Source organism: Nesoenas mayeri (assembly GCF_963082525.1).
Source record: "Nesoenas mayeri genome assembly, chromosome: 4".
In the NCBI taxonomy this organism is placed as follows: domain Eukaryota; kingdom Metazoa; phylum Chordata; class Aves; order Columbiformes; family Columbidae; genus Nesoenas; species Nesoenas mayeri.
In genome coordinates, this window is record NC_137540.1 from 6,756,096 (window position 1) to 6,900,274 (window position 144,179).

The following is a 144,179-nucleotide window of genomic DNA, read 5'->3' on the forward strand; positions in this document are numbered from 1 at the left end:
GGCTAAAGGAAAGAAATGGTACTGTAGAAAGTCTCTTTCTTTTACTAATATATTGTTATATGAAATAGCTTTTCCTAAAATACAGTCCACTTTTTGCATCTGAAGATCTGTTTCACCTGAAGGGTCTTAGTGCCTGTAATTCAATTTAGTGACTTTTAAGTTCTGCAGAGCGAAGTTTATTTCAGAACTCCTGTTTTCAGTAGTAATTAAAAATGGGAACATGTATATTACTCTTATGTCTTAAAAAATGCTATTCGTTTTTTTACAAAAACATTTCGGCAGAATTAACTTGAGGCTTCTCCCTTTACTTGGAAGATCATCTTGAATTTGGAAATGCGTATGTTTATAGCAAGGCATAGGCTATTTAATAATAAATGCAAAATATTTTTCGCTATTTAATGTGATACTTTAGAACAACAAACTTTCTCTACAACAGTGTTTTTCTTTGAGGAGCTCTAACAGGTATGGTATGTATATATGTAATATATACAAGAAACCTGAAAGAGGCATTTGTAAATTTGGCTTGCTGTTTCAGAAGAGGCTTCTTTTTCTAAGTAGCGAATTGGCCATGTGAAGGTACTTTACTGGTGGGTGGGATGATTTACTTTATCGGCATGTGGAGCACTGTGCCAGGATGTGCAAAGATGAGGTAAAGGGCCAGAGCTTCAAATACTCTGCCTTAAGTCTAGATCAGAATGCAGAGTGGCAATCCAATGACTGGGACCACTGGATCAAGGTAAGTCTTTTCGTTAGCCCCTCAGTGAGGAGGCATGGACGATGTAGAAGTCCCTTTTGAGGTTCAAGATCATGATAAAATTGATCAGAAGTGGGATATTAAATAGTTGCTCCTGAGTTGTACGACAATTTCTGCAGCTTTGACAGTTTAAAGATGTCTAGGAGGCTTAACAGATGAGTAACAAAGGAATTGTCTGTCTCCATCTTCCCTTAATAAAGATTATTTCCCAGCCCTTGCTGTGCCTGTGGCTTGGCGTGGGGGTACATGAGCCGCCTTCCACTTTATGTTGTGTTGATGAGGGAAGGGGAATCTCCTGCTGCTCAGTACCTCACACTAGGACCTGCTCTCACCAGTCTGTTCCTCCTGATTTTTTATTAATAAGGAAAAAGAGATTGTGGGAAAAAATGGGGGCTAGAAGAGAAAGGGGGGAAGGGTGTTTGGTTTCCCTCACTGCCTACCTGTAGAGCCTTAAGTCTTTGTTATCATTTCTGTCAGCAGGCCTCACAGATTTAGAGCATTTGCCCCGCTTTGGTCACAGCTTAGAGATGTCCGCTTGGCACAGCTTGGGGACAGCTTGACAGCCAACAGCTGAGAGGAGTCGGACGGCAGCCCAGCTCCTGCAGCTGGTCAGATGGCTCCAGGTTCAGCATCTGGGTCATTTTGGCTGCCAAACCTGCTCCATCTATGGTCATCCTGGCTGCCGACACGCCTGGGGAGAAGACGGGAGCACAGCAAACTTGACAGAGGGAGTTGAAAGCAGAATCTTAATGGGACTGAAGGAGGATGCTCTGCATGAGTGGCTTATGGAGTGTAAAGTGCAAGGCATGGCAATGAAGGTTGATCCAAAGAGGAATTAACAGTCTAGAAGTTAAAACTTGGCTTTACTCTTGCAAATGAAATATTTTCCATTAATGGAACTGAGCACAGTGATGCCTGTATGTGGGTCAGTAGTAACAGCTGCCTGTTTGTTGAGTGCAGATGTCCTGAAGTTCTAAATCTACATCTGTGTTTGTAGAAGTCATTGAGCTTTTCCATTATATTACTGCAGGAGACTAATTGTCTTAGGAGATATTAATGTCAATTTGTGGTATGGATTTGAATCTGGAGTGGGAAGTAGAGTTTGTTACTTTCTCCTTTCCTCCTTCTTTCATTGTGAGGACTTGCAAGAACATCACCTTGGTAGGAATTTAATTGGGAAAACAGCATTGCCAAAGAATTAAATGTATGTTAATTGTCTGTTGATGAAGTTTAGCCCTGGAAATGAGTAGCTGCCTTGAAGTGAATAGCCCAGCTCTGTCCAGATGGGAGTTTTGTGAACCGATGCCTTATTTTCTGCAGTAGGAAGAAGAGTTGACTGAACAACTGCATAAAACAACTTGAAAAAATACCTTTTCTCTTAGACAAGTTGTGTTTTTTCCCGAAACCATCTGACCAAGGGTTTTGAAGTGACAACACAAACGTCCTCCAAATCCCAGTTGTTGTGAACAGCAGCCTGTTGACAAGACAGGAGTTAACTCCAGCATTTGTCATGGGTTCTTCAGAGCCACGGGATCCAGTGCTGCCAGCCCGGTGCTCCAGCAGTGAATCAGGCCTCCAAAAAGTGTGACAGTGGCTTCAAAATGAGATTCAGAGTTCTGTTTTGGTTTTGTTTTCTTAATGCCATATATTTGGTGTTTCTCCTCCCTATGTTTGTTCTGTGGATAAGGCGCTTATCACGCTTTCAGATACCTGTGAAACTTTTGAGGTTTGCCAGTCAATCTCTTTTGTAGATCCACTCATTATAAACCAGTGAATGTTTATCAGGCTAGAGAAGAAAATAAACCTGCCGCGTGAAGCGAAGTGCAAGACGTGATTGCCTGGTTGAATCTGTACTTGTTACTAGAATGGCATCTGAAAAAGAGGTATTTCCAGTTTGCCTGCCCAAACAGTTGTCTTGGTGCGAAAAGGTCTTGTGTGTTCCTGCCTTTGTGCCAGGCTTTGGCCGGTAAAGTCTGCAAATGAGCAAGAAGTAACATATCCCTGTGGTCAGAAAGGAAGGGTGCCAGAGGATGTAGGGACCAGCAAACCATCCGCAGCGTAGTAGCATTAAGGTGATAGAATTACACTGTTCTGTGGTGGAAAAAGAGTATGATCAGCCTTCAGAAAGTAGGTGCTGGTTTTGCTGTTACTTAGGGAGAGCACTTCTGACTTCTTTTATTTCATGGAAAATTCTTCTTGTAGAGAGAGTGGAGAAGTTTTGTGGAACTACAGGTGGTGAAGTCTGTGTGAGCATCCACTGTGTAGCATCAGGAGGTACAAAATGTTTTCCGTGTCTTGGAGTATTGCTCTTCAAGCCTGTGTCTTTTGATAGATATATAGCTGATGGTTATTGCAACTGTTTCATATAATAATTTTTATTAAACCATCAACACATAATTGCCAAAGTTTAATGCATGCTTGTCATTCTTACTTCAAGAGAAAGCCACTTTACAGAACCCAGTGGCTTTAAAGATGTAGGCAAACCAGAAGCAGTTTTTGTAGTGACCAACTTTCCATAAAAATTCACTGCTAACAGTTTGGGAGCTATTTCTTTCCAAGAGGGGCAGTAGTCGTCTTGCACCTGTGGCTACGGTGCTGTGTTCTTACTTTTCTCATTAGTATCACAGCAGTGAACCCCATTTCAGTATTTTTATTCACTAGTTTCCAACCACACGAGCAATTATGAAACTGACCTGAATGATGCCTCTTTCCCTGTGCTTTTTGGAAGACCTGAGACCAGAAGCAAAAGCAGATGCTGTCGTTCTTTTGAGAACTAGATCTTTTCGTGTTCCATGTTCCTTCAGTAGCTTTTCCCGTTGTTTGCAGCCAGAGGAAAGTGCTTCTGCTGGATTCTGTTGGAAAAGGGTTAAGTAGAGCCACAGTCTGGTAACTGTAAAGATGATTTGTAGAATGATCTGTCTTGCATTTTATGATCTTCTCAAAAGCTCGTGTTAAAACTGAAATCCCTTTTTATGTACCATTTGCTATCTTGTATGTGTTACAATTTATAAATGCAGTGCAATGCAGAGTCTTAAATATATATGGTCACAGAACAGTATGTAATGAGTGCTGGGGTTGTTACTGGTATTAGTCAGACTTAGGTTTTGATGCCCATAAAGCAGCTTTGCACTTGTTAGTTCACTTTTTTATTCCCTTCGAGGTTTTCTGTTCGATTTTCTATAAAGGGTAAGGAACTCGCAGCAATGCATTCTTTGCAGAGAAACTAGCACCATAAAGCTCTCATGCTGGCTGGGTTTTGGTTGCTTCTAGGGTAGGAATAATACAAAGCACCAAACCTAGTTATTCGAGGAGCCGTTTCTTCTGTCATATGCTGGCGTGAGGCATCACAATGAGGCAAAAGGCCAAGTTACGTTTCCAGCCTTGGTCAGATGCTGTAAGTTGGTCAGGGCACAAGAGGGTATTTTAGTATGAGACGTTTGCTTGGAGGCCACAGGGGAACTTGTCTCTTGCTTTGGCTGTTCCGTGCTGCCAGATAACAGGATTTTTTCCTAGCTTGTTGTTCACTGCTGCTTTGCTTGGCGCATCCTTGTCCTGCCTGGTAACAGCTTCTTCTATTCTGGTCCCATTTTTCTGCCAGCAACCACTTCTGGGGTGGTTTTCTGTAAATGGGCAAACTATTACAGTATTTGCTAGTTAAAGAATGTGAATTTTTTGTCGTTAGTAATCTAAACCCCCTATTTGGAGTCTTGGCTTCAGCAACAAAAATCTTGTGGATTAACCACGTTGACCAGCGAGAGGGCGGTAGGAAGAAGCGTATGCTTGGCGGTAGGTCTACAGTAAACAGCTGGAATTTGCATGTGGTGAATTAGCACCAAATAAAATCCCCCACCCCTTTTGTTTTTTTGCTTCATTATCCATCCATAATCAAATGGATCTATTAAACATTTGTGCAATAAACATTGGTGAAACCACAGGTTTGCAATGAGCGGGTTTTGATTGTGCACAGACTGAGGTTCGTGTGCTGTGCTGGTGGCAGGGCCTGTGCGGGTAATGTGATGGTCCCTTCGCATCAACTTTGAGACCTGTTGTTTGAATCCTGCAAAGCTATACACCGCATTTATATTTCACAGGCTTATTGGTGGTGGTTTTCTCTAAAGAGGTTATATAGGGTAAAATGTTTCTGATAACTACTTGACGTCCTTATGTCTGTGAAGATGACAAGAGGGCTGATGGGCTCCTGACAACTGATATTGCAGTTCTTTCTCTTTTTGCAATTTAGGGTGAGATTTTTAAAAGCCTTTTGTTTCAATTGGAAGCCTAGTGATGTTCTCCAGACTGTCTAAGCAGGTGAGGTATCTAGCTTCCAATGATTTCTTTTCAGCAGTAAAATGCCTCTCAGAACTTAAAGAAGATGATTTTATGGAAGAACCTGAGTTTGGGAGTCCTAGTTTTATTTAAATCTTGAACTTAATTTTCTAAAGAACAGGCAATCTTAGAAGTGGCATCTTTTTAAATGACAAGTTCCTCCATCCCTCTCCAGTTCCTGAGAAAATGTGGAAGAAAACAGCAATTTTCAGCCTTTGCCTCGTCTGTTTGCTGTTTATCGACTTTCTTGAACAGAATCAGTTGCAGGAACAAACTCAGCTCCTGCTGCTACATAGTAATTTCAGACAGTAGCAATCAGCCTGTGCTTCCAACAGGCAGACAAAGCGCTGCCTCCTGATTTCTTCACCCTCCCACCTCACTTTCTTTCGAGCCAGAGGGTGATCGCAACTGCTTACAGGTTCATTTCTGGGTGCTATGGTGACATTAGTGTCAGAGAGCGAGCAGCGAAAGTTAAGCACCCAAATAACGTTTTAAATGCCTAAAAAACCTTGTACGAGTCCTTTGAGGAATGAGTGTGGGTGAAATAAGTGATGGGGAAATACTTCATTGAGAGAGCTGGTTTGAATGAGGCTGTGCATTCTAGAACCCAGTCGGGGCAGCAGCTGCGAAGAGTGAGATCTATGATAAGCATTTGGTTACTTGCTTTAGGAGACAGAAGATACTCAGAGAATTTAGTTTATTCAGTATTAGAGAGATGAGGTTTTTTAAGTGGTAAATTTTTATTTTAAAAAGGAGAAAGAATATGGGGTGGGGGGAAGATGCTGTTAATTTCTTCACGTAAGTGGTTTTCCTGATACCATCTTTTTGATTTCTTTAAACAAAAGCATTAATTGGAACTGAGGAAGAAGTATTTCTCTTTCTTAGAGACTTAGCATTTTATTTTTGGCTAAGACTGAAAGCTATTGTTGCCTAAGTTGACACTAAACTGCAAATCTATGAACTGAAGCCAGTATTGTTACTTGGATCTAAATTTGCAAGGACATTTGATTGTCTTAGAATAAAAGTTGAGCATATAGTTTTCCTCAAGGGCAGAGTTATACTCTGAAGATTATTTGCACAGGTTTACAGCTGAATATGTTGTTTAGCTTATTGACACATGGCATTTAAAGTAGCATGTTGGTGGAAGGGATAAATAGCAATAAATGATGATGAATATGTCAAATGGTTACACAATAGACTCGATCTTCACCCGCAGGCTCACTGCTTTTTGGCAAAGGGCAGAGCTTTTCCACAGTGGCCACTAACAGTACAAAGAGAAAAGTTTCCAGTGAAAACTGTGATTTTTAAAAGTCACTTTTATTGTGGTTTTAGGTAATGAACTGTGTCAGTGACAGGTAAGACTGGTCTTACCTATGGCTTGTATCAGTTTGATTTAGAATTTCATTTTAGGTCCCGTTATGAGAGTCGTGTAAACCCGCAGGCACCCAGCTCGACTTACAACTGATTTATATTGAAGTGGGGAAGTAAAATCTAAAAATCAATATAAATATTTAAATCAGTCTCAACAACGGCAGTGCCCTTACAGCAGGCTATCCTGGTACAGCACTTTGCTAAGGCTTGCTTGTCCACAAACCTTGCTTGCTTTTAATTAATATCCATGTAAATTTTTGGCTGCTGGCAGGGAAGGAGAGCCACTTTCTCTGCTTTCTCTATGGATCTGCTGAGGAACGGACAGAAGTATCAAAATGTCATATTTGACACGGCAGCTGGAAATCCAGCACGTGTTAAATGATTTTAGATACCTTTGAATAGAATTGATTTCAAGGTGTGAATCAGCAAGGGCATCCTTCAACTCCAACTAGTGTGTGCTCTGAAGAACTGCGCCTTCCTGTCCTGTTTAGGAGTTGTCATGTCTCTAAATTACCCAATTTCACTAACACTTTTCCATTTTGTCTTTTTGTCTGCTTCCCTGGGATCACAGAAGGGTGATGCTGCAACAGTGCGCCATAGGAAATAGTTCAGGTGAAACACTTAAATCTGCACCCATCAACTTACTCTGTTCTCTTACTATTCCCTGAGTTGATCCCGTTGTCTCTGGAATGGAGGTAACTCCCCAGCAAAAGTGACAAGGGGTTGAGCTAGTGAGTAAGGTGATATGAAGAATTCTTTGAATGTTGGTTGATAAATACAATATATTCCATATTTATATAATTGTGTGGTAGAGGTTATGGTAACTATTCCCATAGTATAGCTGTATGCATTTCATTTAACATATCTCTCCATTCTTCTGTCTTTGGTTTATACTAGTTATATATAATCGTATCTGATCCTCACAATGTATCTGTGAGCTAAGGAAGTACCATCCTTGGAATGTGTTTGGGGAGCAGATATACAGGGAAATTCCTCCTTAAATTGACTTGAAAATGGTATTCTTCCCTGTTCTTTCTTCAAATTGTATTTATTTCCAAACTGGACTGAATGAAGATGTAGCGCAGGTGTTACACCAGTCCCACACAAAGAGAAACTTTTAGACCACGTCACATCCTTCCTTCTAATACCTGGATTTTCAAACATTGACTAAAACATTCGTTGTTAAATTTGTTGGAGGGGCTTAGATGAAGGTGTTTTGATTGTGAATTCTTTCAGGACATTGTAGTAAAAAGTTGGGTGGAGTTCGAGCTAGCAGGAAAAAAGCAATAGGTGTTCTGTGATTCCTCACGCATGGTTTTTTTGTGGATATGATCACTGCCCATCTAACTTAGCATTGAGTGGAGAGGAAGATGTTGTTTCTTATGATGTTGTGACAAAAGAAAAGATTTGATAGAACAGTAAGAAGGAAGGTGTGAGACAACCCAACCCTTAAATAGCATTTTGCTTTGTCAAGAGCCGAGTCTTTTCTTCTATGGCTTGTTCTCTTTGAAGAGAAGCCACAGAGATGGTCCTACCTCAGCATAATCAATAATCCACAGGGTTTTTTAGCCAGTTTTCTTGGCTGTAGGAAATTAGTCCAAATTCATAGAGTTGCCTCTTAAAGTTGTGCAGTACGTTATTTTTCTTACTCTACTGCAGATTTTATTTTGTCATAGTTACCTTTTCTCAGCACAGTGAACAGGACAGACCAGTTCTTGGGCGAGTTGCACTTTTGATATAAGGCAGATAGAAATTTCTCCTAGCTCTGCTGGTTTTCCATAGCTGAGAGGGATGAACAAACCCGTCACTTATTTGTATGTGTTGGGTTTCTGGTAGTTGGGATGGGTGAGTTTATTGAAATGCATTTTGTGGAACATCATTGACAGGAAGAAAACCGTAGTATCCCAGGCCAGGTAAGCAGTGACTATTATCTCAGCCAAGCAGATGCTGCTTCTTGTGGCTCGGTGAAGTTATAGCTGTTGTAGGAATGTGCCAGCGAGAGAGAAGAGACATGGCCTGAGGGTACGAGCATTCACCTGGGAGGATGGGAGCAGCATTTGAGGCCTTGCTCTGACCCGCTTTGAAAGCTTTCCAAAGCTGATCTTTGCACCTGTGAGGAGACTTGCACGGTGAGTTCATACATTAATCCAGAGGTTCTCTTCCTGGCCTGTCGTGGAAAAATGGATGTGTTCGGGCACACTTTCTAGATTTTTGGCTTCATCTGGGAAGGTCTGTGTTTGCAGCAGCCCCTTTTCCTGCAATGGCTGCTCTCCTTTTGGATAACTCCCATCTTAGCCCAGTAGTTCTGTCATTGACTCAACTTGGGAGAAATGTGTTTGTAGCCGAAAGGCTTCTACCTATTTGTGGAGTCGCTTCTTTTCCCCTGTGATGTTAGATCCTGTGCTGGAGGAGAGGCTGCCTGACACATTAGCCCCCTCGTGAGCGCAAGGGAACAAACTCCCGTTATGTTATTGGAGAGGTTACTGGGTATTGCTTTGTCTCTGTGCTGTCCTTCGTTTTCTGCCGGTGTTGCTTTAGCACGAGGCTGTCAGGAAATGGGGAACACTCGCTTCAAAGCCTTGTACAGTGTGGTGGTTTCAAAGGAGTGCCCATGACTGACACTCCGAATTCTGCTGTCCTACAGCCTGGAGCAGGGATTGGGTCCTCAGGGTCCCAGCTTTGCTGCAGATCAACCTAACCATTGAGCTACCACTGGTATAACTAACTTATTGCCTTGTCTGTTCGCTAATCCAAAGCGGAAACTACGACAGAAGATAATTCTCTAGAGCTGGTGAGTGCCTATAAGCACAACTAGTGAATCTGTCATCGCTCGCCGTGTAAGAAGCCAAAGTTAGCCCGGGGCATTGTTCTTTTATGTAAAGGAGGGGAAGTGGCTTTGGGCCAGGTGACCCAGAAGCCTGAGGAGCCAGACCATCCTGTGATGTTGGCCTGGTTTAGCTGTAAATAATCCTGGCTCAACTGCCCTGTTCTGCGCCTTTGCCCTTTGCCGTTTTCTCGGGGAAGGACGTGTGTTTCCAGGGTATCTCCTGTGTTGGTGAATGGGGCTACCTGTGCCGCCATCTGTGCAGAACTGGTTTTGGTACATCCATGGAATGAAAGTACAGAGGGAGAGACTGGGCTCAGGAATGCTTGTACAGAAGCATCTGGATAATTAGGTAGAGCCATTTATATCCTTAAAGACATTTTCTTTGGGAAATACAGGGTAATCACCTCCTCAGGCACCCAAGAGAGACACGGTTAGATGCTGACTTCTGCCTACGTTGCACATCAGGAATTTAGGTGTCGTTTTCGAGTCTCACCTGGAATAGTTTATTTGGCATCACGAGGATTTAAACCTAGTCTTACTGCCAGGGAAACACCATCATCGCTGGGCCATTTTACCAGCTCATCAGTCTCCACGGACAAGCTGGTGTGGTACAGCGAGGGCCCAGGTGAATTTGCTGTTTCAGCCCCACAAGAACAAATGCCGATGAGCAGCGGGGGCAGGAGTGGACACCGACCCAAGTCACAGAGGAAATGCCAGGTTTGTGTTTCAGGTACTCTCATGGGAGCATCCTAAGCCTCGTGTACTCGTCAGCCTTTCCCATAGCTGCTGTATGTGAAAGGTCTTTGATCTATGAATGAGCCCAACACATGGTGCTTGCTCACTGTATGTTAACAGGAGAGATGTTATTTTTAGCTCCTGAATTCTTCTTCACTATTAGAGCTGAAAGACCTTTCGCCCTTAAGAAAGGCAACTGTTTGCTACATCGTGCGTTTGGGACAATGTGCTACGTAAGGCTAACACCTCTGTTGGGAGCAATAGTTTGGAAAATGGGTAAGTGGCTTTTTAAATAGCCATTAAAAAATCTAAATAAAGTAGTCATGTTTTAAACAGTTTTAAAAAGAACTGTTATCTTTGGAACATGTAATTTAGAGAACTCGCTGCAGTAATCCTTGATTTAGAACAATAACTGCACTAGAGTATTTTTCCCTTTAAAAAAACCAAACCCAAACCCCAACCCAAAACCCAGACAGGTTTCCAGCAAAGGCTGGGATCATTAACTGGAATGGAACTGTAGCCAAGTCTTGCAAAACTCTGTATACAGTTGCTGTTCTCTCAAAGGTCTTTTCTCCCACCGTCTGAGAGCGTTCCCTTGCCCGGTCCATTGTTTTGCTTTTTTTAAGGTAATCATTAGTTGCTAGAAGTAAATATTGCAAGAACTAATACGCTGGTTACGTTCTTACAAGTGCGGTGCACGCTGGTTTAAGAGGAAGCTGTTTTATAACTCTTTTTTTAATTACAAAATTTCTTATGCAACCGAGTTTAAGGGCCAGTTATAAACAATCTAATCTCAAAGCTTCCTTAGGCAGTAACTCACCAATGTCATTTCTTGTGGCCCAAGCTTGACTCAGTCCAGTCGCTCATCAAAACAAGATTCAGGAGCTAGAATACAAGGCATGCTAATTCAATGTACAGTTCATCGTCCATCTTTTGCAGTGGTGCCCACAAACAACTGGAATAGTTTATCTATGGGTACGGTGTTGTTTTCCTTTGAAGCCCCTTAGAAGAAGTGAGGCTGCTGTGTGTTTTTTCAAAGCTGTGGAATACCAGTCCTTGAACAAATGGGGACCAGTGGCAGAGAAATTGCTGGTAGCGTTTGGGGCTTGAAAGACAAATTCTGCAGCCAGCTCACTGTAGGATACATTTAGACAGCTATAAGAAATATACCTGTAGGCTCCTACCCCTTGTGTGGGCATGGACCGCATCCAGAAAGATGGGAATCCATATTCCGAATCATCAGCTTAAAACCACTGCTGCATTCTCTGAGATTTTAGTAGGACACCGAAGATGGGGGAAGAGAATCATGGACCCTGCTACTTCCACTTGGCACCTTATTCCTGCTATGAAAACACAAGACTTCTGCGTTCTTCAGGAAGAAAAAGGGAGTCATCTTCCAAAATGACTTGACTTTAGGTGAGCAAACAGACATTGTATTTCCTACGAGGGAAGACTGAGCCAAGTCTTCAGCCTTAGAAGTGACTGTGCCTTCCTAGGCTTGCTTCTACCTGTGAGGGATTCTCCTCCATCAAATACAAGCCATTCTCATTTTTTTTTAAAGCCAGGCAATTGAGTTCAGTTTTATTACAAAGCTTTTATTAAAAAACAAATGCTCAGCACATTAACTCAAACTGGAATGACCAAAAAAAAAAAAAAAAATAAAATTGGTTGACAGTATTTTTGGCAAAGGCTGTGCCTTACTATTTTAAAAAATGGGTACATCAATGCTCATTTCAACAACTGGCATAAAATCCCACTAACAGGCTAACAAAAACAGATACAAATACAGAACAATTGAAGTAATAATTCAAGTGCTGGGCTTTTTACAAGGAGAAGGGGAATGGGTGAGAAGGAGAACTCACTGCAGTCAGATCTGCTGGATGTATTGCTTATGTTTACAGAGTAGATGATGCAAGGCTGATGTGTCTACTGACCAGCTGACTGTTGTTACATTGATTTAGTTCTACAGGACACTGTATTATATAGACTGAGAGGCCACTATTTGTTACAAATAGCTTAACAAAAAAGCCACCTTTTGTCCATACAGGTTTTTCCTCTGGCAGAAAAAAAAAATAAGAGAAAATAACCACAAACACCTTTTATTTAAAAAGTATTCAGATTTCTGAAAACACTTGTTTAAAAGCTCATACCTAGTAAAATATACACCAAAGAAATTACAAACTAAAAGTTAAAATATAAAAGCATTCAAGTTTCTTAAAAAAAAAAAAAAAAAAGCTAAAACCAAAATTGATCCTGTCGCACCATTAAATAAAAAGAAAGTCGAGTGTGTCGTCGTGGTCCAGGCGAATTCCATTCCTCGGTGTGCTGTATGGGGCAGCTGTGCTCTACGTTACTCTGGTGGCTGAAGCAGGCACAGACAGCCACGCTACTTGGTTTGCTGACTCGTTATGGACACAGATGAGACGGGGGCTTAAGAGTGCAAGGCAGAGGTGAAGACAAAAGCTGCTCTGCTGACCCAGGAGCTCATTTCTTCTATTTATATTGGGGCTGGACCTTGTGAGAGTGAAGGGTTTTGGCAGTGATTGTCTTTATGGTTCAGTGTCTCTAGCAGTGACATCAGGGTGAATGACATCCTAGACAGACTCCTTGGGGGTGGTCTGTGTGGATGAAGGACACACCTAGGGTTTAACAAGCTTCCATCTCCAGAAGGGGTCCTGGTGTCGCCGCCTTTGCTTTGCAAGTTGAGAAAGCATTTCTTTTCCCACCTACAGGAAAGGGAGAGAGAGAAAAGAGTGATAAAGACTATGAAACCTTTTTGCTTTTCCCCTAAAAAAAATAATCCTTCAGAGAAGCTGGTGATGGGTTACTGTAACTCTCTGACATAACTGTATTAGTGGAACGTATGTTTGCAATGTCAAAGTTAAGTGCAGAGTATTATTTGCTCTTGCTTGAGGTTTGCAAGAGTATTTATGGAGAGGACTTTGTACAGACATCCACACCAACTAGAAAGGTGGGGTTTAAGCTATTTAGACATTGAGCGTATTACAGAAGTAACTCTCTTTGGTACCGGACTTCATTTAGCTACAACATTTGACCCAGATACCTGTTACAAAACTTGACATCCTCAGGCATTGGTACTACTGTGGTTGAGGTCGATTAAGCCTCTACTTCAGAGCCTCGAGCTCTCCAAAGAAATGCTGTCTTCTGTTAGCAGCTGGGTAGATGAACGTGGTGGGTGAGGCTTGTGTGAACACTAACCGTGAACACTAACCCTGCCACGCATCCACACAACGGGGCAGGATTTGTTCTGTAGGGTACGGTATGTCTTCCAGTTGTGTAAGAGCTGTGAACCTCTTACCTGGCAGTAAAGCTCACTAGGATCTTGGAAGGATATATATTCTTACAGCATGCGAAAAGGCCAACAGTACAAGCCTTATAGGTATTGCTTATCTGGAGAAGAACAGTTCTGCATCATTAGGGCTTACATCAGCTAACATGCAATTGCTAACTCAACCATCACCCCTGCCCTGCTGACCCAGACAACTGCGTTATAGCACGGACTCCACCCAAAGTCTGTCTGATGAGTCAGGCTGTTTTCCAGAGATGGACTGGTAATGGTCTCAGGATTACTGGCATCTCAGAAAATCTGCTTTAAACCTCTAGGCCTCCAGGTACTACTCAGCTGCCAAACGAGTAGAGGGTTCGATGAGCAGAGCTTCTAAGAATGACCAGAATTAGCACAGGAATGCAGTTTGGTGGAGAAGTAGAGTGAATTTTCACCAGGAGAAACACAAAATGCTTAGTCACGCAAAGAAGAAACGCTGCCAGCGCCTTGAATCACACAAGGCAAGACAGAACACGTCTGTGAAGAAATGGAGTTGTCGAAACCACAAGCAAAACTTCTGTCAGACTGATGATAATAGATAGACTGCTTGAGCCTGTAAGAGCCACGAGGAGAACTAATCAGCAGATATTTAAACAAGGGTCATTTGGAACTGGGCACCCACCTCCCATCTGTGCAGCTTCCCTGTAAGCCACTACAATGCGAAGCATATTGCCCACACTGGTTGAGTGCAGCTCCTGAATCAGGAGGTACACAGGCTAATATACTCTGGGGCAAAAAGCCTCCAAAATTGATTTTGGACCCTTTGATTTTAGCGAGCGCAAGCTGATGCCCTGGAATCTTACCAAACAAGTCGTCTTCTTGTCAGAGGCCACCGCCGTGACCACTGTTCTAGGGGAAAACATGGTGGAAGACGCCAAAGCAATTTAAGTACAGACTCAGTAAGGTAGAAAGAGCAAGCACAAATTTATATCAAATTGTCCTGTCCAGGTTTAGTTTGAAGGACACTCTCCCTCACCCTCACCACCTTCCCCTGATACATAATAATATTCACCTGCTGCTGGTAGCCACAAAAGGACATTGAAAGCCACCGTGGCCTATTAAACAGCGTGGCTGAAAGTCCACTGGCAAAGCAGCGGTTTCAACAGAGGTGGTCTGTATTGACTAATTCAGTTCCTATTTCCTCATAAAACCAGCCCAAGTCCCAACTAAAAAAAGCCTTCTGAGCTTCCTGCCTTTTTTTTTTTTAATAGAGTAGCACAGTGCTCCGTAACACATGCGGATCAAAGAGCTACGAAGGGCTCTACCTTCCCAAGGAGCACGAAAGACAAGCCAAGCAAACAGCGGAGGAACACTGGGGAGAGCACCCTGCAGCTTTATATTTATTTTGTGCCTTTTCATCCCAGATTTTCAAAGGTTTGGTCCAGGTTGCTCTTCCTGGGAAGGTTTTCCTCTCAGTCTTACATGAAAACATTCAGCTTCCTGTTGAGGAATGGCCTTGAGGCGCCAGGCCAGTAGTTCACAGCAGCCTGACACAAGCGCCGTGATTCAGAGCTACTCCCCATTAGCAGCCAGGAATGTCTCCTTCACCGAAGGAAATGAAATGCTCTTCTGTTGAGATGGTTCCCTGCCTCCTCCCCCCTTCCCTTACCAGCAAGCTGGCTTTGAAGTCAGGAGGTTAAAATAACCACTGTGGCCTTGCTCTGGCCCTCAGCTTTTTCAAGCGGTGACCATGGCTTCTTTCTCCATCCCAAGGCAGCTTTCGCAGCGCCTGCCTCCTTACATAGCCCCTCTTCGCACCAAATTATCCCCCGCTCCAATACAGAGGCTGCAGACACTACTGGAACTCTAAGTCAGGCACAGTGAAGCCCCAAACATTTCTATTTCCAAGTGAATACTGCAGTACAACAAATTACACAGTAGCTATCCTGAAAACAGCATCTAGAACCCAGCCTTTCCCCAGCTGCGCATTAAGGCCGCGCGCTGGAAATTGCTCCTACTGCTGATAAACCAAATAATACCTAAAAACTATGACTGATGGTGGTGTTGCCTTACAGATATAAAACAGGTCAAATCAGGATTCTTTGCAAGAAACCACAGGCATGTGCTAAGGAGACTGAAGACTTCCCACATCTAAGGCTTCACTGGGGGGCTGTAGCTGAAGTCTCGCCAAGCGAGGCATGCCCTAGCAAAGCCCAATCCACGAGTGAAGTCGGCGCAATCAAAGGCTGCAATTACAGCTCCCTGGCTGTGGTTAGGCTTCAAAGAAAGTGCTGCAAGTCACATTTTACATATGTGAAGTCTTGAGCCTGAGCCACAATAATAGGAGGCACTGTCTGTGCCATTTGCAGCGTACATCTGACTGCAGGAGGAAAGGGGGGTGGGGGGAGAACACTTTGAGAAAGAAACAGAAATAAAATTCAACGATAATTCAGTGTAAAGAGAAAAGCCTTTCCACTGGAGTGATAAAACTGTATTTCAGGAATCACTGTGGTAAAACTGAAGCCTCCTAGCAAGCCTGGGCTCAATGGCTGAGGGCAAGAGCAAAGGGGGATCAGAAGTCCTTCCCGTGCTCGGGAATGGGATGGATTGAGGGGTGGGCTCACAAGGGCCTTGTGTTCTTCTGCTAGTCTTTAACTCATGTCCATTGCTCTAGAATGAGAGGGTTACGCAGCTTCATCCAGGTCATGCTAATCAGAAGAGGTTATAGAAGAAAGTCAAGAGCGTCTGGGTTGGTGCGGGAGTAATTACGGAGTAAAAAACATAGCTAACCCTTCACAAAAAAAGCAGGAGAAAGTAAATTTGAAACCAGATGCTTTTTTTCTACACCTTTCTCCACCATAGGTAGTTTTCATGCAGTTGCAAGAAGAGATAAGACTGCATGTAACAGCAGTTATATGTATTTTAAAAAAGCCAGTCTCCAAACCTGGCTTTTAATCCAGTACTTCAAACAACGTGGCAAACTCAGGGACCCGGCAGCTGAAACTGTCATTTTCTTTTGAAGTCCAAACCGAACACGTTTGACTCACTGCCAGGGTTTATCCAATACTCCAGAAACTTGGGTATGCAAAACCAGGTCATTATTTATCAGAAAGGTTCCCGCTGTTTGTGAAGCCCCTTTGTATTTTCTTTAGCAGCAGAGCTGGAGAGAGTTCCAGGCGCAGGCAGATCGATGCCGGCGCTGCCGTCTGCTCCTCTTCCTGCCCAGCTGTGCCATGGTTTGTGGGGTGAGCCTAAACCAGATCCTTGAAATGTTCTGGGCAAACAAAAACAAACACTCCACAACCTTTGTTGTTTCTAAACAACAACAACAAAAAAGCACCTCCCAACAAAACCCCAGTCATTTTAGTAATCCAATTTGCTGCAGGGTCCCCACAAGCTATTAGAGCACACGGATGGAGAGACCTACAGGAGATGGGAATAAGCCTCCCTGCAAGAGCTGGATACCAGCAGAGGAAACCTTTCAAGTTGCCAAAGAAATTACACAAACTTGTACCCTAAAACTGCAACAGATACTGCCATGTAGAAGCTATGTCAGTATTAATGGTTTTGTTTGCTTTGTGTGTGTCTTGCTCCCTTGTCCTTCTTCTGTCTTGCTCCCTTCTTTTCCCCCCATTGCTGGTAACTGTGAATGGAGGCTCCAGTAACAAATTATCCACTAGTGTTTTAGATGCCCCGAAGTAACTACCCCTGAAAATACCTCTCCACTGACTACAGGTGGAATCTGGTGTCCTAACTTCTGTCCTCTTCGTTCGACCTAAGCAAGATGCATTAGGTGAACAGTGTGATTCAGAGACCTCTTCCCGCCCAGGTACCACAGGGCTCTCGCTTTGTAGGGCTGAAGTCGGTGATGCCAAAGCAGGTGTGGATCTTATCAAAGCCCCCAGTGTAGGCAGCATGAAACTAGAAGCTCTATCACTGTGCTACGATCTTTAAAGTGATTCTACTAAAAGACCCAGGACATGTTTTTCCTGTTGGGGGTGGACGGGGAGAGGGGTTCCATGTTTATAACAAAGAACTGATTACCTCTAGACAGCCATCTCTAGCAGGTTCTTAAAGAAGAACCATGTACTAAAAGTGATCTCCAAGGGAGGAAGAAATCGGCTTGTCCCCTTTTTGTATCTTTATGGCATATAATAAATATTCAGAAGACTATTTTTTAAATTATTATAGACTGAGAGCTGTGAAGAAAGATGCATCGGTTCTAGGGGCACTGAAATTGCTACTTCAGTTTTCATCTGCTGTAACAGAAAAGAGAGGACGTACTGGTAAAGTAGTACGTGAAAGATCTTTCAAAAGAAAAAAATACCATAGGTGAAGTGTCCCTTGTAGATCATCTTTTCTGCCACAACTAAAACACAGGCTAGAATTTACACTGTGCTTTGCAAGACAATCTCAACATTTAAATCTTCTAACACATGGAATAATCTAAATAGTTGCTTTCATCCAACCCAAGGTAAGTGAGATGTAACCTGAATATCTTTCTTCTTGAGATTCATCAACTCTTCTGCCGTCAGGCATTCGCACAGCAACACTACCAGTGCGAGACAGCAGTGCAGAAACCACAACAGAATTCAAACGCATTAACTCCACTTCCATGCTATTAAGTCATCTCATCAGAAAATCTCTACCAGTCCGAAACGCACAAGCCTCTTTGCATAGCTCAAAAAACACACATATGGGAAGAAACCCAACTATTCATCAAAATGTAGTCTCAGCTAGTGCCAAGGGAAATGCACACACCATAAAACAAAGTATCAGTACATGTAGATATTTTGGCAATAACATTTTACCTCATGGCATCTCAGGTATCCCTGAGATGAACCGTAGAGTGGTCTCTCAGAATCACAGAATGTCTCAAAACTCCCAAGCTTAATTCCGATGCAACTTTAATGTTAAGGAAGAAACACATATCTTACTTTTGCAAGGACGAAGCAACTTCAGAAAATATGTCTCTCTGCTCAGTTAAACCTCCTTAGTTCTCTCACCCCCCAACACCGCTCTGCTGGTGTCTGTGGCAAGAATGCTACTTGACATGGTCACTGGTACCATTTCCCGCAGCCGCATCTGACCCTGCTCACCCGCTACACCCCAAAAGATGAGACTAAAACCCATCCTACCTGACTGGCTGCCAGGCTCAGGTTTAACTGGGCAGACGGTGCTTTGGCCGGCCCTGCCGGCAGTTTCCCTCCTTGCACGGCTTTCCGGGCTGCACACTTGCAAAATGGTTTGTATGGTGCAGTCTTAACAAGTGGGTAAAGGATCAGAGATTTCAAAGGTGACTTGTGTAAAAAGTCTTGAATTACAGGATTAAGGAACTGACTGGTATGAGAAGGTGGGCTCTGTTAGCAGTGACTTTTGCAACATCAAATTTAGGCTTTTTGGTTTTGTTTTGGTCTTCCGAATAGCTTTTTTTGCATTCATGTACATCAGAAAGCCTCTTCAATCCAATCAGTCTCTAACAGTCAGAGGCAGACAGAAACAAAACTTAGTCCCAGAGTTTGCTAAGCTTTGGCAGAATTTCATTTGAATACCATTCTGTTGAAATTAGAGGACAGGTTTTACCCAAGCTCAGTCTCCAGAAACGAATGGGAAAGACTTCAGCAATGTCCTAACAGCTTGCTTTCTAAGTGGCCAGTTTAAATTTCACATTTTGAAATCTTTCATGTAAATACACACACCACAAAAAGAAAGAAAACGCAGTGCAGATCTGAACAACACTAAAATGCTGATGCTTTCTTCCAATTGGGAACAAAACCACATTTCAAAATCTTACATTTTCTTTATGAAACAGTTTCTTTCTCTAGAGTTTTTCTCATGACCTTAGAATTCTCATTCTGGTGGCAAGTTTACCCAATCCATTAAAATACATGGTTTTCATCCAGAAAAGAATGGTGCAGCAACAGTCAACTCCCCGTCCCCACCCTGTCCCACAGGAAGACACAGAACAATACTCGTCCCACTGTCCCTTCATTCTAGGCCGAGCTGCCTACTGCTGACACCTCAGAAGTGAAATGACATTGTTTTTTATCTTGTAAATTGGGTCAAGTTCAAACTTCATTTTTGTGTCCCTAACTTCAAAGCATAGAATCATAGAATCATTTCGGTTGGACGAGCAGCAGCTGCAACTTGAGCATCTCTGCCAAAGTAACCAGGTTCTAGACTTTAACCTACTGAGTCATCCACTTTTGCCCTTTATCAGTTTAGAACATAAAACGCTGACTTCATAGCTGACCTTGCTACACCCTTTGGTTGCAAAAACTAACATTTTTTTAAACACTTTAAAAAAATGTCTCCTGTTTCTCCAATCCCATGTCTACACTGATTTGTCTAGCTGAAAGTGTTTTGCTCGGTTTCTTTTATTTAGACAATCTATGCTTGGCCCTACCCTGACTTACCCTTATCCCTCTCGTAGTCTCTGATTGCACCCAAAATAGCTTTGTTACACTCCCTCTCCCTCACAAAGGCTCCTCCACCAGGCTGGTCAAGGAAAATGGGGAGCTCTGCTCCCTCACATCTCTCCCAGCAGTGTCAGTGCCCATTGGTACCTGACGCCTCAATGGGAGCTGGCGTTTCTTCTTCATTTGCTCTTTGATGCTTTTCTTGACGTCAGAGAGCCCAAAAGAGAGGCAGTTTTCCCTCTTTCATCCCCCAAGATCAACATCACGTCAGAATTAAGTTACAGGAGGGGATGTGTCTGAGGGCTGTACCTCTTGTTTTTGGAAATGTCTACGCCTACCTGAAAAAGCCTGAAGTTAACCAAAGAGTTCAATAATATAAATGTTTCGATCCAGGAAATTCTCTTCTGTTTGTTCTGTCCCACTTGCCTATACTGAAGGCCACCAAAACATGGGTCACACAAGACACATAATTTTAAAGCAAACGAGGACACGTCTCTGCACCATCATCGCCACAAATTCTCACATGCGTTACCTTCCGCGCAAATCCTTCAGGCTCCGTTAAAGCTTCTGAGCAGTCAAGGGCTATGGGAAGGGCTGGAGTGCTTGTTTCATTTTCAACTACTCCAGCAGCAATTTCAAGGGCGCCAGACAAGCCAGGTTAGAAAACACGTGCCTCAGAAATCAAGGTACCACATCCTCTTTGCATGTCCTACCTAGGATGCTGGCCGGAAACCCATGGTCAACCATGACCACAGTCATCAGACAGTTCTTTTCCACAGTATTCTGGCTGTAGATCAGTCCACTTTACAGTCTGCTTTCATAACCTCACTCCATTTTATTTCTAAGTAATACGGAAGAGATAATCCAGTCATAAATTAGTTGTTACAACACTATCAGAAAATCTGCACCGAAGTTTGGCTCTGATTTTCATTGAGGAAGTCTGAAACATTATAGATAATTCATTGTTTAAAGTTAATCTGATACTTTTAAGTCCTGATTGTAAATCAGTATTAGTCAAGTTCTCATTTTTGAAAGCTTTGCTAATCTAAATGCTAATTGTCGTGGAATTTTGCAAGCCACAAATACACTTCTCTCACGGGTTTTCAAATGTCCATTAAGCTTCTCTATCACTCTTTCTAGCCCACCAAGATATGCCAAAACACAACGTTAAATTACGTAGCGTCTGAGGACTTCCCAACTGCATCTTGCCGTGTGTCAGTGATGTGCATTTTGCAATTACCATACGCAAGCCATAAGAAGTTAACTATTTCCACACTGCAGCACAATCAGGAGGAATTTTTGTTACTACTCTTCCATTTCCTTGGTGATTTAGAAGTACACCTGAGATGCTAAAAATCAGCATTTTTCCTTCCAGAAACCATATAGGAAATTAGGAATCTCGACTTCTGACACACAATTGCTCCCATTTACAAGTCTTCTAGAAAGTTGTGCTTAAAGCAACAAGAAAACACTCGCCTTTCTGAAAGGTGCTCAACAGATGATCCTTAAAGCTGAGCTTTCCTCACTACCCCTTTCCTCCTGGCCTCTCCTAAACTCATTTTAGCATTATCAGGTTTTATGCCACTCTCAGTTGATTTAAAAAGGAGCGAATAAATACATGTTACTGCCTCTAGAAATAAAAATTATTTCAAGCTTTGTGTCAACTGGAAACAAAATCCTGCTTGGGGACAGTTCTGCAGCTCTTCAGGAACGGCCACGTGCCTTGGAGTATTGCAGGGTAATTTAGCAGAGACTGGAGCAGGTCACCTTATTCCTAAAAGCACTCTAATACTAAAGTGTTTTACAATCAGGACATTCAGCAGCCTGGATGGGATGGTGGAACTCAGCTAAATCCTGCGCAGTGAAGCCGTAAGAAGCCTGGCTGCTGTGTACAACCCCAGAAGAACAACTCAACAGTGCTACCTTGACTTCAGCACTCCAGTCATGTTCAAGCCAAAAAGCAGGTTAGAGGTCTACTTTAAAAATCAATTGTGTGCTCAAGTGTTCACGGACACACAAAAAAATAAAAACCCCAACCAACCCAAACCCACGACCCAAAACTTTCACAGTATCTTAAATAATTTCTGTTTGCATGTCTCTTCCGTTACTTTGCTCTGAACATCCCACCACACAACCCGCCCACCGTTTCATCCTTCTCACTTACATCACCGTAATTACAGCCCTGGCTGATCTCCTTTGTGCTGATCTCCAGATTCTTTCTTTGGTCTTGCCACCTACTCATTTCTGATTCTTCTCAGATAACAGAACGCTTGTCTCCTTCCCAGACCTCCCACCCTCCTTCCCCCTCTTCCTTGCACCATCCGCACGAGTCAGAAAGCTGGTGTTTTCCTGTCTTCAAGAGCTCTTTGCGGCACTCACCAAAAGGCATTCCCAAGCTTATTATCTCCATCCAGTAAAGACTACAACAGCTCTGCTGTGGGCCTGGTAAGATATTACGCTTGTGGGCAAAACATTCTTTGGATTAGGCTTGCAAAGGGCAAGAGTCTTAACCTTCAAAAGTTTACTTTGAAGTCGAGCTGATTTGGGTTCCCTAAATCATTCTGTGCATTTACTTCCAGCTAGAGCACATCTGTACGTCTGCAAAGAGCATTCCCTTGGCACGCAACATCCAGCGAGGCTGCCTGCATGCTCATAGATGGAGTCAACAGCACTTTCCCCCTTCAGTGGAACAAGATACCTCCTGTTCTCACACTCCGTGTTCTAAATTGCACAAAATAGGTATTACCGGCAGGTTCCACACTGTTACAGAGCTTAAGGGGAGAGGAGGAAAGGAGAGGAATAGAGGTAAAAGGGAAAGGGAGAAACCCCACATACTCAGAACATTCTTCCTCTTTGATTTCAACTCATCCTCTACTATGGAAAAAGCAAACACAGAAACTCCAACAGAAGTAGCTCAGTGTAGGCAAGGCAGTCACCTTTAGATGGTAAGGCATCCAAGAAACCCAATATCACCCATTTTTTAACTGTCACTTGAACCTTAGTTGTATTCCAATCCTAATTGAGTTCTCTGCATCAATTCAGATAACATTATGTGTGTTTTGCTTACTCGTACTGTGTCAACATCAAAGGGAAAAATTCAACAAACGTGGACCTGGGCAAGTAAGCTGAAATATCAATTATAAAACTAAAGGTTGAAGCACTTGACTTTTTTTTTTTTTTTTAATATATATAATACTTATGGCAGTCACTGTAATTAATGAGATTCTATAGCTTCATTTGCTGTGGAGGCTACAGAACCCAAACGCTACAATCCACATCTAAAATCAGCACGAGTCAGGCATATTGCAAAGGGCAAGACTGGCTGCTTGCCTCAAAACCTTTTTCTTAGCAGAAAGAAACAAAGAACACACATTTTGCCTTTTCACTTCAATCTAAAAAAAACCCCAAAATATAACATAACACGAATACAACAAATAACCAGCATAATGGCATAGCTACAGAAGATGCCCAGATCACGCTGACTGACAGCTGACACACCACGCAGAACCAGCTTAACTTGGCTTTTCCTTGCTGAAGGTCCCAGCAGAGTGAAGAGCCAACAGGAGGCCACTTTGCTGACCACTCCAAGGGCTTTCTGTGGCCAAACAAGTCAGGGGGAGAGGGGACAAACAGCCCATTTCTGTTATAATGCATAAGTGAGTTTAGCAAGCGTTATTTTTTGCATGGTTCCTGGGACTCTTGGGGATCTCCCCGGAGCAGTCTGGGTTAATTAGACAGTGTAGAAGCAACTATTATGTCAAATGAGTGCCATTCCTACTAGAAAATGTATCACGGCGAGAGGAAGAGAAGGAGCAGCCTTCCAACACAAGCGCTCTGGAAGGAGGAGCTCACTGTGGCACTGTGTGCGTGTACAAGCAGCCTAAATGGTGTTACTGGGTATGTGGAACCACTCATCACTCCACCTTCCGTGCATATGATATGATATGAAGAGAAAAAACACGCTGGACAACAACAAAAATGAAATACACATGAAATACCACCATACAGTTGAGGGAGAAATTTGTGATATAACTCAAATACAGTCCCACCTTCTCGGCGGATGTTTTGTTAGCATACAGGTGAATAAACCTTTCAAAAGTGATACCCAGCCAGCACCTTGCAGATGTCAGCGTATAAAATGTCCTCTGCAGCCAGTGTCTAACCTGCTCCTGTGACAGTCTGTGGGCTGGGAGGGTTTGCACTACGGGTTTAACCCATCCCTGTGCTTCACAGGCAGACTTGCAGCAACTCAGTGAGGTACATGGTCAATTTGAAAAGGTTAAGAAGTGAAATGGTGAACACCTAATAGATAGCCGGTATAAAAACCATCAGTGGTCAAAGTAACATTAGCTTTAGGATAGGATGCTTCTGCCATTTTTGCTAAATTAATATTATTGCATAAAATTGATAAGAAAGCTTATTTTACAATTCAGTTTTATCACCAGGAAAGCTTTAGAGATGTTCTTACCATGCTTCAGATGTAGGCAGCTGTCATTCTGGGGCCTGTACCTGTAGAAAATTGTTTTCCTTTAACAAATTTCTGTTACAGAGGTTTTTGCACATTCCAAATAAGTTTGCTTGCTACAGTGTTACACGGATTTTTTGGTGCATTTTTGGTTTTGTTATTTGTTTGTGGTTTCTTTGTTTTTTTTATGGTTCTTATACCAGCCATTTTTGTTGGGGAAAACAGTGTGTTTCTTTGTGTATCATTTACAGGCAAAGAGGAGACCTCACTGATGCTTTTAGCCAACCTACTAGGCAGCTGTTAGTGTGCACAGAAACGTAAAACACAGCGATAAAAAGCACACCGGCTACAAAAACGTCGGTGTAAAGTTTCCAGTGTCCAATAATCCCACACAGTATTTGAGACATAGCTGAAAGTCTAAGGATGATACGACACTGATGAGAAAAGCAAAGCTAAAGCAGGACAGTGATTGCAGCAATGCAGAAGTTCAGCCAAAGATGTTGATGCTGCCAGGACCGCTGCACGGAAAGGCGTAAGGGAAAGGAGACACATACTGTGTGTGTTTTCACAAGCTTGCATTCAAAGTGAAGTATCTTAAAACATCCATCAGAAGCGAGTGTTAGAGGAAAGCTAAATAGCGCAAGCCCTGGCTTCTAAAATACACCTGAGGTGACAGGTAAGTAAGTAAGAGTTGGTCGTGACCTACCTGATGCTGATTCCTGCAACTTTTCTCTCTTCCTCTTCTTTTTCTTCCCCTGAAAAATAGGAAATGTTACCATATCATTACACACACAGAACTTTTTTGGTCACTCCCCCACCTCACAGCATAGAAACAAGCGCCATCTGGACACTGAGAAAGCGGTTAGGAAAATAACAACTGATTTCAGGTTAACCAAAACCTTTTCTAACCCACATCCAACTGTTTCAATGGTAACAAAGTTTGCTCTCAGCATCTACGGAGGAATATGCACAGAAGCAATACACATTTTTATATCCACATGGAATTACAATTCCTGGCAGTTTTTCAACAAACACTGGCAGCCGCAAGCATCTAAAAGACTTCTCACGCTTAATAATCTGATGACACATACTTTGATATCATAATTTATGGCTCTTACAAGAACTCTTCACACATCCAGATACTTACGCTGTCATACACAGCAACACCAGACAGGGTGTTGAAAATACCTAGGACAACCATGGCTTGTCCCCAGGGTGCAAACCAGCCAACTAAAACTGTTCTGATAATGCTTGTACATTAACAAAAGCCAAGTCTTGTACGGCTGTGCCCTGAGAGCGTGCTGTGCAATGAGCACATGTCTCTGCAGTACAGCGGAGCACCCTGAACGTGGCCAAGGTGCAGGACAGAAATGGTCTCTCCGCCACACCACAGTGGCAGCAGCTGTGCCAGCCCACACGCTCAGCCTTCCCCTGCACCCCATCTACGGAAAAGGCCAGAGCTCCTGGTTCACAGAGCCTTTCAGGAAACAAAAGGTCAGTTTAGACCCACAATTTTGAACCTCGATCATCTCTCTGCTCTGCCCTGGTGAGACCACATCTGGAATATTGTGTCCAGTTCTGGGCCCTCAGCTCCAGAAGGACAGGGAACTGCTGGAGAGAGTCCAGCGCAGGGCAACAAAGATGATTAAAGGAATGGAGCATCTCCTGTGTGAGGAAAGGCTGAGGGAGCTGGGGATCTGGAGCTGGAGAAGAGGAGACTGAGGGGTGACCTCATTAATGTTTATAAATACGTAAAGGGTGAGTGTCAGGAGGATGGAGCCAGGCTCTTCTCGGTGACAACCAATGATAAGACAAGGGGCAATGGGTTCAAACTGGAACACAGGAGGTTCCATTTAAATTTGAGAAGAAACTTCTTCTCAGTGAGGGTGACAGACACTGGAACAGGCTGCCCAGGGAGGTTGTGGAGTCTTCTCCTCTGAGACATTCAAACCCGCCTGGACACCTTCCTGTGTAACCTCATCTGGGTGTTCCTGCTCCGGCAGGGGGATTGGACTGGATGAGCTTTTGATGTCACTTCCAATCCCTGACATTCTGTGGTTCTGTGATCGTGCATCACCCTAATTACCATTTTGGTATTGCTCCATGTGACTTCGCTTTATTGTTGTGTGTTTTCAGCCAGAGCTTTTTTGTTTGCTTTAAAAAAAAAAAACCCTAAAAAGTCATATCCATGTATATTTTAAAGAATCTGTCCAGTCTGCTCTGACAGTCTGGGCCTGCCTTACTCTTAAGCTCCTGTCCTTATTTATCCTGAGGCTGGCAACAGGGCTGGGCAATGCCTTGTGAGTGAGCCCTCAGAGATGGGACCCAGACTAGAAGTTGGAAAGCGTATTTCAAGGGTTCTGAGAAGCTCACAGCCACATGCTTTATCCTTTAGGTGCCAAGGCAATACTTCTTCACAGAGGCAAGTGCCTTAGTGCAGATGTTAGCATTAAAATCATGCTTTATTCTCTGTGGCAGGTTGACTTTAAGTGCTAAAACATACTGAAAGCTGATCTAATCTAAGGTCCATCTATGAGATGCCAGAAGTAGAAGAACAGAAGGAAAACGCTGGGCTGAAAACTAGTTGTCAGCATTCCCAAATGAGGGAGTTTCTGACAGCTCCAGCACACACAGACACCATCACTTTATGGAAATAACTGTGCTTCTTGAGACTATTACCCAACTTTGCAGGACTACTTTGGGTGTCAGTAACAAAAACATAATAAAAAGCACAGAGATACTGTCAACAGTTGACTAGCAATGCTTAACATTTTCTTGAAACTCATGAGATCCTGAATAACCAGTCAAGCCAAACTCAAAGACTTAACAGCAAGTAGTACCTATTTTTCAATTGAGCTCTTCTGTGAAATTCAGCCACGTGAAACAAAAGAGTCATCCCTAAGTGACTTCCAGCTCTCAGAATATTGTAGTAATATCTGTGCTAAATGAACACAATTTCATTGCTTGACTGCTCAAGTTAGAAAAAATGAAAAGAAGGAAAAGAAAAAAAAAATAAAGATGATATATACCTGAAAAGGTTTCAGTGATAACTGTCATCTACTACAACCATCACCTCACCACCACTGCAACAAATGTGCTTTCCTAGCGAGGCAGTGAGGAGGCCTGCAAGAGGAAGCTAGTAGAGTTCTCCATTGTAACATATAGGACTGGCGTATGTCAGAGCTATACTGTCACACAGGATGTAGGTTGGAAGCACATCAAAGAGAGAATTCATACGTGCCACCTTACACACTCCAAATGTCTATCGAGGCATTTAAGAAACCGCAGGCCCACTGCTTCTGCTGTATGGCAGTAGTTGATGTTCTCAAAGTCAACATGGGTGAGCATCACAGGACAACCTTGAAGGCTGATATCCAACAAACACAAGCTGACCAGGCTCCAAATTGGGTTGATTTTCCACAACAAGTTCACGACAATTGAAATCTCCTTGTTTCAGGGAGTATATCACCCTACTTGTTCCCCGGTATGTTTCAGGATAGCTCTGTTGACACAGTCTGGTTACTGGAAAAACAAAACCCTACCTATGTAAGGTCATGACAGCTCATCTGCTAGAAAAGGCGACGGTATAAAACAGGCAGAAACAAGCTGGTAGGGCTTACGGTAGTGTCTATGCTTACAAAATCATCTCAGCAAGGCCAAGGCATTTGCTCCAAACACGATCACGTTTCTGTGTCAAAGCCTTGAGTGCCAAAGATCTCCCTAACTCTAGCTTACAAGGAAGATTTTGTTTAAGCTGAACAGTAGCTGTGCTGGATTGGAAATGATCAGGTACTTCTACAGTTTCTGTTAACACTGTATTTAGGTACCTCCATCTTTAATGTCCACAAGACAACACTGAAGTAGAAAAATCCCACTGTCCACCTGATACAGATGGGAAACTGAGGCAGATATAGCACATACACATCCTATCACAGGAAATAACGCCACAGCTGATGGGGGCACGGAGAACAGCACGGGTCTCAGGCTCAGTTCAGTCTCTCAGGATCACAAGTTTCATAATGTAACATAAAACAGCACTGGCAGCTCATTGTAAGCACGACAGTTTAATTGTACAGTGCAAGCCGCGCAACATGCTAGTAATACTTGTATGATATTTAATAACCAAATAACAGTAACTGTAGGAAAACTTCCTAGCTCCACCAAAAAGCAGAATCTGTCAGGAAGTTTACTTATACACATTTCGCAGGCTTTATTTCAGAGACTAATTATTCTGAATTGCTTTCAGCTTAAATTCAGTCTTCGTTAAGACCCCATGGCTCTCGGCTCTCTTGGAACATCCTCCTGCTTTGCTCAGGTCCAAACAAGATTTCTGGATAGTAGGTGATCAATAGAAAATGATGCAAAACTCATAGCTGTACAGTAGAGCATAAACTTTCAGACAGTACTGGCCATTGTCTTAGGAAACAAAAAATCCATGTTAATTTTTTCCCCTCAAAAACTGTGACCTTCGTAAGCAGCATCTCAACAACAACAAAATTTCAGCGTTTTCTGGATGCTTGAAGTGCAAACAAATATAAGGCTTAAATGTAAAAGTAAAGGAAGTTAACTTAAAAAAAGATCCTTTAAGTGAGTGACTTACATAGTTGTCTCTTGCAGACCAGCCTGGATAAAGCTGCATGTGTAGCTGCCTTTCTTTACGAGCTAGTTCATAATATTTCGCTTGTTCTTCACGGGAGAGAGCATGCCACTGCAAACAAAACAAACATAGCGTTGGGCTAGGAAACAGCTCACACCTATGCAAGGGACGACATGAGCAAGTGTTTCTGTGACTTCGATTTAGTCCTTCCCCACTGCAAAAATGAAATTCATTAGCAATTACAAGCACCCGTGTTTATTAATGAACTTCCAGGCAGTTGTCAGCTCTGCAACTGCCAAGTGCCTCGAGCAAGACAAAAATCATTTATGGAAACGGGGCTCACCAAATAATCTGCTCACAGAACCACGCTCTCCCAATGCTACTTTAAAAACAAACAAACAAACCAACCCCAAACAACCAAAAAGCACCCTTTAGCTCTTCATGAATCAGAAAGGTTCTGTGCTGCTTTTAAAGGGCAGTGAGCTCCCCACCAGAGAAGGGCTGGCTCCCCTGTATTTAAGCAGCAGCTACACACAGGTTTTCACACAGAGGGCTTTCTGGGCTCCTGCTCCGAGTTCAACCTCTAAGTACTGAGCTTAAAGGTACCTCCTTTCTGATTTCTTCTTTTTGTAATAGAAGAAAATGGCAACTGCAAAAAGTTTCTAAGATACAGAAACCACAGAACTATAGTCTTCCATATCACATGAGTTGACCCCTATAGCCAAGCAGGGATTAACTTCCTGCTTTTATGTACTTTAAAAAACCAAACCAAAACAAAAAAAGGCTTCACTTTTGAATAGGCGCCAGCTACATCAGTATCTAATCATTTTGTTCTTGTTGAAACACCTATCATAGACCTGAAACAAAAAAGGTAAAGGCCTTTTATTTAGAATCAGGTTCTGCTGCTGCAGCATTACACATTGTCTTGTTTTACTTTGAGAACGTGCATGGGGGCCATGGAGAAGAAACTAAAAAAAATACATATATGTGTACACACACAAAATCATTAAGACACTAATGAAAGAGAACTAGGATTTCAGATCAGATCGCATTTGTATGATTCAACATGTCATTTTGTTACACGTCAGAAGACGTGAACTAAAGCGCTTGTCTGTCTTGTCTTGGCAAGTTGGATGTGTTACTGCGAGGGCAGCAGCTCAGCCCGTTTGCAGCTCTCAGCCTCCACACGTGTGTTCCAAAGCTGGAAGGCAGTGAACACTGTGCCGCGGCATCAGAGAGCCCAGCAGCATCCACAGCATCAGCTCTTGAGGAAGGAGGTGGCTCCTGTCCCAGAGTGGCACAGGGTAACGTCAACACTGACCAGGACGACTGAACACAAAGCAGTTGATAATAATTAATCTCCAAGCGATCATACTGGATAACTCATGCATTGTCTGTACCACAGTAAAAGTGGAATTTGAGATACTTTCATGGAGAACAGTGGCTTGGAAAGCAAGAGCGCAAGGTGTGGATAAAGCAGGCAATGGAGCACTGAGGCTTGATTCATTAGCAAAATGGATATAATATATGTCACTGCCCTCATTCAGGCCAAGAAAACAAGGCCAATGCACTAAGCAACTCAGATTGATTATTGAGAGAGTGAGAAGTAAAACATAATCCTAGAGAATTGCATGAAACAACGGAAAAGGCAAGAACCGAGATGTCTTTTAACAGGAGGTAACAACATCAGATAGAAGGCAGAAGGCTGCAGGAACCAGGATGAGTACCAGCAGATTTCTGCTTTGTTTGGGCTGGGGGGGGCAAGTCTTCAAACTGTAACAGAGAAGTAGCAGTTAAGGTCATTTACTGACTTCCCATGTCCAAAGCACAGGATTTTCAGAGAGCTGCAGCGCCGCTCAGTACTGCCTTAGTGGCCAAGAAGAGGGGTTCAGTGAGCAAAGGGATTTGAATAATCTCTACTCAAACTTGGGTTGATACAAAAGTCATTCCTTTTCTCATTTTTGGGACAGTCAAGAGCAAAACGGGCATTTACCTCTTTCCCTTGGAAGAACACCACTGACAGTGAACATGCACTTTGTAATTATGGGTTGGTCTGCATGTTTTTTCTTTGGAGCATGGAAAGAAAAAAACATCCTACGACGCCACAGAAGCAAGTGCCTCTCAGAAAGGCTCTGGGACGTGTACTGGGATCATCAGTACTCACTTGTTGACTTTAGAGACATTGAAAATTTGACTGAACAAGTCCCTGAGCAACCTGATGTAACCGGACCTCTTTGAGCAGGTGTTGGACTAAATGACCTCCATATGTCCCACCTAACCTACGTGACTTTACAACTGTACCACGTTATATTCACTTTTGAGTTCCATCTCCACTGGCATCCAGCGTTCATCTTTGAATGCTCCCCCTTGCTCTGATAGACACCAGCCTAAGGGAGGACCCAGAGGGTGATCTGCGTGTTCCTACCATGTGTGAATGAGGATATTTCATGCCAACACCATAACATGAGTGGAACAGGCACCAATTTGACGGCGTTGCTAATGCTGAAAAAAAAGAAAATCAAGCTACTGCTTTTATTTTTAGTTGCATTTTTTATCTTCTATAGCTAATTTGATAGTTGCACATTAGTTATCACCTCAAGCAGAAAGTGAACCATCACATCCAGCTAAAGGGAAACGCACACAAATTAGCAGCACATGCGAGTACACACACCCCCTCCTGTACATACCCTTCTGCCAAGAATCTGGTTGATAGCTGCGCTTTCTTTCAGAGTACACTCTGCTACGACGTTCGCTCTCATTTCTTTCATGTACAACATGAAAGCATTCAGAGGTTTCTTAATATGAGGTCTTTTTGGCTCTTGTTCTTTTCTCTGTTCATGCTGAGGCTTCCTAAAACGTGGTGGGGGAAAGGGAAAGGAGGAGGAGGAAAAAAAAAAGCATCTATTTACCTTCAGCCTAAAAAAGCCCAATGGAAAATTACCAACCTGTGGTTACGGTAGCATTTAAGTAGTAAGAATGAGAATTTCAGCAGTCATATTCTCTCTTACATCTTTTCAGAGAACTGACTTAATTTAATACTCAGGGGGGTGTCAGGTTGACATTCTCTAGCAAATACCATTTGATCTGTGAATCTGCTCCAAATTCATCACTTGCTTCGATTCTCTTTTTGAAAGGCTACCCATGGTACCCTACAAGCCCACTGCTCCAGGCAGGAGGATAGCTCCTCATCCATTTCTTTCTTAGGCCTTTTGCCTTCAAGTACTCAGCAAAAAGGCTGCTTTTTACCAGTAGATCTTGCAGTTAAGACTTTCCTGGTAGAAGCTTGTGAGCTCACACTCAAGGAGCATCCACAGGTAGACAGGTCCACGATCACATCTGAATCAAATGACTGCTGCTGATCAGTTTAGTTATAGGAGAAGAACTAAAATTCAAAAAGGTCACAAAAGGCACTTTTTTTTTGTTTCTAGCCTCCTTAACTCTTCTTCAGATAGATTTAGTTCTCAAATATTTATACATCAAAGGCTAGTGCAGAAAGGCAGACTCACACATGCATTAGCTCACTGTCGTTGTGCGGATGTTCTTGTTTTACTTGAGGTGTTACAATAGCTGGGTGAGGGATTCCAGTTGTGTGAGGGCCCGGAGGACCAGGAATCATGTGATGTGAAAACCTAAAAGAGAAAACAAAGGAAGGCCTGTAACCCTGCTGAAGACGGGCATCAAACATGTATGACTGCAGCCGGATGCCCCAAGAATGCAAACGCTACACAGCTTGCAACGGAAGACAATTCTTTAAGAGTGCATGAAAAATATTTGGCTAAGATTTGTGTATTGTAGCCCATTTATTCAAGAAAATCAAGCGAACAAACAGACAAACAAATCATTGAAAATTTGGGTTGTAAATGAATTATTTTATTACCTTTTAGGCAAACTGTTTCAGCAATGCACACGAGAAACATTTAATGGTTGTATTGTTGCACTGACTAGCAATAAAAATACACATTTCTTAACCAAAAGCGGTATTTCCACGCCAAGATATAAACATTCGTAAAATATCCACCACCAGCCAATGCAAAGGAGGGAACTGCCATGCAGAAACAAATAAAAGAAGAGTCTTTTCAAGAAGTCCCTGGTGGCTCTCTAAGGAATCTCTTACTTTCCAAGGTACTTACGCTACAAGTCTTTAGCATCTAAACTCACTATGCTTCCCTCAAATGCTTAAAAGAAAAGTAAATTTAAAAAATCCTGCATCCTGGAAGAAGGGGAGGAGAGAGGCAGATATTTTTGTCCTAAATAAACCTTCCTTTTCTGTGTACGAGAAGGAAAATGGCAAAGAAAACTAGAAGTACCACTAACTCAATCATCCCACCCTACTGACCCATGTCATCCTCAAGGATGGATCTTGAAGGTGCTGAGCATTGCAAGCTCAAGTGCAGCAGAAAACCTGCATGCTTTCTTTTGAGCTGGTGGAAAGTACCACTAACAGCAAAAGCAAGATCATGCTCCAAAGCTGTGCTGAATGAGTGCTGGTTAAGGGACCACATCCAGCCTCTCCTTTCTCCGATCCCGTGTCACCTTGCATTTTTCCTTCATGCCATCGAAATAAAGCAAACACAAAGCCCTGTAACCAAATCGGGTCATTCTATTATGGAGAAAGGATTGGTTTTCTTCCCAATCACCCTGACAGGCACATGCTTATCGTTCCCCTGTAAAGAAGTGAAGGGATAGTGACAGCCCACACAAACAGAGGCAAGAGGACCCACCACTTATCAAGTGGCCCATCTTAAGTCCCCATGCAAGAGGATGTGTCTTCTACAGGTCACATAAAAACAAAGCCCAAGAATGGGGTATTTCAACCTCGTGTACACCAAGCACAGGACGCAGAAGCTGTCTGTAGAGTGCAAAAGCAGAGGAGAGAAGGTCTGGAGTGTGTCATGGCCAAGTCTCAGTTAGCATTGCTTGCTTGCACTTAGACATAAAGACACAGTGCCTGATTCACACACCAGTACAAACACCCTGTGCTGGCATCCCTTGCCATTAGTGGCTTTGGGCTATGAAATACCTACTTATGAGCAAGTTTCCACATGGAGTGAAACCTAAATGATTCAAGACTAATTACCAACAATGAAATTAGAACTAGAGAACGCAGACTAGAGTGACATTCCACCTGGCTGCATACTTGCATGAGCAAAACCCACGGATGCACACTATATGTTGCATCTAGAAATGAACTAACGACTTATTTCAAATTAAATAGCTCAATCAGTTGTTGACAATTCACTGGTGCTCCTGATTGCAACACTTCAGAAACTGCCAAGAACATGCTGAATGAGACCAGTGTGGGATCCAGGCAAACTGTATATACACAAATATATTAAATAAAAATATATGCATAAAGTTTTAGCTGACTGAAAAGCAAGCAAAGGCAGACCAAGATGCAAGCAGAAGAGCAACTTGCCCTCTAATGCCAGCAGTTACTCCCCAGCCAGTCATTCACCTCCTACACCTACCTGGACATGGAAGGGTCGACTGAGAGTGAGGATGGATAGGGCTGCCTGAATCCACTCGAGATGGGATATACAGGCTGACCTTGCCTGAGGTCACAGAAGAAAGGAACCCATCAATCATACGATACGGTATTCAATAGTTACTCTAGAGTTACAAGCACTTGATGGGAACTCAGTAGTAGTCACAAAAAATAGGCGTAGGTAAAACTTTCAAGAGTTCTGCTGTATTCAAAGCTAATGAACACTTCGGACTTCCCTCGCTATTGAAATATCCCCAGTCTGGGTTTCCACTGGGGAAGAAAGCAAAACAACCGGCCTTCCCCCCAAAGCACACGCACATGCACACACACGCTCTACCCCTTTCTCACCTAGTTTTAAAAGCACTGGAATCAGATTTGGTTAACTAGCTCTTAGGAAAGAGGCATTTTATCCCAAATAGTTCTACTGTAGATCAGTGCAAGAACGCCAGGCTGCGAACAGTCAAGCTAGAAAACTTTTTGACCAGTTTTATTAATTCTTGAAAAACTTCAGACTCTCTCCATCTGCATCTTCTAAAGTGAGGTACAAGTGGCCAGCTTTTTCAAGAAAGTAGAAGTTTATTTGATTAAAAAACCCCACAACCACCTAAAAGCCCACAGCACAAGTCCATCTTATCTACTTAGAGTTCAAACTAAAAGCAGCTTGTGTAAAATTATTAGCTCCTTTATACTCCCACACACACAGAATATTCTGTCACCTGTCTGTTATTTGGACTCTCTCGTTTTTGCCATCTTCACCACATTTTGGTTAACTTTCAGTTAGTGACGGTTCAGGCTGTGACTACAATTAACACCCTGAAGTCGCATGCTATGGTAATGCAAAAAAAATACCAGTTCAGCCCAAATACCTGAACCAGCCCAGAAAAACCATTGCATGCATCAATCCTATTCACACAGTTACTTACTGACTGGCAGATCAGCTTTCTTGGGCAGGGAAAAATGGGATGTTGGCCTTTGTAAGGTTTAGGATACAGGTTTCACCCTTGGAGTATGTTAATGGAAATGAGCAGTGCTCAAAGGGAAAAAGCCATAAAGCATAAGGGACAGCTGGGTACGTCTTGCCCTGATGCTGAACGCATCCCCAAGCCTTGTAAGATCACATCTTGTCTCTCCTCTTCTTTTTCTTTTCCCTCTTTCCTTCCCCCAGCCTCTGCATTGAGAAACCATTCCAAAGGAATGATTGGCCACATCTGGAAAATGAACACCACAACTGCCCGGTGGTGGTGGGGATTCAGCTGAGCAATGAATGGGGAGGAAGGGGGGAAAAATAATAAGAAATATTAAAAGAGAGTCAGATACTTCCATATTTTAGCCTGGTATCTGATAATAATTTGTTCCAAAAAGGCATGTGGCACTTCCTCAAAGATTTGCCAGCAATACAGCATTTCACCGTCTTCTGCTCTCTACTTGCCATGCCTGTTGTCACCTGGATCATGTTTCCCTCCCGTAAACACACTAAACAACAACAACAAAAAACCATAAAACAAAACAACACACAAAACCCACTAAAAAAAAAAAAACAAAAACCCAACCTGCATTGCTCATTGCATGGGCACAGATTAGTCAAGATACAGATTCTAAAGCACTGAAATTGTTGCTGAGCTTCCTTATTCATTGCTTCAACAGATCCGAGGGCAGGTACCTATCTAACCCAAGCAGACCTGAAGCATCCTGCCAAGTTGATTACTCTGAAAATACCACGTGCTTCCCCCAAAAGGAAAATGACACCCTGAATGGCAAAGAAAGATCCTGAGAGGGCCAGTATTAGCCAGAGCAGCAAAATTTCCCAAGGACAGAGCCTTCTCTCCATACAGACAATGTAAAAAGCAGCAGACTACAAAAGTTTGTTCGCCATTTTGGTTCAGTTTCAAGATTCCCCCACACATACACACTTCAAAGTTCCTTCTTACCTCCCCTCCCCTCAGTAATTGCATTTTTGTTTATTAAAAATTTACATTTAATTCCTTGAGAACTGTTTTCTGCTATCATTCCAAATGCCAAGAGCCACAAATCTGAGCCATAAGAAATACGAGACTTCAAAGTGCAATCTACACACTTCAATTTCTGTACGTGCTCAAAAACTAGATTCAATTCCTTTCAAAGATGGGCATTTTTTGATCTTTTCTACTAAAATAACGTAGTAATTTCTTACTGCAGCAACACTCTTATTTTGTAAATGCTGCGATTGATTCAACACCAGTGAATGGTGTGAACATGCACCTTTGTCTGAAAAGAAGCTAAAAGATCTTACCAGCCAAGAGGTGGTGTTATCTGTCCAACCCCCCCTGGAGACAAGGGATAGAAGGTAGGGAGATCAGGAGCTGGAGGATGCCTGGACATGCCTGTTAAAGAGCACAGAAGAACAAATGACTTTCCCCTCAAAATATTGCACGTGAGCTACAGTTCACAGCTTACACAGCCAATGCAACAATGGAATTAGGGCTCTGGATAAGAAAGAACCACCTTGGTTAGTGATAAAAGCAAAAGATTACCCATGTCACCTTTAAAATAATAACTTGCGTGTGATATTGCAATTAAAAGGGAAATACTAGAAAAAAAACAAAACAAAACGGAAGGAGGAAATAAATGTATGGGTAAGGATCTGTGCAGGTTTAGATCTCCTGTAAAGCATGTTAGGCAATAGTGTTCTCTCCATGGTTTCACCAAACCTGATCAGATCCCAAGGACCTTTTCTAACGCAGCATGGAACAAGAGGAAAACAAAGCGTTGTCAAAGAGGCAACACAGCAGAGCTATTAGATTGGGTAAATTGCTCCTTGTACATTTTGCGCGGGTTCCCTTATGGATTCACAGATTTTGGAAACTTGCTACCACTGAGGATCAGTGGTTAATTAAGAATCATTTTCAGGCCTGTAATGGTCACACTTGATATGATTCATTTGGCTTCCAATTGTCACTCCAGCTCCAACTAAGCTCTTCATCAAGTTGACTCCTGTGGGCTCCAAGGTCAATCTGTTTTGCATTGGTACTATTTAATGGAAAAATAAAAGTCCCATCAGGAATGATCCATCAGCTCGCATTCCCCAGAACAGAGTACTACAACTGCAAGAATCACCTCAAGATTAAAGCTAATCCTCGTCCCAAAAGGGTCTGTGGTCTCCATTCTTCACCTAAACCTTGTGCCCCCAGGAGACATGGAATTACAGTTGCAGAGGCCACAAAGACATTGCTTTATTTAAATGTGTTTGGGGAAGAGGGGGCTGGAGCAGAAGGAATTGTTAAGTCTACTTCACATGTTAAATCAGCTGCTTTAAAAGGGTATTAAATATTTATGTGGCGACACTCCAAAGGTCCAAGACTGAGTGTGTGCTACCTTGAGACTTGGTTTATAGATTGATGCTAGTGATTTATTCCCCCCTGCCCTAGTTTGTATTCAAATCTTCCGAATTTAATTACAAGGTTTGAAGAATATCTTTCAGGACTGTGTACAGGAAAGGATGGAAAACAATAGTGGTGGTGTTACTGTCTCAAAAAAGCTAAATTCTCAGACTTGGGACCACAACCTGAGTGAGGATCAAATTTCTGGCCAGTTGTCTTTTTAAAGGTGTGAAACAGCTGGTTGCTGACAGGAGAGAGAACAGTTTTCTCTCATCTCTGGTGCGGGTTGACGCTCCTGGGAGAGATGACACGAGTTCTGCGCAGGTGTAGAGCCACATTCCTGACCGTGGAGATGACATGATGCTGCTCTCTCTGCAGTTATCACCAGTCCAAAACTTCTGGCCTCTTACAGGGGGCTGCCAGCTACCTACCGCCCAGCAGGAGCACATGCGGTTACCGTATGGTCAATGCTCCCCAGGGCAAGGTCTTGCTCATAGGAGGGTTATGGGAAAACAAAATGAAAGGGAAGAACAAAGTGACACACTTTAGCAAGGTGGTGGCTGTGCGTCCACCACAAAGTGCGGAGGGTGCAAGCGGCAGCGCTGTGAAGATGCTGTGGACCCCCCACTGTCTCCCTGCTGGGGGATTTTGGGGGGAGGAGGGCACGTCGGGGTTGGGGCACCGGGGCAGCGCCTCGCTCCAGATCCACAGCGGGAGGCAAGAACACAAACAATGGTTGGAGGCGTTTGGCAGAGGACCTGAGGGAAAAAAAATCGTCTCTTCACAGCGACTGCATGGGCCACTTCACTGGGGCTGCTCCCACATGCCAGCGGCACCGAAATGGGGAGTATGGAAAGACCACACACATCAAGGAGACCGTCACAGCCAAAACCAGAAGTCTCCAGCCCATGTTATCCGTCCCCATCTCCGCCAGACGCTGAGCAAAGGGATCGAGAGCCTGTTCAGGAACGCCAAAGGGACACGAGCTCCACGTCAGAGGTGCGCCTGGCTGCACCCCGGCACAGCCCTTTGGTGGCTTCTGCTCGGAGACGGGGACGTGAGTGGCGGGATGCATCGGGCTGGAGAAGGGAGAGGGCGAGATGAGGCAAAAGGGAGGACAGGTAGCAGAAACCACACACCAGATGTTGTTCCATTTGGATCTGCAGGAGAGGAGTACTGGGGGTAAAGGCACAGAACTGGGGTGCAGCAAGAGGAAAAGCTCTTGAGCTCACGGACTGCAGCAGCGGGGTGTGCCCCCGTCATCACAGCCAGCGTGGGCAAGAGGTGGAAATCCTGTACTCTAACACACACAGCACCCAAGGGATTTCAAGGAATGAGTGTGAATATCCTTCTCCTGGGCAGCGATGCAAAAGAGGAAGACAAATGAGGACAAGAGGTCTCCACTTGCTTCTTCCAACTCTGAAAATGATATTATACATGTATTTACAGGCCAGGCTTTCCAGGCAGAGTGTTATTTGTATTCTTGCTCCTTAAAAAAACCCAACCAACTAATCAACAGAAAACACAAAGCCACAAGGCCATGGTATTTTCTGGACGTAGCCCATGTTATTATCCATGTAGCAAGGCCAAAAGAAAAACTAGGCATTCAGGGAAAGTCAGAACTAAAAAAAGTCCCTCTCTCTGGACAATGGTGGCCAGATACCTCTGCAGATTAACAGGACAACTGTGCATGCAGACGTGTGCCCAGGTAAAGCAGAGCTTCATGAACTTGTCAACTAGGTGTCACACCATGTGGTGGTGGGACATGTGTGTGTGCAGAAAGAGGCAGGGAGAGGCACCCTCCAGCCCCAGCATCAGTAGAATTCATGCCCACACACTGATGTTCAAACTACAGCAAACACCTTCATAAACCCTCTGCTCCCTCCCCTTCCCTCCTCATCACCAGCTCTACTGCGCAGGCTTCTCCTGCTCGGGCCAGTTACCCAAACCCTGGCTCAGACCCACACTGGTTGGGGTCAGTCTGCCCCTTGCACAACCATCACATTCCCCCCAGCTCCTGCATCCCAGGACAAGCAGCACACCCTTCCCAGGAATGCCCTGGGTTTGCCAGGCTAGAGCTCCCAGTCCAAGCTGGATTCAGCATCTTGGACCTTTTTGATGCCTCCCTGGGGTCTCAGACTGAGCCAGCACAGGTGAGGATTGGGGGAGTGGGGTTTTGTTTGTTTTAAGGAGTCCTTGAGGCGCAGGGAAAACTGACACCCGCAAGTCAGACATTTAAAACGATGCTATTTGCAGAAGGCAGCAGGCATGAGAAGGTTAAAAAATGTCACGTTTGCAAAGCCTTAACTTGTGCAGGCTCAGAACTGCATTTTATGGGCTACACTTCAGTTATGCCAGCTGAGGTATGGAAGAATTTGGACAGACAGAATACAGGGGCATAAAATACAATTTTGAGTAAAGTGAAAAATGAAAGGTTTCAATAACACCACTAATAAAGTACTCTTCCCCTGTTTTTGGGAAGGTAAGGGATGACCGCCGTTTCCACATCTGCATGCCGCAAGTCTTGGGCACTACATGGGATGGTGAGGACTGGCTGTTGCACATTGAGATTTTAAAATGTTCTGATGAGTAAAGCAAGCCTGAACTATCACATTAGAAAGAACACGAAGATCTAAACAGCCAAGTTAAATATCAGCATCACAGCAGAATTACTGTCTCTGAAAGCAGACATGCATGCCTGGAACCCTCCCTCTAAAATATGAAAAATCAAGCTCTATCAGCAGCATGGGGGGGACACCAGGACCACTCTGCATACCCACAGTGCTGGGATGGGGGGACTCACCTTGTTTGGAGCTGACGTCGGAGGGGATGTGAGATGGGTGCGACCCCGGGGAAAAGTGCTCATCGCTGTAGGTGATAAGAGGGGTGAGAGGGTGAACCGCATGAGAAGGCTGTACCACTGGCACCTTGTTTGACTGCAAGAGAAGAAAGAAATTAAATTAAATGGTGTTAGAGTGGTGGGGCTTCTGCATCAAAACAAAAAAAAAGGCACTTCTAAAATGTGATGTTTATATATTTGTATTACTGAAGTTGGGGAACAGATGGACAGACACAACATTGAGGCTGGTGGATGGCAACTAGATTTGCTGCCAGAACCACGGGTGCCTGAGGAGGGATGTGAGTGGTGAGGAAATGCAGGAAAATGGGTGGGGGGTGGGAGCAAGAGGAGAGGTGTTTGGGAGACATGGAGATGGGGCTGGGGGAGCAGCAGCTGGAGAGCCACAGGGCAGGAGGAGCATCATGCTGGGCTGGCGGGCACCATGGACCAAGGGCTGTGAACAAGGGATGGCAGAGCCAGCGGCAGCGCCCAAGAAACTCCTCAGTTATGGGATCAGCATTAAAAGAGAAAAAGGGGTTTAAAGTGCAGGCTTGCCGCATACCCAGCCTTAAGAGCAACTCAAGCTTCCTCGACTCCACTCCTCTCCATAGCCCTCCTGCATGGCCATGGCATGGTGTGGTGGGGACAAGCCCCCACTGTTTCCAGATGGTATGGTGGGTTTTTTCCCTTGCAATTTTACAAACTTTGGTTCAAATCTCTTGGTCTCTGTAGCAGGTAACTAAAAACCCACCCTTAAAAGCCTAATTTCAAACATAAGTGGTTGGCAGCGGCCTCTCAGAGGGGTCAATTAGGAAAGAGATGCGTTGACCGCCTGGAGGTGGCTGAGAGGCCTCTTGCCACATCACATAAAGGCGAAACCAAAGTGCTACAAATGACCGAGAGGGTCCCAAAACGGTGACGTCCATGCAGACCAAGACACACGCTTCCCATCAGCCCTTCCCGCAGAGGTGCAGGGGAGGGAACACTCGTCATGATGCCACCCAAAATCACACTCTGGGATCAAGGCTGCAAGACAGCAGGACTCGTCCGTCTGGAAGAAATGCTGCTTGAAACACAAGTTGGTCTCCCCATGGTGGGATGAGCCATAGTGATGATGCCACCATGTAACAGGCGCTCTTCATTTGTACTTTGCCGCTCTACCCTTCCCCTTAGCAAAAATAAGTATAGCACAAACAGGTTTTTAATAAAATAAGAAAAAAAAAGGAAATAATTTTAAAAAAGCTGTCCTTCAGACAGAAACGGTGATAAAACTCAGCAAGGACAGCCTGTCAAATATAAGGATTTAAGAAAATCATTTAAGAGCGCAATGAAATTAATTTTCTTTGAGTTCACTATTGAAATCCCAGCACAAACAGATGTTAGGACAATACTCCAAGTATAAACCCAGGATTTCTCTGGACTTCTGGAAGCAAAAGGGTTATTGAATGGACAACTCCATTTATTGTTAAGGCTGGTAGGAGTAGAGGAAAGGGAGCAAATGGGAACCAGTGCAGCATTTTCTGCTTGCCTTGTTTCCAGAGCACCACCTTAAGGAACTTGCATTAGCAGGCGGTATCTTCTTAATGTCTGACCTATCCCTCCAGTCATATAGCTCAGAATCTGGTGCCATGAATTTTTGCTAAATTATGCTATCCTTGCTCTCCTCTTAATTTTACGGTTTTCAACACAGATTTGCTTTCCTGTGGGAAAGAGATAAGAACCTGAGGATTTTAATTTAAGCTTCGGCCTTGTCTTATATTTTGCAAGATGGAGAGAGAAAGCAGTACTAGTAGGTGTTTAAAAGCCAACAAGCATTAGGTCCATTTTTGTGACCAAATAATAAAAGCAATATGAATTCTCAATAATATATATATCAGTTGAGTAGTAAAGGGGATAGTTCAGTGTGCTATTCATCTTCCCTGTCTGTAAAAATTCAACAAAAAACTGATGCCAACAAATTTCAGATGGTTTACAAATCAAGCCTCAGTCTTTAGCTACGAGACTGTGGGCCAGCCCACCATTCAGCAATGCCTTTATCAACAATAAACTGTATATTATGAATAAAGATCAAGCAAGAGATGTATTTAGGTCACACACACAGCTGCTAATCAGCATTAATTTCTCAAAATTTAGTAATTAACATTTTGTATTATACTGGATGTAATTGTCATGCAAGCCCATGGTATCAGGGTTGCTTGCTTTCAGAAATCACCCGTTTACACTTCGAGCAAGCCAATCCCCCCCGTATCCCCTCGCTCTCCAGCATCCTGCAGATCTTATTTTATTTTCTAATTCTCGGCACCTTATCCCCTAAGCCCACGGCAGCAGCTTTCAACGGGCAAAGGAACCGTGAGAAGTCAGGAGAAAAGCAAACCGCTTGTCAGTGGGCTTAAAATTAACATATAAACGGGCCGTATCTCCATTAAGAGCGTTTGGGGATCTGTAGAGCCAGAAACAGGAAAAAAAAATATTAACAATAAATAATAACAATAACAAAAACTGTCTGGCCTACCCGCCCCATATTGCTGAGGAGGACCCGGGTAGATCTGGCAGCTAAATCCTGGTGGGCACCCAGGTCTGCCAGTGGATGGGGGCTCAGGTTGATCCTCTATTCCTTGTGGTCCCCCCAGGATGATTGACAGGGCGAGAAAACACAGGGCACCACATGCAAAACGAAACGAGGATGAGAAAGGGCTGATGACATATTTTCCAAAAGCCCTACAGACTAAGTCGGTTCTGCTATGGCAGCTGCCCCACAAGACAACTCATGTTGTGCCCTCCTGCCAGAGAGGGCTCAGGGCAGGAGACCAAGACCTCATATGCAGTCCTGGATGTCCCTCTTGCCACCCCTCAACCCTCCCACCCCTCGGCCAGGGTGAGATGAGGAGCAGATCAGGCCAACGCACCTCAGCTGCCCCATGGATGCTCGCCCAGATTCTTTGCCCTGGGGACATCTGGACAGGGGATGATGCCAAAGCCCCTTCTAACGCCTACTGCTCGCAGTGGGCATTACCACACCAGAGGCTTTTCAGGGCTGCATGACATAGCCAAAACCCCATCTCACACTGAGGCACAAGACGGTGTTGATTAGAATCCTCCTACTGCAGCCCTGTGTCTTTTCCTACCAGCTTCTCCTCCTCCCACAAACGTGCCATCCCTACTACATTACATTTGTCTCTCCAAATCTGCTGAAAATGGTGCATAAATCTGCAGAAACAGTTGAGCGACTGACAGAGACTTGAACTGAGTGACCACTCATCGGGGTCAATGTGGTCTCCATGCAGGGGTAACTGAGTCCTCCATGCTTCGCTCAGCCACTGCTAACCAGGTCAGCAACCACCAAGGCTCTCCTCGACACACTCAATGTCATCTACGTCTAATATAGACACAGTTTGCAGACCAGCTTTTCTCCTTAACACAACCTTAAAATCTTCTCCTGCAAAACTCGATCAGTCCACATGCCTTCAGTAGGTCAATTACATAATTACCCATTGTCCTACATGAGGTTCTTCAGTATTTCAGTACAGAAATTATACTTCATCCACCCACCAAAAGGCAATATTTTAGTGCAAAGTGGTACCTAAGCAGCTTCTAGAAACACAATAAAGTAGATAAGGATGCAATTCTCATTTCCAAGAGAATTTGAAGAAGCTGGACATTTGTTGAAATGTTTCCTAACACAACTCAAATGCTACATTTGTGATGTACACCACATCAGTCTAGTCCCTTTCATTAAACTCTGGGCCTGGGAAGTAAAGGAAACTGAACTTACAGCCTAGCTCAAGATCCAGGAATTCAAAAATAAATAAACAAATAACAATGAGGACTTCTGGTTTACAAACCTGAAGACCTTCTGTTATGCTTTAAGGCACCTTGTCATGCACGTCTCATAACCAGTCATTAACATTAAAGGTTAACAGCAAAAGGATCACCCATGCCTGTTGGCCTGGGGACACCCAGCTGTGCCCCAAGGGACACAGCTCAAAGGGACACTCGCTCTGAGCGACTAAACCTTGGTGGCATCCATCTCAGAGGCCACTGGCCCACCAGGGCTCCAGTTCCAGTGTGCAGTCTTGCAGCACAGCCTGTGGCAGCACCCTTTGGGACTCAAGGGACCTCTCCCCAGGACACTTCTGCTGCTTGGACATTTGCTCATCACTTTGCCTTCTCAACCAGTATTTTTCATTTCTCCAGATCATGTGCTGAGGCTGAGGTGAGGCAGTGGAGGAAGGGGACATTCCCCTGAAGGGACACCAACAGGGCAAACAAGCAGGACTGGCAGAATATACAGGCTCTGGAAACAGCAGGAGCTGAATTATTTGGCCAGCTAGTGCTAGGATGAAGCTGCTATTGGGATTTATGTCTGACCTGAAAAAAAACCAAAATCCCTAATAAAATGCTGGTGGGCAAAGGGTAAGAGCTCACAGGAGAGAGACCCTGACCCAGCAGTCAGCATTAGCCCAGCAGGAGCTTCACTGTGCACCACAGACCGGCTTAAAACTGTTGTTGTGTTTAAGTAAAGCAGGAAAAACCACCCAGTTTGGTACAAGAACAAGCGTTTCCCTTGCAAACAGCAGTGACGGTCAGCGAGTGGTAAGGCTTGAACTGTACTTGGGCATTTTGAGAAGGGCAAGGATTTGGGGAAGAATTCCCCCTGCTGCAGCATTGGCACAGCTGCTGCCACACGGCTGGGTAACCCCTGCAAGGGCTCTGCACTGGCAAGGCTGTACCTGGGCTCGCAGAGTTCCTCACCATTTTAAACATGTACCTGTCCCCTCATCCACTTTGAGACAGTACAAATTAATCTCTGTCGAGTTGATGGTGAAATGCTGCATCTCGGATTTCGCCTGAAACCAGGCAGTTTTCCCTCATTTTTGAAATCCTTCTGAAGAAAAGCAAGACTACTAGAAAAAAAACCCAAACCCCAAGCCCTCCCCAAACATCTAGCTAACGCTTCAGCAAAGGCCCGCACCTGTAAGGTATCCTACATGCAACATGTGTGCTAAAACTATAAAAAGCCTGAGACAGACATGGCAAAAATGCCTGTAGGTCAGCGGCAGGCGAGGCGGGTGGCTGGGAGGTCCCGCTGGAGCTGGAGGGACCATTTGTTCCAGCTGCTGCACAGAGTAGATATTAAATTAACGACCCTTCAAAGGACGTGCATCTACAAAGGCGGTCACAGACGGGCAGGGAGGTTTGCAGAGAACCCCGAGCAAGTGAGCCCCTACACATGAGACCCAAGCATCACTGGGTCAACACCCAATAAGGTGCTGGGTTCATTTTTGGTTTGGTTTTCCTCTTTTCTTTAAACATAAAGCTGCTTTGAAAAAGCAAAAAAAGGCCCCAAGTCTTTCCCTCTCCTGTCAACAAGTTGTACATTGGGTACAGACATCAGCAGATGGTCTTCTCAATTCAAACTAAAATAAGCCAATTTAAAAACCAAAACAAAAACAAGCCAACAACAAATAAAATTTAAGAATGGAAAAACGCACACACATTCCATTTTGTTCCCGAAAGAGAAGGCTATTCAGAAAAAAAAAAGTGGCTTCAAGTTTTTGACAGCAAATGTTAAATTCAGGGGGAAAACACAACAGATAACTCCTCAAAAAAAACAAAAGACCAAATAAACAACAACTAAACCAAAAAAAATGACAAACCAAAACAAACAAAAAACCAACATGCCAAAAAAACAACCAACCAACCCCAAGTAATTTGACTATTGCTATAGCGGTATCTCAAAATAAAAGGACCAAAGACTTGTTGGAGGAGTTGGGGATACCTTGACCTTAAGAGACAAGAAAAATCCATCCTTTGTTAGCCTATTTAACTTCTAGTTTCCAGAGCCCTGAAATCATCCTTAAGCAGAAGGTTTTGGCAAACCCAGAAGACGGCTATTTCAGTTGTCCTCAAAATAGCGATAGCATTTAAATGGCTAAACTAACTCTGCATTTATGCCTTTGCTGACCAGCTGTTGCAATAAAAATGCAAGACCAAGAAGAATGTAGTTTTGGAGCAATGTCAAAACCAGGCCTGTGTTCATCATGGACCAGCTTTAGCACATGCAGACCAGAAGTGGAAGAAGAGGAGGTAACAGCAAGGTGTTTTGGCCAGAACTAGTTACCGATAGATGAAACAAGCTCATCAACAACAGCAATAATTGCAATTACAATTTCCCACCTCCCTGGGAGCTATCACATAATGTCCTTCCATGGACAATTTTGCAGAGGATTTGCAGCAAGCTTGATATATAGACAGCTCAGGTTACTCTTGCTCATCCCCAAACCATCTATTTAGAGCAATTAGTTTTATGTCAACAGCCAACCTTCTTCTAGGCTCTTAACAGCAGAGATAATTTTATGCCTACTTTTCAAAACCTTCTGCAATCCTTAGACAACACAGTTGGGAAAACGACACAGCAGGTCTTGGGGGTGGTGGATTTGTAACCTTACTTTTAGCCACACCTGAAGCCAAAATGAGCAGGGACAGGAAAACATGCTCACAGTAACACCCCACTCACAGGAAACAGGGGCTTAGGAATATTGTGATTTATGAAAGCCAACTAAAACAAGCACAGCCTTTTTACCCTGCTTCACAACTCAGCAATGGGAGGCCATTTATCTCACTGACCTTTCGTGCTTAAAAACAGCGGGGGGGACACCCCAGGGACTCGCCACGGTAAGGAGGCAAAGTGAAACGCCGCATCTGCTCCAATGCAAAGATTTACAGCTTTGCAACTGCTAACGCTTAGCCAGAACAAAACTAGAGTCAAAATCGCATGTTTTGGGGGGTAGACTGATGGCTTGCTAAGGTCAGAATAAAACCTCCTGGTCCCCCTTTTCCTCACGCCCTGTGCTTCAGTGCTTCACCATGTACTTAAGTTGTATTTAGTGCCGGGAGCCAGGGAAGGGGAGAACAAGAAAGTTAATTTAAGTCAATCATTGAAAGCTTCCCCCCTGTTCCCAGGACATATTGCATCAGGCGACCACAGTCACAGTGTCCCAGGAGACCCCCGGGAGATGGACAGAAGAAGCCGCCAGCACATCAGCAGGCGAAGGAGTCACCCAAGACCCTCACTAGACCTCCCTGTGGTTATTTGGGAGCAGGAAAAGTTTGTGCCCTTTTTCCAGTCGCCCAGCCCGCCTTCCTTTTTGGGAAGCCCAGCGGCAAGTGGCTGTGGCAAAGGGGGCGTCCCGGCTGGAAACTCAGGCAGTGTACGAGGAGAGGCGAGAGGAGTCAGAGCAAATAGCTCCACCTGAAGCCCGAAGGGTCGGCGAGTACAACAGCCACAGGAGCATTGCAAAGAAAAGAGTAAATGCGATTTGATAAAGCCTGGGATAAGCATCTATCTAGACGGATTACAATCAGTATCTGGATTCAGGTTAATTGCAGTGCTAGTGAGAAAACATCGCGCTAATGCCTTGTCTACATTCTTGTCTTTTTCCATCTTTTTCTTCCGCCTCCCCTTCAACCTTGGAAATTAATATAGCACAACTGTGACGAGTTTTTGCTGAAAAGGTGTAATAAACATCTGAGTTCCCTCAAGACAGCTTTAAGAACACGGGTGTTGAATCTCTGACAGAAACATGCTTTATTTCAAGTGTTCATTAAGCACCGCCATTAAGTAAGTGATTAAAGCACACCCAGTATTAAAATAGCTTGATTAGAAATCCCCTGCTATCTATGTTTTCTTCTCTCCCGTGACTTTTTAATTCGTTTGTTCTCGCCTGCTCAGGAAGGCTGTTGGGAGACCTGGAGTGCTGGTGAACCACGCAGGGAGCCAGGCAGGTCTCGCAAGGCTCCGATCAGGGAAGGAGAAGCCCCTATTTAAGTACTGCAAGTTCACATATACACAGATTATACTTAGTTTTGCACAGCCTGTTAGTTTTAGAAATATATATTAATGACTGACAGGGCATTAAATTGCCAGCAAAGCCACATGCTTGCAGGGAAAGCTTTCCCCAATGCAAAATATTTTGCAATGTTTTGTTTCATTCTCCTATCTAACTGCCAGTAAGTGCTCTGCAGTTTGCCAGCCGATGCTCATTTGAAGCTCCAGTTACTACAGGACGGTCCTTTGCCCATCCTGGAGAGTTCATCTTTTTCCTGATGTAAATACGTGCATCAAGAATCCTGCACCCAACAAGCAGCAACCTGCAGCATCAGATCATACACTCAATCCCAGAAGTCACTAAGCACCCCCAAAACCTGGTAAATGGGACCGCCAGCACTGGAAATACTTGGGATGACAACACGCTCCATGGGCTGCACCTCCCCAGCCTTCACCCCGAGCAGCATTCCTGCTTCCCTCGTCATACACGAGCTGGTCCCATCAGCCGAAGAGGCATTTTCCCCCATCATTTCCTGAGCTGCTCACAGCCCTTTCTGGTCTTTATTGGCCAAGGGGAACGCAGGCACCACAATGTTTTAACAAGCACGAGCTCAAGCCTCTGAGTCGCAGGGGTCTGGCTTACTAATTGCTTTGATGATAAGGACCATGGCCCTAAATCAGCAGAGGAAGCCCATGGGACAACAGGGGCAGGATCTGCAGGGGTGTTATGTGCCAGGGGAGCCCCAGCAGTTTTGAGTGGTGGGAAAGATGCTGGAGTTCATTTCTGCGTCAACCCTTGTGCCATCTTCAGCTCTTCCCTGGCGACAAAGCTGCTCTGGTTTCTGTCATCAGAGCCGCCTGCTGAGTTAGGACAAAGACACAAGCTTGTTTTGCTTGCCTCGAGGTTATCAGGATCCCTACTCACAGCAGCTTTGATATCTTCTCCGGGATACTCAGGCCCATGAGCTGATGTGCCTCTCCTGAGCAAAGGGATGCACTTTGGTCCAATATTCAAACCACGGATGCCTCTGCACCATTGAACACCCACTTAAATCAAGCAAGAAAAGTGCTCGTGCAAGCGAAGCACCATCTACTCCATAAGCACACAAGTTTTGTGTGGAAGCGGGCGGTGTGACAACAGCTTCTCAAGCCCAGTGTTCCTGTTCTGGCAGACAACATGCGTCACAGGATGGGACGACTTTTCCTCATCGGCCTCCTCATGTCCCACAGGATACGGACCCAGGCTTCTGGGGGGAACCCAGAAAAAAACCCATCCTGCACCCTGGTGACAGGAAGATGCCTTTCGACACTGCACACAAGGCAGATCAAAAGTGCTTGAAGCAGGACCTCTCTTAAATGTATTTATATTAAGTCTACGTTACAGCCTATTCAACACCACATGCCATAACAAAGATCATCAAGAGGCCCCGAAGACTGAGAAATGGGTCAACTTCTCTTTGAGTGGCATTTTTAAGATACACTGAAGAGAAATGTTCTTGATTAAGAAAATGCAAGAGCTTGTCATGCATTAGGAAGACATCTTAGCTTTGTCGTGTAGAAGGTAAGGACAAGGGCTTGCACGCCTATGGAAGCACCTGACACACCTTTACATGTGCAAAACCTCTGTTCACCATGACAGCGTATGAAAGAAGCACCAGAGGGGCCACTTTCTCCAAATTTGAGGCTCTCAGGTGCCGCTGACCCTGCATATGCACTGGAAAAAGTTTTCAAGTAACTTCCTTGAGTCTGGCTAAACCGTATTAACAGATTTATCCAATAACATGCAAATTCAGGTTTTAATGAAAAGTCTTAAGTCCCAGCTCTAAGTGATTTGGACTTTTCTGCTAATGGCATCTGCTAATGACCAAAGATTTAATGCATCAAGTCTTAGCATACATCAGTGCAAACAATATAACCATTTAGTGGAGGTAAAAAGTCATCTCATTAGACATCCATCACTGGATGTGGGCAAGATGGTCTAAAGGCTTAAAATAAAATATTCATTTTTAGACTAAAAAAAACCCCAAAACCTAAAAACGTACAAATTATTAGGCCAAAAGTAGCAGCCTGCTAAAGCTTCACTAGGATTGAAAATGCAAACTGCAACGTTTATCTCGAGGTAAAACGCATTTGCAAGTACTTAATTTCTGCAGCGCTGTTCCACAGAAGGCAAAACCAATTTTAACAGGAATTAAAGCAATAGGGCCCTCCAGAAACAGAAAGTCTCTTCAACAGGTGATTTGAACCATCAGTTAGTAGAAGGTCAAAACAGGAGCTATTGTTCTACCACATTGTGCACAATGATCTCAGTACAAACAGAAGTGTTGAAAAGCTACTGATTTAATTTTATAGATCAGTCCCACAAGGGTCCATCACGTGAACAACACGCAAAAACATGCCCTAAAATTACATTTACATATAGCTAAAAATATAAAAATCACAGCACAGAGCTAAGGATGAGCAAAGAATGACTTGAACAAGGCACAGGCTCAAAGGAGCAGAGCTGCAAATGCTTGTTTTGGCGCAAACCGTTGATGCCGACTGCTTCATTAGGGCTCTTGGTGCAAACGTGATCAATGAATCTACCGCAAAACACCACTGTAGACTGAGCTACCGATGTATAATCTAAACGCTCGGTAGAACCGGGAGAGGTCTTAGGTCATGGCAGCACTGTAACTATAATGAGCCCATGCAAGCAGCCAGCCTGTTTACAGAAGCAGCGGAAAAGGGAAGGGAAAAAGGGGTACCTGTAAAAGGTGGAAGACCTCACCTTCATGCCTGTCTCCCAGGGAAGCTTTAGGAAGATGTTTTTTCTCTCCCTCCCCAAAAGGTAGACATGGCAACCTCATGGCACGCTGTGCCTCCAGCTGCAGAGCAGAGCCAACGAAGGAGGCTTGGAAGGATGCTCCTACATCAGCTGTGGGGCCAGATCAGCCTCCAAGAGCTGCCCATCCCTGCCAAAACACTCTCGTGACCCAGGGAGTCCTCAGGACTCAAAACACATCTTTCCCAGTGTTGGTGGCATTGGCTCTCCAGTGGCTGGGGTGGCCTCAGTTTGGGCAGCCCTGGAGATGGGGATAAACCTGGAACTCACCTGCTCCCGCTCCCACCCTGCTCAATTTGGTCTGTTACTACTAAGCTCCTTTCCCCAGTTGGCCACAGGGCTTAAAAAAAAAGGTTGCTGGTATGCACAATGCATGTGATGCCTTTAAATCCTGCATAGATATTTCTGCCTGCTGCTAGACTTTTTTTTTTTTTTTAAATTCAAGAGCTAGCTGCCCTTTAAAATTTAAAAAAATCACTCTTAAAAGGAAAAAAACATACCCAGTCCACAACCTAAGTTTCGTGCAGCAGGCACCTACATCCTCATAAAAACCCTGGGCTGGGCTTTGTAACATGGGTAGAAGTCTAAACATCGTAAAAAAAGAACCTAAATTGCCAGATTGCCCAAGCCTCCAGTAAATCACCCTTCCAGATGGGCTTACAGCTGCACACGGAGCCCCGCTAGTAGCAATGGGTTACCTTGCAATTATATTTCAGCCCTACTAAACTCAGCAAACATTACCAGAGGGTTGTGCTCAGTTCCCTTAAAGAGGCACTTCTGAAGTTTACTGTTGCCCCATCATTACCAACAGTTTGATTTTTCATACAATTAGCACTCCCCTGTGCAATTAACTGTCCCCCGGAGTGTGGCAGAGGAAGAGATGGACAATTTCTTATGATAACTGCATCCCGCCTCGGTACTTTTGCCTGCAATAAAAGCCACGCTTGGGAGAAATACGGCTGTGTTAGACTGCTAACCAATTTATCAGGCAAAAAACCAGCTCATGCCAGGAGAGCTTGGGGAAGCATCCAGCCACCGACAGAGGTGCCCAAATGCAACACTAACCCCTTTCTTTTTGGGAGTAGACACAAGAGGTATCTCCACAAGACCTCCCCATTGCACACACACTGCTCCTCCCTGCATGTTGTTTTAGCTTATTAGCTCGATGCTCTGGGATCTGAGGATCACCTGGGGGTTGGGCAGCACACATGGGTGCTCCTGCTGCAGGCCCTGTGAATGCTGCACACGGATGTATTTTCAGTTTGCTCGAGCAGCCACATGTCCACAGGTAGTTGTACAGCTTGCCACATTTATTTGCAGACGAGGTAAATTTTTTGCTGTCCCTTTATTTAAGAAACAAGCTGGGAGACAGATTCAGGGGCAGCTATTTCAGATGTTTAAACAGGGAATAAAGTGCTTGTGTTCTAAGAAAAATACCAAATTTCTCCTATCAAGGCACTAAGTGTCCTTGCTATGTAATACTGTGTGCTGCTGGAGACAAAGTTTGTCCAGGTCTCTCTTACTCCTATCCTATACCTAGGAGAAGGATACCTTAGCCTCATTTAAAAATAAAAACTACCCCAAGTTTCAGGCTGTTAACATGCTTCCACCATCTCACACGTGCTGGGTCACAGCTAAGATGCTATCACATTGTGAAACGCAGGCAGAAGTCACCCCCCCTGCCTTTCATGTAGTTTCAGCACCCATGCCTGAGGACAAAGCTGGCAAGAAGTCTTAAAAAAAAATATAACTATGATTCTACGAAAAACACCAAACCAACCAACCAGACTCAGGATAGTCAGCCTCCAGCTACAGCCAGAGACGGGGCTGTAAGCCATGGGGTGAATCCCTGTCACCCCAACTCGAGGGGTGCAGCCCTTCACACCACCGAACTAGCACAGATGCAGAAATACAGCATCTAACACGCAGAAGCGGAGATGGGATTTGCTCATCTCGAACATCTCTTCCTTCCGCTCGCCCTCCCCTGTCCACGCACAAGCTGCTCGTGGGGGATAACCAGCTCAACATGAATAATTAAATAACAGCCTATCAAAACAGCGAGAGAACAATATCTTCTCTCTGGAAGGTACTGTGGATAACTGCTCACATAACCAATATTTTGGAACTCACCGTTTGTATCACTCGCACCAAACTAGGAGCTGAGAACATGAGGAAAGCAGCTCCTTCGGTGTGGCACAGAGACAGAGCACAGCTTTTCTCAGCATCAAGCTCTCGCACTAAATCAGAGGAAGGAAATACTGCCTCCCCCGCCTTTTTTTTTTTTTTAAAAAAAAAACACCTTTCCTCTTACAGAAAACCCAGGCCAGGTGTTACATGCTCTCAACATCAAGCTGAGGCCAGGGTGGCTAATCTGTAGGTTCACTCGTTAAGGAGATAAAGGATTTGAGTGTGGTGCTGCAGCCGGGCTGTGGGAGCTGTGGGCTGGAGGAGTGCTGCCGGCAGCCCTGTGTCACTCCTGAAGGAATGCCTGACCTTTCCTGGGGCTTTGATCATGCTGGCTCGCAGCGTGAGATAACCAGCCCTTTGCAGAATCCGGAGGTAATAAAAAAAGCAGCTTTGAGGCCTTGTGTGTTTTTTTTTTTGCAGGGAAATACTTACCTGTGTTCCCAGCACACTGCCCAGTCCCAACCACCACCCTGCCCAGATACCGCCCGCTTTAAAGCCAAACCCACCACTGTCAACTGGGGGAATCACATAAAGCGTTCAGGTGAGAGTTGTTTGATTTCTCTTAATTGAAGAGGGTACTTGTGTGCAGCTCTTATGGAAGATGCACATACAGAGACACAAAAGGCAGCAGAGCAACACAAGTATGGTCTCCAATTAGTATGTGATTAAGCTGTAAGCAGGATAATAGGAGGAGAAATACTGCGTCTTACACAAACAAGATAGCAAAAGAGATAAATAAAAGCATAGAAGGGGAATAAAGCTTTATCCCCAGTTCCCCTCTGGACACTGAATCCGTACAGAACAGAGTGGATTTGCTGAAGGGTTTTTGTTTGTAATTATTTTAAAGCAGGGGGTGTCTTTTTCAGGACAGTTCATGATGGGTGATTTAAACAAACCGGTGTAGAACCAGATTAGTAAAGCGTGAAACACCTGGAGCTCTGGGTTGCACGTGCTGAATCTGCAAGCAATAATTGCATCAGTCTTGAATACTTCCTTTAATAAGTCTACGCAAACACCACGTCCACCCAGCCTGCTTTTGGTCACCAACCTGGAGAAGTCTGCATGACTTTCTCAGGCTGGGACTGGTGTTTTGTTTCGTTTTGAGGTACAGTGTCTGAGGTCGGAGCTGCAATTCCTGGGTGCTCTCTGCAGGCTGAACAGGCGGCGCGGGGCTCGCTCTGCAGCACTCCTCAGCTGCAAGCAGGATGATGCCAAACCCAGCAGACCTGGATAAGTTACCCCTCTGGGGGGGAAAAAAAAGTTGTGGTTAGCTATGCAGTCTTCCTCACGGGGGTTAACTATGTAGATTTCAGATGCAAATTTTACTTTAGGGCAGGCTTTATGGTATTAAGAGTCTCTTTTTCAGCCTTCTGAAATTTCATATGTATACATGCTAGAGCTCTCTCATCTCTGTTAATTGGGTTTTGTGGAATTTCAAGGCCCGGGGGCCAAGGGGGGAGTGCTGCTGATTAAAGCACGCCGTGCAGAAGTGTTGCACAGTAACAGGAGGGAAACTGAATTCCTCTGAGCTACCTGCCTTCACCCCTGCACCCCGCCTGCCGCTTTGGAGGAACCCCGTCTTTTGCCCTGGCCTTCCTGAGGGTGTGAGGGTGGCTCCTGCCCCCTCTGACAAGCGTTGCAGGGAGGATGCTCGCCCCCGCTTCTCTGGTCGCGCAAATCGATTTTGGAGATTTTGAGGCTGGTCTGCAGCCACGTTTGCTCATTGCATGGTGCCCATGTCCTTGCTGCAGACCTGAACGGGGCTGTCTGCCCACAGCCATGACCCCAAAGCGGTGATGGCGCAGGGAAGGCAGAACCCACACCCTGACCTACACACTTTAGGACCATTGAGGAGGAATAAAAGGCTGTTTAATCTCATTTTATCTCCTTTCATAACCCAGTATATACTTGTGTGTCAGAATTTGTTAGGCTGCGATGCCTGAATTGATGAACCGATGTGTGTGTGTCTGGCTGCATGCATTCGTCCGTCCTCACAATGAGGGCACAGAAAACACCCATTCCTGCACTTGGCCAAACTGTATCTCTCCACGTATAAGGATCCAGTCCAGGAGCTTGCTCGCTGGAGCTAAATACAGATATTCACCCACCCATTATAAATGCAGTCTAGTTTCATTTTTAACCCACAGGAGGGTGTGGAGGGAGAAGACATCAAAGCATGGACACAGGCTACCCTGGCATTCTGGCCGTGCAATTTTGTCTTCCCCTCATTTCCCTCCTCTCCAAACCAGCTGCTACAACTATCATGATGCTTGCCCTCCGGCCAGTGTGCTGGAAAACTGGCTTCCAAGGCAGTCATTAATCTCTCCCCATTACCCAGCTGGCACAGGATTTTGCTTAGATCAGGGGACAGGCAGCTCTGTGCCCTCCGAAACACCGGTGGCAGCTCCGGCAGTCACGTGTGCCAGACACCCACCGGCCCCGCTGCCTGGCACCTCAGGCGATGCTGCAAGGGACGAAGAGGGTAAAACCCAAACAAGTGCACCGAGAGCACTGAAACAGGATCTTTGATACAAATTAAATACAATTTCCCTGTCCGCAATGATGGTGAAAAGAAGTGCGATGCATCTTTGAGGGAAGGTGGCTTGGATCAGGGCTAAGTTTAGAGGCTGACTTCTTGCATAGCAATAGCAGCAGAGAGCAGCCCCTACATATGCAAGTTATGCAAGTGAAATGAAGATTCACAGTAAACCTTCAGCAAGAAAACACAGCTGGGCAATGTTACGCTCTTCCTTCAGCCATCAGGTTTCAAACCATCTGGGGTAACAGAGCTGGAAATACATGGATAGGTACGTGGTATGCTGAGCACAAGCAAGTGCTGCTCCAGTACAGCTGAGCTGACACAAGAATAAAGCAGGCTTAGAAAGTAATGACGTGTGCCACTGCAAGTTTGCAAGGGAGGTAAAGTGACAAGAAGTGTGTTTTATGTGATTGCCACCTGAAAAGCAGCCATCCCTCATCATATACTGCGCTGTCCCAGCAACAATATGAGGCAATGTTTGACCAGCTACATCGGTACAAAAATAATCTTTTGAGGGAATACTGTTTTGGTGTGTTGATGGGGTGATTCATACTCAGCCTGTCATATCCTCTCAGTAATATTGCTCATTTGCTACTTTTAGAGGGGAACAACGGAGCCTGCTGGGAGTCCTGTGTAACCGTACATAAACCTGCATTTGATCTGTCAGCAGGACCACAGGTTCCCCCAAGAAGAAGAAACAGGCAGACATGGTTTTGATCTTCCTTAAAGTACCTCTTATCTCAGCTTTTGTTTGTTTTCTGTTTTTCGGGTGTGGAGTAGCGTCTGATGTGAATGCCACCCACCGTAAGCTATCTAGGCAATGAAACAACCATCATAAACCACCACTGGAACAAAAATAGCAGCACCTTTCTCTCCCCTGCCTCCCCCGGGCACGGGCCACATGCAGGATGGTACTGCCAGCATGCACAGCTACACGTACATTTTACAGATCACAAACTCAGAGGCACTAAGTGTGGTTCTCCTATCATTGTCTTGCACCCAGGGGGACCACGGAGTCCTTCCTGACGGCTACCAGAAAGAACAGCCCTTCTCAACCAGCCGTGGAGCAGGGAGGGATGGTTCCCTGCAGGCTGCTGGTGGGAACAAACTCCAGCTTGGCCCAAGGAAAGCTGCTACCTGAGGTACAACTGAGGGAGCATCTGCAGAAACAGCTCAGAATGATCTGGTCCCATGCGACAAGCCTAAACCATGGGGTGCTGAGCCTTTCCCTGCTGCCCAAGTCTTCATCTTCTCATTCCCTCCTCGCTGTCTAGAGGGAATGCCAGTCCACAGCTGGACACACAACAAGGTGCAACAGCAATGATACCAAATCCTAACTTGACTGGGAAAGTGATCTGAAAGGGATTTACTTGAGGGTGCAGGTTAAGCCCATGCTTGCAGCTCAGTCCCTCTAAACTCGGGAGCATGTTGGCCAACCATGGCCACATCTGAGCAGTGGGGAAAGGTCTCCAAGTTACTACAGTTCTACTGGTTTTCAAAGGGAAGAGAAAGGACCAAAAAACCCAGCAGCCAGGCAAAGGAAAGAGCTTTTAATTAGCAGGAGGCAGCAACCAGCTGCTACACTGTCTGTTTTGCAGCAGCCAGCTAGACAAGCACACGGTACATGGGGCCACCAGCGAGCACCACGTGAGCTCTCCATCCATGGGACATTCTTCCTCACTGGGAAAGGACACAAGCCCCTGGGAAACCAAGCTGCGGGGTCTGCTGCCGAAATCCTGCAGGGCTCCTGCTGAAAAGCGCACTTAAAACGCAGGCTAAAAATAGAGCCCGCATTGATGCTATGTTTAGCATGAGGGCACACGTTTTCGGAAGGGCCGTCGTCCCCTCCAGCAGCAGGGTAAGCCCTCAGGATGGTTCCTCAAGCTGGCCCCATTGGAGCCTGAGGAGAGCTGCATTTTCTTATGGAAAGGAGAAGGCAGGTGGCAGGAGACCATTTGCAAGCCCACTGGGCAGCAGTTCCTGCTCTGGAGCAGCTGAGCTGCACCGTGGCCTGTCCCACAAGTGGATGCTTCCTTCCCTGTGCCCGAGTCTTCCACCTGTGCAAGCGCAATAATGATAATCATGTTCTTCGTAAAACACTTACAGACATATTGCTTCATATGGGCACTTGGGAGAGCCAGGCACGGCTGTAGGAAGGAATGTTTAATAAAAGCCACTGAAAATTTGTCCACTAGTGAAAAAACAATATGTCCCACTTGGCCTGTGAAGCCAAACGTCTGTCAAAACCCTTCACTAACCATCTCTCAAGTAAGAGCAAAACACCCATCCACTGGCTGGACCACTTAGACTATGGAGGTAGATCTGGAGCTGACACGACACAGACACCGGTCTCTGCATCAGCAAACCCAAAGGGGCAGGTTTGCACGTTCCAGATTTCACACCGTGTTTCCTCTCTCCCAGAGCAAAGCCGAGGCGATGCACAGCACGAGGGGAGGACGCCATGCGGTTCTGTGGGTGCTGCATGGGACAAAGTGGCACCTTTCCCCACTGATGTGCAGAGCCCCGTGCGGTGGAGAGTGTCCCACCTCTGGCGCTTGGGAGGAACCACTGAAAGCCGAGATTCTAATTAAGACCATGGCTTTGGTTAATTGAGTCCAATTCACCTGTGACATGAAGAGCCCCAATCCCATCAACAATAATGGAACTGCATCGGCTTACACCAGTAATGACTTCAAATCAGCAGCATAATAAAGCTAATTCAATACTTCTGCAGGTCCAGCTGATGAGGCTGCTATGGGAGAGAGCAGGAGACAACCGCCGTGCCAACACCTTGTCTGGACGAGAGGGCGATGCAAATGGCCAGGGGGTCAGGTTGCTTAGAAAGGCAGGAAATGTTAAAAATGAAGTAAGTTTCAAAAAATGAGGCTAAGGCTTACTTTTAACATTGAATTACTCTTGCAGGTGACACTGCGCAGGCGCTGACTATGAGGCAGTGCTCCCCACACCTACCTGCCAGGACCAGGAAAAGCAAAACACTGCAAGGCAGCCATAGGTTTCCAGCCCACCATGTGTTGCTGAGCCGCCCCGCCGAGCCGGACCCACCGATTTGGGGTGCTGGGGGCAGAAGCGGTGTCACACGCGTGCCGGGTATCGCCCGCCAGGCCGTGGGAAGGAGCTGGCAGGAGACGGCCGCGCACTGGTGGCCCCAGGGAGGAAAGCGCAGCAACACGAAAGTTGCCCGACGTAGGCAGACATGCAAATCAGCAGCTGCACGGCTGCACTGGCAACCTCCTAATTGCTGTGATGGCAACCTCCTAATTGCCACGCCGCCACTGCTCTCTCAGGGCAGGGGCCAAGGGGGAAAGCCAGGAGGAGCGGGAAGGAGCCAAAACCCTCCCGCCAGGGCAGGGGATGTACCGTGGGGCCAGGGCCACCCCGGGACAGCCCGAGTGCCCCGAGGGGTGGGAATGGCACAGCTTGGCCCCCAGCCGTCCCACACAGGCCACTGCCTTGCACACACAAATTTGTCTCTGCCTCCAGCCAAAAAAAACTAAGCCGCCACTCTTCTAAAGAGACACGCATTATTTTAGAGCAGTCAAGTTATGACTGGTCTGATTTCCATAACACACGCTCTGCAAACATCTGCCTGTTATTTAAGGCTTGGCTCCACCAGGACAGAAGTTGAACAGGGCAGACCCTTGAGCCGGTGCATCCGCAGGGGGATCCTTGCTGCTGGAGCCACCTCAGGGCAGAAACCTGCCCGCCGGGAGGTCAGGGTGGTCACTCCTCACTCCCAGGACCACAAGTGACTTCATATTTCTGTGCTTTTCCCTGAGCGTCCGCTGATGCTCCCACTCCCATCCCAAGAGGGCTCTGCCCTGCTTTCCACCAGAAGTACCTGCTCATGACAATGAGCAGCCCCCGGACCTCTGCCACCCGCAGGAGGACCCAGCTGGAGTATCTCACCCAGAGAGACACAGGCTATGTATCACCAGCACCGAACAAATCATTTGGCACCTTCAGGCAATCTGCCATTTTCGCAAGCCGACTGTTGAAACCCGAGTGTCCCAATTAGACGAAGTTAAACGCTGCCCTGAACGATGAGAGACGAGTGTTGCTGGCAAGAAAGTCACCCCGGCGTTATTGGACTGCTCCCTCCCTACTCAGAGACCGCAAATTGGTGTTTACTTTAGAGGCTAAGTAGGCCAGCTTTGAGAAATAACGCCTGCTTTGAGAAATCACACCTACCCTGCCATCCCCCAAGCTCTGGCTTTCTGGGGGCTCCCCGAAGGCCACAGGACGGACCCCCACATCCTCAGCACGCACCTCTGTGCCGTGCCCTTGCTTTCTGTTTAGCCCGTGCTCCGTCCCAGCCTGACACAGCATTTGGCTATTGCTTTTATTCGCTGCACGCTGTACTGGGAATGCTGAAATAACGGAGTCTCTGTACCGCAGTGAATTGACACAGGCTAAATCAATTAGCTGCTATTGCTGGGATGCTCAGCCAGGCCAGATCAAACAAGACAAAGAAAGAAAAGCCCCATGCCGAGAGGAACCAGGCCCAGTCAACACATTCATCTCCAATACTTTAATCATCATATTTGAAATGGGAAGGGCTGATGGCTGATGCTTCCCAAAGTGAGTAGGTGCAGGCTTGTTTTCCTAGGGTGGGGGTGCAGAGAGGACAGGCACACACCTCCGCTCTGCCCTTTGTTTCCATTCAACACACACCTCAAACAAACACAAAAAAAGCAAAATATTCTCTAAGTTCAGTTAAGACGCTTTCCATTTCAGATTGGGTTAAGCCCTGTACATCTAGTTTATCCTGATTCAAACCAGCACATTTTGGAGCTTGTGCTTATCATCCTTCAGGAAGGTCACAGAAATGATCACAACACACCGCATGCCTCCCATGCCCTCCTTCTCTGGGCAGGATTAATTATTTTGCAGTAATCTTTGCATCTGCTGCCCATTGACTTTTGCAAAACCACAGTGGTCCCATACCCAGCATTTTGAGTACCAAGCCCTGGACACATTTTTGCCTCCACAAAACATCAAATGTTTCCTTTGAGAGACTGACCATTGCTGCTGACAAGGCTTCACCTACAGCTGGGACTGGAGGAAACAAGAACTGGTAAAGGATGAAAGCAGCTCCGCACCACCCAGCTATAGCTGGGCAGCCTCCAGCTTCAGCTCAGCCCTTCGTGCAGCCACTCCTGATGAGGGGTATCATGCCATGCTGCTTTTCACTTCAAAGAACACAATCGTAAGGAGAGCTATTAAAGCAATTAAAAAAAATTATCTTTAAGATGCAATCTAGCCGGAGATGAATGGGAAAAATTATCAAGCTGCAGATTTTTATGTTTTGTTTTGTTTTGTTTTTTAAGGCAATAACTGGTTGAACATTTCTTCTGAGTAGAGTTACCTACAGTAACTTCTATCTTATCAAAATGAGAGACTAGAGGTATCATTTTTTCACATTGTGGGCCACATCTTCCATACCGTATCTCATATTAATAATAAACATCTATACTCACTAACCCTTTTCCTGTTCATTTCGTAATCCCATAAATACCTCTGTAGCAGCTCATGTAACTGTTTACACAGAAAAGCGTGACTTATGTTTTTCTCGAAGCAGTGAAGGCAGCAGTTCCGCAGCCTGAAGTGAGCAGAGCCAGCCCCAGGTTACCACGTGCCTGTCTGAAATTGCCTCCTCACATTCTTGGTGGAGATCAAGACGTAACATCAATACCCTCACCTCGATTTATATGCATCTGCATATCCAGAATCCTTTATTTTTCCGCTTCTGCTCTGTTGTCCCATCTATGATATCATGCCACACTTGGAGGGAAACAGGCTCTGAGACATCAGCTACTGGGCTGAAGTTGTGCATCAACTAGATTTTCCCAAATCCTTCAAATATTAGCTCATTCCCGTATTTTTGCACACAATATACGATCCATGCCTATTATTATTATTATTATGCTGACAGCCACCTTGAGCTCCTTCCAACGGGACTTGAATGTGTGCACTGGTCCCTGTTATAAACACCTTTAAAGATGCAACAGGAATGGAAGAACCTCAAAGCCAACAGACCTCTTTCAAGGAAAGCTTTTTTGGTTTGACTGTACTCCAAGATGTTGATCCTGAAGGGGGACACAGGGGCTTAGCTTGCGTATCGGAACTTCACAGTGCAATGCTCTCTTCTTTGCAGGTTAAGGCTTAAGCCACGTACTTGATTCAACCAAGACAATTAACTGGCACTGAAAATTTCATATATCAGCTGTCATAAAGGGTTAAAAAATACATTATTTTTAAAAATAAATATTTTAAAATTCCTTTTCAATTTCTATTTCTTGGGAGGCAGAGGAAGGGGAGAAATATCACCAGAAAAATAACGGTTTTACTTTTTTTTTTTGAGATGATGCATCTGTCACCAAATACTTAAAAAGAAATCTTGGTTCATGTTTGTAATAACAAGGGATTATCAGAGTCCTTAATTTCATGTTGAAGTCTGGAAGGAAGTTTTGTACCTCGAATGAAGTGCAGCCTAATCCCTGTGTGTGACTGCATTTAAGAGCAAGAGGGAGGTGTGCGGAGGGTGGGGAGAAAGAACTTTTATTGAAGACAACGCTTCAGGCAGCCCCGGAGCAGTGTGGATCCAGTTTGAAAAGAATTGGCAACCCTAAAACTTTTTGATAAGATAAAAATTCATTGATGTTGGCTCGCACTAGGCCCACTTCAACTCTGCACTTGTCCTCTGTGTTTCCTTGGCATATCTGTTCCTTTCCTCTATCTGCTTTAGCATAACTTTATTTTTCTCTTTTATCTTTAGCTAACTGCACCCAGGGACTGGAGGGATTGATTTTTTGTTTTGACTTATTGTTTGAAGATCTGTAACTCAAAGCAGCTTCTTGCGCCTCTGATGTCTAAGCCTGAGCAGTATAAAAGGTAAAGCTCATCCTGTGTACCGAACTGAGCGGGAATACCATTTTATAATCAGTCATCTGTGTTTTATTTTGCCTTTTTGGGAGGAAAACTATTTTAAGACTTTATAGGCAATAATACTTTAAATAAATATTCTCATGGCAGATACTACACATGCCAGTTCTCTTTTTAAAGACAGTCAGCTATTGCTCGCCACTCAGGGGGAGAAAAAACCTGAAGTTCCTAATTAAAGGAGGCCATTACACACCAGGAGATATTTTGAGCATCACGTCACACTACCGACAGCCTACTGCAGCCAAAATGTTACCATGCAAATCGGAAAACGCTCTCGCTCGGAGATGTGCTACCACGAGGCCAGCCTAAATCCCCGCTGCGAGGGGGAGGCAACAAATGCGAGACGGCTCGTTGATGCTGTTCCTAAGCAGCGGTCCCTCACCGCCGTGTTGATACCACCCCGTCCCGAGACGCAGAGGAGGATTTTTATTTGCTTCTGATGGACAAACTCGGGAGGTTTCTCCTTTTCCCAGGCAATTCTTCCCTCCCCACCCCCAAAAACGCCGCCGGGCTGTTTTAAACAAGCAGCTCTTCGGGACGCAGCACCCAGGTTTCTCACCGCACGTAGGCATTTCGGTATCATAGAAAGCCGATACCCACGGCACACACCCACTCTGTTTACCATCGCCCGGCTCCGCTATTCCCTGAAGTTGCCCAGCTTGCTGAAATATGGTTACATATGCAAACATTATCTCCCAATTGTAACCTCATTTTCTGCTCTGCTGGACAGCGTGACCAGCATTTGTCATCTTGCCGCCCCCGCCCGCCACATCATTCATGTGTCTATAATTGTCATCAAGATGTGGCATGTCAGCAGGACTCCCGCGTCCGCTGCTCCCCATCTCCACGCAGTCACTCAGGTAACAAACCCATAATCTCGCCCTGTTTTCATGATGGTTGAATTACACATAATTGTTTCTGCACAGTGATTGATTTCTGCCTGAATAGAGACCTCTGCCTTTTTTCAATGCGAGCGAGTGGCAGCCAAGTCTCTCCATCTAGGAGGAGGCAGCAGCCTTTGAAGAGATCAAAGCCAAGGCCGCGAGCAGTTGTGCGCCCTGGGAATATGGAAAGCCTTTATGCTCTCAACCCCATTTCCAACATCATGTTGGATTGCAGCTGCATTACATTCTGCCAGCATTCTTAATGCTTTTAGTATTGACTCTGACATCACCGATAGCTGTTTTAAAGTAACAAAAGCTGAAGGATGACTTATTTTCACAACTCCGTAATTGGAACATGCAAAGTTAGGGGAAGGGAGCATTTGTTTTTAATCTGAGATACAAAAGAAAGCACAGAAAATTATATAAGTTCCCTAAAATTAAAAGCACGTTTTTCATATGGAAAGAACAGAGGGGGCATTTTTATAGCCTAGACCACACAAAATGAACTGATTATGCACATGCTTTTTCAAGCCTAAGGGCTGAAGTAAAAATACGATTGGGCAAGCGAGTCAAATTGGGAAAAAATATCGCGACCCACGGTACGTTTAGTGACTTTTAGCACCTGATGCAAGGCGAAAAATAATGCAGGTGCCCAGGCTGTTGCCTTCCCTTTGCAGCTCCTTGTAGTAAACCAATAGTGCTTCACTAACCCTAAACCAGACACATGGCAAACGAACACTAAATCCCTATTAATTATCTAAAAAGATAAATAATGATCTAAAAGCATAAAATAGCACAAAGCTTCCACTAAGAGTCCCTCTCCTCCAGACAGACAACTCTTAGGCTGGCTTAAAATTACTCTTGCCACAATATTGTTTTGAGGGGGCACCCAATGCTCCCACGCTCCTCCTCTCCACTCATCTGGCTTCACTAGCGAAAACAAAAGTAAATCTCTATCAAGAATAAGGATAAGGAGGATGTAAAAAGCGCTAAACAGGGAGGGGGCAGCAGCTGAACCGCTCACTGGCCAGTCTGAGCACCACTGCTACTTTGACAGATATTTTTATTCATGCTAAAACCACTGATAGGAGCTTTTAAGAGCAGTAATTTTGAAATATGGTAGCTGCCACTACAGCGTGCAGAGCGGTGAGGAAGAATGTGCAAATAAAGAATAAGCTGTAAAGAATTAAACATTATAAGCTGTAAAGAATTAAACATTATGAGCACCCATGTATTAGCAATAAAAATAATTTCCTCTTAGCCGTATCGGTTTTCTTCTGCTGTTCTAACACTCCTTTTTTTCCCTGTAGTCATTAAAACCCTGACTCAAAGACAACAGGGAAGGGATCTGCCCTCCCTCCCTGTGGACACAGAGCTTATGTCCCTGTCATTTCAAGGCTGGGAAACTGTCTCGTTTCTACTTTGACTGTTCCTTAACACACACAAACCATACTGAGGCTGAAACTAGAGCCAAATGTAGCAAGCTCTTTACCAAGATGTAAAAGCTTATGTTTTTTTTAGTGGTATTAATACACTAGTCTTTTCTGTGCTAATCCAAGGTTTGGGGTTTCCCTCGCCTCTATGCTCCTGCCACCCCCAGCATATTTACTGCTTCCTTTACACAGCCTGCTTGCTTAAATCAGGACTAATTCTTTGTGGCTCTGGTGTTCACTTTGATAACCAGAGGGATGCTCATAAAGCAACACTGAGGACAGAGCGGCAAGATACAGAGAGCTGGAGCACTCGCTGTAAATAGAGGAATCTGCTGCCATGTCAGCAGGGCAGCTAATTCAACTTCTGCCTATCCCACAAGGAGTCTCAAGTATCTGGAAATGAATGTTAGCCTCCACAAACTGAGCAAGCAACATGTGTAGTATTGCAAAGGTCTCCAAAACACTCACCACTATGAAGAAACAGCAGCAGAGACATCACTTTTATAAGATGCTGCAACCCTGCCTTTTGGCGTCAAACCATTACTGTGATGAAAATGTCTGTTTTACCGTAATTACCGCTTATTTCCCCTTGCAGGGACTTTCATGTTCATTTGCAGAGGACTCACTTGCTACTTGATACTTTTGCCTGAAAGCTTGCTACTGGTTTTTTGTGCAGCTATTCACTGAACTTAAGAGACACCACCCAGCCCAACAGAGGCAGGTGAAGTCTGTCGGCCAGGTTTTCATCCTGCACTGCCCACCACATCTACCTGCACAGGCAGCTCTGTGCCCAAGCAGAGGCACAGCTTCTCATGCAAGATTTTTGGTGACCTCATTAGGGACAGCCAGGGGACGCGACAACAAACCTCACCAGCTCCTTCAACACTGATCCCTGTAAAGCAATGACCTGCATGACTGCAACAAACTGAGTTTTAGGTTGGGCTGTGCTGCCGGGGGATATTCGGTCGCCAGCTGTGGCCGTCATGTGTAAGCTGAAGCTACAGAGCTGTGAAGAAAAAAGAAAACACTACGGATGACCAGGGTAAGCCCAGGGAGGCGACGCCACCGGGGCACACTGCTCAAGAAACACAGAGCTGGGCTGCAGAGAGCACAGCCTGGGCATACATTAAAGAAGCAGGTATTTCAGGATGCTCAGAAAGAAATGGAAAGCCTCCAGCTTCAAAGCAGCCAGCACCCCCTTGCAAATGGCTCGTCCCACCAAAGGCTGCTGAGGCGCAGGGCATGGACATCACCAAGGCCACGGTGGGTGCCCTCTGCGGCTGGAAAAGGAAGACAGGTGTCATCGCTGCCGAGATGCCATCCCAAAAAGGCGGCTTTGAGAAGCAGCTGAGCAAGGGCCTCCCAGCTCCATGGTAAATGACAAATGCTGCACCACACCGGTGCCCTGGGGACCCGGCTGAGAAGCCCTGGTCACCAGTTCCCAGCGCATTGAGTGCAAGAGCCATGAATTAATGGTGGCTTTCCAGGAGAGGAAGTGCATCATTCTGGTTATCTCACTGCGTTTGCACTGAATTTCTGAGATAGGGACCGCGACAAGAGTGGTGGGGTGCAAATAACAACACTGAGGGCTGAGCCCATTACTCCCGTGGAGGGAGAGCAAACTGAAAACAGAGTGAGAAAATACATGTGCTGCTGCCATGGCAGGGAGGGAAAATGAGAAAAAGTCTGATTTTTGACAAAAAGTTTTTAAACTAATTTTCTTAAGCCCCTCTTTGCTTTTACTTAGAAACTTCAGCATGATTGTTTGGTCCTGAATTGAAAGGTTGGGTATGAAACACAGACACAGCCAGCACGGACACCAATATTCTTATCGGCACAGGCTTTAATCCTCTCATTCCCTCCCATCATGCACATCCCAGTTTTTACTTTCTCAGACTTTTGGTTTGTTCTCATGAAAAAACAAACAAACAAACAAACCTACAACCCAAATAATATATCTGTAAAGGTGAGCTGTATTCCAGGTGGGTTCCTGAAACAAACGCGGAAAACGTGTATTCTGTTCCCATCTCTGCCACCACCTTCCTCCAAGTCTCTGAATAAAGGTTGCTTTTTCAGGTCCTCATTTGCAGAAGCCTCTTCCCACCCTGTGCCTCTGCTTTTGGGAGCAGGGTGAGGGGAGGCAGAGGACACGACCCCCCTCAGCAGTGCCAGCGTGGGCGCCTGGGATACCTCCCGGGAATCTGCCGGCAGCCACCGACGCGCTGCAATTTCCACGAGTCACGTCCTCACGCTAGACTCGACGTCGGGTAATTATACACAGAATTTACCTATTTCATGCTTAATTGCACAGGAACAAACTTTTGCTCCACCCCCAAAACAGCTATAACCTACCAGCAGCACTCGCATTACTAAAGGCAGCTCTCCCAGTCCCGGCTTAACTCCCGAGGCTCAAATCTCAGCCGCTGTCTTAACCAGCCACCCCCTCCTGGGAGAACCCACAGAGCCCAGCAGAGGAGAGGGGATAAAGGTACTATGAAAAAGACCAAAGTCGGCCCATGGGTGGAATGCTGCCCCAAGATGAAAAATGTAACACCCATCCACAGGCTCTTCTGCTGCCTGAATCTGAAAAAAATGCTTTGTCCGGTAGACGTTGGCCAGAAAGATTAATTTAATGGAGAAGGGCATTTTTTTTGTGCAGCGAGCACAACTGTTTAACTAACTTAATGTATTTACTAGGAGTCCTGGAGCTAGAGCTGGAAGACAAGCTCCCCTCTGGAATCTCTTTCTCCTAAAAAGTCTGCCCGTGCCTCAAACACAAGGGTTTCTGAACCGGCCTTTATTAAACCACATTTCCCAACTGAGTATTTATTGTTCTTTCCCATTAACCTATAATATTCTCATTTACACACATATCCCTGGAAAGAAAAAGGAAGTAAAGGAAGGATTTAAAGTCACAAATACAGAGGGGGAGCCTTCTACACAAGTTGTTTTGGGAGAGCCCTTGAATTAAAAATGTTTCACGCAAAACAGCATTTTGACCAGCGCCTCTTAATATTTCCTTATTACAAAGTACGAAGTCATCTTTTACAGGTCACTCCAATAAGAAGCTTAATAGTTGCCAGTGTAAAAAGAACCCAAACCATTTTGCAATAGTGCTGTCAAACTGTCTCAGGAGTTGCCTCACAAATTGGCATTTTTTAACGCTTCTCCTATTCCAAGTTTTCCTTCTGAAGATTTACATCTAAAGCAGGATCTCTGCACTATTATCTTAGAAATATCCTCAAAATAATGGAGAGAGAACAAAAAAAAAGTCTCAACAAAACCAGAAAAATCCGCACACTTAAAAGCTAAGCTTTTTAAAGTTTTATTTCCTTTTTTCTTTCAATCCTGCACAGCTTCCTTCTCTCCCTATACCCAAGGTATTTAAGACATGAAATAATGCATGAGAGAGAAGGTTTTGAGTAACAAATTTTCCAAATCCAACGTGCTCGGTTCAAACTTACTTTTTAAGCTGAATTTCAGTTGTGTGCAGGAGGAAATTGGGCAGTAAAGGACAGACACAAATACAATGCAGCATGCTGGTGTTGGAGGGCAGCGAGACAAAAAGCTTTAGGGGTGTTCTCCAGGGTAAATATCATCAAATATCCTCAAAAGCTCCCCGAGTGCTGGTTTGGTAAGCTCACTTTTCCTCTCCATGCCGATCCCTGGAGGGGACCTGAGCATGCTGCCCTGGGTCCCTACACCTGATCCTCACCCACCTGCTCCCAAAAGCTCCTCAAGAGGCTGAACTTGCACATGTGTTTCTATTTGGAAGAGGAGGACCCGTACGTGAACCATCTTTACTCTTCGCAGGGATTAATTCACGTGCAGACGTTGAAGGGAGGAATCAGTCTCCCTCAGTTCGGAGGGGCCCGTCTACTTCCCTGCTTCACCTCGATTTTTCTGTAACAAGGGTTTCTTCAGTTTAAGAAACAGAAACGCCGCCAACCAGGCTGGAAGGAGCAGCACACGATGAAACAAGCTGCCACAAACCCTCAATGGAGGAAAGGGCGCGGATGTGAGAAGGAAGTCACTTTGTACAAACTGTATTTGGAAAGCTGCGAGGGGGAAAGACGCACTAAGGCGCTGCTTTGTGGGATGGCTGCCTGGCATGTAACACAGGTCAGAAGTGGGAATCCAGCTCACCATGGGGGTACATTATGCGAAACTGCAAGGAACACAGTACAGGATTGGGGATGGGGGGGATAGAGCGCAACCAAAAACACAGTTACCATTTGTAACTGCAGCTTCCTAAACCTGCTACAGCATCAGTCAAACTTCAGAAACTAGAGACCCTAAACAAATCACTGGATTGTGGCTTTTTAACAAAGTAAACACAATTGCACCGCTGGACATAGTTTATCTGCATTTTAGCACATCACCAGGGAAAAGACCTTCTCCCCAAGTACCGTCTGCATTTGACAAGTGTTGACACCTTTAATCGCCACCTCCATGTTTTGTACTTTTTTATTCTATACAAAGCTTGCCAATGCGAGATTTAGGGGGGATGAAGAAAGATCAAGGCAAGATGATATGCCAAAACTGCGGAGAGACAACAGACGTTCACAAAGATAAATCTCTGAGGCAGTTTTCAAATATAGAAGGAGGCAGAAAATTGAAGAATTAGAGTCTTGTAGCATAGCTAAGTGACCAGTTACTGGGACAGAGCGTTGGCTCTGAGCAGCCGGTGTCACTAGGACCCCAACCAGAAATACAGGGCCTATCTGAATAGCTTTATAGGGCTCACAACTTTCCACCTCTGAGGCAATAAAACTGCCCAACAAAAGCCCCATGTTCACCTCCTCTGTTTTTCTGGACGTATGTGACAAATCAGACCATTTCCAGACTGATTTTCTTTGGACAAGCCCTGCGCCCCCATCCAGAGCTCCGTTCAAAGCAGCCAAGGGGGGAGCTGAGCTGCCACCAGCTTCGTTTGAAGCTCCAGCACTCTCTCAAGGTACTTCGTGGCAAACACGTGCATGGAATCCCAGGCTCTGAAGGGACTTCTCCCCGGTGCACCAGGCTGGGTGAAGCAGCCCAGCCTGCTGGCTTGTGCGGTGCTGTTTAAAGTACAGGGCTACAGTGCTGAAAGGGCTTGGACAGACAGACGCCTTTGGGAATTAACTGCTCTCTGGCTTGCCTGGTAATTCCCAACCAAAGCGATTCTCTGTTTTACGTGTTACAGCTGGTGACAACAGTACACTTGCTTTTAAAGTTTAACTGCCCATTTTATAAATATTCAAGCAGAGCCTCGTAACTTTACGTTTGTAATTTGTGCTGACAAAGCTCATTCTATTGATTTTATGCCTCGATTTCACCTATACCCACAGACACTTAAAGAAAATAAACAAACGCCTAATCGACTTCTCAGCCCCATGAAAATGCTCTTCTACACCAGGGATTTGGTATCTCTGAAGATCACAGGTGAAGATATTCTAGGTCCTTCATCTCAAGCTGAAGCATCAGCGAGCAACACCAGTGCCAGAAGCCAGGGAAGGCAGGTACTCCTCAGGCAGTTCAGGCCACTTTTCTTCCCCTTTAGGAGAACAGGAAATCCCTGGTTGATTAGCACAGTTGGCACACACGTTACCTCCCTCTTGCACTTTCAGCTCAATCCCAAAGATTCAATGAATACGTTTTTATTTAAGTGCTCAATCACTTTCTTGCTGAGAGGACAGATTCCTTTGAAGTGGGAAACCCAAACTAAATAAACATATCCACAAGATCCAAGTCTCGAAATAGAAGCCATTGGGTTGCTAGATTAACTTATTCTGAATGCAATTTTCTTAAGTGAATCTAATGCTTACGAAGGGCCGGAGTGACAGAGACACTAATCCCCGGCTGCCTGAGCAGGAGCTGCATGCCACGCAGCTGCGTCCCGCAAGAAGGGACCAAACCCCACGGCCAGATGAGAACAGTCTTCACGCCAAACATGCCTTATGGCCAAAAGCAGCTTAGCCGTGACTGCCTGCTAGCCAAGACAGGGGCAGTTTGGGGTAAATGGGAGTCATTCGCGCACAACCGGAGCATCACAACGCATGGCTTCCCTGCAGCGGTGGGGAGGACACACGCCGAGGACAACCTGCCTCCACCAGGTCGAGGGCCCGCAGACTGCCCGGCTTCACAGCAGTGTTCCCCTCAGATGTGTCCGTCTGTGCAAGAGCAACGTGGGAGATCACAGCGGGCCACACAGCGCACAAACCCCAGGATGCAAAATGTTCAGCGTCCATATTAAAGGATGCTCTCACACGTGTGTCGTCATCTGAGAGACACGGTGTTTTACTACTAGCAAAAAAAGCACATGCTTTAGAGGAATTTCAGAAATATTACACCCGCAGTAAAAGGCTGTTGTATGGGTTATTTCCTTCCTGTATCAGAAGGAGTTTTGCCTAACTATAAACAGAAGTTAAGTACTTGGGAAGAGCAGCCCTGCAATACCCAGGCTTTTTGACGCCTGCAGCCATGCAGTGCTGCAAGTATCTAGAAAAAGCTGTTTCCTTTCTTGATGCCTGAACCTATGGAGCTTCACGCTTTCTTCTTGAGCCATATCCTCCCTGGCACTCACAGCCTGTAACAAGCTATTAACATTTTTTCTGCCTGGTATTAAGTTGGAGAAGAGGTGGCAGAGCACCAAAACAACAGGAATGACATCTTGCTTTTAAACTGCCTTAAAATGAAAGTGGCAGCTCCACCTTCTACAGTTTATATTGAATTAGTTCCTAGATATATAGGTAAAAACGCAGATTTAGGATGTGAGCATCCACACATATTGATACACAAATATATAATGGGTGGGGTTTTTGATTACACATTTCTTCAGGCACAAACCTGGGGTTGCAGGAGGAAGAAAGAGATGTGCAACAGGACCACAGCTGCCTATGGCCCTCGGAGCATCCCGCTCCGATGCCAACTCAGGAATTACTGCAAAGCTTTCTGATGGGTGAAACGGGAGCGGGAGCTGAGGCCCAACATCTGTGCCACAAATCCCGTTTCATTTTGGGCCTGGGAGCTTTCAGCCGGTCAAGGCTTCCAGAAAGTGCCTACGATTGCACAGTCAGCAGAAGCCGGCTCTCAGGAAGAGGTAACATTATGAAAAATCAGGTTCACGTCCTTCTGTAGTTGGATATGCTAGCTCTAACACTCCCATACATTCCCCTAGGGGTCCCAAAAATTCCCCACAAGCAAGTGAACCAGCCTGCTTTCAGAAAGACAGCAAGATGTAGCTAGGGAAATAAACCCCTCTTACTGAGGCTCTGTAGCCACTCGTTCTTGCTGTTTCTACCCTCATCCTTCCTCCTTGCTCTTTCTATCCCCATCCTTCCTCTTGTCCATATTATCTGCAAGATTTTTCCTGGAACATTAGCTCTTCAAGACAGGACCTATGTCCATACCCCATGCCAGGCAGAAGCACACAAGGAATATCCAAAACTTGGGCAAAGTAGGGAGGTTGTGCGTATAAACATTGTTCCTTGCATTCCAACACTTTCAGCAGAATTCCTCATCATTTGCAAATGGATATGCTATGTTTTGCAAGTCCCTGTAAGGTGTTTACAAATTGTACCCTCCAACCTATTTAACACCTCCAGCTGCTATAAAGAGACAGTTTAACCACAAAGAAATAAGCCCAGACCCCAAGAACAGATAAGAACAGAAAAAAGAGAGGTTGCAGATATCCTCTGTCTTCCCACAGAAGGTTTAATTCACTAGGAAAGAGAGAGGAACAAAGCCAAAATTATTTTATGGATGAATTCAAGATAGAGACATTTCTTCTTCAGTCACCTCTTTTGTCCTCACATTCCCAACACAAGGATAAGAAAGGTTTGCTACTTCAAAACTGCTCTTGTTAAGGAAAAGGTAAGAAAAAACCCACACGTGTTAGAAAACAACCGTCTGTCTCCATCTTCCATCTTCAGTACCGTCACGATGCTGAGAAACCACCAAAAGATATCTCGAGCAGACAGGATGCACGTTCACCAGGTGTCACTGCGGTTTTAGTACCACCGTGTGCCACTTCTCCTGCAGCCTCCCAAACAAACTGCTTCGCTTTTTCACTTACTCACCCATCTGATAAGAACACCTACTGCGGTGCCAGGGCTGTAGCTGAACTTGTAATTAACACTCTCCCGCTGTTACAAATCTGACTTGTAAAAGGCAAATCAGTTGCCGGTAATGTAAAAAAAACTAAAAATAATTAAAAAAAATAATAATAATAAAGAGTAGGAGTAGAGGAGACCACTCTAACAACAGCAGATTAGGAACATTTGAAATCCTTTTCATACACCCTCTCCCCTCTAAAAGCTGCACTGAAATTACACTATGGTTTTCTCCTTTTAAGGCTTATTAGACAAGTTGTTTCTGACTGCAGATTTGTATTTTTAATTTTACAGAGCAAAGATGTAAAGCATTTTTTCTTTCCTTTTCTTTCCTATATGTGTTGGTAAAGGTAACTTTTTTCCCATTCCAAGAAAGCTTTGCTCTCTCTGCACTGGCGTAGCAAGCTGAGGCCACCTCCATCAGAGATGGTCCTGGGTCTGGCTGCCTTTCCCCCGGGGCACATCCCCTGGGTCCTTCCAAGGGTTTGTGCCGGGAGGAAAAAAGATTCAGCGCCCCAGGGCGGCTTTTTAATCCTGCCTAACACCTCCAGGCAACAGATGCATTAACAAGAAGCGGCTTTGTCATGCAAATGGCAGGGCCAAGGTACACACCGTAGGGCTGCTCCCCGCACAAATGGTGAGGGACTGACACCCCAGGGGAGACCTCCACCTTCAAGCCTTGCTGATCTCGGCTGCTCCTTGCCTCCCAGCCCTGGCACAGCCCCCCGAAACCAGGAGCTACAGCAAAGCCGAGGGGCAGCGGTTGGGACCCCGCAAAGGTGAGCAGGCAGCAATGCAGGCGCCGGCGCACGGTCAGCCATGAGTCGAGCGAGCATGTCATCTCCTGGATGTGGCGTTTTGATCTCACACGCATTAAACCCCAGCTGTCAGCTAGGAGACTGACAAAGATTACAGTTCAATTAAACACAAAAAATTATTTAATAACTCAAGCGTGTAGCCTTGTGGTTAAACTGAAAGAACTCCAGGCTTATGTCAACATCGCGGCCCTGCAACAGCACTATTTTGCCGAAACAGCGGTGCTCCTCTAACATGCAAGAGCAACACTGAGCTACATTAGCCCCTCACATGTTCAGCAGGCAGCTTTACAATCGGAAAGCAGATGGATTTTCCCCCCTCCTCCCCTCCAATGTACCCGTGTAGGATGGTTCCTAAAGTACTCTGCAAGAAACTGGTATTTGGGGGTAACCATTTGAGATCAGCAAAGAGCAGCAGCCCCACGACACGCACACATGGAGAAAATCCTCAGTGAATAATTAAACTGGATTTTGTTGTTCCAACCAGCACTAGGGACTTTCTTAGCAAGGTAACATGGGCTAAAAAAAAGGCTGAAGTTTCCCTGTCCTCAAAAACCAGACAGGTTTGAGACTCGGTGACCTCTCGCGAAGCTGCATCCTTTTCCCCACAATTCACCCCAACTGAAGTTTTCTGTAGAGCAGTGTTTACAACAACAAATATCAACACACAGTGGTCATCATACCTCACCCTAAATGGCTGTAGGCCTCTGAACTGTAATTTATAAACAAACAAGGTCCTGTTTAAAAACAAAGCTGTGGAAAGCAATATATTGCAGGAATTTTGCATCTTTCAAACACAAACGGTGACATATAAAAGGGCAGATCTGTGTGTTTCCCAGTGCCAAACCGCCCTGTCATTCTGAATCCAAACATCCAGTTATCTAACGTGCTTTTCTACTGTCAAATTACCAACACAGATCAGGCTCCCCCTTTTTTGTTTTTGAAGTCAAAAGCCACAATCCTGAAGAAAAATAAGAACGTCAGAGAGTAAAATAATGCCAGTTGTTTGACAGAGACCGCCAAGTAAAAATCTAAGAGGCACTAAGACAGAAAACTGCTTTATCACAGGGAAATAACAGCGTCCAACTTCTTGTATCACAGCACACACAAGTGCAGTGGCATTTTTTCAGCAGGATGCCTACAAGCTAATTTGCTTCCCGCTCCACTCCAGTCCTACCCTTCCACAGCTCATTTTAACATTGCCCCTCCATCATTCTATACGTATACCAAAAGGTTTGCAAAAACATACGCGAATTGACTAATTAAAATTACATTAAAATCCATCAAACATGCATCTACGGCAATGGAAACAGAGGAATCGACCTGGAAGTATCAGTGCCCGCCACAACGTAGAAGAAAGCTGAAACTACTGTGTCACGGTTGATATTAATTCCTCACCAACCATTTCACAATTTGTGGCTGAAGATATGGAATATGTTTCAAAGCAATACTCCCAGATACTTAAAGCCTTCACACAGAGAACTGATGGCAGAAATAAATATCAATCAGTAAAGAGAAATGCCATATACGAAGGCAAAAAAAAAAAGAATCTAATCTTTTCATCTTACTGACAAGCAACTTCAGCAGTTCTGCTTCCAGCCCTTCATTTTCCTCAACAAATGAAGAGTTCAAGCCAGAAAATTCACATCTGTCCCAGTCACTACAAAGATGGCATTTGCATCATTCCATCATACATTATCCCACAGTCATAAACCAGGGCTCCCCCCAACAAAGCCCCCAGCCCTGTTCAAAGGATGTCAGACGCTGCAGACGTTAATCTCAGCTTTTCCACCGCGACTGCTACCAACACCTCTAAGAGCTCTCAAACTCCACTGGACGAAGGCTCAGAAAAGCAGAAGCGCAACCTTCACTGCAAGTGAAGCTACCCAAAAAACCCCGGCGTGAACATGCACTGCAGACCGAACAGCAGAAAACCCAGCTCGCCAAAACCAGTCTCTGGAAGAGATAACTCACTGTTCTGGGGATGGGTGGCGACAGAGATCCATTAGGCATGTACGGGTCGTTATTCATATTTGGCATCATGATATACCCAGAATAACCAGAGTATGATGGTCCCTTGCTGTATAAGCCACTGTCTGGATGCTTTCCTATGGAAGAGGAAACAATGATTACATTATTCCCCACATACACATTTCTTGTGAAGTAAAGCGCTTAAACAGGTACTGTGCATTCATAAAAATGTTCTGCTTGCAAACGTGTCCTTACTCATGGAAATTACCTCTGACAGAAAGTGATCCCCAGCAATTTGCAATAACATTTTTTTAAGAAGAGTTAATTCTTAAAGGACCAAGTACTCTCAGTGAGTAGTTTATGCTTAAAATATGGAATAGCCTCAGAGTAATCCTTTTATTTTGCTAGTCCCTGTTCACATCAAGGCAGGAACATCAGCAATGGCATCACATTTCTCAAGAGCATTTTTCCCCCATTTTATACATCCCTCTAGGATGTGTGGATTCAGAAGTATTGCCAGGACAGGTTCCCAACAGCATTGTTAGGAAAGCGAGAAACAGGGCAATGATAACTAAATATAATCATTTCCTTCTCTTGCTGAGCCACTGTGTACAGCAAACAATTAATTCTTGCCACACTCACTGGGAACAATTAGAGGGCAGGGGCTGACTTGGAAGGAGACCCTAACGATTTGGGGGGGGCTGCTGAACACACACAGCACTACAGTCAAGAGGGAAGCCAAGTGAGGGAGGCTATTTTGTAGGAAAATAAAGAATTTGGGTCCAGGTCCTGTAAAAAGGGGTGAATAGGTCTCCCATGTACATGACCGTTGACAATGATACTACTCAAAGGTGAGGTTTTAAGAGGATTCAAGGCTGAGAAGAAAACCATACGGAAGGGATCTCCTCCCCCTCACTGCCAAAATGCTGCGAGCATGGCCACTATTGCTTTTAGGCTGTTTAATGACCAGTTTGGAGAACGGTCACCACAGAGTCCCGGAAAACACCAGAACTGAACTGTGTCTGTCTTTACATGGAATCTATGATCTGGTTTAGTTCGTGATGATAATTTTAAACATAATCTCCCATCCTTGACAGCACAGATTCTTTGTGTGTGTGTCCAGCTTCCTAACTGATATTCAGCAAACTCTGTTATTTCCTCCGTCCTCCTTAATCAAAATTAACCAGCTGGTACACTAAAAAAAAAAAAATCAAGAGGTCTGTTCATGCTTAGATTTGGAAGCAGAGATTTAAGCAACAGACTTTGGCTATGGGGAAAAAAGCAATGAGTTTCTGAACATGCACAACTCGGCTGTGTTGTATGAGTGAAGAGATAGATGTCTTTTAGCTGATATCCTAAAAATAGTTATTTCTTCAGTGAAGATCCATTTGGCCTACTTATCAGTTTCTAAACAACTGAAATACCATTTGGTCACTCAAGATAAACGTGCTGCGCATTCATCTCCTTTTTAAATGCGTTTTGATAGAACCCTGGCATCCCCCTTCCCCAAAAGGTACTAAATTTATGTTTAAAAAAAACCAAACCAAAACAAAACAAACAAGCTCCAGCTTGAGGACCGTGTGGAGATTCACAGCGGGACTAAGCGGGACAATATTGCAAGACAGGACCATGCGTTTCTCACCTTCCTCAGGGTGCTCTCTGCCTTTATCATGGTAGGAATCCTGCGCTTGGGTCTGCCTGGAAACCTGACCGCAGGGAATCCAGCACCAGAAAAGAAGAAGAAAAAGAAGAAACATCATTGTATGGATGCTCATTTATTGATCACAGCACTACAGCTTCATGTAGAAATAAAGAAGTTAAGGCAAGAGATAAGCATCTTTCTTTTCCCTCTTAAGTCACTTGGAAGGCAACTGTACCAGAAACATTCGTTTAAATGATGACCTTATGAAAGCACTGGTAACTATGGGGCTTTGCAAAGCATTTCTAGCAGAAGTGTTCTACATTAAAGAAAGGGGCTTTTTTTCTGGAAAACATTTGGAGCTTCGGCAGCCAAAACAAAAATAATAATGAAAATCAGGTTGCATCATTACCAGATCTTTAGGGAAAGAGGGAAAAAAATAAAGAAAAATAGGCAGCTTCTCCACTGACCCTGAAGTTCTTTTAGCGCCGGGAATTTCTTCCCAGTTTTATGCAAATCCCTTAAAGACTTTACGGTTAATGCTCCAACCCAGCTGATTTTACCGACGAGATTCCATGGTTGCTTGAGGTCTAACACCGCCGCACCGTCGGGGGACTCGCGGGAACTTTCTGGTCCCGGGCCGAAGCGCGGAGGGGGCCGCCCCCCAAAGCCCGACCCTGAGAGCGGAGGGGCGCGGAGCCCGCGCGGCTCTGCCCGCTGCCCCTCTGCAAACAGTAATTGGTGTGGGATGATTTTCTTTTGGGGGGGGGGAAATTCGTTAAATAGGAGTTTCCCCGGTGCCCCGCCGAGGCTCCCTCCCTCGCTCCCTCCCTCCCGGCAGCGTCCGGCGCCCGTCGGCATCCCGCGCCCCCGCGGCCGCTCCGCGCTGCCCCGCGGAGCCCCCGCGGCCGCGCACCTCGTGCCCGTTGGCGCCGGGGGCGATCTCAGACTCGTTAACGAGGGAGGACTTGATGTCGGCCAGGTCGCCCTCCTCCTCGGGGTGGCTGATCTCGGCGAAGATCTTTTCCTTCTGGGGGTCCCCCTCGTCCTTGAAGGGGATCATCTCGTCGGTAGCGCAGAGCTCCGGGTCCCCCCCACCGCCCCCGGCCCCCGGCAGCTGCGGCATCCTCACGGCAGCGCGGCTTCTGCTGCGGCCGCCGGCCCGCCGCGGGAAGGGGAGCGGGAGCGGGAGGAGCAGCGGGGGGAGGAGGAGGAGGCAGAAGGAGGAGGAGGAGAGCGGAGGAGAAGGAGGAGAGAAGAAGGGGAAAAATCCCGTGAAGTCCTCGGGGTTGCTCTCGGCAGCTGGAGACCCCCTCCCGCCCGCCCCCTCGGGCTGAAGCACCCCCGCTCCCGCACGGCACCAGTACCCCGGCAAGCCTCGCCCCGCCGCACCGCACAGCCGGAATAAGTCGAAATACACCCGCTTGTGTCCCGCCCGCCCCCAAGGACGGCGCCGGGGCCCGCCCCTCAGAAGCCCCGTCCCCCCTTCAATCCACACCCCCGGGGCCTGGGCTCACCCTGGAGGTGAGGGCAGAGGACTCCGCCCGAGTTTTGCCTCCGAGTGAAGTTGCCGCCACCCGGACCGGCCCAAGTTAAAATGGCTGGGGAAGAGCGGGCAGAAGGAGGGGGAGCCCCGGGGGACGGGGACAGCGCTGCCCTCGGCGCGCACCCACCGCGCCTTTGTCCGCCGCTTCGGCCGCGGCTCCGGGCACGCCTGGGCTCGGCTCGGCGGCACCGCGGGGGGCGGGGGAAAGAGGAAAAAACAGCCCCGGGAGATGAGGGAGCGATAGAACGGGCGGGGAGGCGTCCCCCCGCTCCCCTCCGCGCCCGCGGGCAGGGAGAAAAGTTGCCTCCGCGGAGCCTCCGCTTCCCCGGCCGCCTCCGCGCTCAGCGCCCGGCGCGGGACCGCCTGCCACAGCCGGCGTGCGCGGCGCCCCACGGGGGGCGGCGGTGGGGCGCGGAGCGGCGGCGGCGCAACTTCAGCATCGCGCCCGCCCTCCCCTCCCGCTCTCCCTCCCTCCGCCGTCGGGGCGGGGCGGGGGCGGCGGAGATGAAAGGAGCCGCCGCGGTGACTGACACCGCGCCCGGGTCGGGGGGGCCGGACGGCGGGGGCGGAGGGAGAGGGCCGGGGCCGGTGGAGAAGGGGGGAGTGGGGTGCGGGGCTGCCCCCGGGCAAACTTTGTTCAGGTTGCGCCGAGCAGCCTGTGTGTATCTGTCTGTGTCTACATGTACATGGGTGTGCGGTCGTGTGCGTGCACCGCTGCTCCTCTTCCCCCCAGATAGGAGCCCGCTGAGGAGGGCAGAGGCACTCGCCGCATCTCCAAGCAGACAAACCTGCTTTTTCTGGGCTGCTTTGTGGAGACTTCCCCTTTTGGGGGGGCGGGGGGGTGGTGTTGCGGCCACATGGCGCTGCTCGGGAAAGGGGTACGGGGGGAATGTGCAAGGATTTGTCCGGACGCTGCCCGCGCCCGCTTCGGACGAAGGGCAGGATTTACACATCGCCATTAGATTCAGCGAGTGCCCGGCAGGAATGTGCAGTAGCCCCCGAGCGACAGGGAAAAAACCAGCTGGGGTGAGCTCTCCCCTGCTTCAGACCGGTAAATGGTGTCAGAGCAGCAACAGAAATTCACCTCTCGCCCCGTCCCATTCCTTCCGCAGCCGCTCTGCCCCGTTAGCTCCCGTGTGACACGGCATCTCCGCGGTGAAGGGTACACATAGATTAAAAAGATAAACAAAAATTAACAAAAGCAGGCGCTGCGTTTGGGAAACGTCAGGATCCGCAACTTCTTTTATTTTCTGACTGCGATGGGCGCACATTTTGCAGGAAACAACTTCTCACGATTTTGGCATCGGAAAAGTGTGCTTCGTGCTTTGCATATGCCCCGCGAGGTTGCTAAACCTTCAAGCGCCGGGAGACGGAGAAAGGGGAACATGTGGATGCTCAATCCGTTTTCAGCAGATGCTGGCGGCGGCTCGGCTGGCTGGGACCCGGGCGGGCTGAGCCCGGCTCACCGCACCGCTGCTCCCGTCCCTGCATCCTTGCCCACGAACCAGTAATTAAAATCCAGCTGAGAAATGAGACCCGCCAAACCCCGAGAAAAGGGAGCAGGTAGCGGGAAACGGGGGATGGACTTGTCAAGTCGAACAAGCGCGTAAAATATGTAATCGAGAAAGAAAGAAATTAGAAATGTAAACCCTGGGAATGGGCTTAATTGTGCAACGCTCGCCGGATGGAGGGAAAACCCCCTTTCTCCCGAAGGCGGCTGGAGAGAGGATATTGGGAAGCGGTTGTTTGGCACACGGCAACTCGGAGATGGTTTGTTCGCGGAGATGCCGCCTCATCCCTCCCGCCCCTCTTCCCTTCTCCGGCGCTGGGCGGGCACCGGACACCTGGGCCAGGGGAAGGTGCCCTGGTCCGCTTCTTTTCGGAAACTCCCCCTAAGGCGAGCGCCCGAGCGATGCAGAGCGCTCCCCGCGACGGGGCGGCCCGGCCCGGCAGCAGGCGGGGGTCCCCGCCGGAGGAGCCGGCAGCGCGGCCACCCCTCTGTTTCATTACCGGGTGCCTCTGGAAAAGCAGCCTCCCCCCGCCCCTCCGCCATCCCAGGGTCTCCCCCTTCATGTGAGCTGGAGTTTTTCCCAGATCAGTTTTTGGTGGAAAGATTTTGAAGGCAGAAAAGGGCCGGGGTGGGGGCGGCGGGGAGGGGTGGGGGGGGGCGGACGGAGGTGGAGACCGTAATGATTTATGACAAGAGGATAAACTCAGGAAACCTCAACTCCAACGCCAGATTTGACTGCAGACAACACAAAGCTGTCGCTTTACTCGCAGTTCGAGGGGCTGGGGAGGGAGGCACGGCCGTGGAGGGCAAGGCCCGGGGAAGGGAGGGTGACCCGCGGTACCCCTACCCGCGCCCGCCGGGAGCGCGCCCCGCCGCGCCCGCTGTTTGTCGCCACCGACCCCGCACTGGCTGCAGCGCGGTTTAGTACCTTAACAGCGTTTATTTTTGCGTTTTAGGTATTGGTTGGTTTGGGGTTTGTGTTGCGGGTTTTTTTTTGTAATTTTCATTTTAGCGGGGTTTTTTTGTTTGTTTTGTTTTTTGGTTTTGTGTTGGTTTGGGTTTTTTGGTGCCTTTTTTTTTTTTTTTTTTTCCATTTTGGACGTTTTTGCATTTTAGCTTTTTTTGGTCGCTTGAGCGGGTTTTGGCATTTTAGCCTTTTTTTTTTTCCAGCGTTGTGAGGGACTGCACTTCAGTACTCCCCGGTCAGCCCGGCTCGCCCGTCCTCGGGGAGGGAACAGAGACGGGAAACGTGCCGCCGCTCCCGGGGCGGACCGAGCATCAGCGCTCGGGGCAGCGGGGCGACCCTCGCAGAATTTCCGCGGGGGTGATCGGGGAGAACGGGGCTCCCAAGGAGGACGCCCCCCAGGGCGAAATAAGCGGGGCGGGGGAGGGAACACACTCGCGTGCAAAGCGCCGTCCGCCGCCGGCGCCCCCTATATAGGGGAGGGCGGGAGCGGGGCGGGGCGGCAGCGGCTTTGATGTCCCGCCGGCGGCCCCTTTCATCCCCCCTCCCCGTCCCCCTCGGGCCCTTTGTGTGACTAAATTTGGCAGGAGCATGGAGGCGCGCCAGGGCGCCCACGTGTGCGCCGAGCTCCCAGCTGAGCGAGCAAGGGTTTTCTTCCGGGTAAGGAGACAGCGGGGGAGATCAAAGAGTTTGGGGAGCTGGAGCCGAAATGTGCGGTGGAAATAAAATAGAAAATAATAGAAAAAAAATATAAAACCCCTCCGCCCTGGCCGCATGCCAGCCCGGAGGCATGGGCGAGAGCAGGGGAACGCTGCGCACATGGTGGGGAGGGACCGGCGGGAAGGAGCTGCTTTTCTCCGGGAGAGGAAAAGTAAATATTTTTGCAAGGGGGGTTGCAGTTATTTTTTGAGACGGAAAAGAAAAAAAAAATCAACAAACCCAAATCCCAACCCTTTTGTTTAAAACCACCGGGCTGTGGAGCCAAGCGGGCTGTGCTTGGAAGAGCCGCCCGACGGCACGTCCCTGCGCCCGGCCGGCCCGGGGCTGCGCGGTCCTGGGGGGAAAGCTCCTTTATATTGACCGACAAACGAGCAAAAAGGCCTCCCCACCACCCCACCGCCCGAGAGGCCAGTGCCAGTTTGGAGGGAGCCTTTCAAGGCAAACCCTCCACGGGTTTATCTCCCCCAGGGGGGAAAATGTCGAGGGTGGCCCCCCGAGAAGTGGGTGCGCTGTGGGGCAAGAGCCCTTTGTGGCTCCCCGATGGGACAGGAGTGCACCACGGCTTGTTTATGAGCTGCGAGGTGCATGGGTGGCAGAGCTGGAGCGCGGGAATGGAGCCCCAGGGGACCTCACCACCACCCTGCACACCCCAGGCCCACAGGGACAGCCACCCACCTCTGGGTTCCCGCTGCTCCCCCAGGACTCCAAAGCATGCAAAAGGATGTAGGATTCCAAAATCTCTCAAAGCAAGCTTCCACAGTGCCTCTTCGAGGCAATGTGACCAAATTATGCATGTTCCCCAGGTCTGTGTTTGCCACCCTATTTAGATAACATCCATGATTTATGTGCAAGTTGAATATATAGGCTGAATTCCCAAGTTCCTTCTGAAGCAAATAAATCCTCCTCTGTCAGGACGTGGGGCAAGTGGAGCGTAAGCAGGGATGTGACGATTAGCCCTGGGCTCTGCAGCGGTATCGCTTTGGTCTCCCGCTTGCTTGGCTGCTGTGCGGCACTGCCGAGGAGCCAGCCCCGGGCTGCTCAGGATGCACAAATGTATTTAGAAATACAGACCTGTTCCTCACCTCTAAAACAAGGATAATACTACTAAGCCTCTTTTTCACGGTGTGAATAAATGTGATGTTGTGTATAAGAGGCTCGTGTGCTCCTCTGATAAATGTCGTAGGAAAAGCTGTAAATAACAGATCAGGATGGTTCTGGGGCAAACCTCAAAGCACCATCACTCTTGTGTTTTACCAGGCAGACAGTCGCTTTGGCAGTGCAGTCCCTTTTCAGTGATTTTACTAACGCAGGGTCCAGATAGCTGGTGAGGCTTTGCATTTGGGTCCAGGTTTGGGTTGCAGATGCTGTGGCCTCCATCTCCATGACCCAACTCCATCTTCTTGTCGGTGTGGGTCACCTGCTGTGGTCTCCAGACACTGCTGGGGCTGTGGGGTCTTGGATGATGAAGCAATGATGCCAATCCTCGGCAGTTTTGGGGGAGCTTAGGCAGGAGTGATATGGGGAGGATTTCTCACCGCGTGTATCATCCTTGGTAGCTAAAACAGCTTCTTTCCCACAGTCCGTGTTTGAGCGAAATCAAGAGGATGCTACCGAACGGAGGGAAGAGCTTCATAACTGCTGCAGATTTGTGCGTGGAATGGAGGAAAAAACAAAAAGGGAATAATGTGTGCTGGTTTTGAAAACCAAGTTATTATGACTCTTTATGAAATGCGGACTCATTTTTTAAAATTATAACAAAGAGCATCCTGACTATGTTTCTAGCAGCTATATCAAAGAGTAACTGCACTTCTCATTTAAAGCTACTTTGAAAGAGATCACATGTAATAGGTATTAGGATATTAAGAGTGTATATATGCTTTTTGCTTTTTAATTTACACATCCAGCTTTCCAGTTCTGGGATGCCATTAATGTTCTTAGCTCAGAATTACTCTATTTAAAGAGCTAGGTTTTCTTAGCCCTTGCGACAACATGGGCTTTATGAGATTTGAGTGGGCAAATCTCACCAGTGCATTTTTACTGTAAGAGCTTTTGTTTAGAGGAAGGCATTGGTGGCTCAGATCTCACAAATATGTTATCTTATTTTGAGATTAAAATAGTTAGCCGTTCAGGGGCTGCTTTCTTTTTCATCATTTAAACACAAGATAAAATACAGGGGAAGTGGCATGGTTTATTCAAATAAAGGGTGACATGAAGTAGCTTGTGAACTAACTCTTACAGTGTCATTGCAGGATTATTCTATTTCTGATGGCTCATCAGATCAGATAATCCACAGCATATGGATAAAAGCAGAGGGAGGACTCAGAGTCAGAACCAAACCCAGAAAGCCACGCATGGGAGAATGCAAAATGCGAGGTTAATATATTAAAGGTAAGACCTGAAAAGAGCATAGCAACTCACTGCCCCCCAGCAGGGATTTTTAGGCTGGGATTTTTGAAAGGACCAAACAGATGTTCAAAGGGAGTAGAGTACTACATCCCCGAGGGGGCCTTTGAAAATCCAAACTTCAGTAGTTTTGTTGGACTCCGCATTTATGAGAGATTCTGGCTGAAGAAGCGTGTTTTAGTTGCAGAGCAGCAGTTTTCCCATCTACGTCAACATTTTCTACTTTCTTAGAGGTGGAAGTTCCGCTCCTGAATAAATAAATGTTATATGTGGCCCAGAACGAATGAGATTTTCTCCATCCCCAAGAGCCAGGATGCTGTACCCAGGGGCAGGGTCCATGGACACACTGTCAAAGGCACCTCTGACCACATCCTGTCTCTGCTCCTTTGGACTTTCACTCCAAAGTGCTGGTGCGTCTCTCACGCTGCGACTTCTTGGATGAACTAGAGAAAGGCACCAAGGGGCTTCTTCCAGGGGTTTCATGCACACATTCTCAGGAGCCTCACCCTGAAAATGCTTATTTCTATTGGTACTTGCTTGTACAGTGCAAAATTAGTATCTGTAGCCCTTGAAGTACGTGACGTACTTTGGGCAGGTCATCCTTCTACAAAAGCCCGTGGCTATAGCTAGGCCTATATTGGAGTTCAACTCAAACCAATTGGTAATATTCTGCCAAATACATAACAAACATGCAGAGCTGAGTGTGCACCAGCATTTCCCCCCAGCTTTCGAAAGGGCGGCCGTTCCCTTTCTGCGCTCCCAACAAAATCAAAGCATCTCGTAATCCCTCACTTGTTTTTAAGTGACAGTAGTCCTCTGTGCCCTGTCAAATATTGCCAGCAGAAGCCTGGTAGCTCCAGACAAGGTCCTTTGAAAGAGGTGGGAGGGGAGGGAGGCTCCGCGGGCAGCTTTCCAGCGGCAGCTGTGCACTAATGGCATGGGAGTGTGGGAGGCTTCTCCCGGGTTAGTAAGACAGTTCAGCAATGCAGTGAATGTGGGCTCCCAGTGCACGACTCCTATTTAGTTTTCTACAATTCTTTGACCCCTGTCTGACCAAGTCTGTCTCCCATACGCAGCTGGACGGGGAGGGGAGAGCAGCCGGGCTGCACTGGGGATCTCGCTGCGCTTGGAGAAACGCGTGGCACTCCCTCAGGGGAAGTGTTTGAGGCGAGTAACGAGGTGGCGAATTTTGCTTCTTGCTGAGGAAGTTATTTGGAGGTGGGTTTTATTTTGAAGTACCATCTCTTTCTTCCCAATGGCCATTAATTTGCCCGATGGAGGTATTAAACAGTAAAAGCTGAATGCCAGTCAAAGGTGGTGGTGATTGCTAGGGAAGTGCCAGAAGAAGGTTAGAAACTTGCGGGAGTCTGGAATATTCTTCAGAGCCTTGTCACCTCAGCATTGCAGCTTCATGGTTTTGAGTCTAGTAACAATCCAAAAATACGTGTTTTTGTGGTGTGTGGTGTACAGAGAGGCACAACGCATGGGGACAGCAGTTGGGGCTCACCTTTCGATGAAGAGCGAGATCAGTCTCAGCTTGCAATTGAGAATTTCTCTAAGGATGAGGGAACTAAAGGAATGTGAGCAAAAGTCCTGCAGGTGTGGCTGGGTTGTTAAAGTGGGGCAAACCCCCCCCACAAGGAGGTTTTGATCAAATTCTGCAGACCTTGATTCATAACTGTGCTGGAGCAGGGACTTATAGATGAGACCCTGAGCTGAAAAAAAAGAGGAGGATGACATTAAAGGCAGTGTGGAGTAGAGGAGAAAACTGTAAGTGAATGATTGCACTTACCATCCCAAAATTCCCCATGTGGTGCTGGCCTGAGCCCACTTGTGGTTCCTGCTGAGTTCAGCCAGAGCTGTGGGTGCTCAACCCCATGGGAATAAGCCTTGCCTAATTAGTAGGCTGTTTTCTGCCCTGCTGGAGAAGGTAATGAGAGGAGGGACCTGTTGAGAGTGGCCAGGCGACTTGCTGAGGGTTGAAACCAGACAGGGTCCAGACTGTGGCTGTTGTTGCCCATCTGCCATGTCAGCCCGTTACGCCGTGATTGATCATCAGTGTTTGGGCTTGCACATCTCTGCAGAAAGCCGTGTTTTCACCCCGCTATTTTCCTTACCTCCTCTCCTGCTTCGTGCTGGCCAGAAGGAAGGACAAACCGCAAAGCTTGCTTATCTGGGTGAGCCTCTAGCAGCCTTGCCCACCCAGCAAGGCTTTTCAACAAAACAAGGGACTCTAGCTGGTAATACTCTTCTTGGCTAAAATACTTTATAATAATAACTTTTACTGATTTCAGTACGTTTTTACACAATGTGTAATTAAATTATGAAGCTCCTTGCTGTAGGATGTTATGGAGGCCGAAATGATGAATGGATTCGGAAAAGGATTAGGCAAATTCATTTTGGCTATGAAACATGACTGGTCGGATACAATCTCCAGCTTAAGAAGTCCCTGAACCTCCAATTGCAGGCAGGCCTTCCAGGCACAGGGAAGGTAGCACAGCAGAGGAGGAAAACCAAAAACGGCAGAAACCCACCCAAACGCATGCTGTGATGGAAAAGTCAGATGTCTGCAATCCAATCTAACTTAAATGAGATTTAATATATCAATCAAGAGGATCACCTTTTTTCCCCCTTCAGAATTTGGATTTGCAGCATGCCGTCAGTCACTGGCCTCAAGCTATAACCAAGATTAATACCAGCTGATGTGCGTATGCCGCTACTATGTTGATAATGAAATAAAACTTTCCCTGGTTTATTTGTCTGTCCCTTGAGGAATTCAGTCTTTCAGACCTCTCTCGCAGCCAAGACTACTTTTTATAACGTTTATTTATGTTTGCTGGCCATGAAGCATCTAAATAGTGTTTCATAAAACAAAATCTTTACACAAGAAAGATCAGAAGTGTTGCATGGTATTTATATTTCTTTAAAGAAGGCATCATTGGCATGCAGACAGGCTATGGCTCAACATTATGTGTTAACAAAAGATCACCCATGAAACATTCACCACAATAAAATAATATGAGATGACTAGAAAAATTAGCTTTTAATGGGATTTAATTTCATTTGTGATATATTATTTTGACTTCCAGTAAACCTTTCTGTTTTCCCTTGAATGCAAGCAAATTCCTTGTTATGTTGAGCTCTCTTCTTTTCCTCTTATGCACCCTGCATTTAGCCTTGATACGGGTGTAGAATTCACAAGATTATTTTGCATTAGAAGAGTGCTATCTTTAGCGAGAGCAATTAGAGCAAAGGGGCTGCAGGCCTAGAGCACTAGAGCTGTATAAGGATATCCAAAGCTGTAGATTAAGCTATATATTAATTACTCAGTTCCCTACTTGGAGCTATGAACAGTGAATTCTTTAATTTTATGTTGCATTTTTAAGGTAGTTTGTGGTTCACTAAGCCCAAGACATCAGGAGATTTTGTATTTAGATATTAAAATGGTGGTGCTTTAGGAACTACTATGGTGTTTGAAGAACAGCTGAGGCAGAGTCCAGAGGCAGATCCAGAGGAAGGGTGCAGAGCAGCTTTTGGGGGTGTTCTTTTGCAGGGTTGCAGTGAGCTGGTTTTCTTTTATTTGCACTGTGACCTGTGCTGGTGGATTTGATGTTGTGGGTCTGAACAAAGGTCTGATTCTGGCAGGAAGATGTCCCAACCTGCTCCTGGTTTATGTCACGGTTTATGAAGGTGCCTACGCAGCCTCTGCTGTGCTTGGGATGCCCTCTGAATTAGCAGGTCTCTGCCCCAGAGAAGCTTCTGCTTCGGAGGAAGCTCCTGTCTTTGAACATATTGAATGATCCTCATCTGGGGACATGAATTGTCCTTTGTGTCCTCACCTCTCAGAAGATCCCTGTCCCCTCTGTCACATTTTTGTCTCCCTTGTTACTGCTGCACATCCTGCCTATGAGCTCTCCCCGCATCAGCAACATCCACTGGGACCGACTGCTGATTTCAAGCCGGGCAGCAGGGCAGCTGCATCGTGCCCAGTGCCCAAGGAGGAGAGGGGCTCCTGTTGATGTTACTTTGTTCGGTTGATCTGGATCTTGTAAAACATAGATGCTTTCAAAAGTCCTGACTCTGACCTGGGAAACAGGTGACAACTTGTAAGCCTTTTCAAAGGGAGTTCTCATCTGCCCCTGCATTGAGTATACAACTCAGTGTGGAGCAACGCCTGTAACTATCACGTGTGGGCCGATGCCTGCATGTCATTTCATTGGTGGTCTGCATAAATTGTCCCATCACATGCGCAAATACCTGTTTACTACATGGTACAGGAGGAAATGGCAGTAGCAACAATTTTCGCACTGATTCTGAAATCCATTCCAATGATAATGAGGAGATTAATATAATATAATATAATATAATATAATATAATATAATATAATATAATATAATATAATATAATATAATATAATATAATATAATATAATATAATATAATATAAAATAGTTTAGTAAGCATGCAATAGTTAACATTTAATGTCTCTGCCCCTTTGGTTCGGTCAGGAGCCTAAATGGTGGCCATCACTTGGGTGATGTGGAAAAGCATGGCTTGAGATTGACCTGGGTTCTCAGCTTCCTTCAAGATCACTGTGCGGCTGGACGATCACAGAGAAAGGCGGGAGCTACTGTCAGGCCCAGGAGGAAAATGCCTGTGCCCTGATAGGGTTGTTGGAAGTGGTTTTGAGGCAAGATGGGCCAGGCTGGTTGGGGACAGAGACCATGCGGCAGGGTGGTGTGCTTGGCAGAGGAGCCTGGGAAATGCACAGGAGCAACTGGTGGCTAAACCAAATGGTGTTGAAGAAGATGGGGGAAAAATCATTGCAAATGGCTTGCTGAGCATCCCAAGGCTGGAAGAGCGTTCTAGTTTCTCTCTCCGTACCGGAGGTGCAAGCTCTTCTGCCTGTGAAGTTATGTGCAACAGATGGATGGTGCAAAAATTGCCCGAAGGTCACTTACAGTCTCTTGGTCTCAGTTTTATGAGACTCAGACATGAGGCCAACAAAGAAAAAGCAAACAGCATTGACCAAGACCTAGGAGCCTTTAATGTCAATTGGTGCTCAGTGAAGGGCAGAAGACACGAACACTTCTCAGAGCAAGTCAAGGAACTGATTGCCAGAGCCACTGTGGTGCTAGTGGGCTTAGGGTCCTGTAAGAAACCATTTGAAGGAGGCTGGTTTCTCATTCCTAATCTCTCGGCCCCCAGCACAAGGGACAATGGAAGATTTTTCAGGCACATACTTTCAGTGGTCTTGGCAGCAGTTGCTTAAAATTAATCCTTACTTGTGGTTTCAGAGACGTGCCTCTTGGAGCAGACCCGTGGTATCCTCTGTATTTGTGCTGCGGGGAGCACAACGGGACTCCAGTCTCGATTAGAGTCTGAATATATACCTATATGTACGCGTGCATACAAGTGTCTGTATACATATAGCATATACAATCAGGCTGAGCAGCTTGGTGTGAACATCTCTGTGGCCAAGGCAGTGGCCAGAAGGGCCTGGGCTAGCCTTCCTTTCGCTGGGCCAGCAGCACAGCTGCCCGCCTTGCCACAGGAAGAACCTTGCTCTCCCTGCGTCTTTGCTCAGGTGAAGCGTATTTGGCATGCCTTTTTCCTGGCAATTCTAACACTGCAGGTCCGCGATAGTCACAAATACTAAATGCATGCGTTATTTTAATTCATAAATGCTGCTTACACTCTTTGATCAGCTCATCTGGAGGGTGGTGGGGCAATGCACTTACACCTAACTGGGCTAGTTTGTTGGCTACACTTTTCCTTTCCAGTGAAAGCTTTTCTTCTGTGCAAGTTACTGTATATAAAAGCAAGCTATTGTGCTGGGCTATACCATTAACCATACTTAACCTAGGAGGGTTTCTGTAAACAGTCTGCCGTTTGTTTAGTAATGGTGAGTAGGCTTGCCCATTTGGACACACCGGCATAATGGGAAGGGTTTATTGGCAGGAGTTTTGCAGGAATACAGATTTATTTCATTTACATGAAAACCATAAGGAAAGCTCTGTAAGTTAGTAAGGCTTTAAGTGCATAAACCAAATGAAAATATTAGAAGAACACAAAACTGCTCACTCAACTCCGCAAGCCTGGATCCCCTTTCAGAAACCCACCTCTGCTGACTGCAGCCTACATGTATGTTATTTGCAGTGCATAAAGAGCCTTTGCTGATGCTGTCCTGATTCTGAAATTATTTGACAGGAGACTTGGTCAAACATATTATACTATCCCATCCTCTGTATGTGCTTTCTTGTGTGTTTTAACTTAAAACCACTTTTTTCAGCAAGATTTTTGAGCAAGATTTATTTTTAGTTTCTTTTAAGGCAATTTTGAGCCAGAAAGGAACAAAAAAGCCTTCAAACCCCAAACAAAACAGTGTCACGGTACAAAAGGGCTCCTGTTCGTAAACTTCCAAGTGTTGGTGCATATTCTACTGGAACAGTTTTTCATCTTTCACTTACGCAGTCCAGTTTTTAAAATACTAACCCATTCAAGAGCCAAGTACTTTTTAGTGCCTTTTTGAGTGTCTTTCCAGTGCTGCGTCTCTTTCCCAGAAAGCTGAACTTGCTTCTCTCCTATCGATCCTGTTAGATAATGACTCCAATGAGTGTTTCAGTTAAAGAAGCTGAGCTGATTCTGTCCTGTAATCTGTCAGCCGCAGAGCCTTCATCACTTAATGATCCTCACCTCATGTTTCTGCCACTTGCAGCACAAGAACAGGACTCTGTTTCAGAAGAAAACAACCCAGGCACTACAACAAAAATCCCTTGCTCTCCCTCTCAATTTTCCTTTGAATCTAGACATGGTCTAGCCAGGGGAAATTTTTTTCTCTGCACTTCTACCTTAATGTTTCTGTCTACATTGCTTTGCCTTTCTCTGCCATCAGAGCTAAGTGTTTGCTGAATTAAATAAACCATGCTGCGCTGACAGAGCTCGTGAATGCTGCTATTGTCACCGGAATCCTTTTGCTGATCTGACCCCAAATCCTAATGCCAACTTTGCGCTTACTGGTGCAGTAGTAAGTGGACAAGAATTGATCACGCTGCTGAAGCTAAAAGAACCTCCAAAAGGTCATTTTATAGGCTGGTTTTGTCACCAAGCGGCAAAACTTTGGGTGTGTTATAGCTGCTCTGGTTTGGAATTGGTCCTGTCTGTCAGGAAAGGTTTTTAAATTAGTACATGCTCAGTAAATTAGCAACACATTTGAGAAGAACTTTTTGACCTATCGCTGAAATAAAAATAGTTGATTATTTCAGTTGTGAGGTAGTTAATACAGTGGATTTAATGGATTACCAGTGCTTGCATAGTGCAATAGGGGATGGTGCAAGGAAATGGATTGTTTCTACCTGTGTTGTGGTGAGGGACCATAGGGCTGATGCAACATAAATTCTTTAAGATGAAAAATTAGAGCAATTTCTATCAAAACAGTTTCTTAAGACCCTAAGAGGAGAAGTCTGAATTCTCAAAACAAAACCATAATAATTGGAGTCCCCTAATTTTGCATGTCTTAAATGCCTATATGCTGTTATATATTCCAGAATCAAACACTACTGAGAAGTTCACATAAAATATTTGGTCTACTCTTTTTGTGTGAGGTCTAGAGACAGATGTGTCCACCTTGGACTCCAGTTGGTCTTTGTCAAACTACACAGGAAAAGAACATACATCCTACATCAAATCCCACACTGTTAGTTCCTCTGACACCTATTGTTTCTTCTCCTTGTGGGCATCCTGAACAGTAGCAGCAGAAGAGACGTTTTGGGGAGTTACGACAAGGAGCTGGTGGCTCAGACCAGTATTGGCGCTCCAGAAGTGTTACTGGCTTAAGATTTTTGGTTTCTCTTTTAAAGTATTTGCGTGAGGTGGAACAATAGCCTTTTTTTTAGCAATGTTTTCCTTTCCACTTTGTTTTTCTTTCTGACAATATAGTGCACGAAACCTGAATGTGGTTGTATAGGGAGCTGCTGCATGAATGACTCATGTTGCCTTCAGATATTGTGTTTCACCGATGTGCATCCTAACCCGAGAACTATGGTCTCAGCCCTGTGGTTTAGGTGAGTCACACTCAACTCAGCACCTGGCAAGAGGAGAAAGGCAGATTTTGGTGACTTTTCCCATTTTGGCCTTTGTCAGTTGCTTCTGGGCTGGTTATCTGTGGTCTTGTGGAAGCACTCTATCTGTTAGGCAGGGTACCCCCTTGGTGCTTTGGTGTCAAAGAAGGTTGGAAGATGCCTCGTCTTGCCAAAAATGGGCCATTTCTGTGTGAGCTTCACTTCTTTCTTCAGCCAGGGGAGACAGAGACCCATGGCTTTTACAATATCTCTCATCCAAATGACGATGCCCACCTTGCCAAGGCAGTGATCAACAGAGTCTGGGTTGCTGTTTGTCTCCTGCTACACGAGCAGAGGCTGGTACAAACCAAACTGATAATTCACATGCACTGGAATTCAGATTGCAGCTCAGAAGTGACTCTGAAAGCTCTGGAATAATTATTGCACCTGGAGTTGGAATTTTTTCTCCAGGCTCGACTCACAGTTTATAAATATGTGAGATAGGAGATTGGTAATTCAGTTTATAGTTTGTATGAACCCTGAAGCTTATGTCAATGCTGTTATCTATTATAGAAATGCAAACATGCTCTTTGATGTGTTATTCTCAGTGACTTGGGAGGATAAAGACGGAATACTCTATGGGCATTTGTAAAAGAAATTCAGAAATTGCAAGTCTACTAGGACCTAATAACGTATTTTCATTTATTTTTTTCCTCTTTTGCAATCTGCTTGATTACAGTAACTTAAAAACAGGAGAAATATTGCAGCTGTCTACGTTTCTGCAGTAAGAGAGCTCAAACTGGTTTCCCTGCTATGCCAAAACCCCTTTTTTGAGTATGCCAGACATTTATTATATTGTAGCAGAAGGGAAATTGGGTGCAACATATCTATGATTTATTCTGTTGGACATATTTTCTTGCTATAGGAGCACCTCCTGCTGGCTCTGCTCTGCACTGCCCTTGCATTGCTGTTTTCCAGGCTTGAGAATAAAGACGGAAGCCAAGCGAGGTTTGTTAGGTAAAGGAAAATGGTCAGTGTGTGACCGGCTCTGCTGCTGTCAGTGGTGACAAGGACAGCACTGGTGACTGACGCTACCCGGTCTGCTTTGGATACATATCTATATAGTCATTGATGGAGTATTTGTACTCCACTAACTCAGTTCAGGAGGGTCGTAACACACTTTCTGTTCTCATATTTCCATGGTGACCCAGCTGAGATCCACAGAAGAGTTGGCAGGAAAACTTGGTCATAGGGAGGTGAGAAATAGCAGGGTGACATTGTGCTTGTCCCTTCAACTAGTCCATGAAAAATTATTCTGAATGTGTTTCCAATAAAAATACCAATTTTTATTAAAAGAGTAAATGTCTGCTTGGTTTGTGGCCATTTCAGTGAATTTTATTTGAAAATATAAAAGCAAGATACTAATACGTCCCTTTTGATTACTGCCACAACAAGCAGCTTCAGTGTTTTGTTTCCAAGCAATTTTTTCTTGAAGATTTGTTTTGTATTTTTTTAGGAAGCAGTTAAAAAGTCATTGAAAAAAATAACATAAGTCAAATTACAAATGATATGTTAAATGTAAGCTAAATAAGCTATCCTGACCAGGGTGTTGTTTTCCCTGGAAAACTAAACCAACCGACAATACTTGCTGTCATTCAGCTGCACAGCAAAAATAAGTTTGAAATATCAACATTTCCCCCAGAAGGAGAACACTGCCAGCTCTGGCATGTTCCCTTTGGTGATCAAAGCTCTTAGGATGGATGGAGATGACAGAAAGAAAACCTGGTTTGTTCATTTAAATGCAGTGGGTGGGGAGAATGAGAGAGCAGAGTGTTGTACGGAGTAGGGCTCAAACAGAAAATAAGCAGTAAAGATCTGTTCATCAACACCTATTACTAGTAGTAAGTGTTAACGCTGCATCAGCACTTAAAGGCTCCTGTTATTTATTGCTATTTCAGTAGTATATAAAGAGGCTGTTGAGATAGACACCAGAAAACAAACACAAGAAGACACAGACCTTGTCTCTACAGCAATCAAGCTTTTGTTTTACAAAGGGGCGATCCGTGGTTTATTACAAAAACATTTCTTTCTTTATTGTCCTGGTTTAGTATTTTGGCACACCCTAATGAAAACACAGCATGCCACTACAGTGCTATATACTGTACTTTGTTGTTGTGTATTTTGTGGCTGTGTGTACCCTCCAGTGTGTTTCTGGAGCCTCCTTCCTTGGTTAATTGTCCCCTGTGGCTGCTGGCTGCTCCGAGGGACGATGCTACCAAGGTAAGTGACAATGTTCACCTGACACACATGGGTCAGCCCAGACATGCCCAGCTGGGACAATGCCCACGGTCCTACACCCTGTGTGGCACATTTTACAGCAAGGAAAACTGGGAAATAGTTTGCAAATATTGTAGAAAATAGTTTAAAACTTTTCTGGGGCTATTTTGGTAAATCTTGCTGCTTGTAAAGCCAAGACTCCTTTTATCTCATTTAGATTGAAAGGCAGAAGAAAATTATGACTAATACATTTTTAAGAATCAGAAAAAAATTCCTAACTCCACATATTTGGAATTTCAGAATATTACCATTTAAGGCTGTGATTTTCAAAGGAGCTTATTGGGAGTGTGGCACCCATACCCACTCTTTCCCCCATTTAAATGCATATTAATTTGCTATCAACTTTCATGTGAGGGATCAAAACTCTTCAGCTTTCACTGAATTTCCCTGGGAGTTTGGTGACTGTTGCAAAAATCCCAGCTCAAACCTTCTAGCTGTCACTCTCCTATCAGGGGGAATTGGGTGCCTATTGTGAAAATACCAGGCTGAACAGCCTGATAACACCTGGCTTTCTGGCCGGGAAACAAGCACTGTGCATCCTACCCAAAAGCCAGCAGGAATCTCTCTTTTCCAGTGCAGAGGGTTTTGACATTTTGCCTTTAGCTACATCTCTCAAGCTGGACAGAGTCTGATCTGAGGCTTGTGCTGGGTTTCCTTTATTCGGGGGTCAAGGAGAATCTACGTCTGGGCGAGAGAAAGCGGTACTTGATCTGGCTGTAGTGATCCGTTCTCGTTAAGTAGTTACTGTTTGAAAGGTGCCCCAAAATTTGCAGTGACAAAAAGTGGGTATTGTGTGCTGGGTGAAGGCGGCTGGGGGAGTCACAAGGATAGATTGCCATATATTCCCAGCCCGTTTCAGTGCCACTGTCACACAGGTGCCTTTCTTTTGCTGAGACAAAAACTGATACGTGTGTTATTTCGTATGAAATTACTGCAACGAGGTTTGCTCAGCGGCTTTGGGAGTCAGTGCAGGACATAATGGGCAGTGGTCAGTGGGATGCTGTGGGGGCAGAGGTGGTCGCCTGTACAAATCTAATGACACGAGTGTTGTGTGGGGGTGTGTTTGCACGAGTGTACATGGGGGTGCACACCCTGCTGCATGCACACGCGTGCGCAGACAAACGGCAGCTACGGGAGGGCAAAAATCTGCTTTGCAGCAACAGCTCTAGATCTGTGTTTTATTTAGAAGAAATAACGCTCATGTATCAAGCAAATAAAACAGCCCTGCTTCACCATCTCCAAGCGATTGCAATTACATAGATTTTGGTCAGTCCTGTCATATTTACTCCATTAAGTTGATTAACCTATGTAATGAGTACAGGACTGTGACCAAGACTGACCCCACATCAAAGGCTGGTATTGCTGCTGTGTGCTGACCTGAATTTTAATTGTTCGCTAGGTTTTATAATTAAACCACAAAAGTGCTAAAGAAGAGATTAGGCATTTTGGCTGGCAGTGTATGCATTTTCCCAGTTGTGCCAATTGTGTATACTATAAAATGTCCGATGCCCACATCAATAACCAAGGATCTAATGACATGCCACTTCACAGATACCTACAGCCTCTTGGTATCTTGGTGTCTTAAAATGGGGAACAAATGTGATTTATATGCTAAAACTTTTCTATATACATTACTGTACATCACCAGGGCTCTTGCATAAAGGAATATAAATAAATCAACAATGAATAAATTAGGACTTCAAGTGTCTGTGAAGTTCCCACAGGCTTACACACTCGGTCCTCAGAGTCCAAAAAAGCTACTGCAGACAGATGTGTTTTTCCTTCTTTAGGATCATCAATGTGGTACATCTGTTGCTTCAGCCACTGGCTATGCCAGACTCAAGAGAAAACACATTGCTCCTTAAATGAAGACAACTATCAGAAATAAATGAGAACAGTTGGAAAGCTACCCGTGCCTCACTTTTGTTTGAAAGACACTTCTCTTTTGGAACCCTTCGCAACATAAAAGATAGGAACTGCACTGCCTCACTCCACATGAGCCCTCCCTCTCTCGTTTTGCTGGAGAAAAACACGTGTTTCGACATCTGAGTTTTCCAGCTCGTGTTGCCTTCTACCTCATGTGCCTTTTCCTTTGGTAACGAGCAGTCCAGGGTCCCTGTTGGCACAGCTCCCTCGTTTGCTTCTGACCATGCAGAGGAGACCGAACTATAATAAAGTGGGTTAATCCGGAGTTGGGTGGTTTGCACTGGAAGGGAACAACTGGGAAGAAGTTCCGTCTTTCATTCACAACATTCTGTTTGAAACATATGGGAAGAATTAGGAGCTACATTTTGATCTTGATGAGCTGGGACTTGGGAGCATGTCTTGAGATTTATGCAAGAGCGTGAATTTGGTTTGAAACTATTCTTTGCTGTGCTTATACTTCTTCCATCTTCCTGTGATTTAGCCCTCTGTGATCTACCGGTGATGGGTGTCATCAGGACTCAGAAAAAGTTGTTGACTCTGTGGATTTGATTGTGAGCAGAGAGCTTGACTGAAGGAAGAGCAAAACACAGATTTCTTTCCTACAGGAAGACTGTTGTGTATAAGGAATAATGAAGGCAAGATGACAAAATGTGGCAGTCTTGGGGAGTAGCAATCTCTGAAATGCAGGCTATTTGTCTCCCACCTTTGATAGCCAGAGTTCTTCTACTATGGGCAATTTGTAGTCCTCTACTGATACTTCGAAAAAAAAAAACACAGATGTGTCTGTGTAATTTACTGAGATGCTGAGACAGTCTTATTCTTATTTTTTTTTAATAAAAAGCCCCTGCAGACCCTGTAGACTATAGCAGCACCCACCTGGCACTGGATAGTGTCTTGTAGACACTGGTCTTAATGTAACATTCTCAATGTGCTCTCCAGGGACAATCTCTGCTTTGTTTTCCTTTCCTGTGTGCTGCCCAGAAATCCCAAAGGCATCTCTGGGAAGATTTTTCTTTCAACGGGGGAATTGTTTGTTCAGCCATGTAGTTGAGTTCACCAGCTGGATGTGCTTTTCCCTTTGAAGAGTGCTCCAATGTGCCTTGGTCCATCCCAAGAGGCTCAGAAGCCATCAGAGCGCTGCTTGGGTGTGAACTTCTCTGCCTGTTTCCCAGCTCAGGTCATTTTCAGGCACAAGACTTTGCAACCTGCTTCGGTTGTTCTTGCCATGAGGGTGATTTCTACATGCTGGAATTTTTAAGAGCACCGATTCTTTGTCATCAGCGTACTGACATTTTTCTGTCATTTTGCAACAGTTATTCATCCATTCCAGCACGTGAGCAACAGCCTTTAAAAAATAGTGAGGATGCTTAAATGCTGACTGCTGGACTACTTGAAAAATGATGCCTTCGTTATCAGACCTTAATTCAGTTCGGTTCAGAAACACACTCACCTTTACAGAATATAGCATTTCTGAAGCCTGCTGGGTCTGGCCTTCTTGAATGTATTTGCAAGGACTGAGCATTAAGTAAAATACTTGCTAGATAAAGAAATTAATGTAGCTCAATCTAAAATAATGATATGGTATATTCTTTAAGGGTGCATCTGAAAGAGCAGATTTTAGATTGTAAGACCACCAAGTTTTCCTCCTGTCTCTGAAGCTTACAGTGACAAAAGCCTGTGCAGTGCACAATGACTCCAAACCGAAATATATAAATGCGCTAAGAAAAGAGAAATATTTGCTTTCCAGAAATCTCAAGCTCTATGAAATAAATACATTTTGACTCTTAAATCGAGACAGTAGTATTCAAATAAAATTAAATGGGATATCCCAAGATTGAAATCCTAATACAAGAATTAACAGGGAAGAAAAAGCATAAGTAAATTACTGAAATATAATTTTAAGGTAAATATGTTAATTTAAAATAAGCTTGCATACTAATTTGAAATATGTAATTTCAAGAGAGAATAACCAGTTTAAAATTAATATAATTTATTAACAATTAAAAATGATAACACAAGCAGAGAGAGGTTGGAGGTGAAATATTGAGTTTCCTTTGATAGGTAGAGTAATTATGAAGTAGGCTTTTGAAGTTCAAGAAGAGAGCCTTAGGACACAACATTTTTTAAAGTAAAAATTGGCTTGCACTCTGTTCAAGTGATTTATTTTGCACTAAGAAATGGGTGTGAGACATGATGTGATTTAAAATGTCATCCCTTGATGGAACTGCTTGAGGGTGACATCATTTTATTTTTCTTTTTTTCTCTCCTTTTATTTATATATTTGGCTGCTTGATTTGTAACGTTTCCTATCTCAGGGAATCTACTGAAATGATACAGAAATTAATAAAAAAGATCACCAATGTCCCTGCCCTCCCCAAAACAAAACTTTCCCCTAAAGTTCAGGAAGCTAAAAGCTGGACTCTGGAGGGAGCCACTGGGCAGGAATGTATTTTTCACCTGCATGTGTCATTTGTGTGGTTTACCTGGTGGCTGTCCCTAAGGAATACCATTTGGATGTGCCACCAAACAAATGCATGCAATAAATGTTGCAGGATCGTTGTTTCTTTTCAAAACCAGCAGTCAACCACGTCCCTGGGCAGGCAGGACTGCTCCTCCTCTGCTCTCCCGATGTGCCTTTTTGCAGGAATGCTTCTAAAAGTTGGGATTTGACTTGTGTACAAACAACACATTACACAATATACATGGTAGCTAATCAATATGATGACATTTATGATGCATTAGCTGGCACTGGGCTTTACTGGCAGGAGAAGATGAAGCTGATTGTTGTGGCAAAGAGGTGGTATGGCCACCCTTGTCTACCTTTGCAGGCTCAGCTCTTGTAAAGCTTTTGCTTAAGCTTAGTGGCATTTTAATATGCCTTGCTGACAGCCTTGGTGGCTTTTATAATAAACCCCGCAACTTTTGTTCGAAGCCCTAGTTGTTGGAGGCAAGGATGTCTGTGAAAATCTGATGATGTTTTACCTACCGCTAGCTGAAGAGATCTTGTGGGTCTCGAGTGCCGCAAGCATCTGGACACGCAAAAGCTTGGTGGGGCTGCTGTAGGGAACATCCACCTGCACTCGCTACCTGCAGCATTTCCAGCCAAATTAATAAAAAAAAGAAAAAGGAAAAACACAAAGCCTTCGAGTTTCACACAGATGTGGACTGGGAAGCCCTGAGATGTGGATGGTCTTCTCTCTCTGAGCTCTGCCAGCTCTGCGGGGCTGAGCAATTGAAAATCAGGGGAATGTATTTCATCACCGGCATGAATAAATTATAACCGAATACACACAGGGCACAGATCTGCCAAGTAGGAGAAGCCACTTTTTTCTTTGTCACTTTTCAAATGAAATTGCCATCTAATCTAAATTACAACAATCTTACTGAAAGTCTACGAATTCTCTTTGTACGAGGAGCTGCAGCAAAGTTCGTAGCCAGACTTGTTACAAAAACACAGAAGTTAAAAATAGCTGTGCAGTCAGGGAGCAGGATCCAGCTCTAAACGGGTGGCCCAGTTTGCTCTCACATTCAAGTATCATAAACAAAAACCAGCCCTCTTCTTTTCAGGCTGATGATGAGAGCTTCTTCTCTTGCCATGGGGAAACGTTGGTGCTTCACCATCGTTTGACAACTCTCGATTATTCTTGCGGTCTGTGTTTGGGAAAGGTCTGTGTCAAGAAAGCACCAGTATAATTTTGACTGTGAGCAGCACATCAGTGTTTCTAGTGGAGGAGGGGGAGTAGTTTTATTTTATTTTATTTTTTTTCAGAAGGATGGAAAGATTTCTGCAGGACCTTTTCAAGGAGCTCACTACACTTTTATCCTGGGCTTTCTGTGGGACTTGCTATTGCTCTGGTTAGCAGAGAGAACTGCTGCTGCGGTGAATTGGCTCCTGCTCCCACTCTGACAGCCATGAAGCCTCTATGAATTACACAGCCCTGTGTTTTGGGTGGAGTGATTCTGGAAGATTCATCCCAGCTGTGCTTCACACCAGGTGGCAAAACAAACTATAAAGGGCTGAGGATGTGGATTCCCATCTTCCCTGCTGCGTGAAGGGGTTGATGTGTGTGGTTGCTGCTCTCCTTGTACCATGGAGCAAGTTGAGGCTTTGAAGGAGGAGAGGGTAAGAGGTATCTAAGTTGGTGTAAGTCTGTGATGAATAGAAGTATTGGGTTTTTTTTGCTGAGATGCTTAGTTGAAGAACTGAGGCAAACTCTCCATGTTTTTTGACTTGTGTTAATCCCCAGCCTTGCTAGAACCTGTGCTATTTTATTTTACAGGCCTTGCGTGTGTCTATTAAATACATCATGGAGAGGTCTGTCTATCTATGAAATAGGAGTATGATATTTATTGATCTCACAAGGGTTTCTTGAGATAATTTTTTGTTTTGTTTTTGAACTGTAAGCCTTTTGAGGCTGGGTTCTTGTCTTTTGTGACTGCTTGGTGCCAAGCACAGGTGTTGTTAGCCACAGACTGTAAAAACTGCTTTAAAATCATGGTGTGTGAGGACTAAAGAATGGAAAGGCATTCCTTTATTTTACTTGTTTAAAATGTTGATGGTCTTTGGAATGCTGTAGGCACGTCCTCCATTACTAACTCATACCTTAATGTGTGATCTTACGAGTGCAATATGTTATTTTTTCTAAAGCTCATATTCCTAATACTTTACACACCTCTGATACACTGTAAGGAATAAAGCCAAAATATGTATCTATTGCCCAGGATGTATTTGATGATGTTGTAGCCCGTGGTGTCCTACTGCTGAATCAGCTTTTGCAACAGGCTTGGAAAGCTGTAACAAAGCTGGAAAGCACACGTCTAATCCATAAAATCTTAAATATGTGTAAAGCAATGTGCAAATGACACCTACTAACTGGAAATTGCTACAGATAAAAGAGATCCAGCAGCTGAATCACAAAATATTATTCAGAGTAAATACTTACACCAACTTAATAGCCTAGAAACAGTTCCACCACTTAAACAGCCTTCAGAAGTATCAACTAATTTGAAAGAGTGGGCTGCTGTTAAAATAATAATGAATCCAGGCTTTTCCTTTCTCCTTGGTCTCACCCAGGCTTTCTCTGGTGGGGTTTTTGGTGTCTTTTTTTTTTTTTTTGTCTGATTCAGTAAAGCACTAGGCAAATTTTAATCTTAAACACAAGCTTAAATCCCTCTTGGTTCAGAATAGCATTTCAACATGTGCTTAGAGTTTCATGTTCCTCTTTATCAGCAGCAAGACCCCTCTTGGAGCAGCATGTGTTGTCTCTTGGCTAGTGAGACCTTCAAGTAAGGAGGCAGCAAGCCTGCTTTCATGCTGCTTAACTAGTATATAAGCACTCAAGTGAATGTCTAATGGCTTGTGTTGGGATGGAGAGATGGGATGGCTGCTGTCTTGCAGGGAGTTTTGGCAGGTTGTGTCTGGTGACCCTGACCAAGCTTGCATGGGACAGACTTGCAAGAACAGGAGGAGGCAAAGGTCTGTCATGAAACAGGGAGTTTGTGTCTGTCTTTCCCTCAGTACCTGATTAGTTGAGCACCTACATAAGGACTGTTCCTCACCCTTCCCCATCTCAGCTTCCTGCAGTCTTAGCTGTGGGTTATACTTGGGCCACCACACCATCCCCGACAAAGTGACTGGTGATCTATGAGGGTTGGGGTTCTCTATGCTGGTGTTGCTGTTGCCCTTCTTTACTTGTGGGTGCCCTGCTCTGTGGGGCTGGGCAGCAACACCACCTGTGTCGACAGTAACTGCATTTCCCTGTGGTTGGGGTCATTGCCCTGTTTTGCCTGCTCTGAGGATTTAAAAGGACTTTCTAGCATTGCTAAATATCAAAGCAAGACTCAAAGGTGAGACTGTGTGTGGCTGAGGGTTTGCAATACAAGAGCCTTAAATACCGATTACCTGATGCTGTAACAATTTCAGCGACTATAGCAAAAAAAAAATAAATTCCAGGAGAGCTGTCTAATTCTCTCCCAGAAGGGAGTGGGCCTATTAAAATGAATGACTAAGAACTTGCCACGTTGATGGTGCAAGTCATTTGCATATTTAGCTAATGAAAACCTCCTTGTTTTAATTTCAGTGAAGTTCCTGCTGCCTCGTCAGCTTGGTGTCTTGCTTTGTAGTTCAGGAACTGCTGGGCACGGAGTTCAAGAGAGCTTCTTGCTTGTGTCCAAAGGAAAAGGATGCCCTAGAAATTAGAGTGATCTAGGATGTGACAGATTTAAGTCCACCTCCTTGCTCCTTAATCGACTGCCTGTCTGATATTAGGCTTAGCCTCCCTCTACCTCATCTTCCTGTTGAAAAACAGACATAATGAGGACACAGTGGTGGTGTGAGACTGCTGAAAACTGCCTTTTGATAGTACAGTGGTAGTATGGTCTAAAGTATCCATGCAGGGGAACGTAATCCAATTTCTGTATCCTGACATCTAGAAAACTTGGCGGTGGGTTGCACAAAAGCTGCTCCTAGTGTTCTGAAGGAAAAGGAACAAGAATGTTACTTTACTTTTTTAGTTAAGGACTTCTGGATACTATAATTTCAACAAAATTAACTAAATTCTGCTCATTGTGGCTCTCTCTTGCAGTGTTCATAGGGAGGTCACCTGCTGAGCTGTGTGCTGCCAAGCTGGGGCTGCTTCTGGTGTGGGAACTGGTTTGATGAAAGCTTGCTATCTGCTTTGCATTGCAGGGTGCAGGGGAGGCAAACCTTCAGCAGATGATTTCCTGAGCACTGGTCCTTCATGTACAGCAGATATTCCTTAGTGACTACTGCTGCCTTGTGTTGGTCACTTAAATACAAAGTGAGTTCTTGCTTATCTTTCAACTGTGGAAATGACTAGTGTTGTGTAAGGAGGAAATACAAAAACACAAGCACAACTCCTGTTGGTGAATACAATTTGTTATTTATGTTTGATTAGTGGCTGTTGTTCCAGGTTATATGCTGGTGATCTCTTTGTAGTAAAGAGAACAAAACTCTGTCTAGAATGAGATTCCAGGTTTGCCGTAATTGTGCACGAACTGTGGTTCAGTTTCTCTGTATGTGATGTCTGGAACTGGGCGTGAGATATATACGAGACTCTTACATAGTGCCTTTTGAATTTTGTGCTCATAAACACTGTGAAAAAGGCTACGAGGGCCTTACAGATTCATAAGAGGTTGATATATTACTCATGCATCAGTTCCAATAAGAGTAGCCAATGCTCAGCATCTCTAAGGACCAGGTCTGTACTTGTGAAAAAAAGAGAGTTAAAACCAAACTAATTAGGCTGAAACATTGATTATAACTATTTGATCTTGTTATTGGAGACCACTGTCAAATGTTACAAAGAAGAAAATGATCCATATTATACCTGTCACAAGTAGGAGAACCCCAAGGATGTGTGCAGCCCAGCTGCTGAGCTGTTGGCTCTGCTTCTCTCAAGGAGAGCTGCGAAAGCTGCACGGTCTCTCAGGATGCTGGGTTTTGTGCTTGGACCTCTATATGAAAACTCCTACAGAGTGACAGCTCCCTATTGGATATACATCTGAAGAGTTGCAAGACTGCAAGTCATTTCAGCAAGGGTCTGGTATAAATTACACTCTGTAATTGGCTCCAGATAAGTCTATTTTGGACTGTGGAACATGAAGAACTTGTGTGGTGCATAAAAGCCTCCTACTTCTTGCCCAGACCCTGTCTCTTCACAGGGAGCTGCCCTTGCAGTTGCAGAAATACGGATCTGGAGGGTGGCAGGTTTTGGATGGCAAAAGCCTACTGGATCTCATTTTGCACAAAGACTGCTGTTAGCCTCCTGGGCATATTATTTAACAACTGGAGACATGCAGTGGGATCTAAGAGCTGTATCAGATGCTTCATTTAGCTTTAGCAAGATGTCTTTAAGTGGCAGCACGCATCTTGATTTTGATATGTGAAGCCTGTAATTATAGAAGGGGTAGATACGGTATAGCTGTTTAAACCTCGAAATATGCTTTAAATAATTGATTTCCATGCATCTAAAGTAAAGAACCGTTATTCAAAACATTTATATTTGCAAAAAAAACCCCCAGTATGACAAAATAAATACTTATAAATAAATTAAAACATATTTGGAGGCTTTTAGTGTTGGAAATATGTCTCTAACAGTGATAAAACCGCAATATTATTTTATAACTATTTGCATATTTAATACATAAGCATGCTATTGAGTTTAAAAAGTTTTAATTAAAAGTTTGGCAATGGGATATGAGTTTACAACACCATCTCCCAAGTTTACTCTTGTTTTGTGAAAGGCATGCCCAATTATAAGTGTATGAGAGGAAACTAGTGTTTATGTTAAGAATCCCTAATTACTGATCCAGTGCAGAGGCAAACCTGTGCTTCGTGATGTGACAAAGTTGGGCCAGGAGAGGTTTAGAATTGAGCTTAGGAAGCATTTCTTTACTGACAGGGTGGTCAGACACTGGAACAGGCTTCCTAGAGAGCTGGTTGATGCCCCAAGCCTGTCAGTGTTTAAGAGACATCTGCACAATGCTCTCAATACTACGCTGACTTTTGGCCAGCCTTGAAGTGGTCAGGCAGTTGGACTAGATAATCATTGTAGATCCCCCTCTAGCTGAGCTGTTCTGTATCAAGTGATGAATGTTTGACGGGGCTCTCTAGGCTGTGAAAGCCAAGCAGTGCAAGGTGAATTTTAAAATGGATGGAGGCAGCTAAAGGAGAATTTCTTTAAACTGGTGAGATTTTGACTGGTTACTATGTATGCTAGTAGAGTTCTGCACCTTTGTGGAAGCTAAGGAAAGTGCTTTTAGTGGCACGTCAGGGTTTAAGATACAGAGAGAAATATTGCTAAGCTCAGTCACCCACTGCAGTAAGGACTGGGACACCTCCTAGAAGACGTTAGGTCAGGACTTCTCTAGCATTCTACCTTTGTCAGAAACTGGGCTGCTGGCCTGGTGCTGTGACCATTCTTGTTCTCTACCCTCAGCAGCGGTGCAAACCATGGTCCCATTGCCAGGGAGTTCTAGTTCCATGCCTCCATCCTATCTACTGATGTATATGGAAGGTGAGGTATAATTCTTGCTTTATGACAAAAGAGACAGGCTGGCTGCCCTGCTTTGGGCAGAGTTTCTGCCGACTTCACTGGATGCTTCCTTGGAATAAGGACAGCAGGGCATGCACCAGAAGAACATTTAGACACTAAACATTTGGTGTCACTTGGTCTCAGTTGTAATGTAGTTAAGCTACCTGCCTGTAAGATGTTCCCTTCCTGTAGTAAAATAACTGTTTTTTGAAATCCATTGCAGATACTGAAGTTCCCTTCCCATAGTGAGATCACTCCTGGCAAAAGTAAATACAGGTGGATATAGTAGTTTTGTAGTCTGTAGGTTTTTGACCCGGTTTTGACTGTATGCCTGTTATATACTGTCATAATGCAACTGGCTTCCTTGGAAATAATTGCTGATTGCAGTAATTTGAAGGCTTGGCTACATGGAGTGTGTTTAATAACTGAATTAGGGTGTGAATGTAAATCACGTTAGCTTTTCTTCAAGTCTCTGTGTGGATACTCTTGCTCTGAGCGCCTTCATAGGGTTTGGGCTAATCTACATCCAAAGTTAATTAGCATCTTAATCTGTTCAGTGGTAACTTTTTCCATGGTTGGCAGCCTAAATCAATATTGCTTACAAATCACCTGTCTCTTTTCTTTCATTCTGTTATATAGCAGTGTGATTATATGTTCAGCGTTCCTATATTTATTCTCAGCCTGGAATTCCCCAGTTAGGAGTTAAATGTTTCATGTTGTGCCCTCTCTGTCCCTTGATGTGCTGATGGGGGTGCCTGTATACATGTGAAAGTCCTAGGTCTCTACAGTGGAGAAGTTTAGGTGAGCATCTATCTTCCATACTATCAAGTACTATTTTGCATGCTTTTATGAAAAGGGTAATGCAACACAGAATGCTGTACATGGGTTCTTCCAGCTCTGAATTAGTCTCTTTTATCTGTCTCTGACCACAACAGATGTTGGCAGCCTTTCTATTCCATATCCTTAAGTCAGACTAAGAATATCAGTTCCGCTTAGAGAAGCCGTAGGGGAAAAATTTAACCCTTTCAGGCGGCTTATCCCTAATTTTATTTTTATTTTCTTTTCCTGTTTTAATTTTTTTTTTTAAGCTCTGGACTTAATTTAAAGGGAAAGAGTCAGCAAGTGTCCAAAACAACATGTGTCTTTGGGACATCCTCAGTTTAACTTTCATAGAAGTGTTCACGGATCTCCACATTTTCAGTCAACTTCCCTCTTCCTGAGGACACAGAGGCAGAGGTTAAAAAGATCACTGAATGTTTTTAACACACAGTTGGTAAAGGAATTTGCATGGAATGTCAGCAGTACTGTAAAAGGCTTGTGAGCGTAATCTTCAGCATAGACAGTACTGGCCATCTCTGTGGAAAATCAGCACCTCTTGCACTTCTCAAACCATCAATCTGTTCATTCTATTGCACTGATTATGGTGTGAAGCATTATTTTAAAGAGAAGCAACCTATTTTTCCCTATAGGCAGAATTAACAAGAGCTTTGCATACCTGGCTTCTCTTCAGGATAACCTTGGGCTGTTTGCTTTCATCTTAAAACTGAAACAAAAGCAAGCAAGGAAAACAAAATAGTGAATCTACAATTTAAAATAATTGAGTGTGCAAATATTTTATTCCTATGTTTTACTTAAAAAGCTCATCAGAATGTCATAATAAAAAGAAAATGCTATAGATATAAACTGTAGTAATCTGTGAAGCACCCATTGTATCTCCACAAAGCCCTTGCAGCCTGTTCACTGCCTTTGAGATGACCAGCTATTAGAAAGACCCTGGCAATGGCAGAATTAAGCCAGTGTTGTTTTTACCATTCCCCTGCTGCACTTGTGCCTCTGTAACATCCTTGTACAGCCTGATGTGTAGCTAGTTATGTGTCTTCAAGGGAGAGGGCTGTAAGGATCTAATTTTACAGGCTGACATGGGCTGCAGAAGTGTATGCAGATTGCTCATATCCTTTGTGGAGTTAGAAGCAGAGCCACCTTTTTTCTTTTTCTCCTTTTTTTTTCCTCCACCACACAGAGACGCCGTCACATATGTTCAGAGGCTGGTGAGCTGAAGAGATCTGGGAGCCACATGTGACCAGCAGCTTGAGCATCAGACTAGAGTAGAGTTTCAGTGGGAGATGACTTCTGGGAAAGTTCCCACAGAAATGCCATTGTAGCATTTCTGCCCTTGCTGGGCCTGATTTCATTTATTCTGAGGCTACTTTACATGTCCCTGGCACTGCAAAAATACCTTTAAAGTTGGCATAAGGCACACATGCGGTCATATCAGGGCTCTCTGGCATTGCCAGAGGATGCCAAAGTGCTGCTTGTGTCAAGGAGGATCTGTCCCACTGTGTTTATTCATACAGTAGCTTCTGCTGAGTCACAGCCGGGAAAAGGAAAGGCTTGTTTTCATTAGGGGACATCAACGCTATCTGGTGGCTGCAGAACACTGGGGCGCAGAGCGTGCCGAGGGAGGGTCACAGAAGGCTTTCTGGAATGCCGAAGCAGGAACGTTTCAGTGTGATGAGTGATGCAGTTGGAAAGATGATATTTTTCAATAATACGACAGTCTGTCCGTAAGGCTTAGTCTTCCAAGTGTAGAGAGTGGGGGCTCCTCTGCTGTGAGAAGCAAAAGACCTGAGGAAACAGGGGTGAATGCACAAGTAGGCAAGTCTCCAACCAACTTGCTTGTGAAAGCGTGGGCATCACCTTTCCTGAGGGCAGACCTGTATGTCCCCTGGCCTGAGTCACCTGCTGAATTAGCAGCCTCTTCACAGAAGGGAGGGACAAAATCACACTAGAGAAAATGTACAGGAAAGAGAATATTTTCCCCAAATTAGAGGCTCTTGATATCTCTGGTAAAGTTTGTCTAGCTTATAATGGACTTCTTAGATGGACAAAGTGTGTGGAGAGAGGGAGTGGGGGTAGGTGTTAAGGGGAGGGCTGCGCTGGGGGAGCACTGGTCTCAGTCATCTTGTTTAGTGCTGGAGATGGGGCTGTGGAAGCCAATGAGTTTCTACTGATGGAAATGTGAACCTACAGCCTTCTAGCAAGCTGTTAGATGCTGGCAGGAGGAGTCAAGAAGACAAGCAAGGGCATCCTTCAGTCCTCCCTCCTGATGCTAAGAGAGTGTAGTGAAGGATAGACATGAGAGGTCGTACCTCTGAGGGAGCTATCCTGAGCTCTGGTTAACGAAAAAATCTGATTCCACCAATTTATTAACTCGTGTCTAAGTATTTTATATATGAGACTTGCAATTTGGGAAAAACTGCAAGCCAAGCATTTCAGAGGCAGTCACCTTCACTGCTGTGAGATTGTCAGGACATAGCAGAGAGGTTCTGGTCTCTGCTCTTGTGAGTTGGTTTCCAATTTATATGGGACCATATAGTAGCCATCAGCACAACCTTCCTGGGTTCCCATCTCCTGTATTGCCAGGGTACCATTAAGGGCCTCCATCCAGCATACTCCTGTGTACATGAAGATGATTTATGCCCTTGTGGGCATAGAAGGGATTTGAGACTGGGTGAGTGCTCTATCCACTTTTAAATAAGTGAGACATGCAGTGGCCTTCTGCAGTTTTGTGCATCTGTCCCTTTGCTTCATTCAATTCACCTCCAAGTGCCCACAAATGAAGTGTTTCATGCTGAGAACATGCTTTGTGCCCAGTGAAATGGCTCAGCTTTCACTGTTGTGAGAAAATAAATCAAAATTTCAGAAAGGTTGCAGTCAAGACCTTCCCCTGCCCTCCCTGGTTTGTTGCCAACCTGAAAAATCAGTTATGCCTGGAGCTGGACTATGGGAATAATGTCAACGTGTAAGGGACAGATCATGAAATGTCTTACTGTGCTGAGGGTTTTGGAGCTTCTACCAAGAGACTTGTCTTTTCTTCCTGTGAATTAATCTCTTGTGCGTAGTGTGTGATTTAAACAGCAACATATCCTGCAATTACTATAAGATAATGTTAACTGATTTTGGAGCACGCCAGGCCTGTTGGTGAATGTTGTCTAATAACTGATAGTCGGAGGGTTTCTTAATTGCTTGTGGTAATGTGGTCTTCCTCTTTGCAGTATTATTAGTCTTTTAAGTGGGATACAACAACTTTGCTCAAAAGAGTGGAATACAAGATTCAGCCAAGAAATGCTTTGAAATGATATTTAACCTAAGGCTGCCAGTGTTACAGAACAGGAAGGGATAATATTCTCTCTCTCCTTCAAATTCACATGATTAATTGAATTATTTATCCATAGCTAAATACTGTGTAAAGCCCTATCTTTATTAATCTCCATTGGAGTTCAGCAGTGAAATATTTTTGTATGTTATAGATAGTCTCAGCTCAGTGTTAATTTCTCTATTTCATTACTGTGTACTTTTGCATATATATAATTATAGTGTTATGGGATTTTAATAATAATTCCTTTTATGCTTGATAAACATCTAGCGTTCATTGAAGAATATGGAAAAAAACCCTGAAGATGAGCCAAATGACACAAGTGACGGCAATACTGGTGACTTCCCATAGTCTAATCTGTGTGTTTGTGGATGGTTTTCTGAAAGGGATTCCTAAAAGCCTCCTAAGCTCCTTCTACCTTCCTAAGAATATGAAGAAGCTCCACTGTCCCCAGATTGGTTTACACTGCAGTGTGGAACAGATGTGCTAGAGATGGCTCTATAGAAACTGGATTGAATTCCAGAAGGGCTGAAGACATAGCCTGGGATATTTAAAACCGGTCTAAGAATAACACTTAAAGAAAAGGTGTAAAGGAATGAATTAGGTACTTGGAAGGTTCTCTGTGTTAATGCACTCCTCTCAGTTTTCTAGTCTAGTATAAAACTGGAGTTGATACAATACCTCCAATTTTACTTTTTCTTTTTACTATATTTGTACTAATTGGGGTGGGTCCATTTTTGTGAAGTAAGCTGTTGCGTCAGGTAAACAGGCCATCACTGGTGCTCTGCTCCACTGGTTGCAAGTGAATGTGAATGAATGGTCAGAGGTCTGTGAATCTGAAAAAAGAAAGGCTGCCCTATCATCCAACAGGTAGAGTCTGAGACTTGAAAATATCCATCCAAATCACGTTAATTTCCTTGAGCCCTGGTGTAGTGTTGGAAGAACACAGGGCTCAAGCTGCTGGGTACTTGGTTTCCTCCTGCTGGTTCATTCTGGAGCCAAAGAGTTCTGTTAATATTGGTGCATGTTCACATGGGTGATTGTGCCATGTCACAATCACAGATCATATTGCTTCTGCTAAAAAGGCTGTGGGTAAACCACACAAGCTCAGATTTTTTTTCCTCTAGGTTTGTTATTCTCTCTGGGTCTTTCAAAATGCTTCCATGCGAAATAGTCAAGGTTAAACCCTGTTGCTAACCCCCTATGGCAACTGAACAGTTTCATTAACTGGATGCTGAGGTCTTCAAGGAAAACCTCTGCACTTGTTGGGGCAGAAGCAGGTGTCAGTGTGTGGGGTTGTGTGTGTGGTGTTGTTTTTAATCACGATCCTTTGTGATGTGAGACTTTGAAAGTGTTTCAATTTGATGGGTTATTGGTTTCTTTCTCCTCTGCATAATATTCCTTTCTTGCCTGCGTATCTTTATTGTGGCATATGACCAATACAAAAATATATTTTGCCTCAATCAATGACCACTGTTGCAGACAAGTCTATCTTTTCCTGATATTTAGCTTTCAAGGAGTGTTTAAGACTAGACTCCAGAGCATCAAAGAGACTGTCCATCTATGGGCTCTGGCCACATTTGGCCACTCAGATCCATAGACTAAAATTCCATTCTGCCATGGCCATTTTTTTTCATTTTATGTCTTGAATGTCACCTCCATCTTGTTGGAAAAAATAGGCTTGGAAGAGAATAGCAGCTCCCCTTTCCTATTTTGTTGCCATCTGACGTTTTAGCTGCAGATGGTGGCTGACGAATGATGAACATCCTGTTCCCTTCTGCTGCAGGAAGTCCACGCAGGAGAAATAAGAGGACAGATGCACCAGGAGCCTGCTGGGCTCCCCACTGAGGCTGTCTGCCCTCCATCCTTGAGGAGCTGCAAGGGGCAGCTCTGTGATGAGCTTCCAGAACCTGGGGATAGCACAAGAGCCTGCCGGGTAGCTCCTAGTGCCCCTTGGGTACTTGCAATGGTGATGCACCTGACTCTGTGTTCTTTTGCATTTGTGTGGTGTTTTTTTTTTTTTTTTTTAATGAAATACTTCAGTTTTGGGGTTGGCTGTTTTAGTCCATGGTTTGAAATTTTTTTTATGGCTTTATTTGGAGAAAAATACACCCCTGGTGATTGTATCTCTGCTCAAATATGACTCTACCCAGAATCACAGAATTGACTGGGTTGGAAAAGACCTCAGAGATCATAGAGTCCAACTCTAGTCTGTTTACTAGATCATGGCACTAAGTGCCATGTCCAACCTCAGTTTAAAAACCTCAAGGGATGGCGAGTCCACCACCTCCCTGGGCAGCCGTTCCAATGCCTGATCACTCTCTCGGTAAAGAATTTCTTCCTAATATCCAGCCTAAATTTCCCCTGACAGAGTTTAAGCCCATGCCCCCTTGTCCTATTGCTGACTGCCTGGGAGAAAAGACCAATCCCCACCTGGCTATAACTTCCCTTCAGGTAGTTATAGAGAGTGATGAGGTCACCTCTGAGCCTCCTCTTCTCCAGACTAAACAACCCCAGTTCCCTCAGCCTCTCCCCACAGGTCTTATGTTCAAGTCCCTTCACCAGTTGTGTTGCTCTTCTCTGGATCTGCTCCAGCACTTCAATCTCTTTCCTGAACTGAGGGGCCCAGAACTGACCACAATACTCCAGGTGTGGCCTCCCCAATGCAGAGTACAGGGGAAGGATCACTGCCCTTGTCCTGCTGACCACACTATTTTTAATACAGGACAGGATACCATTGGCCTTCTTGGCCACCTGGGCACACTGATTGCTCGAGCAAGTGTTAGTAAAAATGGAATAGATCTTCCGAGCAACAGAGTTTTTCAGCTTGGTTAAGAAATCCCTGTGGATTTCAGCTCCCAGTACTCCTGTGTCTTTCCTGAGTGGATGGAGTAAAAAATAAGGAGGCTCTGAACTGTGAAGTTCAGCTACAGCAAACTCAGCAGCTTTTGCCTGAGAAGATACTCCTCCTTGAGCTATTCAGTCTCCCTTGAGCCAGAAAAGCTCTGAACTCTCTGAATAAATCCACAGTAATCTACTCTTGTAGCCTTTGAAAGGATCCTGAGCAGAACTGGAAGTTGTCTGGACTAGATGTGCTAAACTACTCTTCACTGTTTCTGCTTTTGGTGGCTTGGAAACTTGTCTGGACTGTCTGTCCAGTTTCAGGAATACTGATCCTCAGAAGTGATAGAGCTTTAATACATAAGTCATTTCAGAAAAAATGTACAAAGATTATGTTCAGCCCACATGAGGGAGTTAGCTAGCTAATATTATTCAATGAATAGGAAAAGATACTGAAAGTGTAGGTTAAGTTATTTCTCTGTTTTAATGCTTCATGGATTCTAGTGTCTGGCATAGTGAACTTCGTGTGATAAGCTACACTTAGTTTATTTTTACTTGCTTCACTTTTGCCATTACCTTAATAAATCCCTTGAACTTATGTGAAAGTCTTCAGAAAAGAACTTAACCAGCTAAGAAATTGTAGCGTGATTTTTCTTCTTTCTCCCACCTGCATCTCTAAATGCTACAAATGCCTAACGTACAGAAAAGAAAATATTTAGGAATAAACTGAAGTTAGATTTAGGAAGCTATATGTCACAAGCATATAGATGTAAAACCAGGGCATTTCTGCTATTAGTGATGGTTATTCTAAGCCTCCCAAAGGACTACACAAGAACTCCTTAGGGATAGAAAGGAGCCAGATGATGGATGTTAAAGTAGTGTCATTTTTAGGCATTTTTCAAAATGTCTATTTTTCTTGCCATTTGGGAGCCACACAGCAGGATTAATGGTAACTAATGCAGTGTAGGTTTAGACAAAAAAGAGTCCCAGCAAGCAATTTTAAGTCTCTCCAACATTAATCTGATACTGTAAATAAATCACATGATCTGATTTGTTGGCATGAGTATGGGACACTATTGTTACCTTAAAGTAGCATATGATTTAAAATAACATGAAGAGAGTTTTCCAATGCCCATCCCCAAGCACTCTATATGTACTGCATTTCACAATATTTTGCTATATATTGTGCATTTTGCATGTGCTTTCTGGCAAAGTTTACCAACAGCCAGACATTTTATAAGTATCTGGCTGTATATACATCCATTATATTAATTTTACTCTAGGTCACAGGGGAAGCATTCATTGTTTCTATGCCTTGGGGAAAAAGTTGTAAACCTTGTAATAGTTGCTTTATAAAACAACAGCTGCAAATACTTATTCTGCAATGCCCTTTTTCTCCTGCTTTTTGACACCTTCTGCAAAAGATGAGTAATTTTTGAAAATGGAAACATCATAATCCTACCTAAGCTCAGAAGTTAAGTTTGGCAATCTTAACTTCAATTAAGCTCTTTCCCCACAAAGATGTGAAAATAGGGGGAAAAGAGTTGAAAGAAATATCCTAGGCAAAAATTTGCAAATAATCAAGATTGTTGAGTAAAGTGCCACTTTTCGTTTAGAAAATACAACTATTAAAACAAACAAGCAGTGGACTAATTATAGTTGTGGGGCAGCTATTCCATGAGAGTTGCAAAAATGAGGATAATGGTCCACACTCAGGGGAGAGAAGGGGAGTGGAGACACAGGATGCTCTGTTGTGAGTCAGGCAGATAATGATACTTCAGCATGTCTAATTGTCTAATGCTGCAGTGTGTATAAACTAGGGCAAGCTGTATATTATACAAATTAAAAGCAACCCAAGGCTGTCGTCTTTTTGCGTGAGCTCTTCTCTGCTGCAGAAGAGTTGGCTTTGATGGGAGTTGTGTTTCTGTGTTGCTCGCCACTTGGCTCTAGCAATATGGAAGTGGAGGTGTCATTCAGCTGGTTTTGAAAGATGCGAGTGCGTCAGCACAGTGGTACAGTGAAAGGCTTCCTATAATTTTGTCTTTGAATGATCTCCAACAGCCTTGCCTTGAGAGATTTAAGTTGCCAAGTTAAGCTGTCAAGCGCTCAACATTGTTGTCTTTGGATGGGAATTGAAGGTCTTGTGAACTTCCAAGTTGGTGTGTGGAATGTTCCCATTAGTGCATCCCATGCAGAACAGGAGAGGTGTTAGAGTGGGGAGGCTCTGCATCATCTGGCTTTGGGCATTGGAAATGCTTTGATTAGGAGCTTAATCTCCCTGTGGTGAATGCAGAGACAGGCTCCTCAGAGGAGAAACTCGGAGTACCTAGACTAGAGGCCTTCCTCTTTCAAAATTTTTCTCTGTTTTGGAATTACAGCACCTGTAGAAATCCCTCCTTAGGGATATGAAGACCTGAAAACCTCTTGTTTGTGAAGCTGCTGAAAGAGATGGGGCCTAACACTTTGAGGAGAGGAAGAGAGAAATAATGAAGCTAATAAAGTGTAAAACAGAACAAAAATATTCCAAACAAACAAAAAACCCCACCAAACAAAAAACAACAAATACCATCAAAAGGCAAAGAAAAGTTAGCTTGGGAAATTCTGTTTTCCCTGCGCCACAAGGTTCTACCTTGCGAACTCACCAACCTATATCACAGAAATGGAAGGTGGCCAGCTATGCCTCAGTTTCCTCCATGGATATTTACCTCAACCAAGCATCATTTGTCTGCCTCTTCATCCCCACATCCCTTGAACCTATCTTTTAATCTTAGTTCAGTTTAAGGCTTTTGGTAATGCTTAAGTATCTTGTTAAAGATCATAATTCAATCCATATATTGTCTTTGAGTGGCAGTAAAAGCTGACTGGTAAGAAAGAAGTTAAACTGTGAACTAATCTTTCTGCAGTGGGAAGAGCTTGAGGCTTGTGTCCCATCACATGTTTTCCTGGACTGGGTCATTTGGGGTCCAGCTCTGTTCCAAACTTTTCCTAGCACAGGCTGCTGGCAGCTGCTCATGTGGGATGCTACTGAGCCTCCTGTGCCTCCAGGACCGAAACCATTTTGGCTTCAGCTTTAGCAAACTTTAGGTTTTTTCCATAGTAAAAAAGATCTGTGCAAAAACTAATGTGAATTAGCAGGGCACTTAATGTGGAAGGAGTAGTGCTGCGTCCACCTATGGCATATAAATAAAAGCAGCAAGCAGGTGCTTTTTGCCAGCATCATTTTAACTGGTGCTGAAGCACAGGAACAGCAGTGCTTTCACACAAGCAGTGTGTGAAATGGGTGTTGTGTTTCATAATCCTCACACAGGACGAGAAAATATCAGGTAAGGAATTTCATCTCACAATCCCCAAAGTCAAGTTCTTGTTTTGGTTACCTGGTTAAAAACTAAGTAGGTGTTGTCCATACTCTGCCTTGAAGGGATAGGAACTGGAGAGAGATTTGCAAAATCCTTGTGCTTGGACAAAGATTAAGCCCCTGCCTTTGCTCCCTCTGCAGTAGAGCTGAGTTTATCTCTAGTTTTTATCTTTATAGTGTCAGGTTTTTTTGGTTCTAGTTAGGGCTTGGGAAGAGAATGGGAAAATGTTTAAACCTTGGAGAGGGCCTGAACCTGAAGGGTTGCCTGGTTCAGGCTGAAGGCTCACCAGACGGGGGTCATTAAGCAATCACATCAGAGTGTTTATCAGAAGTAACCAGACTTCTGAACTGCTTGAAGTTGTCCTGTCAGGAGTTGAAGGTCACAGGTCAGATCCTCTGTCAGGTTTCCCTGCAACAGGCTTTCAAAAGCAAGAGCCAGCACTCCTCAAACTGCCGACAATAAACATCCTATCATGCAGACTAATGTTGCATATGCAGATGAATGCATGTATCTCTAGTTAACACGACTCCTTCCAGGGTTGGAGTAAAAAATTCCACAGAACCAAATCTTTAAACACCTTGATATAAAACCAGACATCTCAGCACACCCAAATTTGAAGAGTTTGAAAACCTTATCCTGATTGGTATTTTGTCTGTAACACACATCTCTACTATAGCCACAAGTTCAGTACACTCATGCCTTTTAGTAGTTATGCAAGAAAATACCCGGAGACAGATTTGTATAATTAAAATCCTGATTACTGAGGGGATCAGCATGTGATGAGGCAAGAAATGGTAGCTAATATCTGATGTTATCTTGCAAAAAAGAGAGCCCTAAAGCTTGCATTTGTTTAATGCTCATTTGGCTTCCTGTATATGAGTGATATTGATCATCTTTTGACAAGCACCACTGATGATAATGGGTGAGAGCGGGAGCGTTACTTGTTTTGGTTTGCATCGCTGAGCGTGACATTTAAAAGCATAGAAAGGCATTTGTTTCAAACCTTCCAAGGAGCATTTTCAGAGTTGAGCTTCACCTTCCCATGTCTGTGGGACCAGGTGCTCACCATCTGTGACCCATCTTCTATGGTACTGCTGAAGGACACCTCTGTAGCTGTCACTGGTTTTGGTATGTCTATAAAAAGGTTATATGTTTGATTTCTGGGACAAGGGACTGGATTTGATGACCTAAAAATCCCTCTGAGAACTAGATATGTTTATATATTGTCAGCCTTTCTCATGAGTTGGAAGCTAGGCAAAGAAAAAGACCAAAATTACTTTATTCCCTCTGAAGTTTCAGTATTTCTGAAAATCACGTCCATAGAGAGCTCTAGTTAGGCACTGACAAAGAATCCTTGCCTTTTAATTAAATTGTAAGTGTTTCTTGGTAGTGATTACAGTTATCATTTTAATTATTTCCACTATGTGCAATACCACTGGTTCACAGTAGAGCTTTTCAAAATGTATCTCTCTCTACCTAGAAGGACAAATAGCATGCTCTGATCAGTGAACTCCATGTGGTTTGGAGATACTGTAGTTTAACAGAGATTAGTGTTACTATGATTTTAAAGATTTAGCTGTCATCTTTCATCTACTTTTAAACCTTCTTTTTCTTCTTTTTATCCTGAGGGCATTACAGAAAGAGTTTCTTGTTAAATTTATCTTGGAGTTATCCAAACTGAGAAAGGAAAATTAAAGAATACCCGTAGTTCCTATGAGAGGTATAGGAAACATGGAGATTATTCAAGCTTTATTAGAGAGAAAGAAAAAAAGGCCAGAAAAGAATGAAGATAATTCTACCATGTAGGTCAAGAGGGCACCCCAGCTTGCAGAAGGCATTGTGTAGACTGCGGGGTGGGTATGAGTTGTCAGAGCTCCCTGGTAAGCTGTCCCCTGCTTATCTACTCCCTGTTGCCTTCACTTCAAAACTGTGCAAATCCCCTCCTGTCCCAGTGCACAAGCAGGGGGACCTGCTTCTGCTTCTTAATCAAAATGACAGCGTCACTCGCACGAGGAGCATGTGTGGTGCCATATGATGGAGCATGTGCATCTATATGAGCTTGCCTGATAAGAGCTGCATGATAGTCCTTCCTGTCCCTGGCTGGGGAAATCGTTAGAGTTGGGACCCAGTGAATACTTCCAATTGTGAGTAGCACATATCTGGCAATGTGAGGGAAAGTGTCCTGATGTAGACCATGCAAATGTGCCTATCAAGGGCAGTATGTCTCAACCAATTGTCCACCTCAAATGTAGCCCGGCCACTAAATTTAGTGTTCCTGCTAAAAGAACATTAACATTTTGATCTATTGCATCCAAAGGAAAAAAAAAAATATTTATTTTAAATTTCTAAGTGCGAGGTTAAAAAAAAAAGTATTTTTCTTTGACTTAAATAATTTTGTGAGAAACAGACTGCACACAGCATCATCACCTATTCTGTTTAGGTTTTTATAGATGGGACTGTTTCTAATTTGCTCAACTCTATATATCTGTCTAGTTCACAAGGAGAAGAAAGAGTGAAGAGTCACTGTCCCAGCAGGATAGCCAGTGATACAAGAAAGTATTGTACAATAAGTCCCAGGTGGGAACACTGTCCTCCAGGCAAATGTCCTACTTCAGCTTGTATTAGTTCCTGTAGTGTCCTATGAAACACTGATCCAGTGGGTGTGATGCTGTCTCTAAGGGCTGGTCCCCAGTATTAATTCCTGTAATTTCTTCTCAGTGTCTGAAATTACTAAGTAATTTTTAAGTGCTCTGCTGGGTGACAACTGCTATAAGTACTCATTCTTCTTTGCCTCAAATGCAGTGTATCTATGTTTTCCTTTTGATATTTTCCCACTTCCTAAGTGCACTTTTAAAGTGTTTCTTAAAGGTTCTCTAAATATCTCCATGTCATAATTCCCCAAACCCATTAAAAAAATGTCATCCCAGCCTGTAGCATTTCCATATGTTACCTTGCCTATAAGATAAATGAACAGAAATCAAATGTGATTTCTCACTTATCCAAAGTTTCTGCTTCTTGTTAGATGATTTCAGGAAGGCATCTATTATGTTAATAACTTTAGTTATTCCTATCAACTTTCAACATTTGTGCTACACTTTCAAATACTTGCAGAAACATTTCATTCTAACCCTCTTCCAGCTCAGATCAACTTGATTTTCCTTTTGTCCTGATTTTTTAATAGGCTTTTATTTTTTTATTTTGCAAACCTTAACTGGCTCTGCCTTCTCATTTAGTTTCTTCCTCCTCCTCCATTTCCAATACAGATTATTCTTGGTCCTTGGAGCTTTGAGTAGTCCCATGTGAACACTCATCAGTTGCTGCTGCTGCTTTGCTGACATGAGTGTTGCAGTGTGCAGAATGGGAGAGTCAGCAATGCTTGGACCTTGATTATGAGGAGACCCTCCCCCTGCTCCTTGAAACCTCCCTTGCAAATACTGGAGGGGAGGGAAAACACATGGTGGAGCTGATATATTAATACACATACAATAGCACCAATTGCCTGCAGGAGTGAAAAAAACCCCTCAACATCTAACTTGAGAACAAAATTAATTTTAAAATGTAGGTCATATGCTAATACAGCTCCCAGTGTAACCTGTGTAGCACTGCCAAGCACAACATTGGAGTGGATTGTGTTGCCTTGTTTTTCTTGCTATATCTGTTGCTTTATGTGTATATATGACTACATTAGCTGTCAGACTCAATGGCCGCCGTAAAGAGAGGATTCCTTCATCTAATGATCAATAACAAAATGATTTGCATTATTCTTATGGTGGCAACTGTTGCTACTCCTCCATCATAGATGAGCAAAGGAGAGAAAAGCATTTCTTCCAGGATCGTGTCACCCTATGGGCAGGCTGTGTTAGGGGGATACTTGCTGTCCTGTCTTGTGCTTTGTAGCAGTTGTGCCCACATGTTCTGGCCAGGGGCACTAGAGACCTCAGACCTACCAGCAGAAGCAGGTTGTGCTTTGTGGCCGCCTTCTACGTGATGTAAGCAGACTTAATGTGTGCACAGTGTGATTTGATTTACATGTATAGAGTAGGCCTGGGACTTTCCAGTAAAATTGGATGTCCCTTCTCCTGCGTGCCTTTCACAATTTGCCCATATATGAAGTCTCTGACCGTTCTGTGTTAGAGGGTGGTTGAGCTCCAATGGGATGGTTATTTTTCCCCACTGTTGAGGTTGTATCTTTACCACATGGTTCAGACCTTTGCAAAGTTTGGTATATTTAAATGGAGACTGTGACAGATTTAGAGCTGCACAGTAAGAACTTATGAATACCATATGCTGACTTGGGTTATTGGGCTGTTTACTGCATAATGATATTGTTTAATTTAATACAGGAGGATGGAGAGAAATAAGTGAGAGAAAAAGGTGCAAGATAAGCTGCTTCTCAATTAGTTTGAGTAACAAGGTGCAATGCTGAAACAAGAAAGAGGCAGAGCTCACTAAGAGCAAGCAAGCAAATGCGGAAATAGTATTCTATATGAAAAAAGTGTCTTAACACAGGGGATGGCTGGTTGTTTGCACCCCTAGAGCACCTTTCTGGTAAAAGGCTGAATATGGGTGTCTGAGGAAACTGAGCTTACATATCATCTGGAGGAAGCCAGCATATAGGAGTGTAGCAAACATCTTGGTTCTCACCTGTAGGGCCTGAGTGAAGGGCATAGTGTGCATTAAAACGGGAATTCAGTGATGCCACTTAGTGTTGTCAGAGTTTGTTTTTGTGTCTTCAGGTTGTTTAAAAATACCTTTGTAAAGGGATTTGTTTTCTTCTAAGACCATCTTAAAACATCATCCTTCAGCTTCTGTATCAAAAGGTTTAAGAAATTATAAGTCAAGCAAGACATTGTTTCAGGCCAGTAAAAGTATTTTCCTTCCTCAGCATTTCCCTTCAGTAAGAAAAACATGGGGATTTGTGTAGAGCAAGGTCTCTTTTGGACCTTCTAGCAAACTGCAAGAAAACCTGTCCATACAGAACAACCAGTTCAGTACTTTAAAACCTCCTTCCTCCACAAGCTACCAATTACCTAACAGATTTTAGGACTGATCGCTGCCTATTGCAGTTTAACTTTCATGGAACAACTGAACACTGGATTGGGTAAGTGAGAGCAGAGGCTTTATGGAGCACTTTCACCCCATACAGCAAGTGCATCAGAATAATGCACGTTCCTTGTGCTGGCGGCACTGGGCTGCAAGCTGCTTGGCTACCTGGTTTCCCAGGAGCTGAGGAGATGTGGCTCCTGCTGTGCACATAAAAGCTGGATTTCTTGGCAGACCTGTACAGCCAACCTTGATCTTCATGTGTTTGGATCTGGAGCGGCTTGGATTACTGCTGGCATGGTACAGCTGGCAAAGTGGGCATTGCTGGAAGCAGCAGAATCAAGAAATACTGCCCTGAGAAGATATAAGCAGGCCCCTTGGAGAAAGAGCAGAAAATAGGTGGAAGTGTTGCTATTAAAGGAAGGACTCATTAAATTTTGTGGTTCAGGTACCAAGGGCAGACAGCTATTTTGTTGGGCTGCTTCTAGCAAAGATGAACATGAAGCTCCTGGCATGACGCAAGTGAGGAGAACATGAGAATGCCTGTGTTTCATTTTTGTTGCTGCAAAAAGCAGTTGCTGCACGTATTTATTTGTGAAAGCTGTTTGGATAAGGTGGTAGCACGAGGTGTTGAGAAATGTACACCTGAATGGGCATCTTACTGAACAAGCAATTGCTTGTTTAAATGTCTGCTTAATTATAATGGCGCTCGTTTGTCCCATGTTGTACCAGTTGTGCCAGCATTTTTAAAATAAACTTTCATTATCTAAATTCTATCTCTGTCCATAAAATGTTGCTCTAGGTGGGTATGTGATCTATAAGTTAGGAGGGAGGAAAAATGTAAATATCCATTACAAGGCCAAGTTGGATGGGGCTTTAAGCTACCTGGTCTAGTAGAAGGTATCTCTGACCATGCAGGGGGGTTGGAACTATCAATAGATGATCTTTAAGGTCCCTTCCCACCCAAACCATTCTATGAATTTAAGTTATAAGGGAGCATCATTATTTTGAAGAAAATATTGTAGTTGGGCCCTGTGTAGTGGATTTTGGTTTCGTTTTCTTTTTTCAAAGTACAGAAAACAACTTTTTTTTTAAATGTCTCCCAGCATCACGAGAACCCAGAAATAAAAAAATCAGCAAAGTGTCACTGATTCCTACACACCTATGTGTTTTTCTGTAGCTCTACACTCTTTTTTAGAGGCACAGCTTTTAATGCCCCCTTGAGAGAGAAATAATTGAGAACAAGGTCTTTCCCTGGTTGGATTTTCTAGTCTTCTTGACTTCTGTGCCTCTAGCTCAGCTCTCCAGGTGCTTCTGTAGTTCCCTCAACACAGCTTTGACTGCTCATGTACAGCACTCTGGCGAAGTGAGGAATTGCTGTTGCCCCCATTTGTTTGACTAAATGTAGCCCAAATGAGATTTAATGACTTGCCCAAAGGGGAGCAGCGCAGACAACAAATGGGAGTCTGATCTGTTATAAGGAAAGGCAAATTTCCTTCTTTTCTGGGTAACTCATTGGTTTTTTTTAAAGAATTTTTTTTGGCAAGATATTTTTAAAAAGCATTAAATAAGATGTTACATGAGGCTACCACGTCATACCTTATTTTATAATCCCAGGAGTTGTTTTCAGACTTGAGTTTAAATGTGCATTGTCAGTGTTGCTCATCCATTTTTCACATCTGCAGGTGTTCCCTTCTGTTATGTTTGTGCAAATCGACTATCTAAATGTCAGAACCCCTGATACAATCATGTCTTTGGTTCATCTTTCCTGTGTTGAGGTAACTGCAGGGGCCTCTGATTATTAAGTAATGGGAGTTAACAAGACAAATGTAAACATTTGTTCAAAGGGATTGTACTTGGAAACCTTAATTAGAGGGCATGAAGCCATTAAAGAGTAAAAGCCTTCTGGCCTGGGGCTGGTGGGGAGCACTGGCCTTCACAGCTACAAGCCCAGCCTGTTTCTCTGCTCTCTGCCATTCTTTTTGTTTACAGAGACACAGTTGGAATAGCCCATTTTTTTCAGTTAAGGCTCAGACACTTCCCCCCCTGCTAACAATTAAATTATTTTATACAATGTCTACTTTCAGCGGTGTCTTAAATATATCCATGTGCTTCTTTCTGACACCTGGTCTGGCTGGTGTTGAGCTTTGTGGAAATGCCCATTTTATGAAAACTCTTGCATTTCTTTGCTTAAATTCCTGAAAGTAAATAAGGCATAATCTGCAAAAGCTATCAAGGTTTTTGACTGCAAAGGAACAACACTGAACACCAGTGGCTGGTGACTTTCTTATTTTAAAACATATTCTGCTTCCCACTCTTCAGCATGTATCTTGCAGGTATTTTTGTTGCTTTTGAAAAGCATGACCAAAGGGAAAAGGAAAAAGAAAAAACTCTATTTTTTGCACTTCTGTAGGTTTAAAAAAGCCTAAAAAATACTCCTTAATGAGATGGAGGGCAACTGTTTGTTTGTGTAACACCAATCCTAGTGTTGCTTTTTGTGGTTGCAAAAAGGATGTGTATTAGGCATGGTTGGGACAGAGTTACTTTTCTTTGTAGAAGCTTGTGTGGTCCTGTGTTTCAGATCTGTGAGAAAATGGTGTTGGTAACACACCGATGTTTTAGTCACTGCTCAGCAGTGCTTGCACAGCATCAAGGTGTTTTAGGGATGCACAAGAAGCTGAGAAGGGGACACAGCTGGGACAGCTGATCCCAGCTGACGAAGGGGATATTCCATACCATATGATGTCACAGTCAGCAATGAAAAGAGGGGACATTCAGAGTTACGGTGTTTGTCTTCAAGTAACAGTGATGTGTGATGGAACTTGGCTTTCCTGGAGATAGTGGAACATCTGCCTGCCCATGGGAAATAGTGAATGAATTCTTTGTTTTGCTTTGCTTGTGTGTGCGCAGCTTTTCCATTACCTGACTTTATCTCATCCCATGATTTTCATATTAAACTTACCCTTCTGATTATCTCTCCCATTTCCCTTGGGGGGTGTGGGGGGTGAGCAAGTGGTTGTGTGGGGCTCAGCTGCTTACCAGGGCTGACCCACAACAGGGCAGAAGTGCTTCAAGGGGAGAGCAGGTGTTGGGTACCTGGCTGCCTGACTAATGTAAATAATCCATAGAGGGCATTTGATCTGAGAATATGAAGTCAAACTTCACATGTTGCTGTGCATTTTGTGAGGCTGCTTTTTTTGGATAGCTGGAGAATGTGCAGAAGGTGAAGTAGGAGCATGGCAAGAGGAAGAAAGCTGTAAATAAGAGTACAGCTGAGTGCAGTTTGTAGAGGAACTGTCTTCAGAGTCAAAGAAGTGTCTTTGAGTTGCTAGGATGTTCTTCAAAGAGGTCACCATAAGTGTTCTTCCAGTCCTCCCCTTGCTAAAGTAAAGGAAACAAATCCAAAGTGCTGCAAATTAGTCCTTTGCTCTTTTAATGTCACTAATCCACAGGGCTTTTGGACAGTGGCCTCATTCTTTGACGGCTGAGTGCTAATGTGTATGATTAGCTGGTGAGCTCTTGGTCATCTTAATCAATTCTTTACACCTTGTGTTTTCTTATGCTGCCTTGTTCCAAGAATTACATGCCGCATATCCAAATGCTATGTCAATGCTCTGGTTATTTTCTTTATTTATGTGAAACACAGCTAGAACACCCTCCTGAGGGTCAGAAATTGCTCCTGTTGAAGGTTCCTATGGGTTTAAGATTGAACCCTTTGTTAGGGCCTGACCGATGAAGCGGTATAGCCTGGTCTAAGAAATGTAATGTCTATTACACACTTTCAAGTCTAAGATCTGGTGATGGGTAAGGACTGCCTGGATAGTGTTATGTTACTAAGTATGCAGTCCCAGGGTGACTGTTTCTAAAGCACATAGCAGAATGAATTATAGCACGATTGAAATGAATGGATTGGGTAAACCTACTTTGATGGCAAAATGGCTTCAAGTGCATGCTTTTTTCCTGCTCCAGAAGGCTTCATCACATCTGGTGTGTAGGCTGTGATCTGCACTCATACCCTACAGGGTCATTTGTCCACTGCATGGTGCCTTGTTTGCTGTGTGTACTCCCTGCAAAGTTTCCTTTCAGGTGCCCTCACAGTATTGTGCCTTGGAGATTCATGAGGAAAATCCAGCAAGTGCTGCTTGAGATTTTCAAATGACAGGCAGATAGCTATTAGCATTAATCCTCTTTCTGTATTCTCCAAAGAGCTCTTTGACAGGGGTGTGTGCAGGACAGGAAGCACTTGACAGGATTCTGCTCCTACTCAAATCCCTCCATTACAAATTAAGGAAACAAAGACCCTCCATCATCCTGCCCAGCACTGGTGCAGACAGCATGCCCTGGGAGGCAATCTCTCCACTGGAATATGTGGTGGGGGACAGTCTCCAGCATCTGCCTAAAGGGCCACCCATGAGTTGAGTAGGCTTGGAGAGCGGTAGGCACTGAAAGTTATAGCCAAGGTACAAGTGTTGCAGCCAAGAGCCAATGAAAGAGCACTGAGATAAGCACTGTGTGGGGTTGCATGGGCTTTGTGGTTTTGAGCACCCCCCACCCCTTTCTTCCCTTGCCTGTGTGGGATGGGCAGCAGCAGGGTAGCTCTCCTGCCACTGCTGAAAGGAGGATGATTCCCACTTGGTCAACTGGGCACCTTTGGGTCCTGCAGGACCTACCCAGAGCTGTTGGCAGCCCTAGGAAAAGGGGAGGAGGGAGTGCAGGGCGAGGGGCTTCTTAGCTTGAGAGGCTTTGCACCTTTTGTTTGGGGGCTGTGTGGGTCAGTGTTATTTCTAGAGGACTAAGAACAGGTTATCCTGCTGAGGTTGTGTTAGAGGGCCTGGCAGTGTGGTCATGCCTAGGAAATAAGGGATGTGAAGTTTTCCTGTTCAGAAGGCAGGCAGCCAACTGGTGTGCCCATGCCTGACCATCAAAGTGTCTCTCTTTCAAAGGCTGGCTGTGGCTTGTGCTGCACCTCATGGCTGTAGGAAGGATTACTTCTTACTGAAATACAACCTAAAGACTGACATGTTGAATGAGAATTTGCCCTGTTCTGTGTTTTTTTTTTTTTTTTGTATGTAATGAACTTCACAATGCTTCTTAAAAATGAATTACAAGTTATATATCTTTGAAATATAGAATGTTAGTAATACATACACTTAATAGACATAAAAGGGAACAAGTTAGCCTAGCGGGCTGGCTGTGGTAAAGATAAATTGTGTTGTATATGCATAGCTCAATGTACTGTGGGCATGAGAACTTGAAGGACTCTGATTGTAGTTCAGCTGATGTTAGTGAAGTTACAGATTATAAACAAAATCAGGATTTGTCTCTTTATGGCCGCCTTTGAATCCACACTTCCTTGATCCATGGTTGTAGCTGATTTATAGTTAGTGACTCCATAATTCCAGACTTTTCTGCCAAAACCCATCAGCCTTCCCCAAGAAGATCTAAGCTTTTCTTTGGGAAGGAAATAATTTAGTTAATTTGCTGAATAAGAATGTGGTAGAATTTTGTGGGTAAGCCTAAGGGAGAAGATTAAAATCACAAAACACATTTGAACATCAACTGGCTGTATGAAATAAAGACAAAGTCAAGACAATGACAACAGCAATTTAATAGTTTATTTTAAAATCTGTAGAATTTTGCTACAAAACTGCGTAGTGATCTAGGCTTTGAAATGTTTGTGTATGATAGGATATTATAGATTGTCTTTTATCAGAAGTTAGAAATAAGTATTAATGGTAGCTGGAAGAGCATTATTTTGTAGGAAGTCTGAAGATGCTCTTCCTTCACTTGCTAATGATCAGTCTAGCTATTGCCACATCTGAACTCTTAATCTTACAAATACTTTACATCAAGGAAATCTGCACTCCACATTTGCATTAAAGGATTGCTCTTAAATTCTAGCAATAATAATGTGATAAATCCTGGATTTCCAAGATGTTGATTACTGTTTGTTTCTGACTGCCCTGCTGATGTATCTATCTCATGATGCTTACAACTGTTGACCTTAACTTGATGTTTTGGATGTGAAAATTTGTCTACTGAAATTTCACCAGAGAAGCAGCTGATTTGAGTAGCTAGTGGGTTTCACTGTCCCTTGCGGGAGATTCCCATCTGAGAAACAAGGTGGGAAGAGACAAGAGGGTTTAGGGTCTCTGTGAGGAAGGAATATTATGGGATCACCCTGTTTTCTACACTGCACATGAAAAAAGTCAAAGCCAAACCCTCTTTGGGATAGAAGTGGCTAGTTAAACTAATGTTACTTTATGTAAATACAGGAAGTGGCTCTGACCATGAAGTGACCAGCAGCATAGGGATAAGGCTGAAGTTGAAAGGACAGGCAGACCCCAGGAGCACAAAAATACATTACATTTAGCATTTCCCTGATTTTTGGGTTTATTTCACCAACAGCTATGCAGTCCTGTCACCGTGGATGGACACCATCCATTCAGCTTATAGTCATATTTATAGGTGCTTCTGTGAACTATCCCAATTTCAGCCTCAAGGATGCTACAAAAACCAAAAGCAATTTGTTCTGGTGGTCTAGGAAAAGTAGCCCTTCTAAAGCAGAGAAATGGACTTCACCTTCTTAAAAAATGAAAGCCACATTTTCTTTACCTTTTTAAAAGGTTTCAAGGACAGTCTCTTCTGTTTGGCCTGACTGTGGACAGGTATTCTTGAGCTTATCCTGGTAGCATAAGATTTGGATTAGTGATATTTAGGCCTGTTAAAATTGAGGTTGGGACCAAGACTCTCCTTGAAATTGCTGGTAATAACAATGGAGTCTGTTTAAAGGAGTATGATGAAAGGCAAAAAGCTAAACACTCAGTTGCTGCCTCTTAGTGCTTTCTGATATCTCAAGTTCAGCATGAAGAAATCACAAACAGACAAAATAAAGAACTAAGAGACCTGGTTCTAGAGTGTTTCATTTAGAGATCTCAAAACTTCTTTTCCTGTATGTGATATTGCAATCTCTCTGTTCAAAGCAAGGCAAGCTCTTAAATCAGATTAGTTCATAGATAATGTGGCCACCTCTGCGTTGCCTCCTGAAAACTCAAGGCATTGCACTTTATAATGATGGGAGATTGAAACCTGTTTTAAGGAAAGAAGGACTTTTACAGAATCCTGTCACTCCAGAAGGGCAATAAGAAAATTTAAACACAGGATTTGAGAGAAAGTAAGTTTGCAGTACTATGTGTAATGTCCTGCCTCATCTTTGACCACAGGTTAGGTACATTTCATCTGCCTGAGATGGAGAAGCTGGGACAAGACACAGTGATGTCTTTCTTCCCAGCACCACAGTATGAGAACAAACCACTATTTCTCACCATAGCCCCATTGCATTGGCTGCTGAACTAAGGGGTTCTGATGTGCTTAGCTTAATGATGCTTACAGTAAACTGCTATCTATCTATTTGGGGTTTTATTTTGGTTATGATGATTCTTATTGTGGTTTAAACTATTTAAACTATCAAGATTCAGAGTGCACTTGAGTGGCATTTTGTAACTGAAAGGTGTTTTCCATTTCCATTTTGTTCATAGCCCTTGAATTAAGTCACCATGGAAAAATGCCAAATAATACCTTTTTTTTTTTTTTTTTGGCAAATAAATGTAAGGAACCTTGATGCCTCAAGCATATTACATGCTTTGCAGGAAATTCCCAGACTCTTACAACAAAGAGACAGCCAGGCACCATATCAGCTCTGCAGAGCAGATCAAAATTACAGTTACTTGGAGTTATGGAGCTGAATGTCAGAGCTCACCTTTTTGAACAATGTCCACATGAACCCCTTTCTTGGTGCCTGGTGCCAGAGATACCTTCTGTGGTCGCTGTCTTTAAGGGGCATTATTATAGGAACCAGATATCCATGGCAACATCAGAAGGAATATAGCATGTGTATCTGTATTTGTCAGTTATCTCAAACTATAGAGACCAAGCATATAACATGTTACTGAGGTGTTATTGCATATTGGTATTAAGACCACCTTTTATATTGGAATATTTGAATGTGTTTGGGGTGAATAGGTAATTTCAATCTCACAGCACAGAATTCAGGAGTTGAGCACCTTATTATACAAAGACTACTTGATTTATATCTATACAGCATATGCTGATAAACCTAACTGCATTTTGATGAAAAGTGTTTTATGTGGGATCAGGCTGTGTGAAGTAGAGATGCCCTAGACAAAAGACTGAGCCTAGAAGGCACATTATTAATAAAGTTGCTTGTGCTTTAGCAGAAGTATGTAAATTGATCCATGTTCTCATTTCATTGCATCAGCCTTCAATGCTTGTGTTTGGCACACCAGTAAAAAGTCATGGGAAACTGGGCTCCCATCCTGACATGGCACAGCATACAGCAAGGACTGAACAGCTTGCACATGTACAACCCCCCAAGGCAAAATAAGGAGATTTTAGCCTTTCTTGTCTCTATTCTTTTCTGCTCATTTCCCACGTATTAGTCTGAAGGGTTGGACTGTTCCCCAGGGAGACACAAGGACTTTGTGGTGTACCAGGACTGACCTCTCTTACATTGGCTTCAAACCAAATTCAACTCCACATCTGAACAGCACTGATTTTTGGGGGAAAAAATTCAGAGCCAAATCTGGACTTCCCAATTCAAGTCCCTGTGACTGCTTACAACAGTGGTTGCCCATGTACTGTCACTCATACTTAGGGGTGACTCTCTTACACTGACTGAAGAGCAAAAAAACCCCAAAAAACTAGAGGCAGGACTCATAACTTCATCCTTACACTTCATTTGCAGATAGCAAAATTCTAATCAGAAGGTCATTGAAGCTGATACAACAAGATCAGTGAGCTTTGGTCCATACCATGACTGCAGGCAACCGTTGCATACTGACCTGGACCAGTGATGCCCATCCCTGAGTGCCACTTTTTTCATGCCAGGGAGGTTTTTTTGATAAAGTAATTCTGATCAAAGGGAAAGGTTATTGCACACACTCCACAGGTCTGTCCAAAAACTGACTTCTGTGATTTATTGCTCTCATGCCCTCTGGAGTTCCTAGAGCAAGTTTTTCTTGCCTTATGGATGCCCCAGAAAGTATTTCTTTTCCTCAGTCAAATGTTCTGCTCAAGATGGAGTGACCTCCTTTTCCTCCTCCTGTTTACTTGTGCCTTATTTCATGGGATTGGGGATTGAAGTATCATATGGTGATGTGGGGTGCAAGTAATTGCCTCCCTCCTTCTCAGGATCTCAACACTTCTATTTTATACTTGAATTACATATTCCTTGCTTCAGGCTTCTTTCTCCATGCCTCAGCTTTTTGAAGATGCTTGTAAAATTTGGACTTCAGCATTTCTTGTAATGTAATGTGTAATTTTATCAGATAAATGTGGACTTCCTATAGAGCCTAATGATGTAAAGGAAGGAAACTGTGGAAGGGGCGCCAAGTTAAGTGCATGAACATTAGTGGTTTTGATGGTAAATTTCATTATGGCAAGCCTATCACCTGGACACAAAACCTTCCCAGTATGATGGTACAAAATTATCTTTGACTTCAACAGAGCCAGGATTTAAAGTTTTATTTTCAAAAAACTGGAAACTGAATTACTGGTATATACTCATGTGATAAGGATCCTAATTGTATAACTTGAATACTTAATTGTGTGATGTAGCAAAAATGCTCAGGAGGACTCTGAAAACCTTCCCTTTTCCCTCACCTTTTATTGTTATTTATTTGAAAGCCTATGGAGTACTGCCTTTCAGTTATCCATCTAGGAAAGCCTGGAAGTTTGAGACTTCTTCTAGGGCTTTATGTTTTATGGCTCCAAAGTCAGATTCTGCTGTTACTCAATGTTTGTGTGGAGCCATGGGTGATTTACGTGGCCTCTGGCCCAAAGACCTTGCAATTTAAATTGAACTCTACAAGACAAGATGCTGAGGGAGATAACACCAAGCAAGGAAACGGAGGAAGAATCTGCTGGACAGGTTTATGGGCTGTTTGGGAAGTACCATTATACAGCATGTTAAACTTTTTGCATTTTTAAAAGTAGGGCAGTGATTAGCCTGTTATTATGTGGAACAGCATTGTGGATTATGGAGCTATAGGAAATAGTCTTAAGGAAGGGGTTGCATGAAGCCTGTGGGAGCAGATCCATAATAATCAGACAGTGTGCTGCAGAAATAAATATCCTATTTGACTAGAAAGCCTGGGATTTTTTTTGCTTCATTGAAATTGAGCAGTGTACTGCTCAGGACCATTTGAATCTATGATGAACATGTGAAACACCAAGCACTTGAGTTTTCTAGTTGCTTTTGAGTTGAACCATAAGCTAAATAAAAAAGGACCCTTCCTTTTCCTGCTCTCTATAACCATCAGCTCATATTCAAATTAAGTCTTTCTGTAAGTTAAAAAGGGACTGCTTTATGGTTTACTATTCCTTATTATGTTTTCTCTTCTGCTTTGGGTTTCTGAAAATCTTGACTTCTGAAATGCTTTTTTGCTTTCCTGAACCCTTTACTGCTTTGCTTCTTTTTTACTGTATCTGCTACATTGGCTCAGACTGTGGTGCAATTACAGGCTTTTGTTCTCACATGATATTTGGACTGATGTCCTTTAGAGCTCCAAGCCGCTAAATGGTATTTCTTGAGGAAACTGCTGTTTTATGTTCCTCACTTGGAATACCAAGAATTGGTAATGCTGGGCAACAGGCTACCCCGAGAAGCTGTGGATGCCCCATTCTGGAAGTGCCCAAGCCCAGGCTGGATGGGACTTTGAGCAACCTGGTCTAGTGGAAGGTGTCCCTGCCCATGGCAGGGGCTTAGAACTAGAAGATCTTTAAGGTCCTTTACAACCTAAAACTTTCTATGAGTCTATGAATTATCTGCAGCTGTGCTGACACTTTTGCAAGGCAAGATCAGTCTTCTAAATGCACACAAAGTTCAGTTTTAATGTTGTTTTGTGACTATCTGGAATTCTTTTTGTGTACATGTTTCTATTTTATCAAGCATGTATCATGCCTTTTAATCCTGCAAGTTTGCAAAGTATCAGTCTTCAGCCAGGGAAATAACTTGAATAATTTTTAATTTAAAGAATGACCTTTTTAATCTGAAAAGGATGATGCATGTAGAAATAAACCAAAATAATTGGAATTAAAAGATGATACTCCAGCCTGAGATCAGTAATGTCCTGGACAAATGACACCTATGAGCAGATGTAAAGAGATTCTTAAAACACTGAGCATTTTATTTCTCTAATAGATGACTGAGTTAATGCTGCTATTGACTCTTAATTTGTTCTGACATCTTATAATGTGTCTCTTAGTTAAGAGTGCTTGCATGCAGCATGACCTATGATATTCCCAACTGCCTGACCACCGAACAAGGGCATAACGTTCCACAAGTTAAATGGGAAGCCAAGATAGTTTATATACCTAGTTCTTACATATAGCCAAGGCTTTGATTTTAACAGGAAATTCTGCTGGAGGAAGGAATATCTTACCTAACAGTCATGTAAAAATTCAAAAAGTGAGGATGTTTCTGCTTTGTTTTGATGACAAAATCAAAGTTTATTGCTGACTTGCAATGGGAGTTTTCTGTTACCCTAAAGTAAGTACCAAATAATATTCTGAAATTATTTTCTAGTTCAGGCAAGTTGGCTTTCGATTATTTACTGGATGATATCGCTTTTCTTATTTGCTGTTAAATCCCATTTGGGTTTCTGGGCAGAGGGTGCCGATTTTGGCTAATCTGACAGATTCATTTTACTGTATTGCAAAACAAACCAAAAATAAAAGTATTCCTTTGGCCACCCTGGTAGTGCTGGACTCCATCAGACACCCTGCAGAGCCAGGCTGGCTCTCCTAGGGATGTGGCTCAGGGTAGGGGAAGGGAAAGCAGGGTGGAGGGGGACAGAGCTGACCCCAAAGCAACTTCATGCTCTTTGTTTTCCTGCTGCTCCCGCAGCTCTCTGAGAAACATGATCCTCTGTGTCCTGGTGAGGTGGCCTGGACTAGTATTGAAGAGTGTGTGCAATGGGCTGTTGCTTTTGCCCCTCCAACCTCTGGTGTGCTTTTGTGCTGGGGCTTTATGGAAGCTTGCACAAGATAGCCTGTGATTCACAGAATGTCAGCGATTGGAAGGGACCTCAAGAGCTCATCCAGTCTAATCCCCCCATCAGAGCAGGAACACCCAGATGAAGTTACACAGGAAGGTGTCCAGGCGGGTTTGAATGTCCCCAGAGAAGGAGACTCCACAACTCCCCTGGGCAGCCTGTTCCAGTGTCTGTCACCCTTACTGGGAAGAAGATTCTTCTCAAATTTAAGTGGAACCTCTTGTGTTCCAGTTTGAACCCATTACTCCTTGTCCTATCATTGGTTGTCACCTGGCTCCATCCTCATGATTGTACTATGTAGTGTTCACCCAAGGAAACTAGCAGTAACAAACATTGTGATGATTTACCTCACTTATGGTAAGAATCAGTAATTTATAACTGGATTAGCAAAATTTAGATAAAGGGGATAAATTGTGTCCTCTGAGGTAAGTTTTTGTGGAAAACATGCTGTCTGCTAAGGGCATAAAGCCAGTTAGCCATGCTGTCTCTCTCCCTGTACTGGTAGGTGTGTGGATGATGGAATGAATGTCTCACTCTCATAACAAACCCTCAGGTTTTGTAGTGTGCAGTAAAATGCCCAGGGCCATCGAAATGTCACTGATTGCCTGGGTGTCACTATCTGTGAGGCCTGTGAGCTCTGCAGTCCAGAGCACCTGCACATGGTGACTCCATCACTGCCGCCTCACCTGGGTTTTCTTGCAATTGAAAGCAGGAGGTGTGGGATGGACTGTGTACACCTGAGGCTCACCAGCATCCAAGGGGGAATGTGAACCTGAAGCTGAGAAGTCCTCTCAGGATGCCCAGTGCAGTTTGACCCACTGAGTCTGGAGTTTGATCAACGTCATTATAGCATCACTGATAGAGCCTTATAGATGTAGGAAGGAACTACTTGCTGATCTTCGAGCATGAGATATGAGCACACCCAGGGGTTTTTCTCTTCCTACTGCTTCTGCTTGGAGCCAAAGCAACATTGTCCTGACTCATAATTTAAGGCTGTTCTTTATAGCAATAAAAAAAGAGAAGCATTCTGGAATAATTTGCTAAAGTTCTCTTTCTCTTAACACAGCCAAATGATTCATAATTAGAAAGAGTAGTGTACTTTACTCACTCTGCTCTGGTTATACAGAAACTCATTAAGCACCATGCAACCCAGTGCACTGTTTTATGTAAACAAGACCTCTGAGAGGGAGATAGATGTCTGATAAAGATGAAAAGGAAAATAGACTAGTACCAGGCCACACTAATAATGGTCATGTCATGTTCTTAGAAAACAAAAGTCATCTGCTGTGCAATTATTGCACATTTCACAGCAGGACAGGGGCAAGGTAAAGGACAGATGTAAATGGAAAGGCCAGCTATAGATTTTAGATCCAAACGATTTAGTTGCAGCTGGGTTTGAAACTTTGCATGATTTTCCTTCTGAAATGGGACAGCCTCTGTTGTGTTCCCAAGTGCTTAAGGCTCATATTTTGTGAGTGTTCTTTACTGAGACCTTCAGGATGCAATTGTGTATCACACCGGACTCATCTAACCTTCAGCAAATGAAGCTGACAGAACTCGTCTTGCACATATAGGCAGGATTTAGCTTATTGATGCATTTAGCTGTGGCCTCTGCTGTTAATAATGTATTTAAACTAAATGGCTAGTTCAAGTTTAAAACTCTTCCTATGGCTGTATCTCCTGGTGGTGCTGTGTGGGTGGTTTGAGCTCTTGGAAGAAGTTTAGCTTTTCTTTCCAGGAGGCAGAGGATTTGACCACCTCAGCTTTGCAGCCCTGACATCTTCACTGTGGTTTTTGGAGGGGGCAGCACTCCTGAGCTGAAATCAAATTTTGCTCTGCTTGCCTCACCCCACCCCCTTTATTTTTTTTTAATGTGCTGGGGTTCCTGTTTCTGGAATTCAGAAACCAGAAAAAGTACAAGAAAAACTGCAAGTAGATAAGGCTTGGGGAAGCTTTCAGCCCAGTTTTATGGAATTGAGAGACTGAGGTTTTCCCTGTATAATGAGTCCTTTGCTTAAATATCGAAAAAGGAAGTCAAACCCCCATGCTCCACAACCTGTGGAAGATCATCAAACTTGCATAACTTGAAATGACCAGGTCTAAAGACCTTAAACACCTGTACACTATATAGTTATTACATATATAGTCTAATATATTCAAATAGTTATACAGTGTAAATCTATACATACACATATGCATAAGCACTTAGTAAAATAATGCATTTTTCTCATAAAAAGCAAGGTCTTGGGCTTGACTGGTCTGAGAAGATATGTGATTTTTACAATCTGACTTGCTTCATTCCAAAATAAGCACAATTTAACTTAAAGTGTGTTGTTAACAACAGTTTGCATTATCCACATAAAGCGGCATAGAAGTCAGACACTTTCACTGAGACTAGATAAACATGCCAGGAGTATGTTAGCTTGAATTTTAGCTTAGATGACTCTAAAGGCACAGTTCACATAAATATTTGTATTAATGTACTGATATGAACTTGAGCTGTCTTAACTTTTTCCATAGGTAATCTTATAGCCACAAAGTACAGGCTGTAGGCACTTACCCCGTGCCTTTCACTGACAGCAGTTCTCTTTTGTAATATAATAGGCCTGATTACCACCAGCACTGAAGCAAATGGTTCAGCCTCTTTGAGTCTCTCTTTATGACCAAACTCTCCAAGATGTTTCTGAATAAACTGTTAGTTTCTTCTCTATCGTGTTTTCCATACATTTAGTAGCTGTGGCTGTTACATGTTCATGATCAAGACTTGCCAGAGATCAGCTTTCATGTATGTGATTGGAACTTGTGCTCTTCAAAATGATAATGAAACTTCATCAGAGCAGTCGGGCTGTTAAAATAAAGGCATGTTGAATATGACCATAATTGATAGATGTCTTTTTTTTTTTTTTACCAGTCCCTTTCAATGCCCTTCCAGTGTAAATGACCTGTTCTTCTAAGTCACTTGGTGAATTTAGTTGAGCTTGCTTTTCTCAAACTGTTGTTAAGCTCTTTTTTTCTATCAGTTATGTTTTTGACAGTCTCTGTAGAACTGACTACAGTGTTCTTGTCTATTAAAATATTTTCTGTTGAAGTACTTATTACACCTTCTGTATCTATGTGGTCGAAGGCTAATGGTTATAGCAGTGACAAAAGGTTCTCAATAAAGCTGAAAATGTGTCTGCTTATCCACTGGAGCCAGAAGGGTCTAAGCTCCCAAAAGACTTGGTTTCAAGGAGTCCTCTGTTTTCAGTCTGGGTTTCAGAATAAGTATTTAAGAACTGCCCTGTAATCCAATTGTGGATGGAAAACATAGCAGAATGCTTACCTGCAGCCCATGTATTTTTCTGCTACTGAAGATGCATAAACAATAGATTCTCAGCTGTTATACAAATGTTCCAATAAAAACCCAGTAGCTCTCCACTGCTGCCTGTGAAGGACACTCAAGGGGAGGGTAAGCTATTGCTGGAGTGTTAACTGGAATGGGTTGAACAGAGATAAGATAAAAATTTGCTTAGTAGAAAAGTACTGTGTTGGTGTTAAATGATTAGTGGACAGTTCTGCTTTATGGAAAATGAGTCCCTCAGTGTGTACTTGCTCAGCTTACATGTAAAACTATGTATTTTCTAGCTGCTGGCCTCCAAATCAGATGAGATGTCAAATGAGGTTCATCCTGTCACTTCCAAGAAGTCTGACTCAAAGGAGAGATGTACCAGGTGAGCACACTGAACAAGGGTAAGCGACTTTCCTCTCCCAATGAGCTGCATGCCAGACTTTTCAAGTGGCTGAGAGACATCAGACTTGTATCCTGGGGAGCTGAGGAAGGGGAAGCAGTGGGTGAGTTCACCAGCAGGAGATGATTGTGGCCTCTCACTGCAAAAGCAGAATGGAGGGCACAGAACCGTAAGCCGGAGAAACTTAGCAGTACTGACCTCTGTTCTGCCCGTTAGCTCACTTCTAGAGCTGCAGTTTTGGACTGACCCAGGAGTTATATGATTGCTGAACTTTGCTTTTGGCTGTATGGTTCATCCTCAGCCTGAGTGTGGTTAAGCTGCTTGCAAACTGTATCTACTCAAAAAGCAGATCTTGACAACCCTTGTACTAACTGATACCTGTGCTTATGAGACTCACAACAGAGGAGTGACATCAATGACCATGTGCTTGAAAATCCTCCTTAGTTCCTGCTGTATTCACTTTTCACAGCTCAAAAATGTAGCTGACACAGAGATGCTTCTATGTTTCCCTCCTTTTTTTTCATTCTGTTTATTATTCTTCTCTCTTTCTGAATTTTTATCTTTATGTTGATTGATCATCAATAATATACAGCTTTTGGCATAAGCTTGATGAGTGGGGTCTTGAGGATTTGGTTTGTTTACTGAATATCCATAACCCAAATGTTTTTGGGAAAAATGTACTGATAAAATAGACACAACAAGTGTTAGAGCTGATGGGTTGCTGTTATTTCAATGCACTGCTCTTACAGATCATAGTAGTAAAATAATAAATTTCCCTGATGAATTCTTGCAGATGTAGTTAAGTGGGTTGCTGGAAATGTTATGAATTAAGTACCCAACTCTTGGTCAAATTGAAACTGAAAAACCAAAAAGTTGATTTGTTTTGCTTTATTTGTTTGCAAAGTTTGAGGCAGCTTACTTACCGAAGTGTCTGTGTTTTCTAAAGGAATAATTGAAGTGGGCGATGTGCCTTTCATAAGTATCTCCAGAGGATTTACTTCAATCACAAATCAAACGTAACTAAAAGTAAGAAATGCTGCGTGCCCATAAGATCCAACCACAATGGAGTTAACAATGAATTGATTTTATGCTAAACTGTGTTACATCCCAAACCAGCAGCAGAATTCAAAACCACTTCTACAATGGGAAACATTAATGCAGTTGCCTGAAGAGAATTTTTCCCCTCTCTATGGTTGGAGTATAGTATATATTTCAAAAGACAGGGGCTCTGCTTTTGCCAAATAAATGGTCATTTTGTTTGCAAGTTTGAAGGCCAGAAAAATCAATTAAGAAAGGCAGGCGAGTAGGTCATGCAGTAGCCGCAGAATGGCTGTCTGTACATGCTGGAAGGTGCTTGGCACAAGTCGTGTAGCAGCAGAAATGCCCCAATGGCAGCTTTTCTGGTAGCCCTGGTCCACTGCTCCCTAGTCTGTGGAGTAGTGTGCTGTGAAATTATAGACTTCTCCATCCAGAATGCTAAAATCCAAAGACCACTGCCTGTTTGACAGGTGTGCTGCTCTTAATCTTATAGATTTTAAAATAAGAATGAGAAAGCAGAGGATAATTGGTCAATTTGTAGCCAGGAGGTGGTGCTTGTTTGAGATACATGCAAATTATGCTTTTCTCTACCGGTGCAAAAATCCCAACAAATGATCTGAAAGAACAGCCGGCACTGGGGCGAGGATGTGTGTGTGCATGCGTGGTGTGCCTGGTAGGGTTTTCTACCCCCTCTTGCAAAGCACAGGCCTTAATGAGTTCCAGGGGGACAGTGGCTTGTCAATCACAATATACTTTTCAAGTAATAGTCATCTCTGCCCCATCACAGAACCACAAGGCATGAAATAATTAGAAAGCCCAGAGTAACTGCTCTGTTTTACAAGAGCAAAATCCTTGTGTGGATCATTTACATAAACTTGTCACTTCCCATTACGGTTCTAATGCGAGCTGGGTAATAATCATGGGACCAGGAGAGGGGAGGTCAAGGTATGATGCTCCTCCATGTTTGAAGCACAAGGTACGCATGTGCCCAGCTTTCCATCCCCCACTGAATTAATGTAAAGTATCTTTTATTTTCCATTAAATAAGAACTATTCATGCTGCTATGGCAGCAGACCATGTGCAGCCTCCTCTTCTTAAGAGAGAAAAAAGGCTTTTGCATCAAGCCATTGTTAGGGGAGAATTCACTTTGAGGAGCATTTCAAAGCTGATCCGATTGGGGAAGGAATAATGTTAAATATTTGGTATGAAATATTTATAAGATGCACACACTAACATCTGACAAAGTAGCCTGGAAAATATGTGTTCTCGTCTTTGACAATTTTAGCTCTTTTTCTCCGAACGAGAGGGTGGAGAGAAGGTGTGTGCATTGTGAGAATCGCGTATGTGTATAAATGCATCTAAACACACGCACACATGCACACAGAGGCAGACACACTTGCGTACAAACGCCTGGATGGGTTGATGGGATTTAAGGCAATCTGCATCTGAATGCTGCTCTCCAAAGACGGTAGCAATAAGGGCTTGCTGAAGTTTGTTTTAATCACTGTGAAGGAGAAAGCTCTGCACCAATGTCTATCGTGAGGGCCATCTGTAGAGCGACGGAGGTGATGCTGCTGCTGTAGCTGCTGCCGTTTTCCAGCAACCATTTTGTTGGTGTTCTTCACCACTGTTGTAGGGCACCATCTGCGTTTCTGCCACAAGAAAACAAGGCTGTGCTTTATGCACGGTTTGGCTTTCCATATATGCATCCCTGCATGGCTGTTTCATTTTACTTTCAATTTAGAAAATAATTACAATTAAAGGCAAGCAAAGAGCACACTTGTTTATAGGCAACCAGATTGTGTTTTATTTTAACCTTTTCATCTCCTTCAGGTAAAACAAGGCAATATTATTTTTCCAAGGGTCTGAGAGAGGTTTCAGAGAAAAAGGATTATCACTTCATTCTCAGTCCTTATGACAAGAGATAAAGAGGGAACGTAATGGCTCACTCCTTATGGCAGTCACAGTGAAATGTGCAGGGATGGCATATATTAACTAACCAGGATAAAGGAAACCATGTGATCTGCTTTCCTTGTGAGGGGATCTAATAGCCCTCTCTTAGAAACCTTTTTTTTTTCCCCTCCCATGTATCTTATTGACTGCCCCACTTGTACCCAGCTGTAGGTTGTTATTCCCTGGTGTAAAAGCCCGTCTGGTTTAGTCTGTAAACAGGTAGGAGCAGGACCTTTCTGTCTGTATTAAAAGACCCTTTTTACACATACAGTGCTATATACATATTAATTAGTAGTAATGGTCTTGATGAACTTTTCTCTTGCGATGGGCTGGGGATTCACTCTCTGTTTAAAAATTGCTGGATCAAATTCCCCCGGCAGGTTATGTGCATCGTACAATGTGTTTTCGTGTGAGCGGGTGGCTCAATAGCACGGCAGCATCGTTTGCCCTCATCTGCCAGCTTTTGTCTTTGAGTGGAAGTGTGGGGCCTGGTGAGAGGTAGGATATGAACTGTGTCCAGACTCTGTTCCTTATCTCTGAGATCACCAAGAGGGAGAGCATTGTTGATGGATTTAAATCAGCTTTTTCCCCCCTTGTGCACAACAAAAGTCTAAATCCCTTTTCAGGCCAGATTGCTCCATTTCGCTGCATGGGCTAGGCAGATTGGAAACATGTTTGTCACTCAGCTTTTCTCCCAACCTAATCAGTAGACACTGGGGTGGTGGGATTTTGGTGCTCAGTGTATCACCCTTTAATCTATGGAGTCGGCCTTTAAAAGCTGCTGATGCTGTTGCTGTTATGTGTGAGCTGCTGCTGTCTTTCATTTCTGAAGACAGATATAAAAATAATGTTAACCATGAGCGTAAGCAGAGGGTTTAGCAGGGATTTGAATCTAAAATGTGATACTTAACACTGGCCAACTTGATTTGGTCCAGCAGAGCTGAACCCCTTATTCTGTTATAATAAAGTGTGTTGTATATGGAGAAGATTGCAGTGGGATTTACTGCCTCTGTGTTTTAGTTCTGCTGCTGAATGGGTCTAAATGGTGAATAACCATAGGCCACAGGGAGCTGTGGTTGGGAAAAAGTGGCTCGGCAGGCCTGTCTGCAGGTTTCAAAGGCTTCCCTGGTAACCTCACAAGCTCACCAGTGCCTTTGCATTTGCTGCGGTCCATAGCATGCAGACCTCATCTGTGCCCGATACAGCAGTCCCAAAGGGACAAATCGTTACAGCAAGCAAAGTGTAAAGAAGGAGGTTAGCTCTCGTGAGTTTGCAGAGGTCAGCAGGATGCTAAGAGGGAGAGTCATGCGATAGATGTGGTGAAAAATGCTAAAAGCTTTAAAAGAATGTGGGCTTTTCATGGCAGAGGCTGCAGCTCTGTTTACGCACAAACAAGTCCGTATCTGCATGCACACAGGTGTACACACACATACTGGTTGTGCTCAGCACAGCCTGTACTAGATATTGACTTGATATTCCTTCCAGAAAAGATGTATTCCATTGACTAGATATGCAGTAACATTTCTAATTTATTTTTTTTTCTGCTACCAAAATATACTGTGGATAAAGTATGTCACATCCTCTTGGACTACATCTGTACTGTTCTGTGGTATTAAAAGGTACTGGTAATACGCGGAATTGCATCTACCAGCACCATGAAATGTCCTGCACTGCCCATGAGAAGCTGGGCTATGGAAGGAATGTGGAACTGGATACTTGGGATGCAAGGGTGGTTCAAAAATTTAGTCCAAATGTTCAAGCTTAACAATTTGCTGTGAGAAGGGGCTGGGTGAAATCAAACAGTGTTTCAGGAACCCATTGAGCTCATTGACAGATGAGGAGGAAGGCTTGCTGGTGCTTCTGCCAGTCTGGCATCCCAGATTCCCACCAGCCTGCCTCTGGGGGCGTTGGGTCCCTGCCTGGAGCTCTGATTTTCCTGAAAGAGCAGGAAATTTTATATTCTTTTCTCCTCTTTTCATCATTTAACATACAAAAGTTTTGAATTAAAGTTCCATTTTCAGCAACCTTGAGCTTTTTCTTTTTAGTGGTTGTAAGCTATGGCCAATTGTTTTGTTCAAGTGCTGAGTAACTCCTTTTAGCTTTGGATATCCAAGGACAGCAAGAAAAATACCAGCCTTTCAGAAAGCCTCCTTTGTTTTTGGGAAAGGACACAGATTTTTCAAGACTCTCCAGATTCTCTCTAATCCTGGAAGAGCTGGAGGACTATAAACCAGGCCATAAAAAGACAGATTTTCCAGTGTATTTGTGGTGGTACTGATTGTTCCAGCCCCTGCTCCTACCAGGATTAATGACTGGGAACATTTTCAGCAACTTTCAGTACCCAAGTCCAGAACTTCTGAAATGGATATTGTCAATATCTATGGCAAGAGTTTTCGGCCCAGTTAAGTATAAATAATGATTTTTTTTGTTGTTTTTTAAGATGCCATTCAAGTGAGTGAATCGAGAAGTCAGGGCTGAGGATTTTGGTGTCTTGCTGGGTTTGTCAGTAGCAGAGAATAATTGGGATGGATCCTTGGTAGTGTCTCTGAACAGCAGGAGCAGATAAGAGGCAGTGATGAAGATCTTAAAAATAAGAGACAAAATGTGAAAGAGTAACCCATATATCTTGAAAAAAGAAGCTTTAATTTTTCCAATGTGACAGTTGAAATCCTGAACAGAGTATACTTAATGGTACAAGTTCAGCTGGCTGGTGGGACAGGTGTTTAACCCAGTTTCCTGGTGAACCATGTGTTGGCAATCCATGTGAGGACTGCATGACAGAGAGAACCTGATTCTGGCTGTGGGAAGCAGGTGATGTTCCAGCTGATCTCTCTCTTTTAAAGCAAATTGCATACGTGCACATGTATATACACATGTATATATTTATAGGCAATTTAATTAAAGAAAATTCCTTACAAGCTGAGACTGCACAAGACAAGATTCAGTAACGACTGGGTTGGTTTTTTTTTTTGATTCCCATGTTACAACAGAAATCCCCAAGAAAGGAGAGCTGTATATTCCAACACAGAAAAATGTTGGCTTTTCAAACAGGTTGTTTACAGAAGATTTTGGTTAAATCATCTTATTGATTAACAAAGACTTGGGCTATGCCTCTGTGAATCACTGATACTACAGGTTGGGTTGGCAACTAAATGGGAAAAACCAGAGAAGAAGTTCAGATCAGTTTAACTGAAATTTTTAACAAAAGGTTAACTTCAGCTAAGTAAACTTTCTTTTCCACTACAATGTGAATAGATTTTTATCATTCAGGACAAAATAGTGTCAAATGTAACTTTTTTTTTTAATGGTAGTTTTAAGGAGAGGAAATTAAAAAGTAGGTGCAATCCCTTTCATCAAAGAACTCAGTGATTAGGGCACTTACTCTGTATGTGGGAGGCCAGAATTACATTTTTTCCTCACCTTGAGGACATTTGAATCAATATCACTCGGATATTAGGGCTTTATTTAGATGGAGGAGAGAGGAGTTCTTAACTCCTCTTGTTCTACTTTTATTGGGAAAATACTTGAAATATTTTGGACGCCATGGAGAGAATAATTTTGTGGCTTACTGCACTCACCTAGGAGAATGAGATCTGTGCTCCAGGCTGTGTTACACTGACTAATTTAAGAGTGGCAATGCCTCCTGGAGCAGGGACTGTGAGCCTTTTCTGCTTCCCCCATGGCTCGCCTGACTGTTTAGTGATGAAGTTATTTTGCACACTGAGCCCTAATGAATGATTTATTCTATGTAAAGTAGAACAGATCGAGCAGGGGAGACCAAGACAGCCTGACCCCAGACTGACAGCCTGGCAGTTTAATACCTGGCAGACAG

At 44.3% G+C, this 144,179-nt stretch overlaps 1 protein-coding gene across 2 annotated transcripts; it reads right to left on the bottom strand.

Moving 5' to 3' along the window:
* Positions 1 to 12,659: 12,659 nt before the first annotated feature.
* On the bottom strand, positions 12,660 to 78,762 carry LEF1 (lymphoid enhancer binding factor 1; the record flags this gene model as incomplete). 2 transcript variants are annotated; one of them, XM_080343725.1, is made up of 11 exons in its annotated part: positions 12,660 to 12,739; positions 24,890 to 24,938; positions 28,784 to 28,891; positions 31,468 to 31,630; positions 32,287 to 32,409; positions 34,249 to 34,332; positions 36,535 to 36,625; positions 40,425 to 40,557; positions 76,001 to 76,134; positions 77,640 to 77,703; positions 78,553 to 78,762. In XM_080343725.1, the coding sequence occupies 11 exons, from the start codon at positions 78,760 to 78,762 to the stop codon at positions 12,660 to 12,662; spliced, it is 1,239 nt and encodes a 412-aa protein (XP_080199851.1). The 2 variants fall into 2 exon arrangements, with proteins under 2 accessions (XP_080199851.1, XP_080199852.1); XM_080343726.1 differs by lacking the exon at positions 34,249 to 34,332.
* Positions 78,763 to 144,179: the final 65,417 nt, after the last annotated feature.